This window comes from Polyodon spathula, chromosome 2, assembly GCF_017654505.1.
Source record: "Polyodon spathula isolate WHYD16114869_AA chromosome 2, ASM1765450v1, whole genome shotgun sequence".
NCBI lineage: Eukaryota > Metazoa > Chordata > Actinopteri > Acipenseriformes > Polyodontidae > Polyodon > Polyodon spathula.
The window spans coordinates 2,313,000-2,457,178 of NC_054535.1; the positions used below are offsets into that span (position 1 = coordinate 2,313,000).

General features: G+C 39.5%; 1 protein-coding gene across 1 annotated transcript; it reads left to right on the forward strand.

The window, feature by feature from the left end:
* Window positions 1–4,646: 4,646 nt before the first annotated feature.
* LOC121329057 (PR domain zinc finger protein 5-like) lies at window positions 4,647–94,698 on the forward strand. Its single transcript, XM_041274345.1, has 16 exons — window positions 4,647–4,889; window positions 5,874–5,957; window positions 9,831–9,953; window positions 19,888–20,053; window positions 21,531–21,705; window positions 31,908–32,003; window positions 32,155–32,276; window positions 35,420–35,499; window positions 42,807–42,891; window positions 46,399–46,556; window positions 56,766–56,859; window positions 57,568–57,728; window positions 61,616–61,709; window positions 83,000–83,085; window positions 88,303–88,407; window positions 93,109–94,698. Exons 1-16 carry the CDS (start codon window positions 4,791–4,793, stop codon window positions 93,271–93,273), a joined length of 1,893 nt encoding a protein of 630 aa, XP_041130279.1. The 5' UTR covers window positions 4,647–4,790; the 3' UTR covers window positions 93,274–94,698.
* The last annotated feature ends 49,481 nt before the right edge of the window (window positions 94,699–144,179 follow it).

Consider the following 144,179-nt stretch of genomic DNA (forward strand, 5'->3'; position numbering starts at 1 on the left):
ATCATGTTAGAGGTCACAATGCAACAGAAACCAAACTGAATGTGGTTGAAGTTTGAAGTATGGGCACCCCTTGTCTTAATTCAAATAATTTACCTGCAATCTTTACCACTGGTCCAAAGGTGTGGCCAGGGAAGATAGTTATGCAGACTTGTCCGCTTCAGGGACCCTTGTCTGAGACAGCCAAAGCTGTCTGCGAGCCACCACGAAGCCCGCTAGGCCTCTGCCCTGGGCTTGCCCTTGGAAGCCTGTAGCTCTGAAGCAAGTGGCTCAGGAAGGGTAACAGAACGCAACACGCCGTCCAGGTAGGCCATCGAGACCTCCCGTGTTAGCAAGGCATGACACCAACGCTTCAGCAGCGTAGGCCTTTTTCAGATGGGCTTCTGTTATCCTACATTGACCAGGCATACAGGATCCTTAGCTACAGCTCCCACTGGGGGGGCTTGCACTATGGTTGCTATGGTGGAGTCCACCATAGGGAACTGTGCAAGCCCTACCTCTTCTGCTCCTTCCATGGAGGCAAGTGCGGCTGCGCTCTTGGACATGCTAGGTGTCGAGGCTGGGTGTTGCCAAGAGCATTCTACTTCCTCCAGAAAGTCCAAGAACACCGGAAAAGACTGGGGGTCGAAGCCTGTGCTGGTCTGAAAACAGACCTGCGCTGCTCAGAACTTGCCTTCCAGGGTACCTGGAGAAAGTTGACGGCCCTCTCCACCAGTGCTTGAACAGAGTTAAAGGGTGCTGGAATCTCAGGCCCCGAGGTGACCTAGGAGCTGGGGACCACTACCTGGTTAAGGTCTCGGTTCTGCATCTCCATCCGTAAGAAGGAATCCTCATCCCAGGAAGCCGCTAGGGACAGCACATCCTGTTCCTCCTCGCTCATCACCAAGTCCTGTTGTTCAACCTGTGCAGCAACCACTGGGGCAGGCATTGGTGGAGCTGGGGCAGGCACAGGGGTTTGGATCTGCTGCCTGCTTAAGTGCTCGAGTATTTGGGCCATTTGGCCCTTTAACTCTGCAATATTCCTCGCCTGGTCTGCGTTTCTAGCAGTTTTTTTGCGTCTCGAGGGAGATCTAGAGCGATTGTGGTGGCACTGTGGATTCTGCGCACAAGGAATACTTTGCATAGGGCTCGGAGAGTGGGAAGGGGAAGCCTGGGATCCCGAAACCGACGACGGCTCTCCTCGGCTGGCTGCACGGTTCTCGGCTGAAAAAATCGACAATCTTTTTTGTAGGGTGCTCTCTTTGGACCAGGCGCAAAAAGAGCTGGACATCCTGTCTGCCAAGGCAGCAGAGGCGTACTTGATGCCCAGGCATCACATACACAGGGTGTGTTTGTCCTGCGTAGACAATTTCCGCCTGCAGGATGTGACGCGCATGGTGGAAATTCGACATTTCGGTAGTACAGTCATGGACCTGAAGGGGGAAAAAAAAGACAGAATACCTTTTTTTTGTTTGTTTTTTTGTTTTTTACACACAAACATAATGCTTTATGGGTGAGTAGTGATGCGCATGGTTTGCTCAACACTAAGGCCAAGGCCAAGGCCAAATGGAGGAAGCTCGCTATTGTGGTTTATTGATTTTTAAACTGCAATGCAGTAGAAAAGAGACATTCGACAGCAAGCTGGAGTGGTTTTTTATTGCTTTATAGTAACAGTAAAATCAATAGTAACACTATGTAACACAATTTTTGTTCCTGGGTAGTAAGTGTTATTTCCTAATTGCTTATGCCTCAAAAGTATAGAAAATGGCTATTATTCCCCACAAACTTTGCTTTTGTGACCAGGACAGTGATATTTCAAAATATCACTATTTCCAATGGGAAAACGGGCAAATGTGTGTCTTTTCGTTCACACAAAGTCAGAAAAAAACAACATATGAATCCAAATTAACATGTATTTATACTAAAGTAATACAAAAATGACTACAAAAGATTTAGAAGTGAGTAGTTTTTCGAAATTTATGATTATACTGTTTACATTTGCAATTAGCTATCTAACTACCTACATAGGGCAGCAGCGTGGAGTAGTGGTTACGGCTCTGGACCCCTAACTGGAGGGTTGAGGGACACTGCTGTTGTACCCTTGAGCAAGGTACTTTACCTAGATTGCTCCATTAAAAACCCAACTGTATAAATGGGTAATTGTAATAAGGTGATATCTTGTAACAATTGCAAGTCACCCTGGACAAGGGCATCTGCTAAGAAATATAATACAGAACATTTCGCCAACTTTACAGTAAACCGGAGCTATATTTGTGTCTTACATATTAGCTATGTCTGGACAAATTTTGTAAAAGAAAACAAACTGACAATCAACAAATGAGCCAGTAATACAAGTACCTACATTTAATTTTATCAATTCAGTTGACTGATGCAGCCAAGATGTACTATATGTTATGCTCAACTCATGCCTCTATTCCTGTTTTGTTTTTGTTCCCATATAACTGACACATTTCTAAAGATCAAAGGGAAGTACTGACATTCACTTTTAGTCACTTTTTAAATTTAAGCTCACTTTGGGAAGTCGAATACACATTTGAGAGCTTTTGTCAGAATCATTTTCTTTATGTGTGGTAGTGACTTGTCGCTTGCTAGCATTACGGAATTGTGCTGCTATGCCTGTTGTGGTAAATCGGACTGTCAAAATGTTTTGGTAGAGTGTGCGTTCTTGGAGAACATGGTGCTATTTCTGACAGTATAGAGCAGTGGTCCTCAAAGTAATTTGGACACAGGCTTAAATTGATCTTACTTGGCTGTTTGTGGGCACACTGACTATTGCATAGGTTCTTATATTAATTGTTTAGTGGTAGTTATTCTTGGCTCACTCTGATAAGGCCAAGTCTCAGGCAGTAATTGTGTGTGCTGCGCTTATTATTTAAATAATTTATATAAAAGATGCAATGGAAATATTTTTAAATAGCATGTGTACACAGATAACCATGAACAACCTAAATAGATAGGGTCTCGCTTTTGTTTCAATTTGGCAAATTTGTCAACACTACTTGTTTTAAAGCTCGCTCATCTCCAATACAATTATTCAGAGAAAGTGTTTTCGTAACTAAATATACTTTGGCGTTTCCCTTCTCTGGTGAAATTAAAAAAACAGGAGAAAGAAAATTAAAGTCTAAATACTTAAATGTATTATTTTTCTCAATAAGTCGGCCAAATTCAGTGTTTATCAGGCATATTAACACCCTGCCTCTGCTCACGAATTATTGGACAGCTGTCAGATCTGTCACTCTCCCATTGGCTACTCAATTGCCTTTAATTTTCTTGAATGGCCTCTGCTTGCTTATGATTGGACAGCTGTGTAAAACGTGGCAGAAATTTGACTCTATTGGTTAAACTTATTATCAGTACCTGCAACTGAAACAGCCACAGTTTATGTCCCACCCAGCTAAGTTATCATTGGGCTTCCACAGAGAAAATGCAGATATTCAATTGGCTAATCGTATCACAACCACCCTCCAGAAATGTGTTCAGGACCCACAATTTAAGAACAGCTGTTGCGGGCACTATGGCCTGGCTTTGCCGGCACCATTGTACAGTACACATATTAGTAATTACGTCATTACGTTCAGGTCATTAAGTCAGAAACGGCCCGTCCGTGAAAATTTGGGGCCCAGCCAGGAATTAAATCCTGCAGCCGCTACTGCTGCAGAGGGTTACAGTGCTGCCAATAATCGCTAGCTATGCAGGCTGTGGAAGAAGATTTTTTTTTTTAAACGAAACGCAGTTGCCTAGCGTTAGCTCCGCATTTTCAGCTAACGAGTTTCTGATTATGTGGAAGTGGCAATACTTCCAATCAATTAACTGCAAGGGAACTCACAAAAACTCGAAGGGGCTTTAAAGAGACAATCACAACTGGAAAAAGGTTAGAGTAATACTCACCCACCTTACCTACCTGTCTGTGATAAGCAAAAGAGACTGACAGCTCCGCGCATTGACTGTTTATTACCCACAGCAGTCTGCAGAGGGGCCTATCAGCAGCTTTGATATAAATGCTCAGCGCATACCTGACAGCAGGCATATCCCAAAAGTAGCATTGCTGGTCATCTTCGAATTAAAGTGGAACCCTTTGACTCCTCATGGAGTCAATAAAATGATACTATTAGAAATACAGTGCAGTTCTGTGCTGTCGCGATAACGGGACAACGATGAACTAGCAATCAAAAACGAATGAATGCCGCCCGACCCGTCAAGACTGAGCGCGAGCAATCACGTCACATAGCAACCGCCGTCAACTGCATTCCGAATGCGGGTTAGATTAGAAAAGAATGGCGTTTGAAAAACGTGTTTTATTTGTTTGTGATTATTTTATGTGTCGGGGTGGTGGGGGAGGGGGAGGGTTAGGCTTAGGGTTAGGGTTAGGGAATGACAAATCAGGAGTTTACAAAAGGCAAAACTATATCAGAAAAAAAAAGTGTAAATCTGTATACCATTGAGGTTTTAATGCTGGGTTGTTGAAATGGTATTTGGAGTAGGAAGTCAGTAATTTACTAGATAGTTTGATAACTTTGTTACTGTACAGTTATCATATTGCAAACCAAATGATACACGCCTCTACTAGAGTCCTGCGCTCCCCTCTGCTCTCCACGGATATGTTTTGGACACTAACTTTTAACCAATAGGAACAGACTATTCCGCTCAGCCAGACTGCAGCAACATGGAAGCGGAGACTCGACTGAAAAACTTTGATTAACTTCAACTTCTTTACACAGTTAAAACAACAAACCGAACGCAGAGCAAACGAGAGCCACACAATTCATTCCCTGATAGATGTGTTTTTGGAATACATGAAAATGCTTGGTATGTACGTTCCAGATAGATTTTCTTTGAAGTCCTCTCAGGTCCAAGACGGAATCGGTCTTTACACCGCCAGAAGGGTAAAAAAGGTTGGTTTATTTAAAAAAAAATGCAATGCATATTCACTGCAACAAACAAACAAACACAATAATATTTCTAACTATTGTGTATAATGAGCTAACACCGGAATAAAAAAGCTGTATTTCAAAACAGCTGCTTTGCTTTACTTTGCACTGACTGTCTGGGGAGTCCTCAGTTTGAAGTGCCACGTATCAGCTGCGGGGCTCTCTTTAAATCGCAGACACTGATTACATTTCCCCAGCCCCTCAAAGGGTTTAACTATAGTTTAGCGCTGTAGTAATGTATTATACAAATCTAATTATTAGAGAATATTCGGGTTCTGGTTAATCTCTCATTGTAATTAAACACACTTCAAAGTCATATTGATTGTAAAACCTTTTTTTAGACCAGGTCTTTGCTGAACAAGAAAAATGTAGTTGGATCGCGTAGGTTAACATTTGGTTGCTTGACACTATATAATTGTTATAACAAGTAGACATAGCGAGGCACAAGTTTTGTGTTTATGAAATCAACCCCTCTCTCTCTCTCTCTCTCTCTCTCTCTCTCTCTCTCTCTCTCTCTCTCTCTCTCTCTCTCTCTCTCTCTCTATATATATATATATATATATATATATATATATATAATATAATCATATATGTATAATAAAGTTGTATATAGACAGATTAGTAGTTATGCTGATAGAGGACTGATGCTGGGGATTCAGTTGACAGGAGCTTGCACATCTGCACACATTACTGATGTTTCCAGAGGAACAGGCTTTAATGTTTCAAATTCAACTTAAGGCAGACTGATGAAGCTTGATGTTTTGTTTTTTAGTCAAAGTTAGAAAGGTAACTTCATTAAATTCTGAAGGGATGGTAATATCACCGGGATCTCCCTAGCGGCTTTGAACCCCAAAATATTGTGTGTGACACTTCTGATGGTCCAATCTTGAAGCACCAAAGTAATTAGTCAGTGTAATAAGCTAATTTATTTAATTTCCTTCTTTGTAGGGGGAGAAGTTTGGTCCCTTTGCAGGTGAGAAGAGAATGCCCCAGGAGTTAGATGACAACATGGATCCTAGATTAATGTGGGAGGTAGGTTCCTTGATTTTCCTATTTCAATACCGCAGTGCCACAAGCAGGGCATTTCTGTCCCAAGAGGACCACATTCTCCAGCGCTGTTCATGATACTGTATAAAAAACTCATGCGATGAAGAGGGTTCCAGAATAAGGTTGTCTGCATGCAACAGGAGAGCTGTGTTACTCCTGCTCCATGTATGTACAGTATGAATCATGCAAACAAGCCCTTTTAGATTACATTTAATCTAAGTTTCCTACTTGTGTGCAGTAGCGTATACAAATTATACTAGTATTGTTTTAAAGCTTGTTTCAAGATATATAAAGACATCATTGTTCTGGGACTTTTTAAAAGCGTCTCAGATTCCCAAAGTACTTTTCCTTTGTACAATTTTTTTTTTCTAAGATATAAAACCATCTCTGAAGTTACAGCACTATGGAATCTACTCCTATATATTGTGCAGAAGAAAACTCAGCCCTACAAAGCTCTTTGTATTGGACAGTGTCCATTTAATTAACTGTATGTGCTTGATATTGATAACGGGTCAAACCTCCAACACTAGGGCAAAACGTGCCTGCCCCTAATTTTGATGAAAACATTTACAGGACCTTTGCCCTGTAATTTTGGTGACATGGAGAAGGAAACATTACAGTAGCAACAAATGTATCCAGACAGAGGTGAGGCAGATTTCAAAGCAAGTAAGGGGTATTTTTACTAGTAACATTTTAGTTTTAAAACAAAGCACAAGTTTGTTTTTTAAGCTAAAGGAGACCGAACGACTGAGTGAGCTGTGTGAATGCATTTTGTTTACAGTAAATGAAAACAAGGACTACGTTAACCCAGGTTTTCCTGGACGTTTAAATCTGTGTTTTTGCTACAGTTACAGTTTCAATGGTAACTTAAATTTAGCCTTTTTCCATTTATAGTACAGTTTTAAAGACTAGAACCATAACAATATGAGTATTGCAAGTACCAGATGATGGCCAAACTAAGCAGCTGCCTAGGGCAGCAAATTTAGGGTGGCGTCAAAAAAACAAAAAATGAAAGAAAAGAATCTGCATCATGTGCAAGCGACTGTTTTCCACAATCCGATAAATCCTAAAAAAACTGTCAGTTTCCTAATTTGCATTTCATTAAAAGTCGGAAAAGTGATTCATCATACACTTGTAGTTTAAAGAAGGACCTTTTTTCATTCGATGTTTAACACCACGTCTCGGCTGTTTTTAACACAGACAGAACATGGACGGGGCTGTGGTATTAGTAGAAAATGCCAATGCAAATGCATTTGCAATTGTAGCCCTCGCAGCATATGACCTAGAAAACAAGGCTGCTATGCAATATTCTTTCTTTTCTAAACATGCCCAATGATGAGGTGAAAAGAAGATTCAGACTAGATACAGCTGTAATTTGCCTGACCTGTGTGATGAACTGAGGGGAGATTTTGAGAAATGCACTGGGGTTCTGCGCCACGGCATCGTTCCAGAGACCTGGAGGGGATCAGTAAGGAACACTGGATTGCTCCAGAGACCCGGAGGGGATCAGTAAGGAGGACTGGATCGCTCCAGAGACCCGGAGGGGATCAGTAAGGAGGACTGGATCGTTCCAGAGACCCGGAGGGGGTCAGTAAGGAGCACTGGATCGCTCCAGAGACCCGGAGGGGGTCAGTAAGGAGCACTGGATCGCTCCAGAGACCCGGAGGGGGTCAGTAAGGAGCACTGGATCGCTCCAGAGACCCGGAGGGGATCAGTAAGGAGGACTGGATTGTTCCAGAGACCCGGAGGGGATCATTAAGGAGCACTGGCATAGCCAGAACATTTTTGCCACTGCGTCAAAAATACAAATAATTTATATATTTTATTTAGCATGTAATCAAAGAAACTACAAAATGATATCGCAAAGTCCACCGGAAGCCATACTAATAGTACAGTATTTCATGTTAGATTTCGAAATGTCACATTTTTACATTTTTGTCCGTATGTGGAATACTACAAGGCGGTATACAATTCAGTATGTTAACGTAACATTATTCAGCAGGTTTCATTTGACTTTATGAAGCAAAATGTGTTAATTCTATAGGGGGGTGCAAAACTTTTGGCCATAGCTGTATGTCAATGCCTGAGGTTTAAAAGTTAATAAAACGTAACCAAAATGCATGTTGCCATATTAGCTTATTAAATGGCAAATATTAAAATAGGTTTTCATATCTTGCATGAATATAGATTCATATTCATTAACCAAGGTGCATTCTTTCATTTTATTCCTGAAAACTTCGAGATTGGTTTATTTAAACCATTGGTTAAATAAAGCTTAGCAGTTGTATTTATTAGAGCGTGGCAATGTGTGAATAATGTTAAAAAAAAATGAAAACACTATTTGCCAACTATTCATACCTTAAAGCTACAAAAACAAAATTTCACAAGTTGGATTGGGCAAAACGCCCATGTTAAAAACATCGATAATACATACGATTTCCAAAGGAATTAAATGTATTTTTAAACTACTGCCACCACCACCTAGGTACAATTATTTCCTTAGGTTTGCTAACCTTGACAATAAATAAAAATCAAATATATTCATGAAGCTTGCCTTTCTTGTAAGGATACATAGTACATGGTTCGTGATCATTACACTAATTGTGTAGCATTACAAAATAAAGTAAATGCATAATACATAACTATGGGTGTCTGTGACTGTAGTCAAATGTGTAATTCACAGGTAAAATACTTTAGTATTATGCATATCGTAGTTATAAACACACAAGTTTCATATGAGTAAATGCTACTTATTTAGAAATAGCAACTATTTGCACATAAAATAGTAGCAGTAATAACATCTACCGCGACTCGATTCAGAGAAACATTTATACAAACAATGATGCTGAGGCTACAGTCAAACAGCGAGTCCTTAATATTTACAATTCAGTGACAATCACTATTATAATATAACTTTAATGTGTTGATGTCCCTTGCAGTTGATTCATTCTTCAAAGTTTCTTCACAGTTTTTTGAGTTCCATCCACAGTTTGTGGATCGACTGGGCTCCCTTTTTCTTCCGATTGTTCTGTTGCGTGGGCGGTCCGTGGGGAACGTCTATTTTAATTTATGCCTGAAAATCCGACAGAAAGCATGTTGCGACTGACACTTTGATGAACAGAGCCCAAAGTCTGCGCTGCCCTGCAGCCCTTTCTGCTAAGTTTGTATTTTCAAAACGTACGGTACATTGGGAGTGTGTTTTTTGATCATATTATCATGATGTAAATAGCTCTGTTTAGATAAATGTTTGTTTCCCAATGCATTAGATCATTTGACAGCACAGAATAATGATAAATTGTGATCCATAATGTGTCCTACATAAGTTAAAAAGCTATATCTTTTCTGTCTGCTTAGCTTATTCTAACATTAGTATCTGCCCCACAACCTATCGTTTTAAAATGGCTGGATATTTCCCTATGGTGTTGTGTTCTTCTCTAGCATAGTTAAGTATGAAACAGCTAATTTGCAATATCAAAGGAACGTTAATGCTTTTGCCAAAACATTAATTTTCATCCAGTACATTGAGTTTCATATTACAGTCTAAAATTATGATGTTATTGAAGTTATGAAACTGTCATTTCAAAATCCCATATACACTGGGAAACTCAATTTAAAATCTGTATATGGTCCGTACAAAATGAATTAATTCTATAGAGTGATGCAAAACTTTTGGCCATCGCTTAGCTGTAAATGATTTTTGAGAAATAAAGAAGATGATGATTTGTACTGTTCCCAATGTCTTGGTTCTTTGTACTCGAAAGGTAAGTTGATGGAAACCCGCTGAAGTAACAGGAAGATATTGCGCTTGGTCTCAAAATGTAGATATTAAAACTCAGTGTTTTACTTGTGATGTTTCAGATTCGTGGGAGTAAAGGAGAAGTGCTTTACATTCTGGATGCCAGTAATCCACGACATGCAAGCTGGCTTCGCTTCGTCCATCAGGCGCCCTCACAAGAGCAAAAGAACCTGGCTGCTATTCAGGTACAGCTGTCTGCTTTCACATGCTGGCCCTTCTTATCATAGAAAGGGTGTGTGTGTTTGCATGTTTTTTTTTGTCTGTTTTTCTGTCTGGGAAGTTCTTCCAGGGCCCTATTCTCATTTAGTTTACGCAGTGGAAGAAGGGCTTTCTCAACCAGTGTGTAAACCAAGTGAGAATATGGACCTTAAAGTAAACTGCTGAATGTACTGTATACACATTGGATAAATCTAGCGCATATGACGTGGAATCAGTTAAGCACTGCTCTGAAAAGACTATAGCTTTTATAAGGACACAACCATGGGAGTATAACTAACCCTCATCTTTTGAAGAGCAGCGACTTGTGGAATTCGGGGAGACAAAAAGAAAAACTCAAATAATTTCTAAACACATTCAATGAGTTGTACTGGAACTTTCAATTTCAGAAACAAAGTAACACCTGTCCAACACATTCCTTGAACTAATATGCCAAAGAGTGAAGCAGGTGTCGGGAGACACAAGATTCTGTCTGAAGACTTGCTGCCGTCCATTTTTTCAAAGATTGCCACTATCTTTGAGAGGATATTGGTGACAAGCAGATGATATTACAAATATAGTGGCTCTGGAAGCATACCAAATAGTTAATTCAGACTTAAAGGAATTCTAATCATGTATACCGTGCCTATAGAAAGTCTATATCACCTTGATCTTTTTCACATTTTGTTGTGTCAGTGCCTCGGAGTTTCATGCATTTAAGTGAGGATTTTTTTCCATTTTTACGCACCATACTCCACACTGTTAAGGGGAAAAAAAGTTTTTATTGAGAAAAAATTATATATTAAAAAGCAAAACTGAAAGATCATAATTGAATAAGTCTCCACACCCCTGAGTTAATACTTGGTGGAAGCACCTTTGGCAGCAATTACAGCTGTGAGTCTATTGGGATAGATCTCTACCAACTTTGCACACCTAGATTTGGCAATATTTGACCATTCTTTTTTACAAAACTGTTCAAGCTCTGTCAAGTTCCTTGGGGAGTGTTGATAGACAGCAATCTTCAAGTCATGCCACAAATTTTTAATTGAATTTAGGTCGGGGCTCTGACTGGGCCACTCAAGGACATTTACCTTTTTGTTCCTTAGCCACTCCAGTGTAACTTTGGCTGTGTGCTTTGGGTCGTTGTCATGCTGAAAGGTGAACTTCCGTCCCAGTTTCAGCTTTCTTGCAGAGGGCAGCAGGTTTTCCTCAAGGACTGTTTTTTTGCATACTTCAAATGAGATTCAAGGTGGGCTTTCTTGGGTAATGGCTTCCTTTTTGCCACCCTACCACACAGGGCAGATTTGTGGAGTGCTTGGGATATTGTTGTCACATGCACACTTTGGCCAGTCTTGGCCATAAAAGCCTGTAGCTCTTGCAGAGTTGCCATTGGCCTCTTGATAGCCTCTCTGATCAGTCTTTCTTGCTCAGTCATCCAGTTTGGAGGGTCGGCCTGATCTAGGCAGGGTCTTGATGGTACCATACACCTTCCACTTCTTAATAATCGTCTTGACCGTGCTCCAAGGGATATTCAAGGCCTTTTGATGTTTTTTTATACCCATCCCCTGATCTGTGCCTTATAACAACTACTTCCCGGAGTTCTTTTGAAAGCGCCTTGGTGCTCATGGTTTGAAATGCACTACCCAGCAGAGGGAACCTACAGGAACTGCTGAATTTATCTTGAAATCATCTGAATCAATATAATTTAACACAGGTGGAGGCCACTTAGCTTGGCGTGTGATTTTGAAGATGATTGGTTACACCTGAGCTAATTTAGGATTGCTATTACAAGGGGGGTGGACAATTATCCAACCAAGCTATTTCAATTTTTATTTTTAATACATTTTCTACAAATTTCTAGAATATTTTTTTCACTTGGAAGTTGTGGGGTAGGATGTGTAGATTTAAACAAAACAAAACAAAACAAAAAAAATATATTTTAATGAACTTTAATTCCATGCTATAAGGCAACAAAAGGTGAACATTTTGAAAGGGGATGTAGACTTTCTATAGGCACTGTGTGTGTGTATATGTATATAAATGTGTGTGTGTGTGTGTGTGTGTGTGTGTGTGTGTATATATATATATATATATATATATATATATATATATATATATATATATATATATAATACATGATTCTCTCAGATGTTTTAAATTCAGCTCTGTAGCTAAGTTGCTGCACTCTGGTACTTTTGCTTTAGGTCACATGGCTGCCTATATATTAAAGTGAGATTGAACTATAGTACATAAAGTGATTAGATACCATGATATATCTGAAAAAGCAAAATAAAACAAAAGAACTCTGGCTGTCAAGAAGAGGATCAGTAATGATATTGCAAGTGCTAATAACAAGTAAATAACACCAGGTTCCATTCTGAGCTCATCCAAACCCATCTAACCTACCCCCCAGAGAATCTGACGCAGTTTTGGTCTGTACTAGATAATAAAACAAAGAGCCAGTTTAGTGCATCAGGGAAGGTATTTACTGTGAGGTGGAAAACATTTTAAAGGCCACGCTTTGGAGATGTTAAAGTGGAAGATTAAGGATGAAGAACAAGCCAGCACTCTAATGCACCAAGCTATCTACGTCTACGTCTACGTCTATGTCTACAAAACATTTTGGAAAGAGGCAAGTGGATTCATTAATTTGCACAGTGCAGCAGCCGTACATGTGAAGGCCTCAAGTTCTCATGGTATCTTAATAGCTATTATTCTTTTAAAGGAGTAGGGTTAACTTGTGATGTAAGCAGAACACCAGATAGAGCACATTTAGGGTATGGAGGGCGTGTTGAGGAAAGCATTAACTTTGATGTGGTGGGTGTGTTGAGGAGAGCATTAACTTTGATATGGAGGGCGTGTTGAGGATTGCATTAACTTTGATATGGAGGGCGTGTTGAGGACTGCATTAACTTTGATATGGAGGGCGTGTTGAGGATTGCATTAACTTTGATATGGAAAGTATGTTGAGGAGAGCATTAACTTTGATATGATGGGTGTATTGAGGAGAGCATTAACTTTGATATGCAGGATGTGTTGAGGATAGCATTAACTGTTCTGAATGATGTATTCATTTTACAGGGGAGATTCATTTATTCACTTTCAAGGTCAAATATAAAGTTAACCCTTTGCGGGCCTATGTCAATTTTCCCTTTTCCAGTCCGATGTCGGATCCTGTCCGACATCATCAAAAAGATGGAAAGCACAGGTCTCTAGTCGTTTTTTCTCCGGAAAAAAGACGAGAAAACCTTTCAATGGCCGAGTGAGACCGATAGGAGCCAAATGAACCTGAAAAAAAGGGCATATCTGATAGCCCCATGCACCACATAGATAACACTATATAAACAAAGAAGAGAGCTGCTTCTGCATCCAGCGCTCAAAGAATATCACTGACATTTGCAGAGCTTTTTGAGATGTTATAGTAATAAAATAATGACTTCTATCGAATTATTAAGGAAGTTGGTGAGAAAACAAGTGATTAGGAGAGGATTTATCAGTATGCACATCTATAAAGAGGTATGTGTGAAAAATACAACAATCAAGGGGTGGGGCTTGGCTGGAGATGCATTATTGAGATGCATTATATGCACTTTTGAGATTCTGTGCCTTTTAAACCTGTTTTACTCTGGGGGAAAAAAAATATTTTAAACAGTGCATGTGAAAATAAATTGGACCTGATGCACCTGACAAGCTCTGAATAAATGGACTGCAAAGGGTTAAAGGAGTCTTTTAACTTGCAGTCATTTTCTTGCCCATTTATAACCTTTTAATATTCCAACCATTGGCATCTAAGTAGACTTTTTTTTGCTTTTAATTATGAATTTAACTACAATAGTATGAGTGATAGGTTGTTCTTGCATCTCTGTGTAAAGGGTTGTTGGGTCCCAATTTATGTGCAAGGGATTCAGTCATTCTAGACACACATCTTATTTGGCCATTACACGTTGCTACAATTAATAAAAGCAGTGGTGTTTAAAAAAAAAAAAAAAAAAAAAAAAAAAAAAACTGGGTGCCATGGAAGGGGTCCAAAGTCCTGGTTTTTAGAACTACTAACTGACTAAAAGCAGGTGCTGCCAATCAGATCCATGTCAGCTGCAGTTACCTTAAGCATGGCATGGATCTGAAGTGAATGCATACAGACTTCGGTGTGTCTTATTACAGGTTGAAAACCTTGTATAATAACTCTAATCTGGTCATATCACACATCACAACAGCTTGCTTTCTGGCACATGTCCCTTTGAGTAACAAGTTGGACACACAAATCCTTCTGAGGACAGGTCATTTACTTGTTGCATTCTTGTGATGCTGTGATTTATGCAATGTATTTATCCTGAGGGCAAACTCAGAGCTTGCATTTTATAGGACTGTGACAGAAATACAATGAGTTCTGGTTGTAAATCTCCCTCTCGACCTGTGAGGGTGCTAAATAGCGAAAGGAAAAGTATCTGGACGGGCTGGCCTGACAGTTCGTTTCTGAGGTCAGGAAGTCGGTCAGCCTGGATGGAAGTGAGATGTTTCAGGAACATATTGACCCGGAAGGTAAACGAGGTAGCAGCTGCAAGCTTTAGACGCATCTGTAATTGTTTACCAAGGGTAGGGCTGTCAATGTCCACAGTGCCAGCTCCTACCGCAACACCCGTTATGTCGTCACCGAAGGCTCAGGCGATGAAGATGTTGACGGAGGACGACCCGTAGGCGTACTTGGTGGCATGCGAACAGCTGGCCACCACTGCGGCTTGGCCGAGGGAGTTCTGGGCGAGCCAGCCTAGGACCCTGCCTGACTGGGGAAACTCAGACAGCCTACCAGGCTATGAGTGACCTCAACGCTGCCAACTACAACCTGGTGACCACATGGTGCACTGGCTGACCCCTTAAAATAAGACTGTGGCACAGATGGGGGAGGCAATAGTGGTGGCGCAGTTCTGCCATGTCAACGCCGATACCGAGGCGTGGATATGGTGCCACAACCCTGACACCCTGGAGGAGGCCGTGCAGCTGGCGGAAAACTTCGAGGACTCCCTAGCTTCTGCCCGGGTTGAGATAATGTCAGCCCCTGCCCTTCGGAACAGCCGACCCTTACCTCTTTCTCCTCCAACACCACCCCCACCATCCGTCCCGGGACCCAGACCTCCGAGACCGCCGACCCCAGTGGGCCCCCTTTTCTCCCTCCCATGGAGACCAAGGTTGGCCCCCAGCTGGGGTAGAGGTGCTGTTTTATGCCACCAACCAGGACATATGGCCAGGTCATGCCCCCTGCCATGGCTTGTGACCTGGCCACTTGTAATTGGGCACCTGAAATAGGTAAGCATGGGGACAGTGGTTGGGAGGGGCCTTGTATGATCGATGTGGTTTTAGATAATGTGAAAACCTGCGCATTAGTGGACACGGGTTATGAGCAAACCTTAATTCGGACATCTCTCCTGGGGGTGTGTCATGGCGGCCACGAAGTCAGGTGGTCATCTCCTGTGTTTATGCAGACACGGCGGCATACCCCACCCTAAAAGTATACTTATCGGTGGGACTGATAAAACGTCACCTGGTAGTAGGGGTGGCGGAAAGGTTGCCACACCCAGTTATTCTGGGCCGAGACAAAATGGCCAGAATTCAGAGAATTGATGCAAATAATGGTAGTCTCAGCCACACATGTAAACATGGCAGGAAGAAAGAAAAGGGAACGAATTGGTGATGTTTCCTTTTCACCCTGAAATGTTTTCCCCTATTTTCCGTCCTAGAAAAATTAATAAGGAGAGATGGACTGCGAAATGGGAGGGAGCATCTTTGAGACAAGGCTGGGGTCTGGTGGGAAAGTGCTTGAATGGTAACAAACGCCAGTCAAAGGGAGTCCGAGAGGGCAAGGTTACTGGGCCAACCAGGGCAGATGCTACTCCGGCCCCTCTCAATGTACCAGACATGTAGTACTCAAGCGCGGACATAGTGTGGGGTCAACACAATGACCCGCCACTAGTGCACGCTTGGGAGCAGGTCTGGTCTATTGAAGATAAGGACGTTGATGGCGCTGGGGTGCTAGTATATCCACATTTCAGTATCAAGGGGCGATTACTGTATAGAGTAAATCTAGCCACGGGCACAGGACAGCCTATAACACAATTATTTGTTCCTCCGTCTTGTCGGACTGAGCTGAGAAGACGAGGGAGCGGATATTGGCCCGATTCTATTCGTTAGGTCTTCATACTGATATGTAGCCACATGCCCAGACTGCCAGCGAGTAGTGCCGGGTCGAGTGCGCCCCGACGATTATTTCCACCCCCTTTGAACGCATTGCAATGGACATAGTGGGCCCTTTGCTACCTTCTGACTCTGGGTATACGCATATATTAGTAGTGGTAGATTATGCAACGCGATATCCAGAGGCAGTTTTATTGAGATCCACTAGCACCGCTGCAATAGCCAACAAATTCGTACAGCTTATGGCCTGAGTAGGGATCCCCAAAGAGATTTTGACTGGTCATGGAACCACTTTTTTGTCTAACAAGCTACAGCAGGTGTATAAAATATTAAAAATACGTCCCATCAGGACGTCTGTTTATCATCCACATATGGACGGTTTGGTGGAACGCTTTAATCAGACCTTGAAGTCGATGCAGAGACTTCCCTACCTCCTTTTCGCAGTGAGAGAGGTGCCGCAGAGTTCGACAGGGTTCTCCCCCTTCAAGCTCCTGTACGGTCGACGGCCTCGCGGCATCCTCGATCTGTTGAGAGAGGGGTGAGAGGAGCACAAAGGCTCGTCCAAAAATATAGTGAAGCATGTACTCCTACCAAGAGATCGTCTAGATTAGGTCAGTCGTTTGGGCCAGGACAACCTGGGATCGGCTCAGCACCGACAACAACAGCATTACAACAAAAATGCACTAATTCGAGCCTTTTGACCAGGAGACAAGGTAATGCCGCTACTTCCCTCATCAGAATCGAAATTGTGTGCTAAATGGCAGAGGCCATATGAAGTGATTCGGGCTGTAGGGAAAGTGAATTATGAAATTAGACAGCCCGATCGCCGTAATGAACGTGAAATTTATCATGTAAATTTATTAAAGCCCTGGCAGGCAAGGGAGGTCTTGTTCATAGCCCAAGGCAATATAGAGGATGATTTAGGCCCCTGTCCAAAGACTCCTAGCACAAAAATCATTTCTATGGGGGCACAATTGGTTCCAGGTCAGCAATGGGAGCTGTGTAAGCTTACTGAGGAGTTCAGCGATGTTTTTTCTGACTTGCCTGGCAGGACTAATTTGGTTGAATATGACATTATGTCTCCACCAGGTGTCATTGTGCGAGAGAGACCACACCGGATATCAGAAATTCGAAGTGGAATTCACAAAGAGGTTATTGAGGTGATTGAGCCTTCCAGGAGCGAGTGGTGCAGTCCTATTGTCATAGTGGCCAAGAAGGACGGCACCAACCGCTTCTGTGTAGATTACAGAAAGGTAAACGCTATTGCCAAATTCGATGCATACCCCATGCCTTGGGTCGACGAACTTCTAGATAGACTGGGAAAAGCTGGGTTTATCTCCACTCTGGACCTGACAAAGGGATACTGGCAGATCCCCTCTAGAGAGAACACCAGAAGGGCTGTTTCACTTTAAAACCATGCAGTTTAGGCTACATGGTGCGCCCGCTGCCTTTCAGAGACTGATGGACCAGGCTTTACACCCACATCATGAATATGCAGCAGCGTATATTGATGATGTGGTTATTTACAACTCCACCTGGCGAGAGCATTTGGCTAGGTTTGCAGCCATCCTTTAGTCTCTAAGGGCAGCCCGGCTGACAACTAACTTGAGGAAATGTGTTTTTGCCAAAAAAGAAACTCACTATTTGGGATTTTTAATGGGGAATGGAAGGGTGAGACCCGTAGTCACCAAAATCCAGGCTTTGGTTGATGCAGCGATCCCCAAAACCAAGACTCAGGTGAGGTTACTACTGGGATTAGCCGGCTATTACTGCCACTTTAACCCATTAGTTGACCTCACCAAAAGGAGTGCTCCAAATTTATTAAGTGGTCAGCTGAGTGTCAAGGGGCGTTTGATCGATTAAGCATAGACTTTGCCAGGCCCCCACTCTTATCATACCAGATTTCACCAAGAGAGTCATCCTCCACACAGACGCATCGGATGTAGGTTTGGGTGCTGTCTTGTCCCAAAAGGTAGCTGGAGTAGAACACCCGATACTGTACATCAGCAAAAAGATGCTACCTTGGGAACGCAACTACTCTGTAGTCGAAAAGGAGTGTTTTGCCATTAAATGGACTACTCTTTACTAAAGTGCCTGCTGGGGCACTAGTTTGATCTTGTCACAGACCACGCCCCACTCAGGTGGTTAAGCACGATGAAGGACAGCAATGCTGAGCAACGGTGGTATCTGGCATTGCATTCATGTACCATATGGTACACCGTTTGGGAAAGGACCACCAAAATGCTGATTATTTTTCCCAGGAGGGGGGAGTAAAGGGAAAGGTAGATTCAGCCGAGTATACCTTCCGCTCCACTCTGAGCAGTGGGATATGTGACAGAAGTGCAAATAGTTTTGGTTGTAAATCTCCCTCTCGACCTGTGATGGTGCTAAATAGCGAAAGGAAAAGTATCTGGACGGGATGGCCTGACAGTTCGTTTCTGAGGTCGGGAAGTCGGTCAGCCTGGATGGAAGCGAGACTCTGTTGTAGAAACTTATTGACCCGGAAGGTAAACGAGGTAGCAGCTGCAAGCTATAGACTTAGCTGGAATCGTTTATCAAGGGATCATACGGGGTAGTGTAAAAGGGGCCAGAGAAACGCTAATCTTTTCCTTCGCTTGGGTTTGCACTTTAACCTGGAAGGACCGAGAGAGCTGCAGTAGTGACTGCCAGAGAAATAAAAAAAGAACGTAAAAGAATGTTCGTGAGTGTTGTGTTTGTTTGTATTGTCTGTTAGTAACTGTCTATGTTTACTGAACCACCACTGTTTATCACCCACCACGAGCATGACCACACGCACCCAGGACTGGTGACCATGTGCCGTATTATTGTGGGGCAGATACATCTATGATTATTGTTTGGGACTGTAACCCTGTTGTTTTCTCTGTGCAAGACACATCGTTGTGTATTGCCGGGATTTATTATTTGGTCGCCAGACCCGGATTACAATTAAAACCACTTTCCTACCGGATTACAATTGTCTGTGATTTCCTTTGCACTGCATCACCTCTACACCTGTTCACAATCAGTGGCCAAATTGCCACAAAGACTTAAAAAACAACACAGCCATCAGATCCTTTTTTTTTTTTTATAACTTAGTGGTTTTTATACATGTTAAATATTTTGGTTAGATACTATTATACTGACAATTTTGTTAACAATTCAACATTATGAGAATTGATAAGATTTATTGGGGATCATTTTATGCTTATTTTTATCATACAATTAGCTGCTACTTGACCGGTTGACAGTAGAAGTTAGTCTTGTGACAAAATTAAAAACCATTATCTAGAAGTTTGAAGACAGACATAAATGTGTAGTATAATGAACGGCGGCAGGAAGTTTAGTTAACATGCTGGATGTTAATCAGTTCCACCTTGAGATTTATAATGCTGTTTTCAAGTCTTTAGTACAGAAACATGGAATGCAGCTATTCATGGAAGCAGGCACTTCACTAGCTTTCTATTAGCCTGCAGGTGTAATTGTCGAGAGACGGCATATTGAACTGAAGTAATCTTGACACTTGCAGCATTTTGGTTGGTTTGCTTCACAAATATTTTTAAAAACAACCAATCTATACCAAAATGTGGGGAAATAACAAGAAAAACCCATGAGGCATAACAACTAAAATCTGGCCCAGCGACTCACTCCTCTGGCCAAGAATGCACTGAAAAATATACAATAACCTAAAGTAATCTCAAAGGTCCTATGAAAACAAATTGTTTCATGTGTTGATGACAGGATGGAGAAAATATATTCTACCTGGCTGTGGATGACATTGAAACGGACACAGAGCTTTTGATTGGTTACTTGGACAGTGACATGGAAGAAGTGGAGGAGGAGGAAGAAGATGATGAAGAACTCATCAAAGTGGTTGAAGAAAAAAGCAGAGAAGCACCACAGATAGGTGAGATTGGTCTGAGTGGAGAGTGAACGCTTTGGATCTCTCTCTCTCTTTGTATAACTGAATGGAGTTTGAATGCTTTGGATCGCTCCCTGTCTTTGTATAACTGAATGGAGTGTGAATGCTTTGGATCTCTGCCTCTCTGTATATAACTGAATGGAGTGTGAATGCTTTGGATCTCTGCCTCTCTGTATATAACTGAATGGAGTGTGAATGCTTTGGATCTCTCCCTGTCTTTGTATAACTGAATGGAGTGTGAACACTTTGGATATCTCCCTGTCTTTGTATAACTGAATGGAGTGTGAATGCTTTGGATATCTCCCTCTCTTTGTATAACTGAATGGAGTATGAATGCTTTGTATCTCTCCCTCTTTGTATATCACTGAATGGAGTGTGAATGCTTTGGATCTCTCCCTGTCTTTGTATAACTGAATGGAGTATGAATGCTTTGTATCTCTCCGTCTCTGTATATCGCTGAATGGAGTGTGAATGCTTTGGATCTCTCCCTGTCTTTGTATAACTGAATGGAGAGTGAACGCTTTGGATCTCTCCCTGTCTTTGTATAACTGAATGGAGTGTGAATGCTTTGGATCTCTCCCTGTCTTTGTATAACTGAATGGAGTGTGAATGCTTTGGATCTCTCCCTCTCTTTGTATAATTGAATGGAGAGTGAACGCTTTGGATCTCTCCCTCTCTGTATATCACTGAATGGAGTGTGAATGCTTTGGATCTCTCCCTCTCTGTATATCACTGAATGGAGTGTGAATGCTTTGGATCTCTCCCTGTCTTTGTATAACTGAATGGAGTGTGAATGCTTTGGATCTCTCCCTGTCTTTGTATAACTGAATGGAGAGTGAACGCTTTGGATCTCTCCCTGTCTTTGTGTAACTGAATGGAGTGTGAATGCTTTGGATCTCTGCCTGTCTTACTTTGTATAAAAACCATGTGGCACCAAATGAAGTTGTTTAATATGGGTTTCTGTTAGTGTATAATTTAAGTTTTTAGAGATGAGTTTCTGTTAGTGTTTAATAATAATTTTCCCTCTGAATGTGAACATAAATGAAGCAACATCCCCCTAAAAAATAGCACACCTTTAAAATATTCTGTTTGCATTCCGTGGTTTTAACAGCTTTTAGTTTTGTAGTGTAAAGTATTTATCTTGGTTCCGACACATAGGGACAGATTTGCTAAGCTTTTGCTCCAGTGAAGGTAAAGTTCAAAAAGGGTACTAAACAACTAAGGAGACCTAAAATTTGCTTTCTGCTGTATGCTATTTATTTCTGGTTTTGTCACTTTACAAATTTAAAAAATAAAATGTGGTGCATTCAGTATCCTGGAGCAAAAGCTTAGTACACCAGTAAATCTGTAAATGCAACCTTTGCATGCTTGTTGATAGTCCTGTAATAGTCTTTCACTGTTGTTGCAGTTTATGTTCAGGTAAGGAGCTGTGTGTTTCATTATTGCCATTTTGAATTCACAGACCTGGTAAGTGGAAAGGAGGACCACCCCTGCCCACACTGCGAGAGCAGTTTCTCTAGCCAAGAGATACTTGCTGCACACTTACAGACACTTCACCAAAAACCCAGTGAAGACAAAGAATTCAAGTGCAGGAATTGTGGGAAGAGGTTTCCTGTCAAACAGGCTTTACAAAGACAGTAAGTGTTCAATTATTTTTTATAAAATGAAATACACTTTATATTTTTTAACCACATTATGGAAACCAAAGTACCTTAATAGCCCGCTAGATCTGGATATAAACTCAGCATAATGTGGGGCCAGATGAAATTCTGTTATCTCGGGTAGCTGATACTGTATGGTATGTCTGAGAAATGGAAAAGTCTTTTTTCTCTTGTAATGGCACTTCACCCATGTAATTCTGTAGAACTGCATATAACATCAGGGAGTGTGGTAGGTCAGGTTGACTGTAGATATTCAACATTTCAGAGGTGAAGTTAAAAAAACTTTAATATAAACAGAATGGCTTTTATGATAAGAGCACAAGCAAGACATTTTTAATTGCATTTCTACTTTAAAAAAATAAACTTCACCAACTATTTCTAAAATAAAAGCAGGTGTTTTGCTATAAAAGCGTGAACACATTTATTTTGGTGGCCTCAGAGTGTGGCCACACTGCACATTTTCCCTAAAAATACTAAGTATATCATACAAAAAATAAAAAAAATACAGACATACAGTCAGCACTCGCATGTCCGACTAAAATTTTGACTTCAGTGACGGTTAAACGCGTGTGACTCATACGATTATTTCTTTTTGGCCCGTTCCAGCCATTTCAGGGAACACAAAAAAGATACAATAGCAAAAATACACATCTGAAAGGCCGGTGTTTTAAAATAAATAGGCTTCCATGTACATGTAGTGTATTGATTTTGTGGGTACAGTATTATACTACACTACAGTACTACATTTTCAACAGTAGCATTTTAATTCAGAACGATATGATTCTGAAAATATCATTTGTCAATACTAAAGAGATGATACGTTAACTGTAATACGGTACATACTTTTAAATCCAGTACGTACCGTATTACAAATTGCCGAATATAGTGCTCGATAAGGCCCTAAAGTCACAGTTCTATTTCAAATGAAAATGCACAAAAACAACAAAAGATCACAGATAAAAAATTAAAAAAATACATCATAGCATCTAAAACTGTTTAATGATTAACTGTTACATTACCCTAGCATGTTTCGTTTGCTTTGTTTTGGCTGTGTTTCGGCAGGTGAAACTAGAGGAAGCTCTGTGTAACTGCACAATATGAGAAAGACTGATTTGGCATTAGAGAGAGAATTAAAAAAAATAAAAAATAACAGGCTGTGATGGATATTCAGATAAGCTGTAACATTGAAGAGATGGACTTTGTATCAGAAAACTGGTGACGGAGTTGCGTGTGATGATGGGTAAGTGCATTAATTTGTTTTATATACACACACACAGCTCTGGAAAAAATTAAGAGACCACTGCAAATTGTTCTTAAATCAGCATCTCTACATGTATGGCAGCCATTCCATTCCAGTGTCTGTTGAATTCCAACACAGGAACACCTCATCCTACAGAATGAGGCACTGATTAGGGGATCACCTGAACCAAATCTTATTTAACGAGGAAAAGTATAAAAACCACTCCTGTGGTCATCACTATCCTCTTGCAATAGGACCAGCTGGATGGCAAAACAGTGCTAGTAGTACCTCTAAAGTAATTGGAATAAAAAAATAACTATTGACCATGCCCAAAGAGTTGAAAAGGAAAGTTTTGAGTGAGGAAAAGAAGGGTTCAATTCTGGCTTTACTGGCAGAGGGATACAGTGAGCGTTGGGTTGCTTCACAGGGGCGGGCACTTTGTTACATATACCCCCTCCTGTGCAAAGCACACATGGCCTCAATGGCCACCTCCCCCCGTAAAAGCCCAAAAGTCCCGCCCAAAGTCCTTGGCCAGGACCAAGAGGCTTCCAGGGGCCCACAGGTCGTAATGCTGTCAGCAGGGTAGCATTCTCCTGCCAGGGTAGTCCTAGCAGCGGAAAGGCTGCTTGGGGTGTGGTCTCCTGACCTTCCCCCTCCTTCGGCGCCGGCAGCTCCCCTTGGTGGGGCTTCAACCACCGTTCTTCCTGCAGGGAAGAAACTGCAGAGGGAGCAGGTCTCCGGACCTCCCCCACGATCTCCGGCAGAGAAACTGCTGCTGGGGTTTGCGGCGTCCCCCTCTCTGGCAGACAGCTCCGGTCCCCCTCCTCCCCTTCCGGCAGCGAAACTGGATCCTTAAAATTTCAAAGACATTCACCCTCTGCTGGTGGACAGGACCCCAGCAGGCACGGCGGTTCATAAGAACAAGGTCAAGCAGCACACATTGGGGACAACAAAGCTACAGACCGGCAGAGGGCGAAAACAACTCTCCACTGACCGGGATGACCGCCAACTCATTCGAATGTCACTCAGCAACTGTAGGATGACATCAAGTGACCTACAAAAAGAATGGCAAACGGCAGCTGGGGTGAAGTGCACGGCGAGGACGGTTCGAAACAGGCTCCTAGGGGCAGGGCTGAAGTCGTGCAAAGCTAGAAAAAAGCCCTTCATCAATGAGAAGCAAAGAAGAGCCAGGCTGAGGTTTGCAAAAGACCATAAGGATTGGACCGTAGAGGACTGGAGTAAGGTCATCTTCTCTGATGAGTCCAATTTTCAGCTTTGCCCAACACCTGGTCGTCTAATGGTTAGACGGAGACCTGGAGAGGCCTACAAGCCACAGTGTCTCCTGCTGCACCCACTGTGAAATGTGGTGGAGGATCGGTGATGATCTGGGGGTGCTTCAGCAAGGCTGGAATCGGGCAGATTTGTCTTTGTGAAGGACGCATGAATCAAGCCAAGTACAAGGTTGTCCTGGAAGAAAACTTGCTTCCTTCTGCTCTGACAATGTTCCCCAACTCTGAGGATTGGTTTTTCCAGCAGGACAATGCTCCATGCCACACAGCCAGGTCAATCAAGGTGTGGATGGAGGACCACCAGATCAAGACCCTGTCATGGCCAGCCCAATCTCCAGACCTGAACCCCATTGAAAACCTCTGGAATGTGATCAAGAGGAAGATGGATGGTCACAAGCCATCAAACAAAGCCAAGCTGCTTGAATTTTTGCTCCAGGAGTGGTATAAAGACACCCAACATCAATGTGAAAGACTGGTGGAGAGCATGCCAAGACGCATGAAAGCTGTGATTGAAAATCAGGGTTATTCCCCCATCAATGTTGTTAAAACATTAGTATTGTGTTGTTTAAAAATGAATCTGAACTTATTTTCTTTGCATTATTCGTCTGACAACACTGCATCTTTTTTGTTATTTTGATCAGTGGTCATTTTCTGCAAATAAATGCTCTAAATGACAATATTTTTATTTGGAATTTGGGAGAAATGTTTTCAGTAGTTTATAGAATAAAACAAAAATGTTCATTTTATCCAAACACATACCTATAAATAGTAAAACCAGAGAAACCGATAATTTTGCAGTGGTCTCTTAATTTTTTACAGAGCATGTATATATGTGTGTGTGTGTGTGTGTGTGTGTGTGTGTGTGTGTGTGTGTATGTGTATATATATATATATATATATATATATATATATATATATATATATATATATATATATATATATATATATATAATGGGGATTGATTTTACTCTTAATACAAGGGTGGTAAAACGCGACTGACATGTATCTGGGTAACGGATATCCGAGTGCTGACTGTATTCACTTGTACAGTGTTTCATTTATTTCTGTAATAAAAGTATTTCTCATTTTAAAACACAGCAGCGCCTCTCAGCTCTGTACTGGATCTTAATTCCTAGCCCTTCTAATAATAAACTAGACACAATTGAGGAGTTTTGCTAGATTTTGTTTTATTGATTTTCATTTTGTATTGCTCTGAAAACAGGCCAAACTTAATAGGTTCATCAATCATGTAAATTGATATAAGTTAATGCAATACCCAAGTTAACATACATTACTAACATACTGAACTTAAATAAACACAAAACTACTTTCACTTTCCTGTTCCAGTCACATGCAGCTAAATCTAACAAAAGTATAACAATTTGCAATGCGGTTATATTAATTTTAATATTACAAGTAAATAGGTTGTGAAGGCCTTACTTTGACCCACTGAATTAACTATAAAGCAGAGGGTGTCACACAGTAGTTAATGTTATACATTTTTAAATCCCTGGCTGTCGTTTCTTTGCAATAAACAAAGTGGCAAAAGACACATTTTCATAAGTAACAGAATACTGAGGATTGCTTTTGCCTTTTTTAAAGCTGCACATGCATGTGAAAACTGTCAAATTTAACTTAAATAAACTCTTAAAAAAGGGGGAAAAGGGGGCATTTTTTTAAACAAACAAAAAAAAATACATCACTTGCCATTTTAGAAATGGTCGTGCAGATTCTGGCAAGGTGGTAAATCGGTGCAGGTCAAAACGTGATTCATATTTTTAATATTTGTCATGTGATTTATGGCAGATACAGACTTGGATTTTTGCCTTTGAATTCATGTGCAGCAGTGTTTATTCGAATAGTCAGATAGTTTCTCCTTACTAAATAAAATATGATTGTTACTCCCTAATACCGTTTTCACGTTGTACTAGTAATCAACATTCAATGATGATACTGACGTTAATGCTGGCCAGTAGCAGAAGCAGAAGCAGGATGAGGAATTAGAATGCAGCAGCATGCAGTGTGCTGAATGAAAGCTGGATAGCGGCGCAGATTAAGATGCATGTTGATTGAGAGAGGAGTTGCTGGTTGGCTACGGGGGGGGCAGCTGTGGCCGCACAAAATCCTGCTGGTGGCCGCATTTGAGAAATGTTGGTTTAGAGCGTACTACTGCTACAAGCAAATGCATGGCATGTCTATTGTGTGATAAGGGGTGTGGGGGAGCTTGTGCCTCTAAGTCTATCTTTGTGGAATGCAAACAAGCAAACTGTTAACAAGCTGGTATGATTTCTAAACAACAGAAGTACAGTGCACAGATGGCTGACCTGTGAATGACTATAGTATGATTTTAATAGTGTGAAATTGAACATGATTATGGAACACTTGTAATGAGCCAAGTCATTGTGAAATTGATTAAGGCCCTGGACAACGTATATATAGGGACTATTATACTAGATTGCTCACTATCTCTTTTGAACAGACTGTGATCTTTTGTGCCACTTATAGCACATTTACATGGTGGTGTAAGATGTTGACATAAAAGTGATGTTGGTAGACGTTGGTTGAAGGTCGTAATGCTAGTCTACAAACCTAGGTATCTAGAGGAACTGAATGTTATATGCAGTGTGCGCGTATGTGTGTCTGTCTATAGGGTTCACATAACTGGTACACATGCGAACCAATAAAAACAAATGCAGACTTCCATATGTTTTTTTAAGACACAAAGGTGCATTGTCAGTACCTTTTTAACAGGAAAACAGTTTTCATAAAGGCAGTGAGTGCTCACGGTTGCAAGGTGACCCATACTGTACCTGCCTAACCTCTAGATTTCTCCCAGAGACTCAGGGTTTTGTGGTCAGTCTCAGGGTCTCTGGGCTCTGTCAGCAGTCTCCAAGTGCCTGAGCTGATCATAATTAAATACCAGTCCCCATATTTCACTTAAGACTGGAGGGTTCAGATTTAACAACAGTCCCTCCCTGCTAGCACTGTCATTGGCTGCTTTGTTTTTATAAAAAAATGGAGAGTGACAAGCGGAACAGCACCAGTTCATTACATCAATCGTTTGCTTTTAATGGGCCCTTGAAACAACCAGTGATAGTGGGGATCTCTGTTAAGCCGTCCATTGAGAGAAGAGGGATGCAGTTATGAGGAGTGGCATAAAGGAAGTTCACTGACGCTTCTCTTCCCAACTGAGCTCAGATGAGAGGTGTCAATGTTTGAAAGCTGTTACATTTAAATGTGAGTTTAAAAAAATACATTTACTTAACTATTTTACTTAAAATAATATATTGTTCCCCCTTAGTTATATTCTTATATCAATACGGTTGGGCCGTCAAGCTACCATGTTTGTGGCAGGGCGGAGGAAAAGCCCTGCAGATATAAAAGGGGGCAGGGCAAAGTCCTGCTGTTTAAATATGTTGTTTGTTTATTTTAGAACAGGTCACCCTCACCCCTGTGTGTATTGTGTATATTGTGTATTTGTGTTATTATCATTTATGTGTTTTTATATAGGACTAGCGAGGTGCCATCCTTCGTTTATTTGTTATTGTTTTGTGTGTTTTTAAATAACTCTTGAGGACGCGTAACTGATCAGCTTTGGAGTAGTTAACAGTCCTTAATAAACCCGTGCAAAATGTGACCGGGGGATAATATAATTATTAGATAGTTGATCCCTCGGTCACAACTATAAAACCCTGCAGTTTTCCCGGCTCCGGGAGGGTGTTGAAGAGGAGAAAGAGAAACTAAAAGTAAAACTGAAAACAACTGCTACAAGTGCTGGAAGCCCCAGCACCATGTTTATTTCATTGAGTTTTTGGTGTTCGTGATTTGTTTTTGTGAAACCTTTTTATTTCGCTCTGTGAGCAGTGTTTTTTGTGTTTTAAATTTTTTATTTATTTTTGTTTAAAAATAAAAATAGCGCCGCAGTGCGCTTTGCACCCAAATGCTACCTGTCTATTGTAGTTCCTGTTTCTGGGTAGACGTCACCACTCAACCATTCCTGTCATAGTGTTCAACAACACTAAAGTGACAAAGTGTTTTGGTTTTTACTTTTGAATCCCCAGGGTGGGATATGCAGTGCCTATAGAAAGTCTACACCCCCTTTCAATATTGTCACCTTTTGTTGCCTTATAGCCTAGAATTAAAATGCATTACATTTTTTTTTTTTAATTTATCTACTTGCCCTACCCCACAACTTCCAAGTGTAGTTAAGTTAAGTGGCCTCCACCTGTGTTACATTGTAGTGATTCACATGATTTCAGGATAAATTAAACAGTTCCTGTAGGTTTTCCTCTGCTGGGTAGTGCATTTCAAAGCAAAGACTCAACCGTGAGCACCAAGGCGCTTTCAAAAGAACTCCGGAACAAAGTTGTTGAAAAGCACAGATCAGGGGAATGGTATAAAAAAATATTAAAGGCCATGAATATCCCTTGGAGCACGGTCAAGACAATTATTAAGAAGTGGAAGGTGTAAATCACACACCAAGTTAAGTGGCATCTACCTGTGTTAAATTGTAGTGATTCACATGATTTGAGGATAAATTCAGCAGTTCCTGTAGGTTTTCCTCTGCTGGGTAGTGCATTTCAAACCATGAGCACCAAGGCGCTTTTAAAAGAACTCCGGGACGTAGTTGTTATAAAGCACAGATCAGGGGATGGGTATAAAAAACATCAAAGGCCTTGAATATCCCTTGGAGCACGGTCAAGACGATTATTAAGAAGTGGAAGGTGTATGGCACCACCAAGACCCTGCCTAGATCAGGCCGTCCCTCCAAACTGGATGACCGAGCACGAAGGAGACTGATCAGAGAGCCTACCAAGAGGCCAATGGCAACTTTGCAAGAGCTACAGGCTTTTATGGCCAAGACAAGTCAGAGTGTGCATGTGACAACAATATACCAAGCACTCCACAAATCTGGCCTGTATGGTAGGGTGGCAAGAAGAAATCCATTACTAAAGAAAGCCCACCTTGAATCCCATTTGAAGTATGGAAAAAAACACTCAGGAGATTCTGTAGCCATGTGGAAAAAAAAATTATTGTGGTCTGATGAAATTAAAATGTAACTTTTTGGCCTAAATGCAAAGTGTTATGTTTGGCGCAAACCCAAAACAGCGCATCACCCAAAGAACACCATCCCTACTGTGAACCATTTTCGGCAGGGACTGGGGCACTTGTCAGAATAGAAGTGAAAATGAGTGGAGCAAAGTACAGAGAAGTCCTTGAGGACAACCTGCTGCCCTTTGCAAGAAAGCTGAAACTGGGATGGAAGTTCACGTTTCAGCATGACAACGACCCAAAGCACTAAATCCAATCAAAATCTTGAAGACTTGAACATTGCTGTCCATCAACGCACCCTCAGGAACTTGACAGAGCTTGAACAGTTTTGTAAAGAAGAATGGTCAAGTATTGCCAAATCTCGGTATGTAAAGTTGGTAGAGATCTATCCCAACAGACTCACAGCTGTAATTGCTGCCAAAGGTGCTTCCACCAAGTATTAACTCAGGGGGGTGGAGACCTATCCAATTATGATCTTTCAGTTTTGTATTTTTAATATGTAATTTTTTTCTCAATAAAAACTTTTCTCCCCTTAACAGTGTGGAGTATGGTGTGTAGATAAGTGTAAAAAAATCCTCATTTAAGCATGAAACTGTGAGGCACTGACACAACAAAATGTGAAAAAAGTTCAAGGGGGTGTAGACTTTCTATAGGCACTGTATGGTGGTAGGCTGTTGAAATAAATAGAGAATGTGTGATGATTTGTTACACATTGTAATAACCAGCAAATCCGGACTCCAAATTAATTCATAAACTATTGTTGTGGCCTCTGACACTGCCATCCCAATTGTTTGAACTGTTGGAGGAGGGGGTGGAGTTAGACAGTGACTTGGATGATGCCGTCTAATTTTGGCAAGTACCAAATCATAAATTATTTTTAAACCTAATGAGGAAAGTTACGTGAACCCATGTGTGTGTGTCTATATATTGTAAACGATCCTTTCACTTTTCACGTTCGTTGCCCCTTTCAAAGTAGACCCAGGACACAGAAATGGAATTGATTTAAGTGCTGACACGCACTTTTAATAAACACCAATCAAATAAATTAAACAAAACAAACACCTAGCTCCTTCTTGGAGCACTAACTATACAGTCTGGAACCTAACTCAACCAGGACAGCTAAGCTGTTTACCTGTAACCCAAACACAACTCACAAGGTTTAACACAGCACTTTACCTTGACTGCTTGGAAGCAGACCACACCTTCTGCCTCCCTACGCACAGCAGCCTGGAACAGACTGGCTGCCTCTCTTAAATACCCTGCACCTGGCTCTAATTTACAACTACCATCAGGTGCAGGGGATTAACTAAACAATTAAACAATTAACACCCCTTAGCCCATTCACCCAAATGTGCATTCTCACAAGGTTTTTAGCAGGGAAGGATTTTAACCCCCTCCCTGCTACCTTACACATCCTCCCCCTCAAGTGTGAAACACTGATCGGCCATACCAAGGCCACCCCCTCCCCTAAAACACAACCACCCACACTCAAGTCCCGAAATGTCCATTTCCGCCCTCTTCCACGGGCGGAACCATGAACCGGCGACAAGGGACCCCACCGGGATGACAGGGCCGACCGAAGTGACGACCGGGGAACAGGAGGATGCAGCAGTGGACAGAGATCTTCCACTGGGGACCGGTGCAGCGATGTCCGATCACCCAGGGGGAGCGAAGCAGCGAACAGGGGGAGCAACAGCGACGTCTGGCAGCAGCCCAGCGACGTCTGGGTGCTCGGGAAGAGCGGAGCAGGGAACCAGGGGAAAAGCTGTGGCCAATGTTGCAGACTCCTGGGCTCCAGGTCCAGCGCAGGAAGGTCTAGGAAGACCGGCAGGGTGTCCAGGAGCAAGGGGCAAGGGACCGCAACTGGCAGTGCCGGACTGGTTCGCTGGGGTGATGGAGGTGGGCACCTCACCTCCTCCTCTTTGTTCACCGCTTCTCCCTCTCTGGGCTCTGGGAGCGGCGGCTCCTCCTCTCTCTGGGCTCTGGGAGCGGCTCTGGGAGCGGCGGCTCCTCCTTTCACTTTTCACGTTCGTTGCCCCTTTCAAAGTAGACCCAGGACACAGAAATGGAATTGATTTAAGTGCTGACGCACACTTTTAATAAACACCAATCAAATAAATTAAAACAAACAAACACCTAGCTCCTTCTTGGAGCACTAACTATACAGTCTGGAACCTAACTCACCCAGGACAGCTAAGCTGTTTACCTGTAACCCAAACACAACTCACAAGGTTTAACACAGCACTTTACCTTGACTGCTTGGAAGCAGACCACACCTTCTGCCTCCCTACACACAGCAGCCTGGAACAGACTGGCTGCCTCTCTTAAATACCCTGCACCTGGCTCTAATTTACAACTACCACCAGGTGCAGGGGATTACTAAACAATAAAACAATTACACAATTAAACCCCATAACACCCAAATGTGCATTCTCACAAGGTTTTTAGCAGGGAAGGATTTTAACCCCCTCCCTGGTACCTTACAATATATATATATATATATATATATATATATATATATATGATCTATATATATATATATAATATATATATATTATAAAGATTTGTTAAAAGCAGTATTTTCTGTGTTTTTACAGTGTTCTGCAGTGCAAAGAAAATGCCAGCCCAGTAGACACTTCTTCAAGATTGTTCCAGTGCTCCCTCTGCAGCACCTCCTTCAGCTCCGAGTCCAGGTTTATCTGAGAAGCTTTTGTGGGCTGCCTTTTTTTTTCATGACTGCTTACAAGCCTAGCTTCCTGCAGCCTAACTAACACAAGCATCTGAACTCATCTCAGTTTGAGTAGACATAAGGGTTAATCTCTTCTCTTTGGTTGTCTTTTATAGTTTCGAACAGCACAAGGAAGCCTGCAAAGGCGATGCCAGGCTTATTTGTAAAGCTGTTAGCTGTGGAAAGAGATTCAAGAGCAAGGACGCTCTGAAGAAACACAAAGAGAACGGCCATATAGGTAAGAAAATAAAAAACGGTTACTTGTCTGTGTTCAATGAAGTCATGAGCAGACATGACATGCTTGCAAATGGTCTTGTTTTACATGTTTGTTACATTTTATTGAGTGCAAGAAAGATTTCAGATGAATCGATACATACCCCAGGATGAAAAAAAGAGTTTTAAATGACATTATTTAACTTTTAGAAAATTCCAAATGGTTGTGCAGCAGTTTAATTTGAACATACAGTAGCACTTCATGACCCTGAGAGTGTCCTTGTTCTACAGAGCTATTCATTCAATTGTACGTGACACAGGGACATGCTTCAAACCTCCACTCTTGTGGTGATCAAAACAGTATACCCACCACTCCTCCTGGAAAATGTGATTGAAGGCTACCATAGAACTGTGAAAAGGTGTATGTAGGAAGCAAACCAGTTATTTTTTAGAAAGCTTTCTTTATTGTTGCATCTTTACTGTAAGTTGTGAAACAGCTGTTTTGGTATTAGTTAATGCTTAATATTTCTCATTATCCTAATGTACAGCAAAACACATTCAAAATTAAACTAGTATTCCCTTCATAAACTGTATACTTTACACCCTTCATATTTACTTTCATATTTTTGCTTCAGAGAGCCTTTAAACATTCTTATATCTCATAAAAGATTGAATTTCACTTTATTATATTATATGCAGTGTGTATTTCCACAGCTAGTAGCATAGTACCTTAACGGAATTACATTTTACATGCAAGTAGCTATGTGATGATAAAATGGAACTTGCAGCTCACCCAAGTAATTGAAGGAAGTATTAAAACATAACAAAGAGCATTCCATTCCAGCAAGTCCTAATGGTGTGGGTTATTCTCCCCCAGATGTTTGGCTCAGATGGTGTGCCATGTGCAGACCCTGCCTAGTGGCCCCTCCGAGACTTCCTTATTCTTATCACTATCAATTGTAAAGCCTGTTACTTTAACACTACAGATCAGAGTAGCTTTTATGCAAGTAATCCCATTAGGCCAACTCATGTTCCAGTTGTAGGTTACAGTCGGTAGTTTGGGTTATTGCATACAGGAGAAAATTCCTAGATACTGCTGCATGAGAGTCCTGAAGTAAAATTATACTTCAAAATTATTATAAAAGTCAAAGATTATATTGAGTGGTAATTTTTAATGTATAAGTAAATGTTTGAAGTCCTTACAGGAACATAGAAATAACATTTTCATAAAACTTTAAAAGAGGGTATTTATTATGTTTTTTAAAAAACAAGATCCTGTATCAGAGAGCCAGTTAATCTGCAAAGGAGGAAGACAGTACAGGTGTGCAAGCATTTAACCAAAGCATAAGAACCTCATTATGCCAGATTGCTATAACTCTGTTCCATGCCCAGAATGATAACGTATCTAAATTGCTTCATTCCGAGACACTTATAACTAGTTTTCTTTATTATTTAAGAATTAAAAAGTCCTTGGAAATTGATAATTGATCCCACTGGTTTTGTAAGTGTATTGATGATTTATTTTTTACATCAAGACTGTTTGTAAAGGTAGCCCTTTAGAGATATTGCATTTCCTTTACAGTGAGTTACTAATTGTATCCAGTTTTAAATGTGTGCGTGACAGAGGTATAATGTGAAAGAGCTGCTTTCCCAGCTAGACAGAGCTGAGCAGCAACTTAAGCGATACATCAGGTACCATTTTTAATCTGTATACATGTATCTATATATGCATGTCATGAGTCTGAAATAAACATGATTACAAATAAACATTGTGTGATTGGTGTCAAACAACTACGAGGATGTTTGAGATCTACACTATTGTTTTGTATTGCTTTTGTTTCTTCTCTGCTACACATTTGAACAGTAGCCAGTGTACTGCGAGCAAAGCGTCTTCCTAAATGAATTTGTTGATGATTACAGCTGTTGCTACAGGCCTCTACAGTTTCATGCTGAGTTATATTTATTGGTTGTGTTGATCTTCCATTCATGCTTCACTGCTCATTTTAAATAAGCATCTTTCACCATCTCCCTTTTTTTCCCCTCGCTTTTTTAACAGCATACAATTTAAAAAGAGGATTTGAAACATCCACTGGTCTGGTGGACATTTTGGATATAAATAATGAAGGCAGGTCTACAGTAATAGTGCCGTGTTTTATAGTCTGTTAACATGAACTTTAAGTCATTGGATATAGACTCACATAATTAAATGCTCTGTCACTTTTGGAAAATGGAAAAGAAATACACCTGATAATTGACATTTGACCTACCATACAATTTTTCATGCCTGGTTCTGTTGTGAATCACTGCACTACAATGTCAACACCAATTCTTAAGGAGATGCTATGTTAACTTGAATGTGCTTGCATGCCTGAAAGTCTTCCACATTATCAAATGTCTAATAATGGTTAATATTTCTCCAATGGTTAATATTACTAGCTTTTACAATGATCTGTCCTAAATTAATTTAATTGACACTTTTTTTTTCAGTTACACATTTCCATGTGCCATCTTGGTGTTTAATGGAATTATAATAGAAATTCACAAACAGTTTATTTTTGCAATGAATATATAGATTTATTAACAACATGTAGCCTATTAAAGCAGTGTTTTACAAGCTGTTATAATTGCACTTTAAAAAAAAAATGACACTTCTACAGGGTTCTAGTACTTTCCATTTTTATTTCGCACAGAAATGGAAAATTGAGTTTCCATTCTTGCCTTGGTTGACTGCATTCCCCAGACACTTTAAGTATTCATCAATGGTTTAATTTGACTAAATTGAAACACATGGCCTATAAGAAGGGGTACATTAATGTTTCACAACAAATCAAATCCATTCCGTATCACTTTTCTTTTTCTTCTTACATTTGCCTGGGTAACATCTCACAATGGCAACTGATATGAAAAGAATCAGTCCTCTTTTTTTAACTGCTCACAGGTTTGCAAACACAATTGTGGTTGTAACTAAGTGGGGTCTTTTTTGTTGCAGTTGCATGTTGTAGGGTGCTTGGTAATGGAAAGACCTTTCTGTCCTATTCTTTAATTTGTCATGCGGTATCCTATCAGAACCCACTGAGAAACTGTAAAACCGCTCACCCACTGGAAGCATTTGGGTGTCGCTAATGCTCTTCTCGGTCAAATGTTGATGATATTTTGTTTCTCTTGTAGGAAATGCTCGCAAGAAGCTGATGTGCTCCGTTTGCAATAAGAAGTGCTCTTCATCTGGGACCCTGCAGGAGCATCGAAAGGTCAGTTGGATAGGGGCCGCCTCTTGATATGCTCTGTTTGCGCCGAAGTCAAAAGGTCATAGACAGTTACTAAAAAAGATATACGGTTTCCCTTTGATATCTGATTTAAAAGAGAAAAGGGATTGCACACTCGTTCTGGAATGACAGGTTACTCAATGTTTCTTTCTTAAATTGAATTGGTTTGTTTGAGATTTGGCATTCACCTTTCATGCAAAATGTTTGACAGCTTGAAAAAAAATACAAATGTTTTAACTCCTGCTTTTTTAAACTGCTTTTAGTGTGATGTCCAGCTTTGTAACTGAGAAACCTAAAACAAAAACACATCGTTAAAATGTCTGAGAAATGTGTGATGGATGGGACGAAGGCTTCTTGGGTTAGGCATTTGGACTTTTTGGCATTTTGTAATGAACATACTGCCCTGGTTTTTACAGTCTTATTCAGTAGGAAGCCACGGTTGCAATATGTGCAGAACCTATTGCTTGTACTAGTGTTCTCCTGTGAAGAGGGGGCACAGACTGCAGGAGCACATGAATAGTGAGAGAGCAGTCTGGGATAAGAGAACTGTACAAAATAAAGAGTACTCAATTTGAAGTTGAGTGTTTGTGAACTTATTATGCAAGGGAACTTTGCAAGCTTCAAACATGGTGGCAGTGGTACACTTTCACGAACCCTGAAATAATCCTCGCAGACGTTTGTGGAAAGGGAAGGACTGAAGTTAACCATGAGTACATCAATACATTGCCATCCTAGATATTGTGTACAGTAAGAAGAGGAAAATCTGTTAATGCATTGTTAATAAGATGGAACACACACTCATACCCCCAGGAAAAGTAGACTTTGATGATAATTACACTATGTAACACAATTTTTGTTCCTGGGTAGTAAGTGTTATTTCCTAATTGCTTATGCCTCAAAAGTATAGAAAATGGCTATTATTCCCCACAAACTTTGCTTTTGTGAATGACTACAAAAGATTTAGAAGTGAATAGTTTTTTGAGATTTACGATTATACTGTATTTACAGTATAATCGTAAATCTCGAAAAACTACTCTCTTCTAAATCTTTTGTAGTCATTTTTGTATTACTTTAGTATAAATACATGTTAATTTGGATTCATATGTTGTTTTTTTCTGACTTTATGTGAACGAAAAGACACACATTTGCCTGTTTTCCCATTGGAAATAGTGATATTTCGAAATATCACTGTCCTGGTCACAAAAGCAAAGTTTGTGGGGAATAATAGCCATTTTCTATACTTTTGAGGCATAAGCAATTAGGAAATAACACTTACTACCCAGGAACAAAAAAAATAAAAATAAAATTTGTTACACAGTGTTATTTATCGCTAGCGTGGAGGAGATGGAATAGCTTGACGTGAATGGGGCATAAGGATGATGTGTTGAAAGTGAAATTATTGTACTACTTGATTGGAGAAAACACTGAATTTTACAAGTAAATTACAAGTAATTGCTGCACTAGATAATTACTGTGACCTGAAGAAAAATGAGACAGTAGAGAGATACAATTTCTTTACATGCAACCAAGGCCCGGATGAAAGTTTTGACAAATATGTCACAGAACTAAGGACAATGGCAGCCACCTGTAATTTTGAAAATATTACAGACTCCGTCATAAGAGACAGGATTGTTTGTGGAACCCGAGACTCACACTTAAGAGAACACCCACTAAGTGAAATTGATCGAAGTATAGACAAGTGCCTACAGAATTATCAAAAGAAAACAAAAACAGTTGAAGAGCATAGGTCTATACAGATACATGCAGTAACACAAAGAGAAATACAGAGACAAAAAAGACTAATACCAAATGGTGCTAATTTAATACAATGCAACTATGTGGAAGGAGACATGAGCGGAAAAAAGAAAAATGCTCAGCATATGCAAGGGGTGTGGCAAATTGAACCAATTTATTACCAAATGTAGAAGCAGCAGCAACAGTAGAAAGCAAAAAGTGTCAGCATTGGAGAACTGATTCAGACAGTGGAGAGGATTTATTCTATGAGCCAGCTTAGAGCCAGAATCAGAGAGCATCAGTGCAGTACAGGAGTCAACACTACAGCCTCATGCAGCACTGTTTGCAACGATGTTACTAAAAAAACAACCAGTCAGATTTTAGCTTGATTGTGGTGCTAGTTGCAATGTAATTCCAGAGAACGTCCTAACAAAAGATGTCCACCTAGAAAACTGCAAACAAGTGATAGTAATGTATAATAAAAGCACAGTGAATCCTATTGGAAAATGCAAACTTAAGTTAAGAAATCCATGCAACAAAAAGGCATATAGGCTGGAATTCATTGTTGTCAACAATAATGTGCACAGACCATTACTAGGTAGTAAAGCCATACATGCGATGGAGTTAATAAAAGTACAGCACCAGAACATTCTGGCAATTGATAAGTCCATCTGCAGCAGAGACATGGAGCATGGAATCAATCCGACAGGAGTATGCAGATATATTTCAAGGTGAAGGATGCATAAAGGGAAAACTCAAGCTGGAAGTAGATGACATTGTAGAGCTTGTGAAGCAACAGAAGAGAAGAAAATCATAACTCCAGTTGATAAAAGCACAGATTAGTTCACGTGCAGATGTACCGAGATTCCAATTGAATGATTGATTAGCAATCGAGTCTAGGTACAGCTGCATAAAAGATGCAGTGTTTCACTCGCTCGGGGTTGGGTGTTCGGTGGTGGAGAACAGGAGTAGAGAGAGGAGAGAGAGTAGAGAGAGTAAGCTGCCCAGAGCTATGCTGTCCTCCAACGCTGTAGCTCTGGGTTGGCTGCATGGTAGGCCTGCAGAATGAGAAGAAGCGGTCAGCTGATAGCACATGTTTCGAAGGACAGCGTGTGTTCTTCTTCGCTTTTCCTGAGTGGGTGGTAACAGGGAGCTGAGACTAAATACAATTGGCCATTTCAAATTGGGAGAAAAATGTGGTAAAATCAATTGCCGACTCCTAAATTTATAAAATAATAAAAAAAAAAAAATAGAAAAGGCGATATGGAACAGCACCGACTACAGCAATCTAGGATGTCTATTGAAGTCAGCACAAAAAAATGAACCTTCTCAAAGTCACTTGCGAGCCACTGTTACACTCAAAACTTTTGGACAAACCCAGAGTGATGTTCAGCTGGATGAGCAGAATCATAGGGATACAATACATCACAACGAGCAAGTAAGAAAAAATCGTAAGGTTCTTAACACTAGAACCGCCGGATTTACGCCACACGGGTCACTTTGACCCACACAGTTTTAGGCTGCTTCGTTATGAAAATGAAAGACATGCTATCGGATACAACTGAAAAGGTTTATTCATGAGCATCATATCTAACATTTGCATTGCAGAAACACCGTATTTAAATGGAAAATTAAACATAACGTTTTTATGAGCGCATATACAGACTACAAACAGTGAAAAAATATAATTAAATGCACATTTCAAAAGATACGGGTATGTACATATACCTGTGTACAGGTGTAAACACAAAACTATAAAACAGAAATCATTGTTTCTAATACTACATAAAATAAAATATAACACTACTTCAGGTGTACTCTATGGAGGAGCGTACGCGTCTGCCAGCTGACTGTGCCTGCATCCAGGAGCTGTGATGTAAACACAGACGCAGTTCCATTGAACACTATTGTGTAAACAAATGTAAACTGGTACATACAAACCTGTAAAATCGAAATGTTTTTTTTCTAAAAGTAATATGAAAGAAGAATACTTAAATTACATTTCATATTAGGCACATAAGTTGTTATCCTACCTGTCATTTCAGTTTGCTATGCACATTGCTGTATTACAATCAAAATGACTACTTTCAAGATGAACTATTTCCTTCTGATATATTCCCAGTTGCATTTGTGGAACAAAACAAAGGATTGTTGTCTCCCAGGTACATTGAAAAATAAGCAACTAGGCTTTTACTGAGTTGGCATCTAGACAAATCCACTATCATAGCAATCTCTGTCTCGTAGTCAGTCTACAAACAAAGGCTTGAAATAAAAAAAATAAATAAAAAAAAAACACTTGTGCTAGGAGGGGGCGTGTCTTGTTTGCTGCATTTACAAAAATAGAATATCTTACACTATATGTTAAAAAAAGACATGTATTGTAACGCATGGGTCACATTGACCCGCGTGGTGGTTCTAGGTAGAACTGTTTATAACTTTATAATTTTTGCTATTCTGGCTATCAAACGGTCAGGATATTTAATTCATATATTTAGGAAAAATCAAAAACGGACATACACATATGACTTGCATCGGAAGAGTAATTAACATTTTAAGTGCAAAATGGGTCACAGTGACCTGCATGGCGGTTCTAGTGTTAAATGCTTGATTGATTCAAATAGAGGTAATTATGTGGAATGGCTTTCTCTGATTTCTGACTATGACAGCATGTTAAGCAATCGCTTGTCAATAGCCACAGTATTCTCGGGTACCTCTAACAAGATTCCGAAGGAATAAACGCAGAAGCACAGGAAGCCAAGTATGGAGCTGTAGTGGTAGATTAAACAGCCGACGATGGAAACGCAGCTCAGCTGGCTTGTGTTTCAGGAACGTGACTGACAGTGACCCGAAAGAACGGCTCTTCTGTGAAAACGTGGTACGTTTACTAAAATAATATTAATTTAAAAAGACCACATTCCCCATTTTTTATATATATATATATATATATATATATATATATATATATATATATATATATATATATATATACACACACATACACACACACACACACACACACACACACACTGACAGATATCAATTACTAGAACAGTAAGAGGTCTTTTAAAGACATCGAATTCATCCAGATTGCTGTCAGAAATCTGAAATCACCTCTGAAATTAAGGCATTAAAATCCTAATTAAATAATTAAACTGCTTTAATGGCATTTTTTCGACTTTCAACCAAGACAACAGATTTGAAACAGCTTTCTAAACCAGCCTTCAATAACATTTATACACTTTGTAAAATTGATTTATTTCACATAAGCCTTGCAAGCAGACACTGATGTGCCCTTCTCCAATAAACCTGACAAATGTATATTTGGTTTTGAGTCTGATTTTTTGGAAGAGGCCTGTAAACATTCACAGGTAAATAACTAAGAGTAAGAGCCAGATTGCTGCCAATCAGATTGAAGGAAAAAAACAAAACATAGTTTTCTTTCAAAACAGGCAGCATTGAGTGATTTATTTGTTCAATGTGAGTTATGATGCTGGGTCAAAACTCTTCTTGGCATCAGATTTACATTTTGAAAGAGTTTTACAATAAACACATGTTTCTGTGCTTCAGGTGCTGTTCTTTATTGAAAATAAAGGTCAGATAGTTGCATTAAATTGTGTAACTGCCTGAATGATTAAAAAAAAAAAAAATGTTTTAACATGTGTGATATCATTGGCTTTGCTCACAAGAAAGAAAGCTGTGATTCCTTGCATTGTTTTTTTATTAACGGGGAAATCCTATTCAGATTGTATTGATCTTGTCTGAAATCTGTTCCTGAATTCTGTGCTTTTTTTGTAATCTTGGTATCCTATTTGTACAACCCTAATGAATCCTGCTTTACTGCTACAAATAAAGAGGTGCTTCACTCTTCTGCTGGAAATGTTTATTGTAGTACAGTGAAGATTTCACCGGTGAATACATGCAAATACATTCAGTATATCACACCGGAACTGTCCACGACCAGACTCGAGAGAGGAGTACTAACAGGGTGAAGCAAGCTCTCTGATACTGAGGGGGTGGCAATGTGAGCTCTGCTTTCTTGTTTAGTCAAGGTGCCAGTTCTGTAAAATTGTGTAGTGTTTTTTTTTTATTTCCACACCACATTGGTTTGCCTTTTGCCAACTCGAAGAGGCTGGTTCATTAACCCACTGCACAGCACATTCCCTGTCGATCACATCGATAATTAAACTACAAGAAGGGTAGGCAAGAAAGCAGTAGCATGTTTCTTGACTTCATTAGTATTTTGTTGTGTAACTGTAACTTAAAAAATGTCATTCACCTAACACAGAGTTATGTATATACAGTAGTCTCCATGTATAGGAACACTTCCTGAGAGAACACCCTTGTGGTGAAACAGATATTTCCCATTGTAAATTCTCCGCCTTAAGGAACAGTAACTTTGCTTAAAAGACACCTTCTTGGCATTGATAGTGATTCATTCACAACTGATAAAGGACTGTTTTGGAACCTGATAATTCATCGTCATCAAACTTAAATTAAAATGGTTTATTCAGTCTTTTCTAAAGTGACTTGTCATCGAGAGTGTCTTAATGCACTGTGATTGGTTTATTCAATCTTTCAAGAACCGCCATCATATCATTGACTCGTTTTTGCATTCTAATTTCCACGAGTGCACCTCGTTGCTACCAAATGGAATGTAAACAAACTGCGAAAAGCGACGCTGTTTTCTCTTGCTACAAAAAGTTGGAAATTGTTCGAGCTCCTGAATAAAACCTGAATCAGACATAAGTCACCAAGCAATTTGTGTTTCCCGTTGTGGTGAGTTGCTTCACCGTTCTGTTAAATAGTGTTGTGTATGTCTTGAGTATTGCTCCTGTACAGGTATTCACAATTTATTCTAGAGCCGTCGCTGCATTTTTAACGTGTGGAGGGGTGCTGTGTTAATTTAGTTTGACAGCTTATTAATGTTAGTTTGTCTCTTACTTTATTATTATAGTTTATTAACATACACTTGCCTATTGCTTTTCTCTTACTTATTCGATTCATTTCATGTGGTGATGCACATGCATCATGAGAAGTACTAAATTTATTTATTGGTTCATATTGTGCCTGGCAGCTAACTCCATCTTAGAGACCCAAGGGGTGTTCTGTTAGCCACCAGTGCCTGTGATTAAATTGCTTAGATTGACTCAATTGGTAAATGTCTGCTTTTATATTGCCCTTTAGGAAAAATTTTATTTAATTTACATTACTGAAAATTGCATTATTCTGCAGATAATTTACAACAGAATATCATTTGCAAACATTTTTTCAAAACCTGCAATATTCGTAATAACATTTTAATAATATATATTGTTTATTTCCTTTTTATGAGCTGTTCAAATATTGCACATAAGAGATATCTTTCCTACTACACAGTCATGTTAATATGCTTTATTCCCTTCTCCAGATTTTTTTTCTTTCAGGTGTAATTTCATATTCTTAAAGATTATTTCCTTGCTATTGTGAATGTTAGCTGCAGGCTGGGATATCATCAAAGTTTCCCACAAGGAAGCACTATGTGTCTGTGTAATTGTCACCATTTATCTGCAATTTTGCAGGTCCACGAAGTCTTTGACTGTCCAGAGTGTGACAAGAAATTCATTTCAACTAACCAGCTTAAACGACACATGATTACCCATTCAGGTAAGGGGGCAAGGTTGTGTCTGTTGTAAAAGAGTCTCCCACACAGCACAAGGAAACACTTTGGAAGGAATGGCATGTTCTGGATAGATTTGTAATATAAGAACATAAAAACATAAGAAAGTTTACAAACGAGAGGAGGCCATTCGGCCCATCTTGCTCGTTTGTTTGTTAGTAGCTTATTGATCCCAGAATCTCATCAAGCAACTTCTTGAAGGATCCCAGGGTGTCAGCTTCAACAACATTACTGGGGAGTTGATTCCAGACCCTCACAATTCTCTGTGTAAAAAAGTGCCTCCTATTTTCTGTTCTGAATGCCCCTTTGTCTAATCTCCATTTGTGCCCCTGGTCCTTGTTTCTTTTTTCAGGCTGAAAAAGTCCCTTGGGTCGACACTGTCAATACCTTTTAGAATTTTGAATGCTTGAATTAGGTCGCCACGTAGTCTTCTTTGTTCAAGACTGAACAGATTCAATTCTTTTAGCCTGTCTGCATATGACATGCCTTTTAAGCCCGGAATAATTCTGGTCGCTCTTCTTTGCACTGTTTCTAGAGCAGCAATATCTTTTTTATAGCGAGGTGACCAGAACTGCACACAATATTCAAGATGAGGTCTTACTAGTGCATTGTACAGTTTTAACATTACTTCCCTTGATTTAAATTCGACACTTTTCACAATGTATCCGAGCATCTTGTTAGCCTTTTTTATAGCTTCCCCACATTGTCTAGATGAAGACATTTCTGAGTCAACAAAAACTCCTAGGTCTTTTTCATAGATTCCTTCTCCAATTTCAGTATCTCCCATATGATATTTATAATGCACATTTTTATTTCCTGCATGCAGTACCTTACACTTTTCTCTATTAAATGTCATTTGCCATGTGTCTGACCCGTTCTGAATCTTGTCTAGATCATTTTGAATGACCTTTGGTGCTACAACAGTGTTTGCTACTCCTCCTATTTTTGTGTCGTCTGCAAATTTAACAAGTTCGCTTACTATAACAGAATCTAAATCATTATTGTAGATTAGGAATAGCAGAGGACCTAATACTGATCCCTGTGGTACACCACTGGTTACCACACTCCATTCTGAGGTTTTTCCTCTAATCAGTACTTTCTGTTTTCTACATGTTAACCACTCCCTAATCCATGTACATGTGTTTCCTTGAATCCCAACTGCGTTCAGTTTGAGAATTAATCTTTTGTGCGGGACATTGTCAAAAGCTTTCTGGAAATCTAAATAAACCATGTCATATGCTTTGCAATTAGTCATTTGTCATTTCCACCATTTCAATTTCATCCTTCGTGCTACCCAGGGTTTTCCCATTTTATGGGGAAGTTGAAATCCACCATTAGTATGGCTTCTCCTTTGCTACACGCATTTCTAATGTCATTGTATAACAGATTATTTTGCTCACCATCTGAATCTGGCGGTCTATAGCATGCTCCTATTATTATGCCCTTTGAATTTTTGTCCGTTATTCTGACCCATATTGATTCGGCTTTATTTTCTTTGTCCAGGTTTAACACCTGGGCTTCAAGACTGTTTCTTATGTATAGCGCTACCCCTCCTCCTCTTCTGTCCTGCCTGTCTTTCCTATACAGTGTATACCCACAAATATTATATTTGTCCCCATCACTCTCAGACAACCAAGTTTCTGTAACACCTATCACATCACAGTTACTTGTTAGTGCAGTAGCTTCAAGTTCTAGAATTTTGTTTCTGATACTTCTAGCATTTAGATAAATACATTTAATGGTTGTCTTACCTGAGTTGTTGTTCTTGTTTTGATGCGGTCTCCCTTCTGTTTTTTTGTTGATTTTTCCCCCCTTCCTTTCTAGTTTAAATGCTTCTGAACCTGCTCGAGGATCTTTTCTCCAAGTAGACTGGTTCCCTTGTTATTTAAGTGCAGTCTGTCCCGTCTATACAGATAGTCCTCGTTGTAGAATGTGGTCCAATGATCAAGATAGGTGAAGCCTTCCTGTGTGCACCACCACTTCAGCCATGCGTTTTGATTAATTATTTCCAGCTGTCCATATGGTCCTTTGCAAGGTGCGGGTAGTATACCAGAAAATACCACAGTTTTGGTTTTCTCTTTTAATTTCCTTCCTAGCTCTCTGAATTTGTTTTGCAGGGATTTTGGTCTGTCTCTTCCAGTGTTGTTTGTACCAATGTGGACGACTACTACCGGGTCATCTCCTGTTCGTTCTAGAAGCCTGTCCACGTTCTCAGTGATGTGCTTGACCAAGGCTCCCGGAAGGCAGCACACTGTTGTAGTAAGGGGGTCCAAACTGCAAATCGAACTTGCTGTGTTTCTCAATATGGAGTCCCCAACAGTCATGACCTCCCTTCTTTTTGCTGTCTGGTCACCACTGTCAATGTGGTCCTGGATGTTGTTCCTTTCATTCTCTTGTTGTTGGTTCTGCTCATCAAAATTCTGAAGTGACTCAAATCTGTTGGTTGTTTTGATTTCTGGTGGTTGTGTTTGACGAAGTTTCTTTTTTTCCCTGCTTCTGCCTACCTGAACCCAGCTGTTCTGACCTTCTATCTCCCTGGTGGCTTTCAGTCTGTTAGGGGTGATGCAGACTTCCATGAATTGTGGGTGTGCCAGTTCCTCAAGATCCTGTTGCTGTCTCACTTCTTCCAGCTCCATGTCTAGCATACTTACTAGTTTATGCAAATCCTGGATCGCGCGGCACTTTACGCACACTTGGTTTAGCTCCGCTTGGTTTTGTCGGATTTCCCACATCAAGCAGGTGTCACAGATTACTGGCTTGAAGACCATGTTGTGGGTTTTTTTTTAAAGTTTTGTTTCTTCTGCAGCTGTCAGCCTACTTTCAAACTGCTTCTAAACTGCTCTGTACTTTTCCACGCCTGTACTTCTCCCACTCGCTGTCGCTTCCACTCGCTGTCGCTGGGAAGACTGCCTCGTTTAACTGCGTTGTTCTGCTGTGCTGTGGCTCCTCCCCTCGCCCGTGTCTCAGAACGGTGCTGAATTTGAATCAGCTGCTCTGAGTTTCAGCTTGTTTGTTATCAGAAAAACACACGCGGCTGTTTGACTTTGAGCTGCTGCTGTATTTCCCCAATGTCCTCCTTACTGCTTCTAAACTGCTCTGTACTTTTCCACGCCGGTACTTCTCCCACTCGCTGTGGCTTCCACTCGCTGAAGACTGACTCTCACATTGGAGGAGTCATATGCACGCATACGTTCAAGTGCTTTATATGATGTTGGTACTCCTCTTTGAAGTCACTCTCTTTTGATTTTAAAGCAATGAATCTTAAGTTTTGCATTTAGAAAAGAGGATTGCTGAGAATGTGCTAGTTTCTCGAGATATACAAGTGTTCCTCTTTTAAGAAGTGATTTAATAGTCAAAAATGAATGCCCATCTAATTGGTTTGAACTTAATTGCTCTGATTTAATTACAGAATTCTCTCTGAGGAGAATATTCTCTCCCTTCTGTCCTTGCTGTATTGTTGAAGTATTCCCCCCCCCCCCCCTTTTTTCCCACAGAGAAACGCCCCTACACCTGTGAAGTCTGCAACAGGTCTTTTAAACGCCTCGACCAGGTAACGGCTCACAAGATCATACACAGTGAAGACAAGCCCTACAAGTGCTGGCTGTGTGGAAAGGAGTTTGCACATCGAAATGTCTATAAGAACCACAAGAAGGTAACAAACTGATTCGCTCTTTCTAAAAGATTAGCAAACGCAAGGGCTTTACAATAGGATATTGGAGTAAGAGATTAAAGTTTTTTGTTGTCTTTTTTTTTAATGTTGGTGATTTATTATATAATCCAGTGGTTTAAGTCTGTCAGAGTTAAGATTATTGGTAATCATACAAGTTATGTTTAAATCATGTGTAATAAATCAACTAATAACCTAATACATGTGTGTAAGTCTTTCAATACTGCAGACCTATAAACAGGTCTAGGAAAGATAACTACACCCAAAACAGCATGCCAGTAAATTAATCTAATGTATTTTAGAGGTAAAAGCTATAGTTTTAGGTAAACTGGTACTGTAATTCCTGGATTTACAGGATATTTCATGAGCAGATAAAGCAATCACATGGTCTAATTTTTAAATGTCATTTAAAATCCCTATAAATAAAGTGTTTGCTAGTAATGGGCTTTGTTCACGTTACTTGCCATATGGTGTAACATCCACAGTCAGTTATGATGGCTCAGAACCGGCACTGATTCGGCAGTTTGGTCTGTGTGTGAATTGCCTATACCGTTACAGAGTCGTCACATTTTATGCCGTCTCACTGAACCGTCTGACCTCCTGTGTAAAAGGCTATGCCGGTACAGGAGCACTATAGTGGTCATGGATTGAAAGTCAACATCCCACGAGACTGAATGTATACAGGACCTACTGTAGTTGTTCATCCTGGCACTCAAATGTTTCTCTTCCCATGTGGAAATGTTTTTTCCACTCACTATCCAAAAATCTTTGTTCAAAAAAAAAAAAAAATTTAGAATTTTTGGTTCCAAAATACCTCACCATGTTGGCATTCCGTTAGCCCAGTGGAGCGTTCATAAAAGCATCTTTTATATGTAACAAATACCAGCATCCGCCATGTGACAGGGTGGCTTATTAATTTATTTTGGTGCCAAAGTATTTTGTTGACTCCAAGAACCTTTCCTACTTCAAGTAAGGTTTGAAACAGGTGAATGTCAAGTAGAGTTTGAGACATTGAAAAAGGCGCTATGTTCTGAACCCATGTTAATGAGCCCTGATTTTACTAAACCCTTCATTGTGCAAACAGATGCATTGGATGTGGGTTTAGGAGCAGTACTATGTCAAGGAACTGGAGGGGAGGAACATCCAATCCTTTACATTAGATGGAAACTGTTCCCCCGAGAAACGCGATACAGTACAATTGAGAAGGAGTGCCTGGCCATTAAATGGGCCTTGGAGACTTTAAGGTACTATCTCTTAGGCAGCACATTCATGCTGGTTACTGATCACCATTGGATCAATAGAATGAAAGAAAGAAATGCCTGCATAGCCAGGTGGTATCTAGCATTACAGCCTGTGGAAGGGGTGTGGGTAATTCACTGACCAGGAGACAGACAGGTGTACTTGGAAACACCACACAGGTGCCCAGTTTTATTTTAGACCGGTTTCAGACCTGTTGACTGTGGGCTGCCTATCAACGATGATAGACAGCACCACGGAAATACCACAGCTGGTACACGAACAGCAAATGCACTTGCAGGTGCTCAAAGAAATAATAATGAAAACAGAAGGCGAAAAGAACAAGGGAAAATAAAACAGTAATAAAACTACAAATAAAAGGTGCTGCACTCGGCAGCGTTATCCCGTTCGCCGCTACCCGCACGACCCGGATCACCGTCCTATTCTGTCGGCTATCTAGCCTGCTCTTTTACAATACGCCGGGGTCTGCCCAAGGGTTCCCCGCTCTCTCTGTCTCGCTGTGAATCTTTCTTTTCTCCCGGCTGATTCCCGGTCCTGAATCAAAGCTTCCGCACTCTTGGCGCGTCTAAGTGGGCAGACCTGAGGAAACAGCAGAGCGTTATTTTATAGGACCAACAATCACCCAAGACCCGCCTCTCAGCCATTCAGAGAGGGGGAAAGTCCACACACCCACTTTCCCACCTCCCCGTGTCACTGCCTTGACTCACAGGCGGTTGTTGGGCGACTGCCGCCCTCTTCCTGCAGCCCGTGAACACGCCAGCAGAGTCAGTACAGATCTCTCCCTGTTACACAGCCATATCACTTCCAGGTGAATCACAGAGCGGGAAGTAAGCATCAGAATGCAGACCACCTCTCAAGGTATGGATTTGAGGTGGGTCAGGAAAAAGAAATGTCGGAAACTATGGTTCCCTCTTAAGGGGAGGGGTATGTGACAGGGCGGCCTTTTGATTTATTTTGGTACCAAGGTATTTTTGTTGACTCCAAGAACCTTTTCTACTTCCCTTCGTGTATGAATGTGTGTGTGCTTGTAATATGCATGAGGAATGAATTCTTACATACCATTTTCCCAAATTACTGCAGTGTATCCCCATTCTTGGAGAACAACATAAGCAAAGAGAAAATATAATTAAAAAACCAAAGCTTGTATTATTCATACCTGTGTGTAAAAATCCCTGTTGCTGGTAGTAGCTGGTCAGCATTGTATAAAAGATGGCTGCCAGTGATACCTCAGCATATAAAGATGGCTGATCGTGCCACATCAGCAGAAACAAAATGGTTGTTGACCTTGGAGGTTAAAGGTCATAGCTAATATTTAAAAGTGCACTTTTCTTGTTGTGTGTAGGCTATATATATGTGTGTGTGTGTGTATATATATATATATATATATATATATATATATATATATATATATATATATATATATATATATATATATATATGTGTGTGTGTGTGTGTGTGTGTGTGTATGGTTAACCTTATGTGTGTGAATCTGGCCAAAATATTTTTTTGATGATGCTAATGAAGCATTTTTGTATCTGTATTTATTTTTATTTTTAAAAAATAGACCTGTATCTTTAAATGAGAGTTGCCTTATGAGAAATTTATTCTATATATAAGCGCTGGAGATTGCTTATATTGGGGTGTGGGGGGGGCTCTAACCTTGAAGGTGGATGCTGGAGAGACACATGGCCTATTTCTTTCTCTAGTTTTTCTTTTGTTTCCTATAAATAAATTGTTTTTTTCAGTTTAATTCTGGTGTATTTATCATCCTTTTTGGCAAGCCAAACCCAGTCACTTGGCCTGGTGACACACCGTATTTTCACTTTCTGCTTTTGTGTGAAGAGCTGGACTCTTTCTTTTAAATATATTGTATCACCTTCTTTGCAATTAAATACGCAACCTACATTGTGCCTGAAGTTCCTGCAATTTGACACTTAACAGGTTGTTATATTGTATAATATAACTGAAAATTTAAAGCAAACACAATGCAGCCAAATTGACTTTTTGTTTTGTTTTGCATTTTGTTTTGTGATATTGTTTGTCTCTGTTGCCATGAAAAAGATCTTGACTGACAGGTTTGGAAGTCGTACTCACGTGATCTCTTTGGCTGTGTGAAAGGGTTAAGGCGGTATTATACAGTATTAGATTGCACAATTTTGTGGTGTGTGAATGGTATTTAAAAACTAAAAATAATAATTGAAACGTCTCTGAGATGGCTCAGTAGCTGCATTTGTGTGTGAAACAATGTATCAATTTGCTTGCTCTTCACACTTCTCTGCAAGCAAAGGGACCAAGTTTGTTTGGATGTGAGCTATAGTTAGGTTGTTTTAGTCCTATTCCTATTTGTTTAGGACTGGGTTTGATTGTGTTCACAGTGCAGTTTGCCAGTGCACTCGGTTCGTTTATATGGTGTGTGAAGCGGATGTTTACAGTATCCTGCAAGGTGTATTGAAAGATGGCAGCTATTGATGCATTCCTCCGGTTTTTAATATAGCATGGTTTAGATTCTTACATATTGCTGTGGAAGAACCACTACATTTATTGACTGCACAGTTGTCGAATAATGCGGTTCTTATGTAATTCTTCACGGTTTTATTAAGTAACCACAGGATAATAATCTCGGCTGATAAACTGACAGTTGTCATCCCTTTGGGGGGGGTACATTTATCCCCCCTGATAAAAGATTTTGAACTTACAATTATTTCTTCACGAAGTTTCAAACATATTTAAAATTGTAAATGTATGCTGCATCATTTTTACACAACCTGACTAAGCACTTAAGACCGTAAGATCAGTAGCACATTGTATTAACATGATTTAAAAAAAAAGTTTAGTTTCACTGGAGCCGGATCCTAAAGTTCAGCTGTATAAAGTGGATCAGGCTCGGATTCCACTTACCCGTGATTGTCATCCAAGTGCTGTATGCACCGTAGCAAGGCAATTTAACCAATGAAAATCAGCCACGTCAACGTTCTTCAGTTGCTGTATTTTTTTATTGTCATCTGAACTGCATACTGATACTAAAAAAAAAAAATGAAGACAGGACACTAAAAATCCATAGTAGCTTTTCTTAAACAGCCCCAGAGCCAAAGACTGGAACTTTTACCTGCCGAGTCACCCTCTGAGCAGAGTGGAAAAAAGGCCAAGATTAACAACAATTAACTCCCTGCAGATTAACCTGTTAAAATGTGTACAGTGCCTATAGAAAGTCTACACCCCCTTAAATTTTTTTTCACATTTTGTTGTGTCAGTGCCTCAGAGTTTCATGCATTTAAATGAGGATTATTTTCCATTTATCTACACACCATACTCCACACTGTTAAGGGGAAAAAAGTTTTTATTGAGGAAAAAAAAAATATTAATTTTTATATTAAACCTATATATTAAAGTTTACTCACACAACCCCCCCCCCCCCCCCCCCCCCACCCCCAAATTAAGTCGACAGCTACAGCTGTGAGTGTTGGAATAGATCTCTACCAACTTTGCACTCCTAGATTTGGCAATATTTGACCATTCTTCTTTACAAAACTGAACACTCAAGGGCATTTACCTTTTTGTTTCTTAGCCACTCCAGTGTAGCTTTGGCTGTGTGCTTTGGGTCAGTGTCATGCTGAAAGGTGAACTTCTGTCCCAGTTTCAGCTTTCTTGCAGAGGTCAGTAGGTTTTCCTCAAGGACCTCTCATTACTTTGCTCCATTCATTTTCCCTTCTATCCTCTATAGTGAACCAGTCTCTGCCGATGAGAAACATCCCCATAACATGATGCTGCCACCACCATGCTTCACAGTATGGATGTGTTCTTTGAGTGATGTGCTGTGTTGGGTTTGCGCCAAACATAGCACTTTGCATTTAGGCCAAAAAGTTCAATTTTAGTTTCGTCAGACAACAAAAAATTTTGCCACAGTGTTTTTTTTGCATACTTCAAATGGGATTCAAGGTGGGCTTTCTTGAGTAATGGCTTCCTTCTTCCTCCTGTAGCTCTTGCAAAGTTGCGATTGGCCTCTTGGTAGCCTCTCTGATCAGTCTCCTTCTTGCTTGGTCATCCAGTTTGGAGGGACGGCCTGATCTAGGCAGGGTCTTGGTGGTGCCATACACCTTCCACTTCTTAATAATTGTCTTGACCGTGCTCCAAGGGATATTCAAGGCCTTTGATGTTTTTTATACCCATCCCCTGATCTGTGCTTTATAACAACTACGTCCCAGAGTTCTTTTAAAAGCGCCTTGGTGCTCATGGTTTGAAATGCACTACCCAGCAGAGGAAAACCTACAGGAACTGCTGAATTCATCCTCAAATCATGTGAATCACTACAATTTAACACAGGTAGATGCCACTTAAGTTGGTGTGTGATTTACACCTGAGCTAATTTAGGATTGCTATTACAAGTTGGGTGGACACTTATCCAACCAAGCTATTTCAGTTTTTGTTTTTAATTAATTTTTCTACAAATTTTTTGAATATTTTTTTATTTGGAAGTTGTGGGGTAGGATGTATAGATAAATGAAAAACAACAATAAAAAAACTATTTTAATGCATTTTAATTCCAGGCTATAAGGCAACAAAATGTGACAATTTTGAAAGGGGTTTAGATTTTCTGTAGGCACTGTATGTTGTGTTATGTTCCATTTATTGTTGTTGCACTCTGTAGTTATCAATGAGATTATGTACAGTAATGCAGGCACTTGTCATGAGTGCGTTTTTACATTTTAATTTTAGTTGCTGTAAGCGTAGGTAGTTTTTGTTATTGCCTTTTGGTACCATGTCCTTAAAAATAATAATAACTGCATTTATCCTGCCTGATGGCAGATTTGGCAAATGTGTGATTCCTAAAGATTTTTTAGCAGTTGATTGGGTATAAATAAGTACCTTAATGATTCTCTTAACTGTTTACATTCTACACTACAGGTGTATCAAGGCTTGCCATGATGATTTGTTGTTTGTCAATTTTACCCCCCCCCCCTTTGGCAATTTGACAAATCACATCTGTACAAATGCAAACAAAAAACAACAAAAAAGTGCAGCGCCTAATTGATAGCTGTCATCAGTTGACAATTAATTTCTTCTTCTTTAATTCACTGATGCCGTGATACAGTTTTGTACTATAAATACAAAATAAATAAATACAAAAGCAGAACATTTAACAATTTTACAGTTTCCAGTCGGGTCAGAAAGTGAAGGCTAAAATTAACTGTGACCCTAATGTAGTTCCCTGGAAACATTTTTAGCTTTTTGTTCTACTTGTTTCCTCAGAGTATGAACTAAACTACATGCAAAATGTTTACTTCCTAGTCAGGTTACCTTGTATAGTTTGTTTCCTATGTGCAAAAGGATCAAACCTAGCAGCAGTTCACATTAACGTTAAGCAAGCGAACCAAACTGTGCCTTTGCCAAGCACACCAGGACCTGCTCTTTAGGTGGACTCGGTACGGTTAGTTTCCCAAGTGGACGTTGTTGTTCACACTTCACACCAAATGTACCGAACCGTACCGAGTGCGGACCCAGTGTAAACGGACCCAGTGTGAACACAGCCTTATATTACTGGTGATGCATATCTCTCCTAGAGCAGAGGGTAAGGAGCCAGCTACTCACTGTGTTCCCCATGGTGATTCATGTAGCTAAAGTGTGGTTTTATATACTGTTTCTACAGATGGGATAGTCTTGTTGTTTCCACAGCCAAGAACAACCTGAGCTATTTGGATACAATCTTGGTCTTAATCCAGATAATAGTGCATTAGCACACTACCAGTGCTGAGCAGATTGAAACAAGCTTGCAGTTTCTGCTGTCTAGAAGGTGTTGAAGAATCACATTGCTGAACACATGCAGTGGAAGGGAGAAATAATCCAGTACTGGGCAGTGTCAGTACTGGTGTTTATAGTGCTTCAATTACATTGTCATATTAATCCAGTACTGGGCAGTGTCTGTACTGGTGTTAATGATGCTTCATTTACATTGTCTTATTAATCCAGTACTGGTCAGTGTCTGTAGTGGTGTTTTAGTGCTTCATTTACATTGTCATATTAATCCAGTACTGGGCAGTGTCTGTACTGTTGCTAATGGTGCTTGCAGAGAGTCAAAGCCATGAAGCTAAACATGCGTTCTTCAATTGACTTTGATTTTTCCTTGGGGATAACAAGCAGGCCAGAGTTGGAGGACCTCAGCCTGTGGGCAGGGACATAGCGGGTCAGCAGGTTGAAGAGGTACTCAGGACCTGTGTGATGAAGGGCATTGTAGGTGAGCAGGAGAGTTTTGAAAGTAATCCTGAACTTTACAGGTAGCCAGTTCAGCTGGGCAAAACGGGAGTGATGTGATCACAATTTGTACATCTTGTAAGGGTCCTGGCGAAGGTATTTTCAACTAGCTGCAGTCATTTGTTGGCACGTCCCGGAAGACCACCAGAGAGAGAGTTGCAGTAGTTGAGTCGAGAGGAGATAAATGCATGACAGAGTATCTCTGCATTTGGGAGGAAAAGGTAATGACAGACTTTGGAGATGTTTCGAAGATGGTAGAAGGAAGATTTGACCACGGAGGAGATGTGGGAATCAAAGGAGAGGTTGCTGTCAAGAAGTACACCACGGCTTTATACAGTGGGGGAAGGCAGCAGCAGACAGTTTCCGAGGTTCAAGGCAGCAATATTGAGATTCAAGTTGAGTTTTAGGTCCTACTAAAATGAGTTCAGATTTGCTTGTGTTGAGGTGAAGAAAATTGGCAGACATCCAGGCCTCGATGTCTTGAGTGCAAGCCGAGAGCTGGACCATGACAGAGGGACATCCAGGGTCAAGTTTTCGGTCGAACTGGCTGTGATCAGCATAGGAGTGAAACATGAGGCTATGTTGGTGGATGAGGTGCCCCAAGGGAAGCATGTAGATGTTGAAGTGAAGAAGCCCAAGAACAGACCCTTGAGGGATACCACAAACACTGTTGTAGCAGCAAAGGTCATTCAAAATGATCTAGACAAGATTCAGAACGGGTCAGACACATGGCAAATGACATTTAATAGAGAAAAGTGTAAGGTACTGCATGCAGGAAATAAAAATGTGCATTATAAATATCATATGGGAGATACTGAAATTGGAGAAGGTATTTATGAAAAAGACCTAGGAGTTTTTGTTGACTCAGAAATGTCTTCATCTAGACAATGTGGGGAAGCTATAAAAAAGGCCAACAAGATGCTTGGATACATTGTGAAAAGTGTTGAATTTAAATCAAGGGAAGTAATGTTAAAACTGTACAATGCACTAGTAAGAACAATATTGTGTTCAGTTCTGGTCACCTCGCTATAAAAAAGATATTGCTGCTCTAGAAACAGTGCAAAGAAGAGCGACCAGAATTATTCTGGGCTTAAAAGGCATAAAAGAATTGAATCTGTTCAGTCTTGAACAAAGAAGACTATGTGGCGACCTAATTCAAGCATTCAAAATTCTAAAAGGTATTGACAGTGTCGACCCAAGGGACTTTTTCGACCTGAAAAAAGAAACAAGGACCAGGGGTCACAAATGGAGATTAGACAAAGGGGCATTCAGAACAGAAAATAGGAGGCACTTTTTTACACAGAGAATCGTGAGGCTCTGGAATCAATTCCCCAGTAATGTTGTTGAAGCTGACACCCTGGGATCCTTCAAGAAGCTGCTTGATAAGATTCTGGGATCAATAAGCTACTAACATCCAAACGAGCAAGATGGGCCGAATGGCCTCCTCTAGTTTGTAAACTTTCTTATGTTCTTAAGTGACTGGGTTTGCGACACCACTGCATCCAGCATAGAAAACGGACTGCATGCATCCGGATAGGGAAGAGGACATCCAGGAGAGGCAGGTTTCACCTACAAGTTAGAGCAGTAAAGTTAGTGCTGGATTAATTGAACAGCTCATTGTCTCACAGCCATGTTCAGTCGAGTACTTTGGTGTTTGCTGGCAGCATTCTTCCACTCGATCCATCTGTTGGTCTGTCCAGTTTGTTTAAATGTTGTGCTTTGAGTCAAGTAGTCATGCTCTTGTTACTGCTTGTAGTGGTATTGTAATGTAATTGACTTTATGCTGTCATACATGTCATGCTTTCAAGTCGTTGAGCAGGCTACACTGAAACCCACACTTCTTTGCTGCTTATAAGAATCTTTTAGCTTCTTCCTTCAAGCCTACCCAGAATAATCAGCCCCAGTGTTTGTCTACTTGACTTAGTTTCTTCTAGTTTTACATTATAGTTTTTGTTTGTGGTGTTTCTTCAGTTGTCCTTCACTTACTGGTTGTGGTAAACCGGATGGTGGCACAGCAAGCAATTGCTGTAATTTTTTTTATTATGAAGACATATTATATTGTAAATATATAGATATTCATGTATTGTAATACATGTTAACACATTTCTCAACTTTAAAATACATTTTCAAATGTTCTACAATTAAATATTGAATTGCATTCCAAGTGTATTGATATGTCTGTTCTTCTGTTAATTTTGTTAATAACATGGTCAGTCTACTGCCCTTAATCATAGAATCTGAGAATGTTTGCTGGCAGTTTATGTTTCAATGAGATTGCACAGTTAACACATCAGCAGGAGGGCTGGGTATATTATAGAAGGTTAAAACTGGATAAATAACTAAGAATTTTTTAGGATGCCAAAGCTGTTTTGAATTCAAACCAGATCTGAGCATCTTACAATCTTTTCTCAGATACAGGGGGAGTTGAGGGTGATGGGGTGGAAGGAGAAATAATGCCTTAGCAGTTAGTACCCTGCCCTTTTGTTAATTTCTGTTTTCCCCCCTCTTGAGAGAGTTGATCAATCCCAAATAAGTGAGCAGACTGAGTTTAACTGCGTGAAAGAGTGCCTGTTTAATTAACACAGCAGCTTCCTCAATTAGAACCACTATCTGGACTGTATAATTACATTGACTGCGCATTATTGTTTTCCACCTTCCAAACCCTCACACAGGTTTTTGTTTCATCTCCAGACTCACTCTGAAGAGAGACCATTCCAGTGTGAGGAATGTAAAGCTTTGTTCAGGACGCCGTTCTCCCTGCAAAGACACCTGTTGATACACAACAGTAAGTATCTTCAGTTTGCACTGTGCAAACTCAAGCTGTCAGTTTAGAGAAGATTTCCCAGTGTAGCCAAGAACATCAACCAGGGAATTCAGGAGAGAGAGAGTAGAAATGTGGAATCCATGTGTTCAAGCATACTACTGTAATGTAAAGCATTTTCAAAAGAAAACATTTACTAGAATACTTAACCCTTTCTCATATTATGAATTGCTTGAGATTTATTATATATATATATATATATATATATATATATATATATATATATATATATATATATATAATAATATAATTTTCAACTGTTACAATTGTAACATTAAAAGGTGACAATTTCCTCATTAAAAACAAGCAAACCTAAAAAATAGAGGAAGTCTTACTGTACATATAATTTTGTTTAGCATACAATACAAGAAATTATAAATCATTTCAGCATGCAGTAATCCACTGACAGCTTATTATGAATTGTGTTTTTCTTAAGGATCTCCATACCTAGTAACACTGTGACTGGTAGACTGATTGTGAATGATAATGTACATTAATTTCCAATTCTTCAATGTTGAAGCATTAATGAAATACACAAGACACAGACTGGACTCTTTCTAAACAAATATTCCTATCGATAAGCTCTTACTGTTCTTCGTGAATTACTCAATAATGGTGGTTTACAACATTTCCTGTATAGATTTTATTTTTTTATACTGTTTTTTGTTTTAGGTGAAAGGACATTCAAGTGTGATCATTGTGATGCAACATTCAAAAGGAAGGACACTTTAAATGTTCATATTCAGGTGGTGCATGAAGGACACAAGAAATACAAATGTGATCTGTGCGAGAAGGCCTTTGTGACTCCCTCTGTGTTGAAGAGTCATAAGAAAGTAAGTGATTATGAAAACTGGACTTCTCCGCCAGTTTACAGCTGTGGCCAATACTGTAGCATCACCTAGCATTTTAGGATTCAGACATATAAAAAAAAAAAACTATAAGGTCATTTTTATCTTTTATTTAACGTAATGAAATAAACGACAAAATTATATTGCAAGTCTACCGGAAGCTATACTAGTAGTAGATTATTTAATGTTAGATTTCATAATGTCACATTTTTCAATTTTTGTCAGTTTTTTTCATATATATATATATATATATATATATATATATATATATATATATATATACAGTACCAGTCAAAAGTTTGAGTACACCTGCTTGAAACAAGGTTTTTCATGATTATGTATGCTTTTATAAACTTGTCTATAAACAGTTAATATTTCATTATATGATACATGTACTTATATAAGCTGATAATCATAAGTGAATTTCATTCAAAAATTTAATTTTTAAATGAAAATGTAAATCTTGTCAATTTCAATGAAATGGTCACCCAAAGCAAGGGGATTTCAATCTGAAGCCCAAGTCAGTTAAAAGTCTGAAATGTGTATAACACGGTGTTAGAACACTGGCCTAAGTATAAAAGTGTCTTTGTTAGATGTTCTCTGAGTTAACTAGCATGTTACCTAATTAACCTTTTGATTACTATAAATATTGGTAGCATAGGCACAAGTTTGTCCTTCCTGAATGTAAGGGAGCAGAAAATGGCAAAATACGCTCAGTTAAGCAAAGAAAAAAGACTGTAATTACTTTAAGAAATGAACGTCAATCTTTAAGACAAAGTGCAAGAACTTTGCAAGTGTCTGTAACTGCTGTGGCCAAGACCATCAAACGATTTGAAGAAACTGGCACTCATGAGGACCGAACAAGGTCAGACAGGCCAAGGGTGACCTCAGAATCAGAGAACAAGTTCATTCGAGTCACAAGTCTGCAAAACCAGCGATTAACTGCCCCTGTAATACAAGCTCAGCTAAATGCTACTAGAAGTACAGATGTTTCAACATCAACTGTTCAGAGGAGATTGCGTGAAGCTGGCCTAACTGGAAGAATTGCTGGGAAATATGCAAATAAAGCATTACAAGAGCCAATCAAATCGCATGAAAGTTGCCTAACGGCTTCTGCAGTCAAAGCGTTTTAAAAATCAAAATACAGTAGCTGCATACATGTTTTGCCCTTTTTGGGGCACATCAGTACAGCGAAACTGTATTCTGACTTCAAAAAGGCTCAGGAGAGTAAGTAAAAAAAGTAGCTTTTGAGTTAAGGTAAATGAAAGTAGTACATTTTAAAAATATATATGTGTATGTATGTATGTATGTATGTGTGTGTGTTTGCGTGCGTGCATCTCATTTGGTTTGTTTTCAGCACGGGTTGGTCCTAGTAGCGGGCTGTGTGACTTTACAGACAGTCAGTGAGAAAGAAAATTCAAGCTCTAATTCTAACAAACAGAAAAAAATAAATGTGAAGATTTGTAAGTTAACTGAAGTGCTCCCATACTGGTTAATATATGATAAAAGGTTGTATTTTCTTATGTAGACTTTACAGTAGTGGTTTATGTCTGCATGTGTTTTAAGCAGAAAAGAAAGTTCCATTTATTAAAAATCTCACTCAAGCCTTCAGTTTCAACAGGGATACGAAGCCCAGAAGAGATCACACCCTAGATTTATAAAGTTACATTTCTCAGATGTCTGCTATAATTAGGGGTTTGGCTGGAATTGGATCCGTTCTTGGCACATGACAAAACAAATTGCTAAAATACTACCTTGTGAGCTTCAGCAAAGACATGCAAGTTAATCGAATGCACCAGAGCAAAACAATGTGTTTTATTGTAGAAAATGATCATGATTCAGTGTGGGTAAAGACCAAATTATAGGTTTGAATTTGGCTATTGAAAACACAATTCTTAGAGATCTTTATTTAGAGATGCAAGGTTTTGATTGTTTCATTTGTTTTTTTATTTTAATGTGTTCTGTTTCGGCTTGCTTTTAATTAGTTTTTTGTTAGAGAATAATAGGGAAAAGAAAAGCTATTGTTTTTGCGTTCTAAACATCAGTTCTGTTTATTTCAGTTAGTAGTTGTAGCTGAAAAAACAAACTGCATGACAGGCTTAAATGCTGTTTGTTCTCCATGCTATGGTCTCCAGTGCTGAAGACTGCCCTGTGATACGCCTTTGTGCAGAGTGTGGTGGTGGATTTATGAGCTATTGTGCAGTTTAGCCTGATTTGAGTTTTACCAGACCAATTATAAAAAATACATTAAAAAAAGCTTAAATATGTGCTCGTATTAACTAGAGGCACTAACTGAGCTTTGTAATTCTTCCACTTTGATAGCAGACTTTCATGCTTTTCATTTTCACTGAAATAAATATTGGGGCAAATTAATGAAACAAAGTCTGTGATAATGAAGTATTTCAGACATGGAGTTAAGCTGTTAGCTGCTAGGAGCAAAATAATTATCTGATGTAGTTTTAATTTTAAAATGTCCCTTTGGTATATTATAAAATATTACAAAAATACCTAGGGGTGTAAAGTAATGAAGTAAAAACAGTTCGTTACACTACATAAGTATTTGTTTTCGGGATCTGTACTTTTTAAGTACTTTATTTTTGGGATACTTTTACTTAAATATTGTACTTTTTACTTCACTGCGTTTCCCAGAAGCATCTTGTTACTCGTTCTTTCAGCACAGTGACTCTTGCGCAGGCCAGGATTCTGATTGGGTAAAGCAGGGCCGCATGCGCAGTGTCTGTCCAAGCAGAGACCGTTTTGTTTAAAAAAAAAAAAAAAAGAAAAAAAGCTTTATTTGCTATTCTGAATTTAAATAGATAGAGTAAGGACAGCTGGGAAGTAGATATTGACATATTGCGTTCAGAGGGTGTGTAAAATAAGATCAGAGATTTTCCTCCATCAAGCAGGAAAAGGGTAATAATATCAGAAGCGAATACATACTGGAGGCCTGCAGTGCATTTTTTGTTTTTCAGGCCGATTTCCATGGGTAGAATTTAAGGGGGGGCTACTTTTTACTTTTGATACTTGATGTCATACATTTGTACTTTTTACTCAAGTAGTTTTCTAGAAGGATACTTGACTTTAACTTAATTACTTTTTTTTTACACAGGTAACACATTTGAATACTTTTTCAACCCCTGATTATATCCCATTCCCTTGACTTTGATTTGAATGCACTTGGTCTCTTGTAGCGTGGCTCATTGGGACAGGGGCACAGCTGCAATTTGAATGTCGGTGGGGTTATGCAGCTGATGGTGCCAGTCTCCACACAGGGATAGCTTTGGGATCGAGCAATTAACTGTGATCCCTGTGACTTTTTGATTTTCCTGAACAAGGATCTTTTGGACTGGCAGGCTATGAATTTACTTTTTTTTTTCTCTATAGCTGGAATTAATAATACTCATACTCATCATTTGTATTGTTAGCATTTATTATTGCTATGCTGTCAGGGTCTCTTCAGTAGAGTCAGGACAATGAAATGAAAGCGAGCCAGTATAGGTTTTCTATGAAGAAGGTAGCCAGTGATATTCAGGCTGCTGGATACTGCAGCACTATAAAGATAACTATTCCTTTAGAATACTGTAATCCTTAGTAAGGTTATCAATTGTCCTTCGAGTATCTTGCAGAAGATCATGTTCTTGGTGTGCATGCTACAATTCAGCGGTTATATATGAGTGGTGGTTTAATACTCCTCTTGTTTTTGTGCCAGATAAAACAAATGTAATACAATAGTTTCTGTACTGTAATGACAAATATGTAGTATAAAAATATGCTTAATCTTTATGGGTATAATGTCTTTTTTAGTTTAATTCACATTAATAATGTTCTTTTTTTTCTCCTTCCACAATATTGCATTCATTATATTATTGTAGACCCACACTGGAGAAAAGGAGAAAATATGCCCATACTGTGGCCAGAAGTTTGCAAGTAACGGGACCCTGAGAGTTCACATCAGGAGCCATACAGGTAAACGATGACCTTGGATTATATATATTTTTTTTATATTGTACTTTTGTATGACCAAAATGAGTTGAAGCGTCAATAAACAGGGTCAGTAGAAACCCAAGGAACTGTTCCATTATTATTCATAACAAAGCTGCATGGAGCTGTTAGTATTGTGCTGGACTAGGGTGTATGAAGTAGGTTTGCAGTATGTTTCAACAACACTCAGGTTAAACTGCCCCAGTTACATCACAGCAATGTGGACGCTCTAGCCCTGTTGGGCTAAGTTTTAGGTAACCCAGTTTTGATCTTAGTTCTTGAACACGGTTATGCTAGTATGGACAGGGCCTAAGTATACAGAGATAATAACGAGTGAATACATTTTGCATTTCTTTTCTACCATGCTGGTACAGTTCTTAAACTTGCATAAGTGTGCCGTTTATTTTACTTCTATTAGAAAAGCGTGTTTATGGCTCTTCATTAATTACACGTTAGTTAATGTGCAAAGATAAGTACATGGTACGGGAATATTGTTTAATGCTGCATATACTACCTTCCAGTTATTTTTGCAGGCTACAATATGCTAACACAGAAATCTAATATGAAGTGTATACTGTACTAAGAACACAAAAGGGCACTGGTAATGATTTACTTGATGTACAAGTAAAAACACTTTTTATCACTTTGCACAATCTTGGAACACTGGAAGCCACTTTAAAAAATGAAGGTGATTCAAGATGGCTGAATGTTATAACATTTTTGAAGTAAGGAGTTATTAGAAACATGTTATGATGAAAAGACATGTACGGAGACCTGTCTATTTACATAAGTTACATACATGCGTTTCTGTAAAGCAGCTGGTTTCCCTATCTCTCTATCTACCATAAATAGCTGTCAAGATGAAAGTTCTTAATATTGTTAAATTGAGGTACAATTTCAGTAGTGCCTATCTAATTGTGTGATGGGAGGAGTTAACAGGGGGGTGGGGGAGCCCCAAGTGTATTTATCACTACGTTAGGTTTTCTGTTTCTGCTTGCACAAGCTGCAAAAAGCCTCCCCCCACATAGCTTCAGCTAAATTAAGTTATTGATATTTTTTTTAAAGTTTTGTACCAAATCAAGAAAATGGCTAAAGATGCACACATAAAGCTATACTGTACTTGCCTTCCTGGTTTATATGATTGGAGACCAATGTAACAAAGGGCTTTTTGCATGCAGTTGGCTTGCAGTTTTAATTCTCGACGATAAGAAGTGCTGAAGTAGAAAATAACAAATAAGGTGTTTTTAGCAGCCCTCGAATTAACATTCAGAGTTTGTTTGGTCTAGTTCTGAAACACTAGCTGTTTTTATTTCACTTACAATAAAGTAGAGAAAACTTTTTACAGGAATACAAGCTTTATTGATCTGTCCCCAAATGCTATTTTATTCTTTTGTTCTACACACTGGTCATGGCAGAACTTCTACCAGCTATTTAGTGGATACCCTATTAAAGCTACATCTTATCATCTTACCCAAATCAGATTTCTAAATAAAAAATATTTCAAAGTGTGTACCTATATAAGGTGCCCATGGGATAGCTTATTTCTGTTCATAGACATGTAGATGTCTGGAGATGAGAAAGCTATATTAGAACATAAGAAAGTTTACAAACGAGAGGACGCCATTCGGCCCATCTTGCTCGTTTGGTTGTTAGTAGCTTATTGATCCCAGAATCTTATCAGGCAGCTTCTTGAAGGATCCCAGGGTGTCAGCTTCAACAACATTACTGGGGAGTTGATTCCAGAGCCTCACGATTCTCTGTGTAAAAAAGTGCCTCCTATTTTCTGTTCTGAATGCCCCTTTGTCTAATCTCCATTTGTGACCCCTGGTCCTTGTTTCTTTTTTCAGGTCGAAAAAGTCGCTTGGGTCGACACTGTCAATACCTTTTAGAATTTTGAATGCTTGAATTAGGTCGCCACATAGTCTTCTTTGTTCAAGACTGAACAGATTCAATTCTTTTAGCCTGTCTGCATATGACATGCCTTTTAAGCCCGGAATAATTCTGGTCGCTCTTCTTTGCACTGTTTCTAGAGAAGCAATATCTTTTTTATAGCGAGGTGACCAGAACTGAACACAATATTCAAGATGAGGTCTTACTAGTGCATTGTACAGTTTTAACATTACTTCCCTTGATTTAAATTCAACACTTTTCACAATGTATCCAAGCATCTTGTTGGCCTTTTTTATAGCTTCCCCACATTGTCTAGATGAAGACATTTCTGAGTCAACAAAAACTCCTAGGTCTTTTTCATAGATTCCTTCTCCAATTTCAGTATCTCCCATATGATATTTATAATGTACATTTTTATTTCCTGCGTGCAGTACCTTACACTTTTCTCTATTAAATGTCATTTGCCATGTGTCTGCCCAGTTCTGAATCTTGTCTAGATCATTTTGAATGACCTTTGCTGCTGCAACAGTGTTTGCCACTCCTCCTATTTTTGTGTCGTCTGCAAATTTAACAAGTTTGCTTACTATACCAGAATCTAAATCATTAATGTAGATTAGGAATAGCAGAGGACCTAATACTGATCCCTGTGGTACACCACTGGTTACCACACTCCATTCTGAGGTTTTTCCTCTAATCAGTACTTTCTGTTTTCTACATGTTAACCACTCCCTAATCCATGTACATGTGTTTCCTTGAATTCCAACTGCGTTCAGTTTGAGAATTAATCTTTTGTGTGGGACTTTGTCAAAAGCTTTCTGGAAATCTAAATAAACCATGTCATATGCTTTGCAATTATCCATTATCAATGTTGCATCCTCAAAAAAATCAAGCAGGTTAGTTAGACACGATCTCCCTTTCCTAAAACCATGTTGACTGTCTCCCAGGACCCTGTTACCATATAGGTAATTTTCCATTTTGGATCTTATTATAGTTTCCATAAGTTTGCATATAATAGAAGTCAGGCTTACTGGTCTGTAGTTACCTGGTTCAGTTTTGTTTCCCTTTTTGTGGATCGGTATTACGTTTGCAATTTTCCAGTCTGTCGGTACCACCCCTGTGTCAAGAGACTGCTGCATGATCTTGGTTAGCGGTTTGTAAATTACTTCTTTCATTTCTTTGAGTACTACTGGGAGGATCTCATCCGGCCCAGGGGATTTGTTTATTTTAAGAGCTCCTAGTCTCTTTAACACTTCTGCCTCAGTTATGCTAAAGTTATTTAAAACTGGATAGGAACTGGATGACATGTGGGGCATGTTGTCAGTATCTTCCTTTGTAAAAACTTGTGAAAAGTAATCATTTAATATATTTGCTATTTTTTTTTCTTCATCTATGATTTTGCCATTTGTATCTCTTAAACATTTAATCTCCTCTTTGAATGTTCACTTGCTGTTGTAATATTGGAAAAACATTTTGGAATTGGTTTTAGCTCCCTTAGCAATGTTCATTTCTATTTCTCTCTTGGCCTTTCTAACTTCCTTTTTGACTTGCGTTTGCAGTTCCGTGTACTCTTTCTGCGTACTTTCTTTTTGGTCCTTTTTTAATGCTCTGTAAAGTGCCTTTTTTCACTGAATATTTTTTTAAATTGATCTATTAAACCATTTTGGCAATTTAGTTTTACATTTAGATTTGTCTACTTTAGGGATGTAATTGTTTTGCGCCTCTAGTACTACATTTTTGAAGAACAACCATCCTTCTTCTGTGGGTGTTTTCTCTATTTTACTCCAATCTACTTCTGTTAGTCTCTGTTTCATACCTTCATAGTTTGCTTTTCTAAAATTGTAAACCTTAGCTTTAGTCATTACTTTTGGGGATTTAAAAAACACTTCAAATGAGACCATGTTGTGGTCTGAGTTTGCCAGTGGTTCTCTGACCTCTGTTTTAGTTATTCTATCTTCGTTATTTGAAAAGACTAAATCAAGGCATGCCTCCCCTCTAGTCGGTGCCTTGACAAATTGTGTTAGGAAGCAGTTATTTGTCATTTCCACCATTTCTATTTCATCCTTCGCGCTACCCACCGGGTTTTCCCATTTTATTTGGGGGAAGTTGAAATCCCCCATTAGTATGGCTTCTCCTTTGCTACACGCATTTCTAATGTCATTGTATAACAGATTATTGTGCTCACCGTCTGAATCTGGCGGTCTATAGCATGCTCCTATTATTATGCCCTTTGAATTTTTGTCCGTTTTTCTGACCCATATTGATTCGGCTTTATTTTCTTTGTCCAGGTTTAACATCTGGGCTTCAAGACTGTTTCTTATGTATAGCACTACCCCTCCTCCTCTTCTGTCCTGCCTGTCTTTCCTATACAGTGTATACCCACAAATATTATATTCGTCCCCATCACTCTCAGACAACCACGTTTCTGTAACACCTATCACATCATAGTTACTTGTTAGTGCAGTAGCTTCAAGTTCTAGAATTTTGTTTCTGATACTTCTAGCATTTAGATAAATACATTTAATGGTTGTCTTACCTGAGTTGTTGTTCTTGTTTTGATGCGGTCTCCCTTCTGTTTTTTTGTTGATTTCTCCCCCCTTCCTTTCTAGTTTAAATGCTTCTGAACCTGCTCGAGGATCTTTTCTCAGAGTAGACGAAGTTTAAGTTTCTTCTGCAGCTGTCAGCCTGCTTTCAAACTGCTTCTAAACTGCTCTGTACTTTTCCACGCCTGTACTTCTCCCACTCGCTGTCGCTTCCATTCGCTGTCGCTGGGAAGACTGCCTCGTTTAACTGCGTTGTTCTGCTGTGCTGTTGGCTCCTCCCCTAGCCCGTGTCTCAGAACGGCGCTGAATTTGAATCAGCTGTTCCGAGTTTCAGCTTGTTTGTTATCAGAAAAACACACACGGCTGTTTGACTTTGAGCTGCTGCTGTGTTTCCCCAATGTCCTGTGTTTTCTGATTAAAGCAATTCAAGATGCAATTTCTCCTTACTGCTTCTAAACTGCTCTGTACTTTTCCAAGCCTATACTTCTCCCACTCGCTGTCGCTGGGAAGACTGCCGTTAAGAGTAAAATTCACCAGCAGCAAGTTATTTTGGCCTATTATATGCCAAAGCAGAGGAGGAACTCTCTTGCAATAGCAAATTAACCCATTAACTAAAAATGAATTAAGTTTGTCAAATAGTCACACATCTCAGATTGTCAGTGGCACTCTGCTTCCTCTGGAGACTAACAATGCACTGGATGCATACTGTGTTGTATGCAGTGGTCCAGATAAGCTGTATACCTGCCATTTTTACACATTAAACAATCAGAAACTTCCACTAACAACTATATCTCCCAGAATACAATGTCTTCAGTTACTAGGAAACTGTGCACAAGAAAAAACAACCCAACAAACATTGTCCAATCTCTGGCTAGCCCTGTTGTCTTTGCAGCCAGTAACAGTAAGAATTAGAAAAATTTGAAGCTGCACAAGTTGAAGTGTAAACACCCCAGTCCAGCTACAAGTCCAGCTGGAACCATCGTCAGAGGCAACTGCTAAAAAAAAGTGCCTATAATATCAAACGGAACCGATTTATAACTTATTAATGCAACTTATTGTATTTATCTACATGGCTTTATATTGAAGTTTGAACACGTTTACCGAGTTTAAGAATGAAATGTTAAAATATAACTAATGTAATTAATTTGCAGAGTCAGTGTGATATCTCGAAAAAAAAATTGAGCTGAGCCGATAAAGAACCTTGTAGAACACATGCGTGGTTGTACAGAAGTTCAAAAGTAACATTGCAGTTACAGTGGAAAGCTCTTTTTTAATAAGTTACTCCCAGTGTACCAAAACCTTACTGGAGCTCTGGTTGTATATATTTATGCAATATCTTTTTCAACATAATCCTAATATTGATATTTAAACTTGCATATCCTTGATGATAAATCAATTATGATTAATGACATCAGGCAAGCATCAAGTCTTCATGGGAAAAAAGTTATTTCAACAGCGTAGCCTCCACGGTTTTAAACAAAAAATCATGAAAATAATAAACCAGCTGATTATGTTGAAATAGATATTGAGGCAATAGACACAGCACAAAACTGCAAAGGTAAGTAACACTGTGACAGGCTGGCGAGTGGATAGAGGCCCAGAGACAGACTGCAGTTAAAAAAAAATAATACTTTTATTATAAACACAAAATAAAAGGGCACAAGGGCCAAAACAAAGGGATTTAAACACAAATAGAAAGACATAAAACAAGACTTACAAAAATAAAGGTTTCCAGGCTGGGCGATTCCTTCACTGGATCAGAAAATACAAAAAAAAGCGCAAAACAGCAAACCAAAAAAAACAGCAAGCACAAGCACCAGCTTGCTTCCTCAGCTCCCTCCTCTCTCTAATGGGAAGCTGAGGCCTCCTTTATGTCAGGTGGCTGAGTGCTGATTGATCGTTAATTACTCTAATCAACCCCAGCCACCTGAATACAATAAACCCAGGCAGGTAGGGGAATTTAACCCCATAACTGTCAATTTATAAAGGGCAGAGCTCTGCTGTGCCACAAACACATTTAAATAGTACAGTACTTAATAAGAGTATGCTGGTCATTTTTGATGACATGTGGCCACTTCCTCAGCTGAATTCACATCTACTCAACTTTGAGAAGGCTTTGCAGATGGTGGAGACCAAGCTGGAGATTTTTCAGTCTTTCTTTAATGACTGGCATATGGTCGAGACCGCCCTGCAGACCTTTCTCCTCTCCCCCCACCCCATTTTGCCTTTATCTGGAAAGAGCCGCACGTTAATGAGCCCAGCCCATTTTGCCTTTATCTGGAAAGAGCCGCACATTAACAAGGCCTAACAATAGCTGGCATTAGCAGAGTGTTTGGTTTGAGTGAAGGCACGTGGAGACCCAAGCTAGACTTGTTACTCTGTAATCCATCATTCACACTAACAAATCGACACCGACAGAGCCAGCATCCGAGGGCTCATTCAGAACACTGCTCTGCACTGCAATATCCTGTCAGCAAACTGCTTTCTGGGAGTCACTGGGATTTGTGCTTAATGTGGTCTTAGATCTTCCCATTGGTCACACAGATTCCAATGCTTCATTATAAATTGTGTTCACAAACACTGTGAACAGACTCTTTAAAGCCAAGACAAGTACAATAAATCACTTGCTATTTGCATACTAGGGAATATAGAAATAAAAGAAATAGACTTAACTCTAATTTGATATGTTCACATTAATCAAAAGTAATTTTGACATATGTAAAAACAAACAAGAATAACATTATAGAAGTACTTAAGAAAAGGAAAAACCTGTAATGTACAGTAGAATGTGTGTTATTTATTTCAGACATTAATTATGCATTGGTTTACATTACACAATGTCTTTAGATGCTGTAATTTATAAATACATAGGGTAGTTACATAGGGTAACTATTTTTAACAGTTTTTCGCCCCTTACAAGCTAACGTTAAAGAATGGGCTCATTCCTATCAGTCGTAGTATGTTCAGAAATCAGTGGTGTAACTTTGGTTTCAAAAGTGTGTGTGTGTGGGGGAGGTAGCAGTTTCTGTAGTCAGGGCATTGTGGTGGGGTGCCCTGCCCTTGTGAGTGTTTTTGTGTTTTATGTTGCGTGTGATGTGTTAATGTTAGTGTATAGGTATTGTTGCACGGGCTATAATCCGGCTATATGGAGCACGAGTCATGTAAAATTTGTATTTAGATATGAGGATGGCACAGTCACTTCACGTGCAGATGTACTGAGATTCCAATTGAATGATTGAGTAGCAGTCAAGTCTCGGTACACTGTATAAAAGGTGCAGTGTTTCACTCACTCGGGGTTGTGTGTTCGATGAGTGGGGAATTGATTAAAATAAGAATAAGGAAAATAGCAATTGCTAACGTGCCAGAGGGCTGCGCGATACTTGTTTGTTCGTCCACTGTGTTCGTCAGGTTTATTTTGGCCACTGAGCCATTTTGTTAATTCTGTGTTTCTGTTTTGTTCAAACCTTTTATTTTGAATTTTTAAAAAGCTGAGCGCTGTAGCGTCTCAGTTTGCCCCGCCGTTAGTTGTTTTGGTTTCATTTCCCTGGTCTGATGTCACCCCTGGTACCATCCTTGTCACAGGCATGCATGAAGATTATTCTATCTGAAATAATAAAATATGTTACAAACACGTATAACAAAACATTGCATCCCTTGTATGTCTAATTAAAAGATCCAAAGACATTCCTTTGGCAATCATTCAAAACAATACATTTTTGGTACAATGTTGTCAATAGTGATGAGTGTGGCCAATAGCTATATGATACAGTCGCTTCTGTCATGGAATTATGAATTCATAACTTTAGTCTGATCGGAGCCTGGATCCAGGACCAGATTCCTTAGTATAACCAGTCCCTGAGGCAGCGTTGCGCTAGAGCGAGTGTGGCACAAGACAGATTTAACTAGAGGGGTGAGTATTGCCCTTGAAATATATTTCTAGAAAAATTGAAGTTTCCTCATAATTGAAATATTTAAAGTAAATACAGTTGGCTATTTAAATTATGATAGTACTGTATTGTTTTAAGAAAACAGTGTTTTTAAAAAGTATTTTCATCCACTTAAAATCTGTAGATGTAGCTTGAACCTCAAACTGCAGTGCATTGACGATAATGTAAATGACACCAAGCTACAGACAATCAAACTTTAAACGTGTTCCTATTTACAGGTAAAAACTGAACTTTACTATGATGAATATGATGCATTATGTTCATTATGGTAATTGTTTATATATTTAAGCCTATGTCAGAAATACTAAAAGAAACACAGGTCAGGTAAACAAACATTTTGACAGAAACACCAGCCATGAACCCTTTATTTACTTCAACCTCTCTTTTGCGTTTTTGCAGTAGTATTGTTTTGTGTTTAAGTTCATTTACTGTAATGCTAAATCATATGCAAACATAGTGCTGAAACAGTTCAGTTGGTTTCATTGGGTTAAGTTATGCTGAAGAAAAGATGGTGATGTGAGAACTATGTGGAACTGGAGGAAGACAAAAGCAAGCCCCTATTTCCTCTTTCTAACTCCTCTGCCAATGGAAGTCTTTGATTTTGTTCAAGCATAAGGAGGCATTGCATTCATAAATCTCTCAATAGCTGTTGCAGGTGATGTGATTAGATCGCCTGTATAGTCAAGGTGGTTGGCCTCAATATACCCCTTGTGGTTGGCTTTCCCTGTAATGGCCCTGTGTTGGATGCTGGGTGATGATTTTTTTTCATTAATTCAATGCAGAAACTGATTGGTTGATCAGTGTGGTCTGTACAGCAACTTATGGGAGTCAACAAAGTCTGAAAGAAAGCCCATTTCACACTTACAGCAACTGGTAAATGTGCAATGCCCTGTCTATGTTTAAAACATGAATTTGTAAATGAATTTAGTATGCTCACATGCTGTAGAAATAGCCCACTAACAGCAGCTTGAAGTAAAGACAACATGTTTTATTTTTTGTCGTCAATGTGTTGACACTCATTTTTTTTGTCTGGCTTTGCATTTTCTAACAGCTGTAAATGCAAAGGAACATACAATTTAAGTTTTGTTTCTTTGTCAGTCACTACCTTAGAGTGTTTATAGGTGTGGAAGCATTTTTTTTTAGGAACAGATTTAATTATGTCAATTTTTAGTGACAGAGTGACACCTTAAAGATTGTTATTAGCGTTCTCACGACAATAAGAGGACACATTAACTTGGTGAGTTCTGACAGATTAATAGTGAACTGCATGAACAGCTGTGTAGCTTCATCCATTTGCCTGTGTGTCCTGTCTGTTTGAATGAGTGATTTGCACATGTACTTGCATCCATAAACTGTGTATAAATTTTGAAAAATAGTAGGCCTCAACTAAAATATTTTTTTAAACGTAAAATTAATGAATGCATTCATTTACTAGAAGTTGTATTCATGTTGTAGGCTTCAGTTGACCAAAGAATAAATAAATAAAAGGTATTATTTGTTGATCCCAAACAAAGTTAAAACACATTTACATAATATATGGATTGCTGCTGAAGGGATTGAGAGAAATGATATTAATCTGTGTGCCAGCGATCTTGATAGTACATGGGCTCCAGCATGATTGGGGCAGGTAAGTTGCATTTTGTTACAGTCCCACACCTTTAAATATTCACCTCAAGATACTGAACAGCAACATGTTTGTCATGAATATTCATGTTGAAATGGGTTCCGTACATTGAAAAAACAATACAGGTTGTGGCCAATTTACTAGGAACATTGAGGCAATGTCATACAATAAATAACTGAACCCCATTGCACGTCACACGATTGACAGAAGTACAGTGGTTTGCAGAAGTATTCACCCCCTGCAAAGTTTTCATATTTTGTTGGCACCTGAGCGTACTCAGCGACACATTCAAATTAGACTTTACATGTAGAATCTACACAAACTACTCCACATTCATAAAGTTAAAAAATGCATATAGAATATAAATAAGTAAGATTTACAGAGAAAAAAACTGATTAATCTCATTTGCATAAGTATTCAACCCCTTTGCTACTGCAACCCTAAATCAACACGGGTACAAATGATTTGTTTGAAAGGCCACAAAATTAGTGAAATGGTTTCAGCCTGAGTGTACTCAAAGTGGTTTAACTTGTAGATAATTTCCTTCAAGTATATAAAGACTTTCAAGCTGCAACTCACATAATGATCCAACAAAGCAACCATGAAGCACAAGGAGCTTTTGAAACAAGTCAGGGAAAAAATGGTATGAGAGGTACCTAGCAGGAGAAGGGTACAAGACAATTTCAAAGGTGTTGATTATCCCTCTCAGCACAGTGAAGTCCATCATTAAGAAGTGGAAGATGCATCATATCACTCAGACACTACCCAGATCAGGTCGCCCTCCCAAACTAAGCAGCCGGGCAAGCAGGAAACTGGTTCAGGGTGTCACTCTGAAGCCAACAGTGACCTTGAGAGAGCTACAAAGTTCTGTGTCTGAGATAAGAGTCAGAGTTCACAGATCAACAATAAGCCGGTCCCTACACAAAGCTGGCCTGTATGGACGGGTGGCAAGAAAGAAGCCATTACTCAAAAAGCCTAATCTTAAAGCACGTATGGAGTTTGCGAAAAAGCATGTAGATGATACTGCAGACATGTGGAAAAAGGTTTTTTGGTCAGACGAGACGAAAATTGAACTTTTCAGTCTAAATTCCAAGCGTTACGTCTGGCGCAAGCCCAACACTGCAAATCGCCCAGTCAGCACCATCCCAACTGTCAAGTATGGTGGTGGCAGCATCATGTTATGGGGATGCTTCTCTTCAGCAGGGACTGGGAGGCTTGTCAGGATAGAGGGGAGAATGGATGGTGCAAAGTACAGGTGAATCCTTGAGAAAAACCTGTTTGAGTCAACCAAGACTGAAACTGGGGAGGAAATTCACATTTCAGCAGGACAGTGACCCGAAGCACAAAGCCAAAGCCACACTGGAGTGGTTGAACAAGAAGAGAATTAATGTTCTTGAGTGGTCCAGTCCCATTCAAGTCCTGACTTGAATTCAATTTATGGTGAGACTTGAAGATTGCAGTCCATCGACGATCCCCAACAAACTTATCAGGAGCAATTTTCCCATGAAGAATGGACAAAAATTTCACCATCGTACTATGCAAAGCAAGTAGAGAACTATCCAGAAAGACTCATAGCAGTAATTGCTGCAAAAGGTGCTTCTACCAAGTACCGACTTAAGGGGCTGAATTTTTCTTTGCTGACGTTTAACCTCCTCATATAAGTGTTCAGTTTAACCACTACAGCTTTGAATAATAAAAAAAGTTTCTTTGAAAAACTGTGCATACATTATTTGTAATTCAACAAAATGTGACATTATTTGTAGGGGGTGAATACTTCTGCAAACCACTGTACATAAGCTTTCAGTAATTGGTTGCTTTCTGAAAATGTGCTTGGAAATGGCTTGAATTCGACCCTAGTCAGAGCAAATGTTCCACAGACTCGTCAAATAGGAAATAACTTGTAATCTGGAATGACCATTGTGTCACTCGTCAAATAAGAAATGTGCAAAAAGACGTTGCAGAAATGACTCCCGACTAGTTAGGGAATGTTGGCAGTGAACAAGATGTGTCACCCATTTACACAAGAGAGATTTGAGGTGGTGGGGTTGGCCACTTTATTAGGATTACCCATTTAATAAAGTAGTTACCACTTTTGAATGTAGCAGATGACTGGGATTGATTTTTTTTACCAACCCACTGTTGAGGATCTACATAAATCAGGGTCTTAGTTTTAATTGCAAGTATCAATTCCCAAGACCTTGATCTTGCCATGTTTACACCTGGTGTACATTCACAGCTGTGTCTAGTTGGGACAGGTATGCTCTGAGTGACCAGACGTCGGCTCAAATTCTGCAGCCCGCAGCTCAAACCACTGAGCTGCTGTACTCTGACCTAATCATGTTTTATAAGCAGTTAGAAACTCAAACTCAGTACACAGTTGTTTTGTTTTCATCAACAGTACGCCACCTGAATGTACGAGAACTGCAAAAAGACTTCAGTCAGTTTACTAGACTCAACAGGAGTAGTTTATTATTATTATTATTATTATTATTATTATTATTTAGCAGGCACTTTTATCTAAATTGACTTACACAGACCTGGGGGTGAACTATGAATCATCATCAGCTGCTGCTGCTGCTGCTGCAGTCACTTACAATAGGACCTCAGTTTTAAGTCTCATCAGAAGGACAGAGCACAAGGAGGTTAAGTAACTATAAAGGTTTTGAGACCTTTTTTTAATTTAAAAAAAAACTCTATGAACATAATTATAGATTTGATTTAACTTTGTGTAACCAAAGAAATTACAAAATGAGATTGCAAAAGTCTACTGGAATCCGTAAGAGTAGTACAGTACTTCATGTCAGACTTCGAAATTTTTCATTAAGTAACAAAGCAGTATGTAATTTAGTATGCTAATGTAACATCATTCAACAGATTTCATTTGACTTTATGAAATGGGTAATATTCATGGGCTTTGTGACAGGGTAGCTGAGTGTTGATGACGTTCCCAGACCAGAAGGCTGTACTATGGGTGAAAAGCACTCTTGTGCACCGTTTTTATTGAACAAAAATGATATAAATATTTTAACAAAAACAACACTGCACACAGAGCCAAAAAAACAAAAAACAAACACAAAACTGACACGTAAACAAATACCGTGCTGGTCTGCCCTACCAATAATTACAACCATTCAAACAATAATCCAATAAAAAGCTCTAGCCACATTCTCACAAGCTGCCTGGCAGAGACGAGCTACTACCATTGCATCTTCCAGACCACATCCAAACCAAACAATAACAAAGAAAAAACATTGTATTTTTAAATAAGACAATATACATTCAAATCATACAATCACATCCCCTGTTGAACTAAACCTAAACTTTACATTTTAAATCATACAGTCACCTGTTTAAATCACCAAAACAATCATATCAATACATTCCCCTGTGGTAAACAAACACAACACAGTTATTTGCATGCAGGGCTTTGCCCTGCCCCCTCTCATTATGTGCAGGGCTCTCTTCTGCCCTGCCACAGTATAAATAAATCAAAAGAAGTTTCAATTGCAATGAAAAGGTCAAATATAAGTTGTTAGATATTGTAAAGGATGATCAAAGGCAGAGGCTTATCGAGGATAGCAGATCGATATCAGATTACTTCTTCAACCTCCACTGCCATCTGCTGAAAACTGTTCAACATAAATTCATCAGAATTGAAGGAGGCTGTGGTTTATTTTTGGTAGACATTGCTAATACGTTTCAGACCAGCCCCCTCTACAGGTGGTGCTTGTAACATGAGTATGTGGCATTTTATCGACTACTTGCATCCATCTGCTTGCCAGCCTTCCCAAAAGTCTGCCTTTTAAAGTAGAGATGAATTTGATCATAAAAATGTCAGATGAATCAATTAGCACCCTTCGTGGCTTTGGGTGCATGTATGGTGATGGTAGAGATTAGGGACAATGGGATCAAATAAGTGAGTCTCAACAGGTGTTAATTCAATCACATGTAACACTGCTAATGTTATTAACTATATTAATAAGGCTTAAGTCTTAATAGGCTGTAGCCACTGTCTTGCATTCAGTGGATGTTCAAATCTGTACCCTGCTGCTTGCAAGGGAAATCAATGTCTGTGTGATGGACACAAGTATCTGTTCTCTGCAGTGCTCTTTCGCTGTGTATAGCTGATCTAGAAATGCTCAATTTCATCTGTCAACAGTGCTTCCATTAATTAGGATGGTGTCCAAGCCATATAATAAATGCATGGCAGGATGGCATGGACCACATGTGCAGTGCTTCCACAAACTTCAGTATTTAACCCAACACCCTATTTGCCACTCAGAATGCCTTTTCTAACCTAAATAACTTTCCCATCTGGGACTTTTGACCCTGTTAGTCAGCAGCCAGAATTACTTAGAAACGTGGCTGATTTAAGAGTGAATTTTGTGAAACTACCATGTTAAGCCCCTTTCACATACAAATGCTGTTACTGAGCCATCTCTGAGATTTAAAAAAATGAAAATTATTTAAAATACCCATTCACACAGCGCAAAATTGCACAATCTATGCAGCTGTAATACCGTCATAACCCTTTCACACAGTCAAAGAGATTGCGCGAGTACAACTTTCAGACCTGCTAATCAGCAGATCGTTTACATGGCAGCGGCGATTCGCCCATAAATTACAGCATCGTGCACCATCCGTTCCATTTGTGAATTCCCCTCCTCTTCATCCCGTAAAGTTAACAATTCCCTAACTTACTCCAGACTCCAATTACTACCTTGTTCCTGATCAGCCATTGTATCTGAATAAAATTAAAGTGTGTATCTCCATCGGTAAAAATTCCCAACACGTCCGGTATACAGTCACGTGGGATGTTGACTTTCAATCCGTGCACACTATAGCACTTCAGTGCCGCATAGTGTTTCACACAGGAGTTTAAACAGTTCAGTGTCGTATCTGAACCACCTTGTGAGGTGGTTCAGAGATGGCATAAAATATGACGACTCTGTAACGGTATAGGCATTTTACACAGACCAAAATGCTGCATCAGTGGTGGTTCTGATCCATCATAACTCGTCTCTTTGAAAGGGGTATTAGTTTCACTTTTTACCCATAAGTGTTGGTTTGACTAATGCAACTTGGACAGCCACTAAATATGTGAATGAACATAAAGTCTGTGCAGATACTCGTATTTCCTAAGTTATTCCTCCTTGTTAAGTTGTTAGGTAATTGAAACTGAATGAAAGCCATTAAATTTCCAGTATGAACTGCCATTTACAAAATAAATAATTAGAAGAAAGTAGATCTAATTTAAATTATATTTATCTTCATACTAAATTGTCATATTAAATTGTACTTCTATATTTACCTAAAATCTAAGAAAGAAGAGTGTTGTCTGTTCATCTTATGGGCAGTTTCATTATGATTGATTCATTTATTAAAATAATTTATTCCTGTTCTGTTGATATTAACATAACTATGTTATGTAAAACAGGTTGATTTGCAAGGTTAAATTGCTATAATAAAATTGTTATAATCAAATGGCTTTCGTTAGTAAGATGATCATTCCCCTCAGGTTTGTAATTGTTATAATCAAATGGGTTTCGTTAGTAAGATGATCATTTCTGCTGTGGTTTGTAATTGTTATAATCAGATGGGTTTTGTTAGTAAGGTGATCATTCCCCTCAGGTTTCTAATTGTTACAGTCAAATGGGTTTCGTTAGTAAGATGATCATTTCTGCTCTGGTTTGTAATTGTTATAATCAGATGGGTTTTGTTAGTAAGGTGATCATTCCCCTCTGGTTTATCAGTTGACAAACGAACCTGAAGAGGCTATCTTTTAGGAATAGATGCTATTTGATTGCCAGTGATTGACACGTGATAATTGTGTAGATGAGGGCAAATGAGAAATAGGCATCTTTTACTTTTATATAACAGGTTTTTAACAGGCTTTGTGTTTAATTTAAACAAAAATTACACTTACATTGTACTGTCTATCTTACAGTAGACTTTTGCAAAGCCATTTTGTAGTTTCTTTGATTACATTATGTTAAATAAAATATCTAAATTATCTTCAAACTTTTGGCCATAGCTGTACATTTTTTGAGATGTGTTAATCAATAAATGTTTAATTGCTGCTCAATTGGAAACCGTTTTTTAGAAACAATGTTATAATGTTATATTAAAAATATAAGTACGAAGTTCAGATTTAAATAGTTTAAACATTGAGCTTCTCTATTTAGCACTTTGTGTTGTAGACCTTGAGGGCTTGGACTCCCTGCCAAATATCCTTAAAGGGTGTAATTAAATTACACCCTGAAAGGATGCAAATTATAGAATACATTAGTTCCCTGTCAAGTACGAAATGTAACCATTACTTAATGGGTATTTATCCCTGTAACCTGAATAGATATAACAAAGACTGCTTGACAGAGCCTGTGACGCAGTCATGGCCACCCCCGGCTGGGCTATTACAACAGCATTTTGGTTGCAAACCAGAACTGCTTGTTACAGTCTCTGTCCCAGAGCCACAGACCCACACCACAACAGCTCGAAGAACTGCGCTTGGTTAATAAGAATCTGCTCTGTATCTCTATCTCTAAGTTGAACAGACAGGCAGTGGGCAGGAACCTTGCTGCTTTAGTGGCTGATGGGGACAAGGCACCACTGCTGGACGCTCCCATTACACCGGGACATACGTTTGGCCCTGCAGATGATGACATGCGGCAGAGCTCTCCCGCTTGCTGGAGCTGGTGCGTCTGCTTTCTAAGTGGCCTCCTCCAGTGCACAGACCAGCACTAGACAGGCAACCAAGGTTCCAGCAGACCAGCACAGCTGGCTCCTGATAAAGCCAGAGGGGGTTTTCGCAACCTATCCGCTGCTATGCAAAGGGGAAACTTGAATAAGTTCTGCTGCCAAGCACAAAGGCAAAAGTCCCAGGCTAAGCCAAAGCAAAGCAGCAGCCCTAGCAATTTGCTGCCACAGGCCCAGGGCCCCTTTTCAGGGAGTCACCTAGAGTACTGGCATCAATCCACCACGGACATGTGGGTGCTCAATACTGTACAGACTGGCTATTCTCTACAATTCAAAAACGGTCCCCCTCCCTTTCAGGGTGTGACTACAACGTTAGTCACGGACCCGTGAGATGCACTGGTGTTGTCTTAGGAGGTGACAGCCCTGCTACAAAAGCGGGCTTCTTGCACGGTACATCCTCATCATATGGAAGAAGGTTTCTACTGCAGGTACTTCCTGGTGTCCAAGTGGGATGGTGGCCTCAGACTGATCCTCAATCTCAGACAGGCCAACCTGTATCTGAGCCGACGGAAATTCAAAATGTTGATGATGCAGCAGTTGTTGCAGTCAATCAGACCAGGTGACTGGTTCACCACGGTGGACTTGAAAGACGCTTATTTTCATATCCCCATAAAACCACGGCACAGGAAGTACCTGCAGTGTGCTCTCCTAGGGACCGTGTACGAGTTCCGAGTACTGCTGTTTGGCCTCTCTCTAGCTTCCTGTGCCTTTTCGATGTGCATGGAGGCTATTCCTGTCCCATTGAGAATCATAGGCATTCAGTTTTCAGAGTATTCAGTTGCCTGGACTGGCTCATTTGTGCTCAGTCTCCAGCGCAGGCAGTGGCTCACACGGAACTCGTCACCGACCACCTTCCATCAGTTGGGCCTGTCGGTTGGATCGGTCAAAAAACCAGCTCACACCCTCGCAGGCAGCCTCCTATTTGGCAGTGTGTCTGGATTCCTTGTCCATGCTGTCCACTCTCTGGGACGACAGAGTGCAGAGAATAGCCGCTTATCTGAAGCTTTTTCAGCTTAACAAAAAGCTCACAGCAGTGACATTTCAGAGGCTTCTGGGCTTGATGGCAGCAGCTTCCCAGACCATTCCTTTGGGTCTTCTGCACATGCGCTCTCTCCAAGCCAGCAGGTTTTTCCAGCCCGCATTGAGCCCAGGCTGCCTGCAGACAGTGTCACGGCACTGTCTGAAGGTGTTTTCCTGATGGACATGGCCTGCTCACCTGAGCTTAGGAGTAGCGCTTGGTAGTGTCGCCAGAAGGGAGGTCATCACCATGGCCGCGTCCAGCCTCGGCTGGGGTGCGTGAGGAATGGCAGGGGTGCAAGGGGTATGGGACCCCCTATGGCAGGTTCGCCATTTAAATATTTTGGAGCTTCAGGCAGTGTTTCTAGCCTTGCAGAATGTTTTACAGGAGGTTCAAGGGAGACATGCTTGTCCAGACGCCTATGAGTGAGCAAACTTACCCCCTCCAGAAAAGCTCACTGCCCATTCCAACATGTGCATGGCAACCTCTTGGGCTTTGTTCCAGGGTGCATCTGTCAGAGACATATGCAGTGCAGCAGTGTGGGGTAATCCCCATACTTTTACAAGGTTCTAGCGACTTAATGTCATAGATCCGCAAAACCCTGCCTTTGGAACGAGAGTGTTAAGGATAGCTTCAGGGTCGGCCCTTACAAAATAAACATAGAGGCGAGTTCTCCCCTAATTTTTTTAATCCTGGATACTTGGTTGTACTATGGTTCCCAATTTTAATGCGCAAGGTGGCTTTGCTTAGCCTGGTAGCATTCCAGCTGGCCTGCAATATTGCCTTGCAACAGCTTTGGTATTTCTACCCATTAGGTAATGGTTACATTTTGTACTTGATAGGGAACATTAGGTTATTATCATAACCCTGGTTTCCTGAAATAGAAGTGTAACAATTAGTTCAAGGTAGGATGCTGTGTTGTCCAATGATTAAAAAAAAGGCCTTGTAACCAGGAGGTCCCTGGTTCAAATCCCAGCTCTACCACTGATTCATTGTGTGACCCTGAGCAAGTCACTTAACCTCCTTGTGCTCCGTCTTTCGAGTGAGACGCTGTTGTAAGTGACTCTGCAGCTGATACGTAGTTCACGCTCCCTAGTCTCTGTCAGTTACCTTGGATAAAGGCATCTGCTAAATAATAATAATAATAATAATAGGACGCTGCATCCGTGTTTGAAGGACAAATGATGATGAGATCTGTGTGTACAGTCACAGGTTTCAGTTCATACATACATATTTTTCAGGGAACCAGGGTTATGATAATAACCTAACGTTTTGTTCTCTCATATTACAGAGTAGCTTGGGCTAGTTTTCAAACAGTGCCAGTTTGTGTTTCAAATTGCTGGCATGACATTTTTATAACTATATAACTAAAATGTTTCCTTTTAAGAACATACTGAATTACATTTTTTCAACAATGTTGATATGTAATGAAATCCTGTTCGCCTGCGGGGCGTATCAACTTAAACCTCCATATCGATCTCCTGGCTGTCACTCAGCAGCGAATGCACGCACCCACACGGCAGACTGCTACCCTGTCACAAGCATTCATACCCTGTATCTTTCTAAACATGGGATTTAGGGGAGCTCTCTAATAAAAGCTGAATCTCAAAACAATAATTGTGTGAATATAGTAATTGTTACAGCTGTATATAATGGTATTTAAAACAGGATTCATTCATCTGACATTTTACCTATCTACACATACTGTGGTCCCAGTGCAGTCGGATATGCGATGGATTACTGTCCTTGATACTGATTAATAACTATCTAGATACAAACACTGATATGCCTTTGGAGTACACTGTACACAAAGACTATATAAGTACTGTAGTCTTGAAGGGTTTATTGTGTTACACGAGTCTTCGAGCTAGGCTTCTCTTTGATCTGTTCTGTTTCTATTATCTATGCAGCGTTTGTAACAGTCATAGCCAGGACCAAACTCAAAGGCCAACTGGGTTTTCACTCTGCTACAGCTCTGGCTAAAGGGTTTGCATCACCTAGAATTTTAGGATTGAGACATAATTTAAAACAAAAACAAAAACAAACAAACAAAAAAAAAACTATATGAACATAATTTAGATCTTTTATTTAACATCAAGTAAACAAAGGAACTACAAAATTATGTCGCAAAATTCTACCGGAAGCCAAAATAATAGACCAGTATTTCATGTTAGATTTTGAAATGTGATGCAAAGTGTTTGTCCAGAGCTGCATATCCTTTTGTGCGTTCACATCTCCATGGGCCTGCTGCTGTATCTTGAAGATTTAAAAGGGCAGCTTAATATAACTCCTTTGTAATAAATAATTAAATAAATACAAAAATAAAGATGTGCAATTCCATATTTATTTTTCTGAGCTTCCAATGACATCTTGGAGTTCCATGTGACCATTGATATTTTAGAAGCAGTTCTGTTGATCTGCATTTCTCTTTGATCTCCTTTAGTTTACTTCAAAAGCTTTTGGCAGTAGCTTAAAATACAATTAAGTTTTTCCTGACATTTCACATTGACTGTTTCTAAAATTACATGTCTGTGGATCCAAAACTTGAAATCTGATTGGGTAAAAATCCTAGACCCAGAGAAGGTCTCCTTTTCACAAAAATTTGGCAAAAAAGAATTGAATGTGTTTATTGATATAGAAAAGTTAAAACCTTTACAATGCATTGAAAATTGCTAGCCTTTCGCCTGGGCCTATACTCACCAACAATCCAGAAGCCAAGGTAATTCTCAAGCAGTTAAATGGAAATAAAAACACTACCCCAGACTGTTTGTTTTAGCATTCTAAAACTAGTAAAAACATAACCCTAAAACTAGTAAAAACAAACTCAAAACAGCAATAAAATGGCTCCTACCTGCAACAAGTAGTTTCTTGCCAGTTATAAAATATTGACCTTTGAAAACATGGGGGCAAACTGAACTGAAGCGATAATGTCCCTTCGTTACCTGAAAAACATTTTCAGTTTCTACAAAGCCCCCTTTCTACAGGTCTTTCCTGTTGAATTTATAAGCAGTAGTGAAATAAAAAATAAAAACAACTCTCTTTGAGTATTTATAATTGCAAATCATTTTGTTAACAGGTTCATGTGTGTTCTTTGAATGCTGTGATGACACCTGGATGACTATGCAGACAAGCAGATCTTATCAGTCAGTATGGAATTAAGACGTAGTTGGCTGTCAAGCATCAGAATCACGATAGGAGATCCAGGGAACATACCACTCATTTGTTGCCAGTTTTGTATTTTTACAACATATCTTTGCATGGGACCCTACCTTAGCAGGCAGCACATCAAACACTTGAAAAGTGGAACTTTGATCCAGCACTACATGTGGCCAAACAGATTTTTTCTTTTTACGCTTAGTTTGTCGAAAGCTCTGATCTCCCTGTTTGAACTAACACTCGACCAGAAGAATGTGTGTGTTTGACGCTGCCACACTGTGATACCTTGATGTGCCGATACAGGAGATTCCCTTCCAGGCCTCTGATGCTTATCTTATTTGCAGGTGAGCGCCCCTACCAGTGCCCTCACTGTGACAAGGCTTTCAGCAAGAATGACGGATTAAAGATGCACATTCGGACGCACACAAGGGTAGGCAACATGCTCTTTTGTTGTTGGCATTCCAGCGTTAAATGTTTGCAAACTACAACTGAACTGTATTGACGATTTTATTCCCTTCAGTTCCTAAAAGTTTTTTTTTTTTTCTAGATGTTCATGGAAAGACCTTACTGTAAGAATGCTATGTTGATATGTTGATTACAGCGAATTTAACACCTTGCTGTTTATTTTGATTTATTATGTTAAAATAGAGTGGGGAGGGTCAGGGAAGGGGGGCAGACATATACAGTACGCTCATTTACTCATGTGGTCTTGCTGTGTTGCATGTTATGCCTTTCTCTTAAAATATGTTGTCATGTATTTTGTGTCTGCTAAATGCAGCTTATAGTTTTACATTTCAAGATTAAAAGTGATTTGAGAAACAGTATATAGTTTCGTTTAGCAAAACAGGTTCAGTTTTCTTCATTCCTGACATTTTGTATTATCTCACCAGCATTGCAATCTCTTTTCAAAATAAGGTGGGCAGGTTTGTATTGACATGTTTAACAAACAGCCTTGTCTTTTTAATTCCGTCCTCTCTCCTCTGAATTCTAGAATGTCTTGTATAGAATTTTGTTTTTTCTTTTCAATTTGTTCATCTGTATTGTACATTGCAAAAAAAGACAAAAATATGTACAATAACATAAGCTTTTTAAAACAACAATACCCTGATGCGTACACTGCCACAACTGTTCTGTATTACAATATATGACTCTTTTTAGACACAATGGTGAACAGGCATATCATACATTAAACATTAGATTTTTTTTTAATAAAAAATCAAATTGAAATCAGAACGTGGTTTACTTTTAAAACGTTACATTTAAAAAGGCCTTAAGAAGATTCGGTTGAAACAATTAAGCTAATCATCTCCACTGCTAATGGTTACAGCAGTGCAAACTAATTAGGAAAGAAGGTTTTATGAATTTTATTTTCTTCAGTTGTCTTGTATATTTATACTCAAATATCTGCATCAAAGGCTGTTTAGAATGACTTACCCTATTTACATTGGAGTGGTTTCTGGCTGTCTTAACTCATGCCAGTGTAAATAGTTTTAATTAAAAAAGGAGTAATGTTCAAGGGGAAGGCTATTTGCTACTATGATTAATTCAATGTATTGTGTAGTTTGTACTGAAAGAAAACGCGTTCTGATATGTTTTGGTGCGTGGACAGTACAAATACAGTACTCGGAACAGGCACCTGAAGGAGTTGAGAATGGCTGTCAGTAGTACTGCTGTACCACTTTTATACAGTGCATGGTGGGATACTGTCGTGTTAAGTCCTACAGTCCGTTGCACTGCTAGGAACTGAAACCAAATTATTCTAATAGTGTTTGTACGCAATAAGTCTGACTAAACGGTACTTCAGTGTGGATGTTTTGAGCTGGATTAATTAAAATGTTTTGTCAAGATCGGTTATATAATGTGGACAGGGCCACAGAGTTGTCTGAGTATTTTAACAATTTCCAATATGCAGTATAACTGAAATCTTATAAAGAAATAATTGCAGAAGAACAATTGATTTTATGCACCATCATTTTAGAAGTCATTTATGTGCTGTAAATGTTTGCCAAAATAAAAAAGCGATAGGATTTGACTTTATTTTTACATAAAAATCTCTGAAAGTCTTTATATAAATGTTATACTGTATGTAGATGTGCATACTCATTTTAAATATTTAAACACAGATGTTTCTAAAGTTGAGATTTTAAATTTAAAAATGACCTTAAACTTGAATGGACAAAGAACTAATATTCTGTGTACATGTTGTGATCCAGAGTAAGAATTCACTTTACAGTGCAATCTTGTACAACGGAATTTGAAAAGACCTCAAGAGCATTCATTGCCTCAAGTGCACCTGGTTTGAGGTACAGTACCTGAGAAAATAAACAGGGGAGCAGAGCCCCATAATAGATTAGACCAATAGGTAGGTACAGTACAGTACAAAGGTGGAGGTGCAAAGGGATGGGCAGGAATCAGGTGCAACAAGGGTCAGTTACTTGATAATTTCTGTTTTATGATTGGTTTACATCCTGAATTAGATTGTGTGTAGGGGCAGTTTCAATACTTCATTTTGCTTGTTGACTATATTGAGAACTTTGCAAATGCCATACATAATGTTGGAAAGCAGCGCCCCCTGTCTGAGCTCTAATCTATTCACTTACATTTTAAGTGAATAGATTTTAAATGTAAATGCTCACATTTGTTTTATTAAAATGTAAGCAGTATAGGAACTTTAGGCAATACTGGTTATCAGACTTAGACCACTTGATTTTATGAAAAGAGCATCACAATTTAATGTCATTTAAAACCTCTGGTAGAATTTGAGTGGAAAGGTTTTTAAAATATTCTCACATTTAGTCTTTGAAATCTGATGCCCCTTAATTTCAGCCAGCTGTGTTCTGTGTGAATTGGCTACTCATCTCAGCCGGGGTGGCTATGTTGACTATGAAGTCTGTTCAGAAAACAGAGCCAGCATTTGGCTGACATTAATTAGCCCGCTGTTTCCTGCAGGACCCTGCATGTTAACTGTTAAAACAAAAACTACACTACACTACGTGTGGCAACTGTTGCTTCTGTGGCTGCTGTCATTGCCGTTGTCCGTCATCAGCACATCTGATCTACAACCCATTCACAAACTTGCTCAAAGTCAGCTGGCCTGTTCTGTCACAATTCAATTCTGTCTCATCTAATCTCGCGAGAAAATGACTCATTTTTATGACGTATTATTGTTGACATTCTTTTTACTATACACTTCCTAGCGCTATGCCACGGGAACGATGTATCATTGGTTAATAAAGGGCTAACAGAGGGAGAGGCGCTATTAGTTGTAAGACTGAGCTGAATTTGACCGCGCTTAAGTTCCAGGGATTTCAGTCACAGGAGTCTGGCAGTATCACTGCAGTTGTGTGTTTTTTCCTGACTGTGAGCAATGCCAAACCAGCAGCAAATTAAAAGAAAAAGGGAAGAAGAGCTGGCTAAAGCGTCAGCCAAGTGTTCCAGAATTGCTGTGATGTTCAGGGAGGAAATGGGTGCACAATAATTTGCCCCCAGTACTAACATCAGATAATAATAATAACCGCTGTTTCACCGAAAATTCTCACCACCTTCCAGTCCCCTCTCAAATGTTTAAGTAGTGAGAATTTGGTCTAGTAGTTGTTCATTTTATACTGTACATTAATAAAATACCATTTCATTTTAAAGACTAGAGCAAATTACCACAGTAGACATGTCAGAATGTTCCATAGGACGCATTTAATGAAGTAAAGCGATCTGTATATGGATTTGTGAATGTCCTTCAAATATATGTATGGTATGTAAAGTCTGACATTACCTGGGAACTTTTCTATTTAATATTTACATGCTCCCACTAGGGCAAATAATTAGGTAGTATGGCATTCAATTTCATTGCCATGCTGATGATACACAGATCTATTTTCAGACTAAAGTGGATGTTTCGTTGGCTGTTTCTGTACTTGATAACTGTCTGACTGATATAAAAACATGGATGTAGCATTTCTTGCAGTTAAACTGTAGCAAGACAGAGGTCATGTTGTTGAGTTCATCACATCAGGTCAGGTTAGTCCAGCCTCAGAAGTTACTAACCTAGGTGTGAGGTTCGATTCCACTCTGTCATTTGAGGCTCACATTATGAATATCTGCAAAGTGTCCTTTTTTCACTTACAGAATATTGCACGCCTTAGGGCAACTTGTGTCTTTGCCTGATGTGTATTAACTAATTCATGCTTTGCTTGCTGGTGCTTCTCTAAAATCAATTAATCAGTTGCAGTATGTGCTAAATAGTGCTGCACGGTTTTTATCAAGATCAAGGAAGCGTGAGCATATATTGCCAATCTTAGCATCATTACATTGGCTACCAGTAAAATTCAAAACTACAAGATCTTTATGCTGACTTTTAAGGCTTTGCATGGTCTTGGACCATCGTATGTCAAAGACATGCTTAACCTTTAGTTGCCACAGCGGAACCTGCTGTCTGCTAATGACTCTAATGTACTTGTGCCGAAGACAAGGCTACGCGCTACGGTGACCAGGATTTTTGCTCGATTTGCTTGATGGCCCCCACCTTTGGAACAGTCTGCCTTTAAATTTGGACTCAAGACATATTTTTATCAATTGGCTTTTTTTGTAATTGTGCTTATTGTTTTACATGTATTTTTCTATTTTATTTTTTTTCTTCCTCTGTTGTTAAGTGATTTTGTGATTACTGCAGTGAAAGGAGCTATATAAATAAAATTCATTATTATTATTATTATTATATATTAATTTACAGCTTAGTAAAAATCACCTATCGTATAGCACATTATGCAAATATATTCTATTATCATATGTGGTATAATTATGATATTGTTTTAATAATAATAATTATTATTATAAATTATTTGCTTAGCAGACACCCTTATCCATCCTTTATCATTTAAATTTTTTGACAAAAAATAATCACTTCCATATAGCTTTTTTTACATGCAGTAATCCCTGCTTAGATAATGAACACTATAGGCTCGTTGTATTTCTTTTTTTGTTTTATGAATGAGTATGAAATTGCTTTGGTGCCCTTGGGTTGTCTCTTTGCCCCCTATAACTGCCTTGGTGCCCCTGGCTTTTCATGCCCACCAAAGGCAATATTGCCTTGCCCTTCTTGAATTCCGATTCATGCCCTGGACGTGTAACGTTATATTTTTCGGAACCCCACTACTTACATTTTAAATCAAAGCTTTACATTTGTGATTTGCTGTTGTTTTCTTTTAAATTTGCTAATTATTTTTGTGGGAATTCAGATTTTTATTGGACATAAAATGAACATCAGTACATATAAGAATATATAGAAACGTTTTGAAAATGGTTCAAATGTATATACCACTAAACTATGACATACCTATGCATTACTGTTTTCTTACTGGGTTAAGTACCAGTATGTGTAAATAGAAATGATAATGATAACTACTTAGGTCTTCCAAAATTACTGCGTCTATTAACATTGTATGTGCATTATATTCTAATACTTCTAATATAGTGTAGTATATTTAGCAGAATCTATACCTAGATTGCTAATTGGTATGGAGAACATGTTTGTAGTCACAATAGGCTGATGTATGTTGTCACTTGCAGAGAATATAAAAGCCTTGTCAGATATTCCACTCCCTTGACTGCCTTATTTTCTGCTCGGCTCAATTTCACTTCATTGTGGTTCCAGGAAAAGCCGTACCAGTGCTCAGAGTGTAAGAAGGCCTTCAGCCAGAAGCGAGGCCTGGACGAGCACATGAGGACACATACAGGGGAGAAGCCCTTCCAGTGTGATGTGAGTGACAGATTTACACAAAACATGCTTTATTTCATTCATACTCTACTGCTTCGCCCAATCTGTTGACAACATACATACTTACAAATTTATCTTAACAAATCTGAGAAGTGAGGGAATTGCATTGTAAAATATCAAACATGCTTAAACTTTGTGAGCCGACTGATATTGATCTGCCTGATGTGACTGCCTGAAGCCATCGATTCATAACACACTGCCCGATGTGACTGCCTGAAGCCATCGATTCATAACACACTGCCCGATGTGACTGCCTGAACCATCGATTCATAACACACTGCCCGATGTGACTGCCTGAAGCCATCGATTCATAACACACTGCCCGATGTGACTGCCTGAAGCCATCGATTCATAACACACTGCCCGATGTGACTGCCTGAAGCCATCGATTCATAACACACTGCCCGATGTGACTGCCTGAAGCCATCGATTCATAACACACTGCCCGATGTGACTGCCTGAACCATCGATTCATAACACACTGCCCGATGTGACTGCCTGAAGCCATCGATTCATAACACACTGCCCGATGTGACTGCCTGAAGCCATCGATTCATAACACACTGCCCGATGTGACTGCCTGAAGCCATCGATTCATAACACACTGCCCGATGTGACTGCCTGAAGCCATCGATTCATAACACACTGCCCGATGTGACTGCCTGAAGCCATCGATTCATAACACACTGCCCGATGTGACTGCCTGAAGCCATCGATTCATAACACACTGCCCGATGTGACTGCCTGAAGCCATCGATTCATAACACACTGCCCGATGTGACTGCCTGAAGCCATCGATTCATAACACACTGCCCGATGTGACTGCCTGAAGCCATCGATTCATAACACACTGCCCGATGTGACTGCCTGAAGCCATCGATTCATAACACACTGCCCGATGTGACTGCCTGAAGCCATCGATTCATAACACACTGCCCGATGTGACTGCCTGAAGCCATCGATTCATAACACACTGCCCGATGTGACTGCCTGAAGCCATCGATTCATAACACACTGCCCGATGTGACTGCCTGAAGCCATCGATTCATAACACACTGCCCGATGTGACTGCCTGAAGCCATCGATTCATAACACACTGCCCGATGTGACTGCCTGAAGCCATCGATTCATAACACACTGCCCGATGTGACTGCCTGAACCATCGATTCATAACACACTGCCCGATGTGACTGCCTGAAGCCATCGATTTCATAACACACTGCCCGATGTGACTGCCTGAAGCCATCGATTCATAACACACTGCCCGATGTGACTGCCTGAAGCCATCGATTCATAACACACTGCCCGATGTGACTGCCTGAAGCCATCGATTCATAACACACTGCCCGATGTGACTGCCTGAAGCCATCGATTCATAACACACTGCCCGATGTGACTGCCTGAAGCCATCGATTCATAACACACTGCCCGATGTGACTGCCTGAAGCCATCGATTCATAACACACTGCCCGATGTGACTGCCTGAAGCCATCGATTCATAACACACTGCCCGATGTGACTGCCTGAAGCCATCGATTCATAACACACTGCCCGATGTGACTGCCTGAAGCCATCGATTCATAACACACTGCCCGATGTGACTGCCTGAAGCCATCGATTCATAACACACTGCCCGATGTGACTGCCTGAAGCCATCGATTCATAACACACTGCCCGATGTGACTGCCTGAAGCCATCGATTCATAACACACTGCCCGATGTGACTGCCTGAAACCATCGATTCATAACACACTGCCCGATGTGACTGCCTGAAGCCATCGATTCAAAACACACTGCCCGATGTGACTGCCTGAAGCCATCGATTCATAACACACTGCCCGATGTGACTGCCTGAAGCCATCGATTCATAACACACTGCCCGATGTGACTGCCTGAAGCCATCGATTCATAACACACTGCCCGATGTGACTGCCTGAAGCCATCGATTCATAACACACTGCCCGATGTGACTGCCTGAAGCCATCGATTCATAACACACTGCCCGATGTGACTGCCTGAAGCCATCGATTCATAACACACTGCCCGATGTGACTGCCTGAAGCCATCGATTCATAACACACTGCCCGATGTGACTGCCTGAAGCCATCGATTCATAACACACTGCCCGATGTGACTGCCTGAAGCCATCGATTCATAACACACTGCCCGATGTGACTGCCTGAAGCCATCGATTCATAACACACTGCCCGATGTGACTGCCTGAAGCCATCGATTCATAACACACTGCCCGATGTGACTGCCTGAAGCCATCGATTCATAACACACTGCCCGATGTGACTGCCTGAAGCCATCGATTCATAACACACTGCCCGATGTGACTGCCTGAAGCCATCGATTCATAACACACTGCCCGATGTGACTGCCTGAAGCCATCGATTCATAACACACTGCCCGATGTGACTGCCTGAAGCCATCGATTCATAACACACTGCCCGATGTGACTGCCTGAAGCCATCGATTCATAACACACTGCCCGATGTGACTGCCTGAAGCCATCGATTCATAACACACTGCCCGATGTGACTGCCTGAAGCCATCGATTCATAACACACTGCCCGATGTGACTGCCTGAAGCCATCGATTCATAACACACTGCCCGATGTGACTGCCTGAACTGCCCATCGATTCATAACACACTGCCCGATGTGACTGCCTGAAGCCATCGATTCATAACACACTGCCCGATGTGACTGCCTGAAGCCATCGATTCATAACACACTGCCCGATGCGACTGCCTGAAGCCATCGATTCATAACACACTGCCCGATGTGACTGCCTGAAGCCATCGATTCATAACACACTGCCCGATGTGACTGCCTGAAGCCATCGATTCATAACACACTGCCCGATGTGACTGCCTGAAACCATCGATTCATAACACACTGCCCGATGTGACTGCCTGAAGCCATCGATTCATAACACACTGCCCGATGTGACTGCCTGAAGCCATCGATTCATAACACACTGCCCGATGTGACTGCCTGAAGCCATCGATTTCATAACACACTGCCCGATGTGACTGCCTGAAGCCATCGATTCATAACACACTGCCCGATGTGACTGCCTGAAGCCATCGATTCATAACACACTGCCCGATGTGACTGACTGAACCATCGATTCATAACACACTGCCCGATGCGACTGCCTGAACCATCGATTCATAACACACTGCCCGATGCGACTGCCTGAACCATCGATTCATAACACACTGCCCGATGCGACTGCCTGAACCATCGATTCATAACACACTGCCCGATGCGACTGCCTGAAGCCATCGATTCATAACACACTGCCCGATGCGACTGCCTGAAGCCATCGATTCATAACACACTGCCCGATGCGACTGCCTGAAGCCATCGATTCATAACACACTGCCCGATGTGACTGCCTGAAGCACTCAATTCATAACACAAAGCCATCAGTTTCCCTACTTATGAAGTGACAAGTGGACATCTGTGGAATCCATTATTTTAATGTATTCAAACTATTGTACTTCATAAAAGGGAACCCTTCAAAGAATGTGGGAGTCATTAAAATGTGCACAGGGATGCTTTTTAATCTGCTTTTTTCTCAGATTTACAGTAAAACCTGTGGACACTGACCACCCAATGGAAGCTGTTTTTATCCAGGTGGTCTTTGTATAATGATGATGCTACAAAGAAAATACAGTACATGCATGGGGATTCACCATGGCCACAACATACAGATGTGGATGTATTTGCATTACTGTTTTATTTGCAGAGCATTTAAATATCACCATCTCGGAATACCAGATTAACAAAAAAAAATAAAAATAAAGTCAAACACTCAAAAGGCAAAAATGTATTATAACATTTCTTACAATAAAACTATGTACATCCTTAACTGGCTCAATCCTTAGAATCCAGGCATACAACTGCAGCAATTCCTCTGCTCCTGAAATTATTTGTAACGGACAGTGTCTTATTTATCATCAGTGCATTACAATTTACATTTTTCTGGTGATCCTGCTGGTTAAGAATTCATTTGAATTATTCCAAAAACCTTTAAAAAGTTTGCATAATAATAAACATGACATTTTCATTATTTAAAACACAGAACACATATGTTATGCTTGCGGATGATGTGAAGACGCACAACTATGCAGGCATTTGAAAGGCTAGAATTTCATTTATGCTGTAATGTTTTTTCAAGATGCAAGGAGGAATGTTGGTTTGGATGGAGCAGCCATGGAACATTTTCATGACAGCAGTTTAACCCTGCTGCTTTACATTGATGGGCTAAGGGCTGTGTCCCAGTCATCGCATTCATTACCCTGGTTAAAGGGTACGATTCATAGGCAATGTTTTCTGTAAATGGAGTGACACGCTGCAATTCTGTCATGATTCCAGCTTAAACTACAGCCCACAGGATACTGGATACTTTATTTGTAGTTGTGTGGATAGCCCTTTTGTTTGTATGATTTCAGAATGGATGTAATAGTTCTGCTGGGGCAATATGCATTGCAGAAAGCGTCGTATCTACAAAGTCTTAATAAGGATACACTATCAACTATGAATGCGGTCACATCCCGGATGAAAAGAGTTCAGTGTTCTGGTCTCAGGTGTTAGAGGTAATTGATATGACATGCATTGATGGAAGTATTTCCTGCATTTATTGATTCTTTTACTTCTATACCCACAGGTTTGTGATCTGTCCTTCAGCTTGAAGAAGATGCTAATTCGCCACAAGCTGACTCATAATCCAAACAGACCCATGGCAGAATGCCAGCTGTGCCACAAGAAGTTTACAAGAAATGACTACCTCAAAGTACATATGGAGAATGTGCATGGCGAGACAGACAGCTAAACCTGGGATTCAATGCAGCTTTCAAGATGGTACAAACATTTTTGTGAAATGATAAGCAAATGAAAAACCTTGGTGATTAGAGAGGGCACAGTTATACCTTTCAACCGGTCCAAGCAATCCCCAAAACTACTATTGTCCACACCAGCCAATCCTAGATACTTACAATTCCAGTTTTTGTTTTTGGGTAAATAACATACCCCCCCAGAAAACCCCTGGACACATATCCCCCCCACTGACCCTGTCTCCTCTTCCTCATATAGTTGTGTTACAGCAAATTGCTGTCTGGTAATTGAGTTACAGTGCACTACTGTACCATAACAAAAATGGTTTAGCTATAAAAAGATTTAAAAGGCAGTGCTTGCCATTGTAAGTATTGTATGTTCTTTTTAGGTGCTGTGTTTTTTTTTTTTTTTTAAGTGTTAAATGTTCAGAAATGATACAAGGGTATGAAGTGCTTAATACCAGTATACTGGCATTCCGGTTGTCAGCTGAACCACTGCTGTTCAAATGTAACCCCTCACAGGATGCTGTCTTCACTGGGTTAATCCATACCTCGATTATCATTTAGCAGCAATCATGCTGTTTGCTTTTGTACCGTGAAAGATTTGATTATTGCAGTTTGGTACACATGGGAATGCCAGCATCTCCATTTGGAATGCCTTTTTTCTTTTATTTCTAGAAATACCAAATGTATACATTGATCTTGAATACAAGCTTTTGCTACTGGTTTGAAACTGCCTTGCTGTCATTGCCTCTGAAGTGCTGGTTTCAGGGATGTTCTTCTGTGGGAACGCATTTGGACTCCCATGATCTCCTGTTGATTCAATTAATAAAACCAGTACTCTCCTATATAGCTCTATTTTATCAAGTTAGGATATATTGTGTAGTGTTTTCCAAATATTTGTAAAATGGAAAGCATGACATGAGCGTTATTGTTTTATGTTAAAGAAATTCAAGCCATCTAATGCATCATTCTTACATGCTATGCATTTCAGTACTTGAATAAAGGTTGGTGATAAACCCTGGTGGCTTATTGAAAACTTGCTTATACAGATAAATGGCATCAGAGTTTGTCAGCTGAAATTTAGCAATTCAGATGTTCAGAGCCACCAGCGTTTAACTTCGTTTTATCAGCTGGGAGTTGTGTATTTTATTTTTTTTTCAAAATGAAATGTAACATTTAAAATATTGTACCCTTTGTCAAAGTAGGAATTTTCTATTTACCGTGATAGATAAACCTGTTAATAAATGGCAGGATAATTTGAGAAAGACTGAAACAAGATGTACTATTATATCTTTTATATCTAATAAATTGAAGTTACATTAACATGTTTGATATGCAAATGTAATTGTATTTTACTCTGTATGTTAGCAATACACTTTCAACTTTCTTTTTAGCACTGATCAGCTCAAGCACATGTTGGAAAACCATAAATAAAAACATTGGTAAAACATGAACCAGAGCAGCTTACTTTTTTAAAACTGTGATGTCTCTTATCCTTTTGTTTCATACATATCCTGATAAACAGCCAGTGAATGCATTAGTTTGATTGGACAATGGCATGGGTGAAGCAGAGACGCTGATGAAAGTCTGTTTTGTTTACAATGTACTGGAAGGACTTGTGTTCAAATTACTTGATACGGAGGGGAGAAAGGAGAATGCAAGTGAATATAACCGAACAGAAGAGCCATATTCAACTAATAAATGTGGTTCTGAGGGACTGGACCCGACAAGTGAGGAAATAGTCCAGACTTACCTGAGGTTTGTGAGATTATCACTGTTATGGCCGGACTCCCAGCATACTTTTCTTAAGTTGCACTGTTCAGGACCAGGCAGCAGTGGGTCTGAGTTGGTGCAGTGCTTTGTTGTTGCATTATTCTGAAGTAGATCTTTGTCTCTTCAATGTGTATTTTGACTTTGGAGCAACTTCTTTCGGTTGTTTTGCTCCTATGCTTTGGAATTTACTCCCAAGTGATACTAGATGCATTTGTATTTTATGTCTAGGTAAGACTTATTTTTGATAGGGCTTAAACTAGGTGATTTTTGATAGTGAGGAGCTATAAAAATGTTAAGTGGTTGTATGAAGTAATCTACCTGGTCTGTAATGCCCAGCATCACAGATCTATGTCAAAAGTATAATGTAATAACTTAAGAGGTACATGGTAAACTATAGTATAATAGCTCTGTTTCCCACTAAACAGAAACTGATGATCTCTGAAAAGTAATCTGTACAACAGTATGTTGTTTTTTTTGTGTTTTTTTTTAACACTTCAAGGTTGCTATGCTGATTTCTCATTCTGGATTTGTGTTTTCCTTCCTTTTTATTGCAGCTAGGAAGTTGTAGCCACTGAAATCAGTACGTTTTTGTGTTTATTTTAAATAAGTTAGCAACAACAAAAATGTGATTTGCAATGCATCGCCTTAAATGTTTGGATGATTTTTTCTTCTCAATATAGGGTAGAGGGCTATGAAAAGAAGTTTTTTAGGTATGTGATATATCCTAAATGGTCTTGATTCAGTCATGGGATATAACAAATATGTTTTACAGTACACAGAAAGATCCACATGTTTTAGTTTCCTTCAGCTCTGAATGTAGGAAATGCATGTCATTTGCACAGCTGGTTCCTTCATGCTAGCTCTAAACTGTGTCACTTCTTACAATGCTCTGCAAATGAAAATATGGTGATAATATTAGTTTGTTGTTAATTTAATATTTTCCCACTTATCTGCAGCTTTCTATTCACTTGTGTGTGCAATAATTATAACTATTGAAAGCCTATGAATCAGTCCAAAATTACATTGTAACAGAACTACAGAGAAGCCCAAATAGCTAAGTGGCTCTGTGTGTAACAAACCCTTGCAACACAAGCCTAGCAAGAGACGAGGAGATGTAGCATCTTATTCACTATCTTAGTTAAGTCAGAAAACGTTACTCTTTCTTGCTTTTTATTAGCAACACAATGTGTCTCATAGCATGCATTTAAAATCACTAACACTGTAAATATAGTATATAGTGAAAAGCATTACCAGCTGATGTCCTGACTGTCACATTTGTTGCTAAATGAATTTTCCTCCCAGTGTGGGTCTTGCAGGACCACAGTTTTAAAGAGATACATGATGTGCGTCTTTCACATCACACCGTGTGGCCAGTGGCTTCAGTTGAAATAACAAAGATACTAGCAGCTTCTATCCACATGGCGCCTGTCATCACCCTTGGGTGTCAAAAGGTACTGCAGTGTTTACACAGTTAAGAGTGGCAGCCATAACTACTGTAAGCAAGCAAGCAGGCCAGATGCTGCCAGTGATGGACCAAAGTATGTAATGGAAAACACAGAGCTGTGCCTCACAACTGTGCCCAGCAAGGGGTTTAGCTGACAAGACCAAAGATGAAAATGCCTGTCAGAATACGATAATGGTTTCCAGGATTGCATTTGCAATATCGGTAGCCTTTATCCATAACTTCATACACCTAATGATAAGATCTTAAAAACAGCCATCTCTGCATTTCATTTCTTTAATTTTATCCAGATTGTTTCTGTTCACATCGATTTTTCGGGGAATAATTTTACAGCTTGGGCAACATCTGTTGGTCAGTTATGTTTCATTTGTGGGTGTAGGCAAAAAAAGAAAAAGGGTAACAGTGAATTTGTTTCTAATTATATGTTTTTATTGTAAATCCTACAGTTTCTTAAACTGGAACACCATCTGTGCTTGGTCAGGCTAGAGCTACTGGTTGCATAACCCACACAAATGTGGTTTCTGAGCAAAGTGTTCTATTAAACAAGTTAAAGTACATTATAAACAGGATTGAGCAGTTCAAAACGTGGAATATGGTTCTGAAGGTTTTTATGTTATTTCCATGATTACCACAGGTGACCAATAACATTGGACTTGTAGAGTTTTATTCTGATGAATTTTTTTTTCTTTTTTCCTGTCATCAAGATAAATCTGCTTTAAGGCAGAACATATTGGTTCCTGCACTCAGGTCAATCTGTCACCCAAGCTGTTAACCCAAATGGTCCTGCATTTGTTGATCTCTTCTAATCTAACCCTTCTCACAATCAAGCAACAGCCTTCTTCCTCTATTGATGTAACCAGGTAACAAATCAACAATTTACCATTTCAACTTTATCCTGAAACTTTTTAAACATTGTTAGTTTTTTGACACGACTCAGAGAATGTGACACCTATAGTGCTTCGGTAAATAATGTAAAGCAAATAAATAAAAAGTGATGTATATTATATATATTGTGTAAATACTGAGGGTTTATGTTTCTTAAACAAATCTAAAACCCCTTTTTGACCATGTACTTGTAAGTAATGTATCTGCGGCTCTATCAACAATAGAATAAGAATAACATAATAACAGGCATTTACTGTGAATTCCACTGGCATTTGAGGTACCTCTCTAGTCATTCCACTAGTGTCACACTAGTGCATTTACTGTGAATTCCACTGGCACCTCTCGGTTACTGTGAATTCCACTGGCATTTGAGGTACCTCTCTGTCATACTAGTGCATTTACTGTGAATTCCACTGGCATTTGAGGTACCTCTACTAGTCACTGTACTAGTGGCATTTACTGTGAATTCCACTGGCATTTGAGGTACCTCTCTGTCATACTAGTGCATTTACTGTGAATTCCACTGGCATTTGAGGTACCTCTCTGTCATACTAGTGCATTTACTGTGAATTCCACTGGCATTTGAGGTACCTCTCTGTCATACTAGTGCATTTACTGTGAATTCCACTGGCATTTGAGGTACCTCTCGGTCACATTTGACTAGTGCATTTTGTCATACTAGTGCATTTACTGTGAATTCCACTGGCATTTGAGGTACCTCTCTGTCATACTAGTGCATTTACTGTGAATTCCACTGGCATTTGAGGTACCTCTCTGTCACACTAGTGCATTTACTGTGAATTCCACTGGCATTTGAGGTACCTCTCGGTCACACTAGTGCATTTACTGTGAATTCCACTGGCATTTGAGGTACCTCTCGGTCACACTAGTGCTTACTGTGAATTCCACTGGCATTTGCTGAATTCCACTGGTCATACTAGTGCATTTACTGTGAATTCCACTGGCATTTGAGGTACCTCTCGGTCACTAGTGCATTTACTGTGAATTCCACTGGCATTTGAGGTACCTCTCTGTACTAGTGCATTTACTGTGAATTCCACTGGCATTTGAGGTACCTCTCGGTCACACTAGTGCATTTACTGTGAATTCCACTGGCATTTGAGGTACCTCTCGGTCACACTAGTGCATTTACTGTGAATTCCACTGGCATTTGAGGTACCTCTCTGTCATACTAGTGCATTTACTGTGAATTCCACTGGCATTTGAGGTACCTCTCGGTCACACTAGTGCATTTACTGTGAATTCCACTGGCATTTGAGGTACCTCTCGGTCACACTAGTGCATTTACTGTGAATTCCACTGGCATTTGAGGTACCTCTCGGTCACACTAGTGCTTACTGTGAATTCCACTGGCATTTGAGGTACCTCTCTGTCATACTAGTGCATTTACTGTGAATTCCACTGGCATTTGAGGTACCTCTCTGTCAGGTACTAGTGCATTTACTGTGAATTCCACTGGCATTTGAGGTACCTCTCTGTCATACTAGTGCACTGGCATTTGAGGTACCTCTCTGTTACTGTGAATTCCACTGGCATTTGAGGTACCTCTCGGTCACACTAGTGCATTTACTGTGAATTCCACTGGCATTTGAGGTACCTCTCGGTCACACTAGTGCATTTACTGTGAATTCCACTGGCATTTGAGGTACCTCTCTGTCATACTAGTGCATTTACTGTGAATTCCACTGGCATTTGAGGTACCTCTCTGTCATACTAGTGCATTTACTGTGAATTCCACTGGCATTTGAGGTACCTCTCTGTCACACTAGTGCATTTACTGTGAATTCCACTGGCATTTGAGGTACCTCTCGGTCACACTAGTGCATTTACTGTGAATTCCACTGGCATTTGAGGTACCTCTCGGTCACACTAGTGCATTTACTGTGAATTCCACTGGCATTTGAGGTACCTCTCTGTCACACTAGTGCATTTACTGTGAATTCCACTGGCATTTGAGGTACCTCTCGGTCACACTAGTGCATTTACTGTGAATTCCACTGGCATTTGAGGTACCTCTCTGTCACACTAGTGCATTTACTGTGAATTCCACTGGCATTTGAGGTACCTCTCGGTCACACTAGTGCATTTACTGTGAATTCCACTGGCATTTGAGGTACCTCTCGGTCACACTAGTGCATTTACTGTGAATTCCACTGGCATTTGAGGTACCTCTCTGTCATACTAGTGGTACCTCTCTCGGTCACACTAGTGCATTTACTGTGAATTCCACTGGCATTTGAGGTACCTCTCGGTCACACTAGTGCATTTACTGTGAATTCCACTGGCATTTGAGGTACCTCTCGGTCACACTAGTGCTTACTGTGAATTCCACTGGCATTTGAGGTACCTCTCTCATTTACTGTGAATTCCACTGTCACACTAGTGCATTTACTGTGAATTCCACTGGCATTTGAGGTACCTCTCGGTCACACTAGTGCATTTACTGTGAATTCCACTGGCATTTGAGGTACCTCTCTCTCATTTAATGTGAATTCCACTGGCATTTGAGGTACCTCTCTGTCATACTAGTGCATTTACTGTGAATTCCACTGGCATTTGAGGTACCTCTCTGTCACACTAGTGCTCGGTCATACTAGTGCATTTACTGTGAATTCCACTGGCATTTGAGGTACCTCTCGGTCACTCTGCATTTACTGTGAATTCCACTGGCATTTGAGGTACCTCTCGGTCACACTAGTGCATTTACTGTGAATTCCACTGGCATTTGAGGTCACACTAGTGCTCTGTGAATTCCACTGGCATTTGAGTGCACTTGCATTTACTGTGAATTCCACTGGCATTTGAGGTACCTCTCGGTCACACTAGTGCATTTACTGTGAATTCCACTGGCATTTGAGGTACCTCTCTGTCATACTAGTGCATTTACTGTGAATTCCACTGGCATTTGAGGTACCTCTCGGTCACACTAGTGCATTTACTGTGAATTCCACTGGCATTTGAGGTACCTCTCGGTCACACTAGTGCTTAATGTGAATTCCACTGGCATTTGAGGTACCTCTCTGTCACACTAGTGCATTTACTGTGAATTCCACTGGCATTTGAGGTACCTCTCTGTCACTACTAGTGCATTTACTGTGAATTCCACTGGCATTTGAGGTACCTCTCTGTCATACTAGTGCATTTACTGTGAATTCCACTGGCATTTGAGGTACCTCTCGGTCACACTAGTGCATTTACTGTGAATTCCACTGGCATTTGAGGTACCTCTCTGTCACTACTAGTGCATTTACTGTGAATTCCACTGGCATTTGAGGTACCTCTCTGTCATACTAGTGCATTTACTGTGAATTCCACTGGCATTTGAGGTACCTCTCGGTCACTACTAGTGCATTTACTGTGAATTCCACTGGCATTTGAGGTACCTCTCTGTCACTACTACTGTGTGCATTTGAGGTACCTCTCTGTTAGTGCTGTGAATTCCACTGGCATTTGAGGTACCTCTCGGTCACACTAGTGCATTTACTGTGAATTCCACTGGCATTTGAGGTACCTCTCGGTCACACTAGTGCATTTACTGTGAATTCCACTGGCATTTGAGGTACCTCTCTGTCACACTAGTGCATTTACTGTGAATTCCACTGGCATTTGAGGTACCTCTCGGTCACACTAGTGCATTTACTGTGAATTCCACTGGCATTTGAGGTACCTCTCTGTCATACTAGTGCATTTACTGTGAATTTGAGGTACCTCTCTGTCACACTAGTGCATTTACTGTGAATTCCACTGGCATTTTACCTCTCGGTCACACTAGTGCATTTACTGTATTCCACTGGCCTCTCTGTCATTCCACTAGTGCAGTTTACTGTGAATTCCACTGGCATTTGAGGTACCTCTCTGTCACACTAGTGCATTTACTGTGAATTCCACTGGCATTTGAGGTACCTCTCGGTCACACTAGTGCATTTACTGTGAATTACTGTGAATTCCACTGGCATTTGAGGTACCTCTCTGTCATACTAGTGCATTTACTGTGAATTCCACTGGCATTTGAGGTACCTCTCGGTCACACTAGTGCATTTACTGTGAATTCCACTGGCATTTGAGGTACCTCTCTGTCATACTAGTGCATTTACTGTGAATTCCACTGGCATTTGAGGTACCTCTCTGTCATACTAGTGCATTTACTGTGAATTCCACTGGCATTTGAGGTACCTCTCGGTCACACTAGTGCATTTACTGTGAATTCCACTGGCATTTGAGGTACCTCTCGGTCACACTAGTGCATTTACTGTGAATTCCACTGGCATTTGAGGTACCTCTCGGTCACACTAGTGCATTTACTGTGAATTCCACTGGCATTTGAGGTACCTCTCTGTCATACTAGTGCATTTACTGTGAATTCCACTGGCATTTGAGGTACCTCTCGGTCACACTAGTGCATTTACTGTGAATTCCACTGGCATTTGAGGTACCTCTCTGTCACACTAGTGCATTTACTGTGAATTCCACTGGCATTTGAGGTACCTCTCGGTCACACTAGTGCATTTACTGTGAATTCCACTGGCATTTGAGGTACCTCTCGTACCTCTCTGTCACTACTAGTGCATTTACTGTGAATTCCACTGGCATTTGAGGTACCTCTCGGTCACACTAGTGCATACTTACTGTGAATTCCACTGGCTGTGAATTTGAGGTACCTCTCGGTCACACTAGTGCATTTACTGTGAATTCCACTGGCATTTGAGGTACCTCTCGGTCACACTAGTGCATTTACTGTGAATTCCACTGGCATTTGAGGTACCTCTCGGTCACACTAGTGCTTAATGTGAATTCCACTGGCATTTGAGGTACCTCTCTGTCATACTAGTGCATTTACTGTGAATTCCACTGGCATTTGAGGTACCTCTCGGTCACACTAGTGCATTTACTGTGAATTCCACTGGCATTTGAGGTACCTCTCGGTCTAGTGCATTTACATCACCTAATTGCCACAAACCTAATGACTTGATTAAACATCAATTTATATTGATCAGTTTTTTTATCTGATTAATTAATAATAACAAAAGAGCATTTCAGAAAAGAAGGACCATTGAAAGTCAACCAAACTTGAGCATCTTTGTATCTTGGAGGATTGGGGTGGTAAGCAGTCGTAGACCACATGTACCTCACCCTTAGGGAGGAATTCAGTTAGTTTCATTGGATGCTTCTTGTCCAGTCTACCATGACAGCTGTTTTACTTAGTATGCCGAAACAACACAGAGATTTCCATGCTCCAAATGTGAAAATCCTTTTGAAGGTATGTAACGTGTCAGAAGAGCTAATTAAAAAACCTTTTGATTCTGCTGCAGACATTGCAATGTCCAAATATGCTGTGTATTGTTCCTGACAAATAAACAAATGTGGTTATGAAAAATTCAAATAAAAGGTTTGACACAGAAGAACAACAGGATTTGGTCTTCAACAGCATATTATCTGTATCCCAGCTGCACGCTTATCCTGTAATTTACATCCACCCATGGAAATGGAACTATGGAAGTTGCTGCTCTTCTCTGGCTTGATGAAACTTCAACAAAGCAAGCTGTCACTGAAAATATTGAGAAAGACTTCTAGCAGAAACATTTTCTATTGAATACCACTACAGTATGATGTAGCAGTGTTATGTTTCCATGCATAGAATGATTCTCATAGAACACAAGCTATTATCTGATTGGCTGAGATCAGGAATCCCAGAAGTAATGGCTGTTGTATTTATCAGCAGCTGCCCATGTGTCTGTAATTATGTTGTGTTTTAGATTTCTGTGAGTATCTTTTACTTGACTTGATAGATTAATGATATGTGTAGATGCTCTTGGAAGCTTGACTGTTCCTGGTGCAAATAAGGATACAATCACAAATCTGACTGGGCAAATTCGAAACAAAATAATTGCAAAAATGTGTGCATTTCTAATGATTCCAGTGCATTCTACTGAATATATTCAAATGTATCAATGTGTCAGAATTAGAGCAGGGTGACAAAGTTCATTCATTTTACTTACTGAGCTGCTTTGCTATGGTATCACTAAGTATTTAGTGTTGACAGAAAAGTCTTTACTTGTGTAATGAAAACATGTGGGACAAAGTGCAGAAAGATACACCTTAATCCCCACCCGGATCCCAGGCGTCCAGTTGCACTGAATCGTTTTTTATCCTGTCCATTTCCCCCTGTACAGAATTCTCTTGTTCTGTACCAGGATAAACAGTATTCTATATCACACAATCTTTCTGTACAATGTGTAAAAGATTAATGATCTTGTAACGATGTGGCATGTTGCACGAAGTAGAACACTTTGTGTCTATTGTACCAGTAAAAACATACGGGGAAGCAACATCAAGTGTCACCTCAGACATGCAGAGTTATGTTCTTACCAATTAATCACAGAATAATCCTGACAAACTGGTGAGGATCATTTCTGTAGCCTTTTGGGAGGCAGCCTGCACTCTTGCAGTCTGTAGGGGAAATGTGTTTTGTTGACAAGGGAATGAATTGCCACTGCATTGAATCACCTATTTGTCTCAAATGTTTTCTGAACCTCAAGAGCACATGCTGTAAGTATGGAGAGAGCAACATGAATTGACTGTTTGGATCTTCATCTATACAATTCATTTAAACTGGCTGCCACCAAAGATGTAGCACATCTACTAATTATGATAGGCTTTCTACTCCAATCTTTTGTCTGATCCTCAGACATGGCAACGTGAATTAATCATGCAGCCCACGGTGTGAAGGGACCACACACATTGAGTACTCTCTATTAAGGCTGACCATGAAGATAGCAAAGGGCTGCAGACAAGAGGCAGCTGCTACAAATACATCTAGAAATACAGTAGCTCTTAGACAACAGTCCATTCAGGAAATGAATGCAGGTATTGTTGTGTGCTTCCATGTTACTTTCAAAAGGGGGTTTAAGAGAGTGGCGGAATTGGCAGAGAATCACTTACAAAAGATTATCTGCTCCAATCTGACAACATCCCACGAGAAAACTAAAATGTAGCCTTTATATTATTTATTATTATGGACGTACAGTATATGATGTTCAGTGGTGTTTATTGATGCCCAGAATAAATATTTTAATTTAATCAACATTTACTCAGATTTTTGTTTTACCATACAATTGGTAAATAAAAAATATTTTACTGTCAAACTATATTATTATTCCACTAATAATTAGTCTCATCCATTTTTGGCAGTTTTTCATTATGATGCTTATGTTGTACATTATCCTCCAAAAGACACAGAGAGCCAGTACTTATTGGTGGGTAATGTATCTCTGCTTTTAAATATCAAAACAAATGATGTGCACAAAAAGAATTGCAATAGATTAAACACACAGCCCAGCATCTTAAACTTACCAACTTAGGCTCTCAATTTTCACACAGTCACTTTCTTATTCGTTCTGGCTCGTCTTTAGTGGCACTTTAGTGAATATTACACTTACTAAACGAATGTACCGTTATGAGGATTATTGAGCAATTATTTTAAAAAAAGATATATACAGCACATTCATTGGCTATTTAATCTGTTTTCTTCAGACTAAAGTCAGAACCAGATGAAAATATGAAATAATTATACTTATATATGTTTAGTATTATGTACCATACTTTTTACAGGTATATACTGCACATGCTTGCACATTTCAGGACATTGTATGCATGCTATAGTAACAACAGTACAGGCTGCTTGTTAATATAGAACATCATATAGGGTGCTTATATATATGATACAAGCTGATATCCACTCTACAAGTGAGCTTACTGGCTGCATGACCACAAGTGGGGTGGAAAGCACATTGGATCGTACAGCAATCATTCATTATTTCTTTTTTGAATAAAATGCAGTTAGAACATAAGAACATAAGAACTTAAGAAAGTTTACAAACGAGAGGAGGCCATTCGGCCCATCTTGCTCGTTTGGTTGTTAGTAGCTTATTGATCCCAGAATCTTATCAAGCAGCTTCTTGAAGGATCCCAGGGTGTCAGCTTCAACAACATTACTGGGGAGTTGATTCCAGACCCTCACAATTCTCTGTGTAAAAAAGTGTCTCCTATTTTCTGTTCTGAATGCCCCTTTGTCTAAACTCCATTTGTGACCCCTGGTCCTTGTTTCTTTTTTCAGGTCGAAAAAGTCCCTTGGGTCGACACTGTCAATACCTTTTAGAATTTTGAATGCTTGAATTAGGTCGCCACGTAGTCTTCTTTGTTCAAGACTGAACAGATTCAATTCTTTTAGCCTGTCTGCATATGACATGCCTTTTAAGCCTGGAATAATTCTGGTCGCTCTTCTTTGCACTCTTTCTAGAGCAGCAATATCTTTTTTATAGCGAGGTGACCAGAACTGCACACAATATTCAAGATGAGGTCTTACTAGTGCATTGTACAGTTTTAACATTACTTCCCTTGATTTAAATTCAACACTTTTCACAATGTATCCGAGCATCTTGTTAGCCTTTTTTATAGCTTCCCCACATTGTCTAGATGAAGACATTTCTGAGTCAACAAAAACTCCTAGGTCTTTTTCATAGATTCCTTCTCCAATTTCAGTATCTCCCATATGATATTTATAATGTACATTTTTATTTCCTGCGTGCAGTACCTTACACTTTTCTCTATTAAATATCATTTGCCATGTGTTTGCCCAGTTCTGAATCTTGTCTAGATCATTTTGAATGACTTTTGCTGCTGCAACAGTGTTTGCCACTCCTCCTACTTTTGTGTCATCTGCAAATTTAACAAGTTTGCTTACTATACCAGAATCTAAATCATTAATGTAGATTAGGAATAGCAGAGGACCTAATACTGATCCCTGTGGTACACCGCTGGTTACCACACTCCATTCTGAGGTTTTTCCTCTAATCAGTACTTTCTGTTTTCTACATGTTAACCACTCCCTAATCCATGTACATGTGTTTCCTTGAATCCCAATTGCGTTCAGTTTGAGAATTAATCTTTTGTGTGGGACTTTGTCAAAAGCTTTCTGGAAATCTAAATAAACCATGTCATATGCTTTGCAATTATCCATTATCGATGTTGCATCCTCAAAAAAATCAAGCAAGTTAGTTAGACACGATCTCCCTTTCCTAAAACCATGTTGACTGTCTCCCAGGACCCTGTTACCATATAGGTAATTTTCCATTTTGGATCTTATTATAGTTTCCATAAGTTTGCATATAATAGAAGTCAGGCTTACTGGTCTGTAGTTACCTGATTCAGTTTTGTTTCCCTTTTTGTGGATCGATATTACGTTTGCAATTTTCCAGTCTGTCGGTACCACCCCTGTGTCAAGAGACTGCTGCATGATCTTGGTTAGCGGTTTGTAAATTATTTCTTTCATTTCTTTGAGTACTACTGGGAGGATCTCATCCGGCCCAGGGGATTTGTTTATTTTAAGAGCTCCTAGTCCCTTTAACACTTCTGCCTCAGTTATGCTAAAGTTATTTAAAACTGGATAGGAACTGGATGACATGTGGGGCATGTTGTCAGTATCTTCCTTTGTAAAAACTTGTGAAAAGTAATCATTTAATATATTTGCTATTTTTTTTTCTTTCTTCACTGCAGAATGGTGCCTCCTGAAAGATATCGTTGCATGCTGCCGACTATATCTCTGAGAACCAGACTGGTGTTCCATAACATCTTTGTATAAAACTGGGCAGGACTGTGTTGAGCTTCAGCAGGGAAAGGGGAATTTGCTGGTCTCACCAATGGTAGTTAGGTATTGTTTAATTGTTTGATTGTCTGCAAAATCGGTATAAATCTTTCAGGTTGTTTTTCTTTTTCAGTCATCTTGTTTGTAGTTTATTTAGTTTTTTTTTTTATCAGTTTGTGTTTGCAGCTTTTATTGGTATGTAATTCTTATCAGCATAATTCGAGGCAATGTGAAATACTACAGTGTCCGCTTCTTTTTCAGAAGAGGCAAACTGAAGAATCAATAGCAAAAAAACAAACAAAACAGATGTCAAAATCATCCTAAGTGTATTTGCCAACCTGAAAATGATTTCAATTCCGCACCTTCTGAAAGTGAAAGCTGAAAGGGTCCAATTTATAAAGCCTGCTGACGGCTATATTAACAAGCTGTTCCTAAATATCTAAAGACTTTCAAAATGTTTTGATTTATAGCAGTTTCTTTAGCCAAACTAAATAAACGAATTAAAGAGATGTATCACATAATAATCAAATTCGGCTTACATTACGTTTAAATGTTTCAAAAAAGGTTTTCTCTTGATTTAGTTTTATTTTTATTTAATTCAATAAACTAAAATAACAAACTGCAATGTACAGTTAAAAGAATAATAATATTGTGTTAGCTGTGTGTTACATGAAATTGAATATGGTACATTTGTCATTTCTTTTCATTCAAAGTTTCATTCAACGTTTAATTGACTCTGCAAGTTTTGTAAGTTACAGACTCGACTAAATGTAGGCCAACATTTAACAAACCTTGTTGACTAGCCACTTTGTTTATATTCCTCATCAGCAGTTTTAGCTGTTTGCCTGTTGAAACCCCCTTCCACCATGCCATTACATGAGCAAACACACTCTTTAGCTCAGGAACCAGCACTTGCATGTGTTGGAGAGTTCTTACTCACAGTGTCTCCTTTCATTTGGTAACTATCTCTTACTGGTAATTCTTTTGTGTTGTTTTTAGAGACCCCACATGTTTTCAAACACCAAGAAATGTATCTTTCCACCCGATCATTCAAATATTTAATATGCTGTATGTATTTGGAATTGGTCAGCAATATTTACACAATAGCTGACTAGTACAAGTGTTTTCATGGGTCTTTGTTCTTCAGCATGTTATCTATTTGTCAAGGGCGTCAGGAACAGACATGCTTCCAGGAGCATCTATACATATCATTAATCCTAACCTTAAAGCCATTGTGAGATTGCAAGCTGCTATTCAGTGCCCTAGCGGGGTGATTAAGATATTATTCAATATACTAAAGAAGTTTTTATTTCAAGTGCGTATGTTTCAGGAGTATTTAGTGCGGATGAATCAACAGCCTGCAGTATATCTTCAGATGAAGAACTCATGACAGCCTGCAGTATCTCTTCTGATGAAGAACTCATGACAGCCTGCAGGATATCTTCTGATGAAGAACTCATGACAGCCTGCAGGATATCTTCAGATGAATAACTCATGATAGCCTGCAGTATATCTTCTGATGAATAACTCATGACAGCCTGCAGGATATCTTCTGATGAAGAACTCATGACAGCCTGCAGGATATCTTCAGATGAAGAACTCATGACAGCCTGCAGGATATCTTCAGATGAATAACTCATGACAGCCTGCAGTATATCTTCAGATGAAGAACTCATGACAGCCTGCAGTATATCTTCAGATGAATAACTCATGACAGCCTGCAGTATATCTTCTGATGAAGAACTCGTGACAGCCCGCAGTATATCTTCAGATGAATAACTCATGATAGCCTGCAGTATATCTTCTGATGAAGAACTCATGACAGCCTGCAGGATATCTTCTGATGAAGAACTCATGACAGCCTGCAGTATATCTTCTGATGAAGAACTCATGACAGCCTGCAGTATATCTTCTGATGAAGAACTCATGACAGCCTGCAGTATATCTTCTGATGAAGAACTCATGACAGCCTGCAGTATATCTTCTGATGAAGAACTCATGACAGCCTGCAGTATATCTTCAGATGAAGAACTCATGACAGCCTGCAGTATATCTTCTGATGAAGAACTCAGGACAGCCTGCAGTATATCTTCTGATGAAGAACTCGTGACAGCCTGCAGTATATCTTCTGATGAAGAACTCATTCAGTCAACATGCTCAGTGGGGTTTCACTTGCACAGCTACAGGCTTTTATTCTGCTTAAAATATCCTGAGTTATTTGAAGTCGGTATTAAGACAAGAATCAGAACCAGAATGGCATTGAAATATTACTAGCAGCAAATATTAGAAAATCAAAATGTGATGTATGACCCACTGGCAGACCCACACATTCAAAGTAGTTACACTGAAGTTACTGTGCCTAATCTCAACTGGGTCCAATTTGGAAAAGAAAGATATTATAGCAAGGTGTTTGAACTAGGAACTGGGGAGGGGAGGGAATCTAAAGAGGCATGTCAAATTCACTTTAAAGTATCCTGCCATTCCTTCTACCCACTGAATTGTGATTCTAACTCATTGGAATTTTTTAGTCCACTGGATTTCTTAGATTATATCCTGCATGTCAAAGGTCCTGTGCATAATCGTGGCCACTGGCATATTTTTTTGGCACTGGGGCAAAAATATTAATATTGTCAAATAACTTTTTACATACGTGTTAGTGTAATTTCATTGAGGCTGTTCAATGCTTGCTTTACTATATTGAACAAATTCATTGCCATGTGCACAACATATTTGGACTGTGTTAATACAGTCTTCTTATTCTTGTTGTGTTTCAGTTGTACACACACCTCCCTGTTTAACTGTATGAAACATTTCCTTTATTATAATGTTTAGATATTAAATTTAGGGTTACTGCATCTCAAACAGCACAATCTTGTAACAGTTTCAGTTCTTTAATTATGCAAACACTATTTCTGGGCAAGCTTTTATGTGGTGCCTAGATGTCAATGCCTAGAGTTTAAATGTTTATAAAACAAAATGCACATACCAGCTCTAGTTAGCTAGGAATATAGATTATTATTTAACTACATTGTAGCTGTATCCTTTACTTTTTTTCTCAAAAAAATCGACATTTGAAATAATAATCATTGGTTTAAATAACGCTACTCTCAGATTGGTTTCACATAAATAGTTACCTGTTAGTGCAGTAGCTTAACAGTTCTATTTATTAGACTAGAGACGTGTGGCGATGCTGAACAACATAAGTAAGAATAAAAAACAACGGTTACAAAAACGGCTGCTAAGAATATTGATCATTCATAAAGGGATGCCAAAGGAATTTAGAAAACTGTACATGGCCTATACAGGTAAATGGCAAATGTAAACACAGATAAAACAATAAACTCACTCTCTATCAATAATTTGACTTACGGTGTTCTCAATTAAATTGGGGTGCTGTGGTTTGAGTTCTTTGCAGTCAATTGTAAAGAAAACCTTAAGTATATAAATATATATAAGACGACATCTTCGCTGCCCAACTACAAGCAGCAGCACAGAGCTACATTTTGCAAGTGACCGAAAATGGAGACTCCTCGGTCTACACATGCCTTGCTGCTACGGCTTCTGAAAACAAAGATGTCCCTTCAATGTGGTCCTTTCAAGGTTTCAGTCTTTTGGGGGTTGTAACTGTGAAACCTGCTCATTCTGTTACAAGTATGTTCTTATTTTACAGTAACTATTTGATGGGTTGGTGGCCTATATCCAGCCAATAAGAATAGCCACCTGGCAAAAAAACAAATAAATTGCATGAACCAATCCTGACGGGGCGACCACAGCAGCGACCACACCTTGGCTATGCTGTGATCGTGGACATATTTTAGATCTGCTAATTTCTCATGGTTTAGCAGTTAAGAATGTCATAACCCTAGATCTTACTATTTTTGATCATCTTGCCATTCTTTTTGAGGTGAATCTGCCAGTATCTACAAAGACTGTGGACTGTACGTTTAAATCCCGGGTAATTAATTCTTAAACTGCTTTTAAGCTTTCTGATGTCTTGAGCTCATTAGCACTTTGAGTCCTCATCAGTAGATGAGATGGTTAATACCTACAACACCACCTTAACTGGTATCTGAGCTACTGTAGTGTCTTTTAAAAAAGCTCACCTTAGTTTAATGATGCAACTCGTAGGATGAAATATGAGGGTCGTAAACTAGAACAGAGATGGCAGGAATCTAAATTGCTCGTTCATTACATCACATGCAAGAGCCACCTGAATAAATATAGGAAGGCTCTGACATTGGCTAGATCATCATGTTATTCCAATTTAATTGAAACAAATAAAAATAATCCTAGATTTATTTTTGCTACCCTAGATAAATTAATGAATCCTTCCCCTAATAGTCCTACCCTTGACATTGGAGCCTCTCACAGCTGCAGTGACTTCTTACATTTCTTTAAAAATAAAATACGAGACATCAGCAATGGAATTCCATAGACCCCTTCTATTAAGGACAATTTTACCAACTACACCTATTAAGGCTACCGTGGGAGCTTTCTCTTTAATTACCTGGCAGGAACTCAGAGCTATTTCAAATTATGAGAGCTACCATATGCTCTCTTGATCCTATTCCTACAAAACTATTAAAAGATGTTCTTGGTGTTATTAATACCCACATTTTAAACATTATAAATGGTTCACCTTCCTCTGGTATAGTTCCCTCAGCTCTTAAGGTAGCTGTAGTAAAGCCTATGCTTAAGAAACACAATTTGGACCCTAAAGTCCTCAATAACTGTAGGTCAATCTCCAACATAGCATTCTTAGATAAGGTTCTAGAGTTTTTGCAATTGAATTACAAAACTTCCTAACTCTTAATGGTATATTCGAGAAGTTTCAGTCTGGTTTTCATGCTGCACACAGCACCGAGACGGTCCTTGTCAGAGTTGTGAATGATCTGCTGATAAGGTCTGACTTGGGATTTCCATTAGTATTAATTTTTCTAGATCTAAGTGCTGTCTTTGATACTGTAGATCATTCCATCCTACTGAATCATCTTGAAAGCACAGTGGGACTGTCTGGCCTTGTTCTATCCTGGTTCAAATCTTATCTCTCTGATAGGTTTCAGTTCGTCTCTATTGGGGAGGTAAAATTGGCATTATCAGAAGTTGTCTGCGGTGTTCCACAGGGCTCCATTCTAGGTCCCTTCCAGTTTTCATTATATTTGCAACCGTTAGGTATCATTATCCACACACACACAGTGAACTTCCATTGCTAGGCTGATGATACCCAACTATATTTGTCCTTAAAATAATTTCTTCTGCCTGGATATTAGCTACTTGCCTTACAGACATCAAACATTGGATGTCACAGAATTTTCTAATGTTGAATTCAGATAAACAGAGCTTATGCTAGTGGGCTCACAGAACCAACTAAAAAGAAATGTGGGACTACATGAGCTCGACCCTTGCAGTCTCTCATCAAAACTTAAACTAGAAATTAAGAGTTTGGGGGTCATCTTTGATCCTGATTTCTCATTTGAGACACATTAGGGAAATTTCTAAAATATGTTTTTATAGCCAAACTTAGACCAATTACTTCTGTATCTGATGCCGAGAGACTAATGCATGCCTTTGTTTCATCTAGAATTGATTGTTTTAATACACTTTTTTCTGGTGTCCCAAAACATGTGGTATCCTGCTTGCAGCTTGTTCAAAATACCGCCGCTGGAATTAAAACCAGAAAATGTGAACATATTACCCCTGTTTTGGCCTCTTTACACTGGCTCCCTGTGCAGTATAGAATTGATTTTAAGATTTTGCTATTAACTTACAAGGGCCTGAATGGATGAGCACATAATTATTTGCAGGAGTTACTGACCCTGTATCTTCCAAATAGCACTTTGAGATCACAGGATGCAGGGCTGCTGGTTATTCCTAGGGTCAACTAAGGTTAAATTATTAAATTCTCTGCCTTTGATTGTCAGGGAAGCTGGGATTGTTACAGTTTTCAAGTCAAGACCAAAAACTCACTTTTATAAAAGGGCTTTCTTATCTTAGTGGGTTTTAATGTAACTTTCAAATTACTGCTTTTGTGTTATGTGTGTACTGTTATTTAAATCCGTTATTGAAATGGTCTGATTATGGCAGTTGTATGTGTGACATGCTATAGAAATGCATTGTGGTTTTTGTTCTTTTTTATTTTGCTATGTACTGTCTTTGCGATACTTTTGTATAAATAAATAAATAAATAAATGTCCTCCTGGTGCAGGAACCCCAATGTACTGTAACTGAGGTGCTAGGGGTTTAGCCATGTTTATCAATCAATTAGTCAATCAATCTATCAATCTTTATTAATACAGCACATTTCACGTCAATAAGGAATCTTAGAGCGATTTACACATAATGTATTCAGCGTACACAGTAAGAGTGTAAGTAATCAATAAGGCACGACAGGGTGTGTGATATACTTTAACATCACCATGCCCTCGGTGTGTTCACACACCCTGAAGTCCCTTATTGCGCTTCTAAAACGGGCAACTAACTAAATTTAAAGAAAAAAGAAAAAAACTTTTTTTTAATTAAGTCATTGTTGTTATGTATCCTTCCGCCTAAAACTGAGCTAAGAAAAAATTATTCCATAGTAACTTTTTAAAAAATGCACTAATTTAAAAAAAAAAAAAAAAAAAAGTGATTTATAGACATTGAATTAAACATTGCCATTGAAATTTCAGTTTTTCTGTATTTGATTTGTTACTCTTCTTGTAATTCTTGGTTTGTTCATTACATTTTAAAGTAAAATATTACTGCCCATATTCATCATGGCACAGCAGTCTTTAGTCAGGCAGACCCTCCTTCACAAGACCTGCGACAGTGTCAGGTGACAGGGCTGTTGTTATTTTATTTTAATCGTGTTTTGTTTTCCGCAGAAGTGACAGGAGATATCCTTACCGGATAGAGGTTCCGCTTCGCAGTGGAGAGAAAGACCTTATTTGCATGGAATACCCGGCCACTTGTCAAACTGACTTTGCGGTTTATGACTGGACACTGTGGAGAAGTACTGGGCCCATGTTAAATAATGTAAAAACAATGCAGGGCACAGCAGAAACGATGATACCATCGTAGCGGGATGAATTTATGTGGAGAGAAATGTACGGCAGGAATTGTTGAGATTTTAGAAATACTCTGAATCACAGATCAACTGAAAGTTTTGAAATATATTTTTTAAACTATGCATTTTCAGAATGGGATCGAGAAACTCTGGAGTTCAGGGAGAAGGGCCAGAGCAATCAGAATGTCGAGTTTTGAATTGATTTGAATACTTACCTTTGCTTTTTTCACTACTTTAATTATAGTCAGTGATGTCCAATTCAGGCTCATTTAAAACTTCACATACACTTCGGTTTCACAAAAGGTCAAAATGTACATAGAGTAAATCTGCTTAGTTATTTTTATTGTGATAAAATGTCTGCAGTGTTTGCTTAGTTTTTTTTTTCAAAATTCTAGTGGCATTTGGATATCTACCAGTGATTTGCCCCTTTTTGTAAAGAAATGCCGACCCATGGCGATATGCTGTATTATTAAATGGGTAGAAACAATTGCAGAAAATACTAGATGCTGATTGGCTGAGACCTTATCCCTAGCCATTAGATATCTGGTGATAACACAACAGTGCGGAACTTCTTTCCCCGAAGCGGCCTCATCACAGAAAACAAAATCAATACACCAACTGTAACTGTACTCCTGGGTAAACAAAACCACAAGAGGCAGTCAGTATGACAGCGATCCCTGAGTAACCACAAAAGTACCGCAGCTGAAAACATTGAAAAAGAATCTCACCATACTGAGGTAAACGAAGCAGCTTTAGACAACCTAGAAATGAACAGAACTGAGGAAAACACCAAGCGGCAGACTGAGGGTGCACTCGTAAACTCAGTCTGAGAAATCTCTTCGGAGAGCTGCAGAGCGTGAATTTTCTCTTTAGTTTTCGAACGACCTAAAACGGTTTGAAAATGGAAGTCATCAGCGAGACACAAAAGTTATGGTTTTGTCAGTGATTGGAAAGACTTTTGGTAATGTTTCAATACATTATGTAATTATATATCAAAAGAGATCACAAACCAGCTAGTTGGTTGACCTTCAATTCCTGCTGAAAAACAACTAAGGATAGTTGTGTGTTTGCTAGGAATCCAGTTATTCAGGCAACGTAACATTACAAATAGTAGAAGTGAGGGATCAGCGCTCCCTGCCAACTCCACAACACTATACCCGATTACTTTACCATGAAATGTTGAACTTTCACCTATAGGTGTTTTCGTTACTGTATTATTTTGTAAAGTGCAATGTCCAGTGCTAATACTCAATCTGTTTTTATCTATTTATTTATTTTTACATGTGGACATTCTAAGATATTAATTTAGTTACATGAAACTGGGACCTGGTTATTACAGTATTGCATTTATTACCGTACATAACTGACAAATTCATTTTTAATTGTATAGGTCAATTGCCGATCGGTTTGATGTGTCAGAATCAACAGTTGGATTCTGTTTTGAACGTGTCATTCGAGTAATTTGCCAGCTCTCAAATAATTTGATTGAGTACCAGAAGGGGACAGAGTTAAAAAAAAGGATGGTGCAGGTTTTCTGGGAGTAATTGATGATTCACACATCCCCATCAAGGCCCCACAAGAATACCCTGAAAGGTTTGTGAACAGGAAAGGATTTCAGTATCCCTTCAAGCAGTGTGCCACCACAATATGATGCTTACCAATTGCTACAGGAAAGGATTTCAGTATCCCTTCAAGCAGTGTGCTACCACAATATGATGCTTACCAATTGCTACAGGAAAGGATTTCAGTATCCCTTCAAGCAGTGTGCTACTACAATATGATGCTTACCAACTGCTACAGTGGTCACCCTGGTTCAGTACATGATGCTAGGATCTACAGAAATTCTGATCTTTGCAATATGATCCTTGAAAACATGTAATGCCTAATGATAGCCATCTAAAAGGTGAGCCAGCATACCCTCTTCAGCCATGGCTAATGGGGCCCTTTAAAGAAAATGGTCATCTGACACATGTGCAGAATAATTAATACAATACTATCTGTCACCAGAAGTGTAATTGAAAGAGCATTTGCCCTGCTAAAGGGATGGTTCAGGAGCTTGAAATATTTAGACATGAATAGCATTGATTTGATCCCAATGGTCATTTTAGCCTGCTGTGTTTTACATAACATCTGCCTCTGCAACAAGGAAGACCTAGAATCCATCACTGATAGTGAGCAATAAGGTCCTGCTGACCTTTGGCAACAGGGTAATGATGAAGCAGAGAAAGCAATGCCAGCTGCCGCAACAAGACACAAGCATACTGCTTACCTTACAGGAACAGTGAAATATAATAATTAGAGGGGAAATAGGGGAGCAAGATTAATACAGCAAAACAGGCTAAGAAATAATGATTGCGGCAATGCTTTTCATATTACAGTTTTAATAATTATAATAATTGCTTTGTGATACTAGAAATGCTATATACTAATAACAACGTGTTCTTGTAATTGTACTAAATTATACATTATTTAGATTTGTTAAGGTCTCCCAACAGCTGCATAATAGCTGACTGCTGCTCCAGTAATTTCTGCAACATTGCCATTTTTTCAGTGTGTGTCTCTCTTATTGTTCTGAGCAGATGCATGACAGTTTGGTATTCTTTTAGCCAAGAGGGCTCATCAGGACAACTTCTTGTTTTTTTTTTAAAGAAATGAACAAAAGCACAGCTTCCAGACTCCAGCAAAAAGACTTCTGCTACTGCCCTCTATTCCTGTGTCTACATAATCTGTGTGCTGTATTGATCCTGTAGAATCGTAAAAAAGATATATACTCGTAGCTACATAGTTATATACATACAGCTCTATACTTTATATCTTAATACAAAAAAAAAGAGCAAAACAAGTGATGGCAATTGTCTTATTATTTGAGTCCATCTTCCACTCAGGCCCAAAGTATTTACTGATTTATCATACTTAAGTACTTCACACATTTTTTTTACCTATATATACACTGTTTGTGCATGTTTTACAATCATTTCCACGGTATCTTCATACCCACATGCACCGCAGTGAGCTGTTAACCAGCTATTTTGAAAGTGAACGCTCTGCAAATCCAGCTCTGAAGCTGGAGTGGCAGAGTGTGCTCCGAAATTCATCTGCTCTGAGTTTACAAGCGACACCACAGAGCACTCCAGGAGTTTATGAACAGTCAGAGTGCGCTCTGACACTCTGAGATTTACAAACGCACTCAAAATGGACTATGAAAGTTTTCCGTGACTGGCTAACTAAAAAAAACATTGACGTTGATTTAAAAACAAAATGTCACAGCAGCAGCAGCAGCAGCAGCAGCTCCTCCATCTACTGGACAAAACCCACACTGAATGATAAGGAATGACAACACCCAGCTCAACATCTACAAAGCCTCAACAAGAAACTATTATCGAAGCCCCACAAAAGAAAATATTATACAAACCGGTTTCAAATCAAATGTTTTATTGTTAAGCTAACAATGGGGAGTTTCCATGTGTGTTCTAATTTTTTTCGAGACATTGTGCTCGAGCCAAATGAAAAATGACTCTATATATTTCAGGTTTCCATTGGTTCAGTTTATTTTACTTGTGTACCGTCTTCTCACCTGACATCATGCAAATGAAGGGAAAGGAGGAGGTCAATATGCAAATTAGCCATGCGTAACGTTCTCCTGCTGTTTTCATAGACAGCTTAGGAAAATGTGGTTTCCATGCACAGAGAACAGGTACAGGAGAGAATGTTACCTGGAACTCCATGCTTGTCAGGTGAGATCTTGTTTGAGTGAAACTCTAAAGCACAGTGTTAAGCTCATGCAATAAAGCTGTGATTTGTAAATGTCACAAGTGACAAAACCTGAGTACTGCACTTTTTACTTATTGGTTGATTGATTTGCACAGTTTGCATTGCTTGTATTGTTTTGCTGTGATTATTTTGTTGTTTTCATTTTATATTAAATATTATGCTTTGAGTGTTGTATGCATTATTAGTACACAGGTTATCACATGGTAAGAACTTATTGACTTTATGAGGAACTTAATTACATCACCTGTTATCCACCAGGCCTGGTTCCTGCTGCCCTCAGGACTGCCTGAGTAACGCCGGTGCTCAGAAAATCCTCCCTTGACCCAGCTTATCTTATTTAACTTCTGTCCCATATCCAATCTTCCTTTTCTTTCCAAAACTCCCTAAAGGGCTGTAGCCAGCCAGCAGATGAAATATCTTGCAAATAACAATCTGCTTGAATCTCTGCAGTCTGGCTTCCGGCCGTATCACAGTGCTGAAACTGCTCTGCTTAATACTGATGATGCTGCTCCCTCTGCCCTTGTCCTCCTTGACCTAACTGCTGCTTTTGATACATAGATCATAGCAATCTTCTTGACTGCCTTCAAAAGTATACTGGGATCTCTGGAACCAGTCTCTCCTGGCTGTCCTCTTACCTATCTGGACGCAAGCAGTCTGCTTCTATGATGGAAGCAGTGATGATGCAAACCCGGTCACCTGCGGTGTCCTCAAGGGTCTGTTTTTGGGCCTCTTCAACGTCTACATGCTCCCCTTGGGTCACCTCATGCACCAACACAGCTTCATGTTTCACTCCTATGCAGAGTGCGTTTGCTTGAGTGGTGAGCCTAATCTAGCTTGCAGCTGGAATAATCGTGTGGAATTGGAAATCATTCTATAAGACAGTAGAACACACATATTGACTGTACTACTATAAGGGAATTATGAAGTGTGTCTGATAACATTTACTGATTGTACAGGATTATTGTGTTGGTCTGTATATAAGATAACCTGTTGCAAACTTAAATTTGGGACAGAATACGTTGCAACAGAACTGTAATGATGGTGGCTCTGTTTGTCTTTTGCTTGTTACAGCAGGTACCTGTGCCCAGGGTTTTGGGCTTACTCCCAGTGGACAGTGATCAGCGGGAACGCAAACGGGATGGGAAGAAGCCGGCCCCAGGTTTGGACAGGGCCTCTCTGTGTGGGGCTGGTCTATAGCGAAGAGGACAAGGGCCATTTTCGACCTGGAGTGATACTACGAGCCGGGACACAAGGAATAAAGGAATACAAGGCTACATCTTTCTGTGCCATGGCCTCTCTTCTCACAGTCGAGAAGTATCGTGAGTTAGCCGGGTTACCGGGACCCTCCCTGCCTATTTGCACAATTGAACTTGTTTTTCGATGGTATTAATATAAGCCAATTGTTTTGGGAAGATTGTGTTAGATAGATTTTGTGTTTATAGTTTTAGTTGGAATTGTATTTTTATAGTGTAAATTGTTATTTTTATAAAGATTACTTGGCTATTAATTGCAATAAAAATTGAAGCTTACTTACCTGTGCTGTGGTCCTTGGATGTGGATTTCCCCTGTTTTGCGTCATGCTCATGTGTAAATGAGATTTACCCTATCCCTCACTATGGCCGTTATTTTCGACCGCAGACCTGATTCTGTCGAGCTGAATAACCAACGTGCACGCGCATCCCCACTTCACGTGTAAATAACCAACATGCACGTGCATTCCCACTTCAAGTGTAAATAACCAACGTGCACGCGCATCCCCACTTCATGTGTAAATAACCAACATGCACGTGCATCCCCACTTCACGTGTAAATAACCAACGTGCACGTGCATCCCCACTTCACGTGTAAATAATCAACATGCACGCGCATCCCCACTTCAAGTGTAAATAACCAACGTGCACGCGCATCCCCACTTCACGTGTAAATAACCAACGTGCACGCGCATCCCCACTTCACGTGTAAATAATCAACGTGTACGTGCATCCCCACTTCACGTGTAAATAACCAACGTGTACGCGCATCCCCACTTCACGTGTAAATAACCAACGTGCATGCGCATCCCCACTTCATGTGTAAATAACCAACGTGCACGTGCATCCCCACTTCACGTGTAAATAACCAACGTGCACGTGCATCCCCATTTCACGTGTAAATAATCAACGTGCACGTGCATCCCCACTTCGTGTAAATAATCAACGTGCACGTGCATCCCCACTTCACGTGTAAATAATCAACGTGCACGTGCATCCCCACTTCACGTGTAAAAAACCAGTCATGGAAGCTCCTCCAATTTTAGTTATTGTGGAACTACTATTTCTCTCAGTGGAAGGTTACACAAATGAAAATGACTAAAAAAAATGTAAGTCTTCTTTATTTACCTACAGCAACACATTCGTAGACCCAATAATACACTCCAGGGTGTGTGTGTTATCATGAGATATATCACCACTTCCTGGATGATTAAAGGCATACACCCAAGGCGTGGTGATATCTCATGATAACACACAGACCCTGGTGTGTATTTTTGCTTAAATATCAACACCCCCATGTGACCTGTTTTGACCAATCAGGATACCCATTTTATAATAAAGGAGTAATGCACGACAGGGTGTGTGTTGTGATTGGATAACATCACGCCTCGGGTGGTTGGGCACAAGGCCGCAGGGCGCGTCTAACACCCGGGAAGTGATTCATCCCAGCACAACACACAACCTGGAGTGCACTATTCCTGTTATACAATGGCACACACTGTAAAAAATAGCAAAAAAGTCTCATTTCATGTTTAAAAGTGATTTTAATTAGACAAATGTGGAAATAACATCCCGCCTCATAATAGTTCCTGTTTTCAAATTTACAGCTGTAGTAAAGTATTAACTATGACGTTCTAAAATAAAATTGTCGTAGAACTGTATTAAGGTGTTCGATCGTGACCGTTTTCAGGTCTATATCTGTGTTACTCTCACTCACCCAGTCATAGAAATCTTTGACTGCCCAGTTGCTTTGTCGTTTCATGGACGCTTCATTTCTGTTAGTGTCTATCTTGTTTAGTCCCTTGGAGTTGATCTCCAGGTGTCTTTTTTTTTTTTTTTTTTTACTGATTGAAGCTGTCTGGTCTCCTGGCTGTTTTGTGTTTAAAGGCTCTTTGCTAAATGAAGTTTCCTCAGTTGTCACGTTGTTTAAGGTCAGATTCACTTCAGGAATTGTGTCATTTATTCGGTGTTATGGTCAGCTGTAGTGGATTGATATGTCTAGGTTTTCAGTGAGGAGATTGCCGGTACTAGTGATGTTATACTGGGATAACATTACGGGTCTAGTGCAAGGCTGTCCAATCAGAGCCCAGGAATTTGTCCTTGAATAATGACAATGTTAACATACATGGAACTCATTATACTCCTTGTTCTTTATATATAAATGTGATCTGTCCAAAATATTTCAAAGAATAAAGTGCGTGCCCAGCAAAATGAGTAACAACAGTTTGGCGTGGTGAAGTGTTCACTAGCTGCAGTGAACGCGTTTACTTAACTAAACCAGACCATTTGAGAGTTTAAATTAAGGAATATTTAACTTGGCCACTTACTGGTTGGGGTACTGAGAAATATAAGATTAAACATTTTAAATATGTATTGTTAATTAAATGGTTAATGTTATATGTTAATTTTCTGGCTCTTTTTTTCTTTTGTTTCTGGTTGTTTTTTTTTTTTAATTAACTGTATTAAATTATGACTTTTCAGAAAACTTTGTAACTTCCTGAATCCAAGTGCTACCAACTAAACAGCAAGTGTGCCCTACCTCCGGTATCCATTGCCTTGTGCTCTCTTTATGGCAGTGATTTATTGCCAGTGGTCATTTTCGTTCAATTATTTCAAAGCTGATAAAACAATAAAACACTGTCTGCTGAAACTAACCAGGCAGTCTGTGCCTCAAACAATAATTAGAGAAAAAGCAGCTTAGCCGCTGCGACTGTATGTAAGACAGAAGGGTACAAGCCTGTGGGTATAAAGTACTGAAGAGCTGTGTATTATCACATGCTGTTTCCCAATTGAAACAAACACACGTGTTCCAAGCAGGCCCTTACAATGAACCCCTTGTAGTTTTAAGTCGTACCTAGCTTTTCATTAAACAATGCTAGAATAACAAGAAAATACAACAAAAACCTTTGCTGTAGAACTTAGAGCTGCTGTGTCCCAAGAAGAAACAATGACAGTCGTGAAAAGAGCTTGAATAACAGGAAAGTAAACTCATTGTATTTGTGTACCTCTACTGTAGTGCTGATAGTTAATGCAGTTAAATCACGTTAGTTATTATGCACACAGCACAGTGCATGTAACACAGCGCTCCTTGTGGGTGTACTATGTAATTATGTACTATGTACAGAAGGCATACAAGTTGGAAGTGATTAAAGATGGCGATTGCATGAAGTGTTTGTGTGAATGATTATTATTCCAAGCATATGAGAATATAACACCTACCACCTAAAAACACAATAACTTTGTGTGATTTTTTGAAATGTGCTGGTCATTTCAACATGCATGTAGAAACAATGCTTTATGGTCTTAACTAGTATAACTAGATAGACAGGTAGAAGTGCTGAATCAGTCGGTTGATAAAAACCCTACTGGAAACATGCTTGCTGTATACTTTACAATCTATTTTGAAATATCTTTGTGTATCATATATCTGCAAATGAGCACTGCAGTGTTTATTTAAAATCATTCAAGGGCAGCGCTTTATTGAAGTAGAACAGTTTTTGAGGGCAGTGACCTTATTTGACGCTGGTGTTTATTGGAAGCAGTACAGTTTGAGGGCGGTGACCTTCTTATTTGACGCTGGTGTTTATTGGAAGCAGTACAGTTTGAGGGCGGTGATCTTCTTATTTGACGCTGGTGTTTATTGGAAGCAGTACAGTTTGAGGGCGGTGATCTTCTTATTTGACGCTGGTGTTTATTGGAAGCAGTACAGTTTGAGGGCGGTGATCTTCTTATTTGACGCTGGTGTTTATTGGAAACAGTACAGTTTGAGGGCGGTGATCTTCTTATTTGACGCTGGTGTTTATTGGAAGCAGTACAGTTTGAGGGCGGTGATCTTCTTATTTGACGCTGGTGTTTATTGGAGGCAGTACAGTTTGAGGGCGGTGATCTTCTTATTTGACGCTGGTGTTTATTGGAAGCAGTACAGTTTGAGGGCGGTGATCTTCTTATTTGACGCTGGTGTTTATTGGAAGCAGTACAGTTTGAGGGCGGTGATCTTCTTATTTGACGCTGGTGTTTATTGGAAGCAGTACAGTTTGAGGGCGGTGATCTTCTTATTTGACGCTGGTGTTTATTGGAGGCAGTACAGTTTGAGGGCGGTGATCTTCTTATTTGACGCTGGTGTTTATTGGAAGCAGTACAGTTTGAGGGCGGTGATCTTCTTATTTGACGCTGGTGTTTATTGGAAGCAGTACAGTTTGAGGGCGGTGATCTTCTTATTTGACGCTGGTGTTTATTGGAAGCAGTACAGTTTGAGGGCGGTGATCTTCTTATTTGACGCTGGTGTTTATTGGAGGCAGTACAGTTTGAGGGCGGTGATCTTCTTATTTGACGCTGGTGTTTATTGGAGGCAGTACAGTTTGAGGGCGGTGATCTTCTTATTTGACGCTGGTGTTTATTGGAGGCAGTACAGTTTGAGGGCGGTGATCTTCTTATTTGACGCTGGTGTTTATTGGAGGCAGTACAGTTTGAGGGCGGTGATCTTCTTATTTGACGCTGGTGTTTATTGGAGGCAGTACAGTTTGAGGGCGGTGATCTTCTTATTTGACGCTGGTGTTTATTGGAAGCAGTACAGTTTGAGGGCGGTGATCTTCTTATTTGACGCTGGTGTTTATTGGAGGCAGTACAGTTTGAGGGCGGTGATCTTCTTATTTGACGCTGGTGTTTATTGGAAGCAGTACAGTTTGAGGGCGGTGATCTTCTTATTTGACGCTGGTGTTTATTGGAAGCAGTACAGTTTGAGGGCGGTGATCTTCTTATTTGACGCTGGTGTTTATTGGAAGCAGTACAGTTTGAGGGCGGTGATCTTCTTATTTGACGCTGGTGTTTATTGGAAGCAGTACAGTTTGAGGGCGGTGATCTTCTTATTTGACGCTGGTGTTTATTGGAGGCAGTACAGTTTGAGGGCGGTGATCTTCTTATTTGACGCTGGTGTTTATTGGAGGCAGTACAGTTTGAGGGCGGTGATCTTCTTATTTGACGCTGGTGTTTATTGGAGGCAGTACAGTTTGAGGGCGGTGATCTTCTTATTTGACGCTGGTGTTTATTGGAAGCAGTACAGTTTGAGGGCGGTGATCTTCTTATTTGACGCTGGTGTTTATTGGAAGCAGTACAGTTTGAGGGCGGTGATCTTCTTATTTGACGCTGGTGTTTATTGGAAGCAGTACAGTTTGAGGGCGGTGATCTTCTTATTTGACGCTGGTGTTTATTGGAAGCAGTACAGTTTGAGGGCGGTGATCTTCTTATTTGACGCTGGTGTTTATTGGAAGCAGTACAGTTTGAGGGCGGTGATCTTCTTATTTGACGCTGGTGTTTATTGGAAGCAGTACAGTTTGAGGGCGGTGATCTTCTTATTTGACGCTGGTGTTTATTGGAGGCAGTACAGTTTGAGGGCGGTGACCTTCTTATTTGACGCTGGTGTTTATTGACAGTACAGTTTGAGGGCGGTGATCTTCTTATGACGCTGGTGTTTAGGCAGTACAGTTTGAGGGCGGTGACCTTCTTATTTGACGCTGGTGTTTATTGGAAGCAGTACAGTTTGAGGACGGTGACCTTCTTATTTGACGCTGGTGTTTATTGAAGGCAGTACAGTTTGAGGGCGGAGATCTTCTTATTTGACGCTGGTGTTTATTGGAAGCAGTACAGTTTGAGGACGGTGACCTTCTTATTTGACGCTGGTGTTTATTGAAGGCAGTACAGTTTGAGGGCGGAGATCTTCTTATTTGACGCTGGTGTTTATTGGAAGCAATACAGTTTGAGGGCGGTGACCTTCTTATTTGACGCTGGTGTTTATTGGAAGCAGTACAGTTTTCGAGGGAGACGACCTTCTTTGTTCAATGTGGTAAATCTGTTTCCTATTTATTTGTTTCTTTTTGAGTGCAGTGTTTATTCTAGGGCGCCATCTATTTATTCACGGCCTTTTGAAAGTATGTTCTAGGTGGCTTAAAACAAGAAGCAACATCTTGGATGTTAAAACAAAGAAGCCAGCATATCCACATGATGAGAATAAAACAGAAGATTAGTGACAAACTCGGTTTTATATAGGGTTGCCACCTGTCCGGGTTTGACTCGGACAATCTGGGAATAGACACCTGTGTCCGGGTGGCAGGAATTAACAAGCCCGGATGCCTTAATGTCCAGTTTTAAGTGAAATGCATAAGAAACACCAACCTTAGTTTAATATTCAGCCTTAGTTTAATATTAGATTCAGATCAGCATATGAAGTTCTCCCATCACCACAGAACCTAAACCTTTGGGTTATATTAAATACAACGTGTCCATAGAAGAACTTTGAACTTTTCAATGCCCATAGCCAAGCAAGGCATTTCAGTGTTCTAGACATTATATAGATGGTAATGACTGAGGCTTGAATCTTAGTCTTCAGGTTAAGAGAACTGGAAGCTCTGTAAGTAGATCAAACATACAGATCTATATACTTTTATCCAATAGGATTTTTATTTGTATTTGTATTCATTTGGGTAAATCATGAGGTAATTGAAGTAACAGGGTGTAACATGTCAACCTGAACATGAATTCCAGCAAGATGTGGAATTGCGCTATTGATTTCAAGATGCCCATGTGGAATTGCACTATTGATTTCAAGATGCCCGTGTGGAATTGTACTTTTGATTTCAAGATGCCTGTGTGGAATTACACTTTGATTTCAAGATGCCAGTGTGGAATTACACTTTGATTTCAAGATGCCAGTGTGGAATTGCACTTTTGATTTCAAGATGCCCGTGTGGAATTGCACTTTTGATTTCAAGATGCCCGTGTGGAATTGCACTTTTGATTCTACTTGTAAAAACAACATCTTCGTAATCCTTTTTTTTTTGGCGGACATGCTTTGTTCTTTCTTATGAAATGTGTTCCAGTATAGTTTTCATTAAAAGCCTGTTGAGCAGTTGGAACCATCTCTTTTATATGAATGCACACGAACAGTGTGCTGTTAACCAAAAGCAGATCTTCCTAATCTTAAAATATGAACTGATCTTGCATTACATCACAAGTAACCCAGGATGATAGCTGAGTCTGAGTCTACGGAAAACAGTCTGATGTACTGGACTGCAGATTGCAAAGACAGAGGGATATATTTATTTATTTATAAGTATCGCAAAGCAATGTACAGTAAAATTTTTTTTTATAAAAATACATTTGTATAGCATGTAACATATACAACTGCCACAATCAGACTACTTAAATAACAGAATACACATAACAATGATACAAAAGCAGCAATTTTAAAACCACTAAGATAAGAAAAACATTTTATTCAAGTGCTTTTTCAGTCCTGACTTGAAGGCAGAGCATGACATAATTCCAGAGCTCTACAAGAAAAATCCCTCCTCCCGTGTTGCTTTTGTTGACCCTAGGAATAAACAGCAGTCCCACATCCTGTGCTGTCAGAGTGCGGTTTGGAAGATACGGGGTCAGTAACTCCTACAAATAACTAGGTGCTAATCCATTCAGGGCCTTAACAGCAAAATCTTAAAATCAATTCTATACTGCACAGGGAACCGGTGTAAAGAGGCCAAAACAAGTGTAATATGTTCACTTTTTCTGGTTTTAGTCAGAATTCTAGCAGCGGTATTCTGAACAAACTGCAAGCAGGATACCACACGTTTTGGGATACCAGAAAAAAGTGCATTAAAACAATCAATTTTGGATAAAGCATTAGTCTCTTGGCATCAGATACAGAAATACAGTGCCTATAATAAGTGTTCACCCCCCTTGGACGTTTTCACAGTTTGTTGTGTTACAACCTGAAATCTTGATGCATTTAAATGGGATTTATTTTCCTTTGATTTACACAACCTACTCAACACTTTGAAGAGGCAAGAGAATTTTTATTGTGAAACAACAGTTAATGAAAAAAAAAAAACTGAAATGATTTGGTTGATCATTTTCCCCCCGGAGTAAATGTTTATAGAACCACCTTTAGCAGCAATTACAGCTGTGAGTCTTTTGGGGTAAGTCTCTATCGGGTTTGTACATCTGGATCATGCAATATTCATCCATTTTTCTTGGCAAAGCTCTGTCAAGTTGGATGGGGATTGCTGGTGGACAGCAATCTTCAAGTCTTGCCACAGATTCTCAATTGGATTCAAGTCTGGGCTTTGAGAGTCAGGTTCGATGTCTCTGGCGTTGGTGGTTTAGCTTTCTTGTTGTAGAAAAGCTCCAAACGTAGCTGTCTTTTTGCCATTTTAACAGGGCTACATCAAATTCACTCAGTTTTTAGCACATATTTTCGCTTACTGAGAAAGTGAAAGTCTCACACAAGAACAAATATAATGGTGAAGGGTCTTAGACACTCTTCAATATGTTATTATGGTTAGAAATAAACTGCACACTTACATATTCTCTACCCACTTACGAAAAACATAAAAATATATATTTCTTATTTTAAAATAATAATAAACCTCGCAGCGGCGTAGCCAGGTTTTTTTTTTGGGAGGGGATGGACATGGTAACTAAGGTGAGTACTCACAGTGGTGCAATTGGCAACCTGATTTCTAATTCATGCATTGACGTTTTACTTTCGAAAAATAAAGAACAATCTTTTTTTGTTTTAACAGAAGATCCAATAACCAAATACACTGTTGTGCAAAAAAAGAGAAAAGATTCAGTTTAGAACATTTCCGATTAAAAACAAAAAAGGAAATACAAAGCAAAGGACTTGAACTTTTAACATGTGCATCAGAACTCCATTTCACATTATGATAATAAATAAAAATAACTATTTATAATTTCATTCATACTTTGTTGTTCATTTTTGTTAACTAACATTTTGTGTTCAAAGCAAAGCAAACCATTTTATTTAATCTCACAATCCTGACTATTATTTATTTACCGTTTGACTGGCGCAGAACTGCTGGTGATAGCTGCTAGCTTGTTGTCTTCAGACGGTTCATTAACAGTTTTCTGCTGTTTAGACAAATTAGGGAGACCAAAACAAATAGCTAATTTTTAAATAATTTTTCCTTTCCCATACCACTGTCAGGCCATACTTCACGTCTTTCACTCAGTGTTACGTCACGTTGCGTGTCTGTTTGGACTGTAAAGTGTAAAAGCTGTGTGCATTGTTTATATGAGATAGATAGAGGAACTCTACGAATGGACGCAGTGGTAGTTCACACTGAGTGATCCTCTGCAGTAGTTAATCAGTCAAAAAAAGAACTCTTGGAGGACGGAGTCATGTACACAGTTACATTGACTACATTGTATAACTGCAGTGCCTTTTTTTAAATGTACGAACAACTGATCCAACCAAAAATAATTAAAAAAAAAAGTGGGTTGATTGACAGTAAATCCAACCACTCATTTTTATGGTATCACACTACACTGACATTCGCTAGCCTATCAGGCTTTGTTGGGCTGATGGACGCTCTGTAGCCTAAACAAATAATCAGAATGGAAACTAATAGGTAACCAAACTCAAATATTGAAACAAGTTTGCTGCTTCTCTCTCGGCAGGGTCCTGGACACTGAGAGAGAAATGGCAAAACTGTTTTCATTCTGATTTATTTAATGAGTTATTCAATTAATAATAGTTTGTACATTTACTGCTCCAGCTCCAAGACCTGGATGGACTTGGTTGCCATCCCTTGATGAAGCTGGCTGACTAATCCGTGGAAAATGATTATCTTATTAGTAGGCTGGCTGCCGGAGAGGTCAGCTGGCAGTAAGATATGTAGTGAGGTGAGTGCATTATATGTAAATACATAGGCTACACATTACATAGTAGATGTCCTCTCTACCCTGTCTATGTGTGTAGTAGCTAGGCTACATTGCCTATACAGCAATCATAGCTTATGTGTTACATGCATCTTTGTGTGCGGTTGAGCGAGTGCAGCTACGTGGCAAATATAAAAAGTTTGCTCCGTGAGTAAAAAGAAAAATCACTGCTGTCCGTGCCGTGTCTGCCCCGCGTCCTGTGTGAACACACAGGTAGACTAGAACGGGAAGCAAAAAAATAACAATATTGCGATTTCTTTATTTTTTACACATGTTGTTGGCCTTTTTTATAACTTCCCCACATTGTCTAGATGAAGACATTTCTGAGTCAACAAAAACTTCTTTTTCATAGATTCCTTCTTCAATTTCTCCCATATGATATTTCTGATGCACATTTTTATTGCCTGTGTACAGTACAGTACTTTTCTTTATTAAATGCCATTTGCCATGTGTCTGCCCAGTTCTGAATGTCATCTAGATCATTGGAATGACCTTTGCTGCTGCAACAGTGTTTGCCACTCCTCCTATTTTTGTGTCATCTGCAAATTTAACAAGTTTGCTTACTATACCAGAATCTAAGTCATTAATGTAGATTAGGAATAGGAGAGGACCTAATACTGATCCCAGTGGTACTCCACTGCTCAATTTTGAGGTTTCTCCTCTAATCAGTACTTTCTGTTTTCGACATGTTAACCATTCCCTAATCCATGTGCATGCATTTCCTTGAATACCTACTGCATTCAGTTTGAGAATTAATCTTTTATGCAGGACTTTGTCAAAAGCTTTCTGGAAATCTAAATAAACCATGTCATATGCTTTGCAGTTATCCATGTCGATGCATCCTCAAAAAAATAAAGCAGGTTAGTTAGACACGATCTCCCTTTCCTAAAACCAACTGTCTCCCTGGATACTGTTACCATATAGGTAATTTTCCATTTTTGATTGTTTTTATCTTAGAAGACTTTATTACAGTGTCCGGACCGGCATTATTTGGAGCAGTACAAGCGCACTCTCTTACAGTAAGAGAGGCACAAACAAGACGCAACTGTGACACAATTCTATAAGATCCTTACAATAGAGTAGCATGTCATAAAAAGTTATTTTCCTGACCAAATGGCGCAACATGTATTAGAGGAAAAGAAATATTTCTAAATCTATATACAATCGGTATAATATATACTGCACAGAGCTGTGTGCACATTTTGTATTGCACGGTACATGTTTGTCCTTCATCCATATGGAACTTATTATTGTTGAAAGGACAAATCCAGATTTGAAAAAGCTTCTCAATTCTGAGAACATAATGGGCAGCAAAGTTAGCCCTTAGACCAGGGGTGTCTTACTCAGCATCCTGGAGGGCCTCAGTGTTATTGGGCTTTCGTTCCACCCAAGCGCTCAGTTATTTCATCGGTCTAATTATTCAAAGTCAGCCCTTAGACCAGGGCTATCAGCTCCTGGAGGGCCTTGTAAAAGACCTTGACAAATATTAAATATGCCCAGTTGAACAAATAATTAGATAAATTACGTTAATTAGGAGCTTAGGCTGGAATGAAATCCAGAAGACCCCGCGGCCCTCAAGGACTGGTTTGACATCCGTTCCTTAGGTGCTTTGTTCTGCTGTAAAACTGCTGACACTCCTGTTCATATTTAGAAGATCTGTAAGTGAAAAGCATTAGTCAGAATTAGGCTGAACAGTTCACACTGAGCAACAGGAGTTCTATCACGCTCCAGGAGCACATGCCAACCATCTGGAACCACTTTGACTTCAAAGAGACAATTAGTAGCAATTATAGAAATATAGAAATGAATTTCATTCCTGATTGAAATATTGGAAACAGGGAAGCAGAATGTGACCAGGTGGCAACAATCTCAGTGCAGTCATCACAGGACTTTGAAACCTGCTGGCCTAAATGTACAGGCACTGTATCAAACTGCATCCCTCCGAAGTAAATGTCTCTGCTTTTCTAATACATTTAATGAAGATAATTGCTTCTAATGGTAGGTCATTTCTTGCTACAGCAATTACAGAATGTAAAACCTTGGGTGGTACTGTGAACACAGAAATGTCTCATTAGACATTAGCAAATAAATACCTTTATAGTAAGTCCAGTTCTGTCAGAAGCAATTAGTCTGCAGTGTCAGTTTTAGGTCAAAATGATAGAAAAATAGTAAATTCAGGGGAGCAGACTTCTTAGTAAAGCCCATGTCCTGTTACAGCACACTATCTGGTAATTTTGTAATCTGAAAAGCAAACAAGGAAGCTTGCAGGACGTACACAGAAATGTTTTAGGGTTTTGTTTGTAAACAAAATGCTATATTGTGATGTTACCAGAAACACCTGAAAAATAACTAACTCAAATATTCAATTCTGTGTTGCAGTAGAATAGTTTTCCAAGTGATTATCACACAGTGTCATTCTGTATGTCTGACATGTCCACATTTCAGCATGAGATTGAGGATGCAGTGGCATCTTAATACCATATGGGAGCAACATATTAGTAGGATTTTCAAAAGCTTGTGTTATTGTATTAAACTCGTGGTATAGTAACAAGAGCTTTAGTAGCAAGTGATTTTCAAACAAAATGTGTTAATTAAATCAATCCGCTAATGCTTTGAAATTGAAAAGATGAGGTCGTTAACGCATTTCTTGTTAAAAAGCTTAATTGTCACAGGTCACGTACATCACTTCCCATCTCAACGACTAAATAAGGGGAACTCGTTAATCAAAATGCATGTTAACAAGATCAAGAAAAATGAACAGAAGCATAATTTGCTGTTATGGAAACTACTAGCGTACAGAGAGACGGCTCTCTCACCAGCGAGCAGCAGCCAAATGGAAATGAAATAAAAAATATCTATTTTGTGCATAATTTCTAAATTTCATTTAAAATTGTGCATTTTGTCATGCAGAATGTACATTTATTTAGAACACTTCACATATACAATGCTGATTTACAATTATCTGGTATGTGGGTACAAATCAGATAGCACAGATTTAAAAAAAAAATCATTTATTTATTTATTTTTTGGATAGGTCTGAGGTAAGCTATGTATCTATATTGATTGGAATTTGTTTTCTGTTCACATGTACTTTTGTCTGTATTTTAGTATGTACGATTGAAGGCTATATATATACGTTTGAAGTGTAATTTGTGTTTGTAGTTGTTACAGTAGTTATTTATTTGAGTGACACATGTTATCTTCGTTGTAAATAATAAACATGACTTGGTATAATTTAATGATAATGCTATAAATACTAATGAAGCATGATGATAGTAGCAGTTTGTAAATATTCTGTAAAAATGTAAAAACCGGTCGAGAACAACCAGATAACAACAAGAAAACCCCAAACAACTTGGCTTTTTTACAAACCAGGTAAGTAAAACTCAAATGTCTTTATTACTTCAATATTCACACACATACATCTCCCAGTTGGACAGACAGCTTCTGAAAAATGACATGAAACTCTCTAATGGTTGATTACTGGTATGAGGACTACATAATGCATGTAAACCAAATGACTAATTAACAACACCTTAATTTGCCTAATAAAGGTACATAAAATGACTAGTTAGCTGGGCAAATTGTAGATATTTATTACTGCCTGTGGCAAAGTGGCTGCTGATTATTAACAGGTGCAGAGGTGATTCAGTGCAGGAATTAAACAGACAGAGATTTGTAATGGAAAAGTGTATTTTATTATTTGTAACCCTGGTCTGGCGACCAAATAATAAGCTCCGGTTATACACAGCGATGTGTAAAACACGGAGAACAGAAACAGGGATTGCAGCCCTAAACAATAAACATGGGTATCTCTCCCACAGTATACAATCACAGTCACCAGTCCTGGGTGCGCGCTGTAGTGCTCGTTATGGGTGATACAGTTTATAGAGTGACAAAAAGTGAAGTGCTGTTCTGGGTTTTACTGCTGGCCCTTAGCGACAGCTCCGGAACGTGTTAGCCATCTATGAAAACACAAGTAACAATTATAGACAAGACAAACAAAACAAACACAAACATATTTCACTATTTACTGCTTCCTTCCGGGTTATATTTCGTAACCAAAGCGAAGGAACAGGGGAGGGGAGTCTCCGCCCTCCTTATATGCTAGTACACAGATTTTACAATCTGCGGCTGCTACATTGTTTCCCATCTGGGTCAATACGTTCTGGCAACTGAGTCTCACTTTCTTCCAGGATGACCGACTTCCTGACCCTGGAAATGAACTGTCAGGCCAGCCTGTCCAGAGGACCATACATTCGCTGCTTTGAACCCTCACAGGTCGGGAGAGAGATTTACAACCATTATATTTTTGTCACACTGCCATAGCCTTTTCTTTTCGCCTATTGATTCGCCCCATTGCCACTGTACTTTATGCATTCATGCATCCCTTCCTGCAATGTAATTGGTCAGTGTGTTCCAGGCTTAAGGTTACAAATTGTTCAAACAAGTGAACAAATCTCACTCATAACCACAAGTATATAAAAGTTCAATATTTCCATAACTACAAATATTTAATTATCTAGGTAGTCTCTGTATCGTCGGTGTCACAGAAATAGTCACTAGAAGCCCTGCTCGTTAAGATAGTAACATTATTTCATAAATCAAACATAAAATCACATTAGGATGATTATTTAAGAATGAAATGAGAATGCCACAGTCAGTGCTACATACCGATTTCTTGATTAACACTGGAGTTATGACCTTTTGACAATCCTGCCTGGATTGTCTTTCAAAGTAAAATGTATTAATTAAATAGGATCTGGAACACAGCATTAATCAATGACAGAACACCCGACTGATCCTATACTGTATATAAAACAAGGCTATAGAACACACTAGTACAGGCTGAACAGACCAGACAGATCTATCTGTTGCCAGAGAAAACAAAGATATAGTTAATTATGCTAGTATCCCCTCTTTTTGCTTCATAAATATTAGCTTTTTATTCTGAATTTCATGAGAAAGTCTAAATTTCAATATACTAAACCTGTTTACATAATACCAACATCTACAGTATAATGTAAAGTTTAATTTTTTTATGGATTGTATGTGCAACCCCCTGAATCAGCACATTAACAAAAAACCAACGCGGGAGCTCACTGCCACTACTCAGCACAAAAAACTTACTGCTATGTGGGGTTTGAAGATAGGGCCCCGCTTAAATTAGGATGGAGAGAGATCCGGACCGATGAGCTCTCCTTTTGTAGAGGAAAGAGCTTGGTCGAAGGTAGCGTTCCTGAGGATCTGAAAACATATGAAAGTTGCTCTGCTTGGCAGAGGCAGCTCTCAGGGCGATAGGAATAGCTTGATCGTAGAGCTGAAAGGAGAATAGAAAAGGATTTTTTGACTGGTCTGGGGCTGACCTCACATGAGGTGAGGCCGTAAGGAATTTGCAATAAAAAGAGCATAAAGCGGGCCACGTCCCTAGCGAAGGAAGGACAGCGCCTCACATGGTGAGGTAGAAGAGCTCATGAGCTGCGAAAGAATAGTGTGCCGAGGGTCCCCTCTGACTCACTCGGTGAAAACCCCCCTAGAGCAAGGTCAAGGTACCATAGCAACCTGAGGTTGGGGGAATGAATCTGCACTTACCCCCCCAGAGGAGACCGATGCAAAGGCATGAGAAAGAGAAAGGAGGAGGAGGAGGAGGAGGAGAAAGAGAAATGGTAGACAGAGAAGGAATGTGAAATTGAGGTTTAAATAGGAGGTTAATGATGATAGGCGTTAATTAATTAAGCTGCCCAGCTATCACGCCCCAAATTTCGCTGAGACTAACATATAAACAGCAGGTCCTGTAGGGCTTCGTCCCCCTGTAAACTGGTGCAAACGCAAGGGTCACCCTAGTTTTATAGGGGCACCTCGGAAATAAGCCAGGCGCCTCTGTATTTTGTAGTTTTAATTACCCCTACAGGACTACAAAATGTGTGCTGGAACCGGGTGTCCAAGCATTTCAATTCTACCCCCAGTTCCCTGGCTACATGTGCATCATAGTTTTTATATATTGTGGCAAAGTGCCCGCCCCTGTATGTATTTTGTGTTGTATGTTGTGTGTTAATGTTGGTGTATAGTCATTGGTACACGGGATATAAACGGGTCTGTGTAACACGAGTGTTTAAAATGTATATTTGTATTTAGGCACGAGGATTGCACAGCACTTCATGTGCAAGTAAAATGTAATAATATGTGAGCACGGGGAATTGCATTTTATTAATTCACGTGCAGTTGTACCGCGGCTCCAATTGAATGATTGATTAGCAATCGAGTCTCGGTACAGCTGCATAAAAGCAGCATGTTTTCACTCACTCAGGGTTGTGTGTTCGGTGAGTGGAGAACGGGATTGGAGACGGAGGTAATAATAAAATAATAACGTAAAGTAAATCATAAATTCAGCTCACCGTGCTTGTCTGTGTAGTTTGTTTTTGTTTGTCTCTTTATTTTGGCTGCCAGTGCCGTGTCCTGTTTTTGTCCTGTTTTATTTTATAATAATAAACCGCGCAGCAGCGCATCCATTTATCATTTCATCTCGCAGTACTGTGTGTTTCTTCTGGTCTGATGTCCCCACTACAGCCGTCTTTGTCACAATATATATCAAGAGCCTTCATTATTCATTATATTGTAGTATTGCCAAAACCCATTAAATGTACATATTCCCTTATAAGCAATATCAAATAACAGGAGAAGAGTTGTGAATGATGTAACAATACACCATAGTCACTGTATTCATGGTAGACTTGATATTACAGACAGTACATTAACCATCCATTTGTAAAGGACATGTCTGTGACCATATACAAACATGTGGCTGACACAATGGATTCTAAAGCTTACTGTTCCCACTCCCTGTAATACATTCATGATTAATGACATGGTGTAGCACAAGACTGTAACTTGCCAAAACACAGTCGCTTACCAGATTTGATTTACTCCTCTTTCTTTTTGGAAGAAATGTCATTTAAATGCAGATGCTCGATTGTACTTGTGGCCTGACATATTTATTATACCTGCTAGAATAGTGACTATTAATTAATACCACATGTACCACTATGGTCAAAAGTTCACCATCACCCTATAGAATAAACTCATTTAGCTTAAAAAATGTTACATTAACATATTGAATTACACACCGCTTTGTAGTATTCCAGAGAACTTAATGAAAAACTGACAAAAATGGAAATATTTGAGATTTAGATATCTAACATGACATACTGTACTACTAGTATGGCTTCCGGTAGATTTTTGCAAATCATTTTGTAGTTTCTTTGATTACATAATGTTAAAATAAAAGTGTGATGAGTCAAAGGGGTTTCGGTCTGCAATTCAGCCTCCCGACAGTAGAAGGCATCAAACCAACTTGGGACTTCCCTTACCAAGGTCTCATGACCGTGACAAAAGTCATCTTTATGAGGGGCGGCACCTTGGTGAGGGGAGGAAGTACGGGTATGTAAATTCCAGCCACTGGAGTCAAGTGAAGTTAAGGATACCTGTCAGTCTGGGATTGGTGATCCACTGACTACCGGGGCGGGGTTTGCATACTAAAGGGGACGTGCTACTGTGTTTGGAGTTGGTCCTTAGGAATAGAGGCGGGGAAAAAAAAGGCTGGAGGGAAATCACGAAGAGAACTAAGAGGCTTCCGTTCCTTTATTTTTGATTACTCCAGCACTCCCTCCCTCACATCCTTCTTTGTTGTTTTTTTTTTTTCAGTGTAATATTAAATAAAATTTTTATTTGCAAAAGTTTTAGGCAGGTGTGAAAAAATGCTGTAAAGTAAGAATGCTTTCAAAAATAGACATGTTAATAGATTATATTTATCAATTAACTAAATGCAAAGTGAGTGAACAGAAGAAAAATCTAAATCAAATCCATATTTGGTGTGACCACCCTTTGCCTTCAAAACAGCATCAATTCTTCTAGGTACTCTTGCACAAAGTCAGAGATTTTGTAGGCATATAGTCAGGTGTATGATTAAACAATTATACCAAACAGGTGCTAATGATCATCAGTTCAATATGTAGGTTGAAACACAATCATTAATTGAAACAGAAACAGCTGTGTAGGAGGAATAAAACTGGGTGAGGAACAGCCAAACTCAGCTAATAAGGTGAGGTTGCTGAAGACAGTTTACTGTCAAAAGTCATACACCATGGCAAGACTGAGCACAACAACAAGACACAAGGTAATTACACTGCATCAGCAAGGTCTCTCCCAGGCAGAAATTTCAAGGCAGACAGGGGTTTCCAGATGTGCTGTCCAAGCTCTTTTGAAGAAGCACAAAGAAACGGGCAACGTTGAGGACCGTAGACGCAGTGGTCGGCCAAGGAAACTTACTGCAGCAGATGAAAGACACATCATGCTTACTTCCCTTCGCAATCGGAAGATGTCCAGCAGTGCCATCAGCTCAGAATTGGCAGAAAACAGTGGGACCCTGGTACACCCATCTACTGTCCGGAGAAGTCTGGTCAGAAGTGGCCTTCATGGAAGACTTGCGGCCAAAAAGCCATACCTCCAACGTGGAAACAAGGCCAAGCGACTCAACTATGCACGAAAACACAGGAACTGGGGTGCAGAAAAATGGCAGCAGGTGCTCTGGACTAATGAGTCAAAATTTGAAATATTTGGCTGTAGCAGAAGGCAGTTTGTTCACCGAAGGGCTGGAGAGCGGTACACGAATGAGTGTCTGCAGGCAACAGTGAAGCATGGTGGAGGTTCCTTGCAAGTTTGGGGCTGCATTTCTGCAAATGGAGTTGGGGATTTGGTCAGAATTAATGGTCTCCTCAATGCTGAGAAGTACAGGCAGATACTTATCCATCATGCAATACCATCAGGGAGGCATCTGATTGGCCCCAAATTTATTATGCAGCTTGACAACAACCCCAAACATACAACAAAAGTCATTAAGAACTATCCTCAGTGTAAAGAAGAACAAGGAGTCCTGGAAGTGATGGTATGGCCCCCACAGAGCCCTGATCTCAACATCATCGAGTCTGTCTGGGATTACATGAAGAGAGAGAAGCAACTGAGGCTGCCTAAATCCACAGAAGAACTGTGGTTAGTTCTCCAAGATGTTTGGGCCAACCTACCTGCCGAGTTCCTTCAAAAACTGTGTGCAAGTGTACCTAGAAGAATTGATGCTGTTTTGAAGGCAAAGGGTGGTCACACCAAATATTGATTTGATGTAGATTTTTCTTCTGTTCACTCACTTTGCATTTTGTTAATTGATAAATATAAACTATTAACATGTCTATTTTTGAAAGCATTCTTACGTTACAACATTTTTTCACACCTGCCTAAAATTTTTGCACAGTACTGTGTGTGTGTGTGTGTGTGTGTGTGTGTGTGTGTGTGTGTGTGTGTATATATATATATATATATATATATATATATATATATATTAGCTCAAAGAGCCAGCTGCCCAACGTTTCGATATGTTGTACATATCTTTCTCAAGGGAGCCTGTGTTTGAATCAAAACATTGGAGGTATTTATAGGTGTTTGACAGCATGACAACTACTTGTTATTGTTTATATTCAAATCCATGAATTATTCCTACATGATGTAATGGTGTTCTATATGTGACATCACTTTTACTTATATCTTTAAATCTATATTAATTCTAATTATCATTATTTTATATAAACTTATATTTATATTATCATGCAATGCTGGCTCTGAGGATCAGCCTTGATATGGTATCCCCAGCGCATCAGCATACACAACTTTTGATGGTCCCATACAGTATATAGTTTTTTGTTTTAATTACATCTCAATCCTAAAATTCTAAGTGATGCTAAACTTTTGGCCATAGCTGTATTTGTTGTGGATCTAGTCAAAATGCACCACTAGTTAAATAAATAATTTTTTTGTAAATTTATTTTCAATAATTGATTTGGAGCTTGTCTGATCTACTACCATACTACATTTTCTATAGTAGCCAGGAGATTAAGCAGAACATGTTTGATCCAGTTTGAATAAAACAATTCAATTAACATTGAACTTGAATGTTTGAGTGTATAATTAATGGCAAATAAGTAAGCTAGCTATATACATATCCCTCTATGTATCTGTTATTTTAATGTAGATTTAATAGTTAATTTCATGATTAAACAAGGTTATAGTGAAAAGTGAAAGAGATGTATCATCGCCTTATATTTCAGCTTCGATATAGGATTCTACACAAGCTGGCATTGCTTTCATGATTCACAGAACAAACCTTTTTGAAATCCACGTTCTTTCATTTATTCGCTCATCAGGCTCAGTTACATTGATGCATCGCGGTGAATAAAGGAATATTTTTTTCTTTTATCCCACATGGCTTTTTTATTGTCTTTCTGTAAATTGCTGATGAAAACATTATGCCACCTGTATTTAAATATCATACCTGATTCGTATTATAAACATATTAGTCAGAACGGTGTCCTGGAACATGCCATAACTTATTATGCTGCTGTAATGCACAGACATATCCAACACAGTTCAAAAGGGTGTTACTTCCTAAAGCAAACATCGATAGTGTTACTAAGGTTTTTTTTATTAATGGTGCATTTACTTGAGTCAAGTGTGTGATCATTCAAAATGAATAAGACAAATAATTTGATGTGAGCTTTCTAAATCCTTTGAAGCGGCACTGAATGCCTCCTATAAAATAAATAAAATGGATCGAAGAATGCAGGAAAGGCATCTAGAATACCTTTGATGGTCCCATGTTGTAAAGGGTTAGGGTTAGAATACCTTCGATGGTCCCATGTTGTAAAGGGTTAGGGTTAGAATACCTTCGATGGTCCCATGTTGTAAAGGGTTAGGGTTAGAATACCTTTGATGGTCCCATGTTGTAAAGGGTTAGGGTTAGAATACCTTCGATGGTCCCATGTTGTAAAGGGTTAGGGTTAGAATACCTTTGATGGTCCCATGTTGTAAAGGGTTAGGGTTAGAATACCTTTGATGGTCCCATGTTGTAAAGGGTTAGGGTTAGAATACCTTTGATGGTCCCATGTTGTAAAGGGTTAGGGTTAGAATACCTTTGATGGTCCCATGTTGTAAAGGGTTAGGGTTAGAATACCTTCGATGGTCCCATGTTGTAAAGGGTTAGGGTTAGAATACCTTCGATGGTCCCATGTTGTAAAGGGTTAGGGTTAGAATACTTTTGATGGTCCCATGTTGTAAAGGGTTAATCAGCAAAAATCTGGTTTGGTTTCTGTGGCTGGTATGACCCACATTCCCTGTATGCTAGCAGATATTTTGGACCATATTTAGTTATAGTTGGTGTGGCGGAGCTGAGGCCTACCCCTGTAAATAGTACGTTTTCCTTTGGGTTGATAAATAAAATACAGTTTTGTTTGGTTTTAAAAAATAAAATGTATTAAAACTGCATGCTAAATATGGCACATCTGGGAGGTTAGACTTCCCTCTTGCTGGTACCAAGTGGCAGCCACGTATCACTGCAACTGCCTGTGTGATTCCCACTAAAACCTGGAGATGGCTTTTGGACCCTAGCACCCTCCAGTGGCTAAAGACGGAGGGGAGAACACATCTGGGGACCATCCACAGCAAAATCCTCCAAAACTTTCTCCAGTTGCTGCCTAAGGTCCCGGTTAAGGGAATCTGTGAGCAGTACCCTGCACTAAAGGGGGCCTTGCACTCCATGACCAAGGTGGTCAGACAGATTTATGAAGAGTGCTGGGTGGCAGAGTAGTCCAGATTGGATGGGAGGGTGTACCATGGTGCTCCTTTTGCCAACTGACTGGAACTGGACATGGACACGGCCAGCGCTACTGCCGGAGTGCCCCGTGCTGCTGCCAGCGCCACTGCCGGAGTGCCCCGTGCTGCTGGCAGCGCCACTGTCGGAGTGCCCCGTGCTGCTGCCAGCGCCACTGCCGGAGTGCCCCGTGCTGCTGCCAGCGCCACTGCCGGAGTGCCCCGTGCTGCTGCCAGCGCCACTGCCGGAGTGCCCAGTGCTGCAGGCAGCGCCACTGCTGGAGTGCCCCGTGCTACTGTAACTTATGTTTTGATGCATAAATGTACAGAAGCTGAACAAGAAGATATTACTGATAATCTGTTCAATGCCAATGAAAAGGCAAAACTGTTTCTGAGAAAGCTGCAAAGAATAAGTTATACAGTAAATACTATGATGAAATGAAGATGAGCTGTACCTGAGATGAGCAATCTTGAAAACATACTAGTGTTGACAAATTTGCCAAATTAAAACAAAATGAGACGCTCTCTATCCTCTTTTATTTTATTTTATTCATGGCTATCTGTGTAAACATGCTATTTTTAAATATTTGCATTGCATATTTTATATAAATTATTTAAAGAATAAGCGCAGCACGCACAATTACTGCCTGAGACTTGGCCTTATCAGAGTGAGAAAATAATAACTCCCACTAAAACTCTTTATATATATATATATATATATATATATATATATATATATATATATATATATATATATATATATAAAACGCTATATTCTCTGTGATTTGAATTAGTGTGTTTTTAATATATGTATACTACATACATGCATACTGTATATGTCACAAGAAGGCACTGTGTAAGATAAGAGCCTATGCAACAGTCAGTGTGCCCACAAATAGCCAAGTAAGATCAATTTATGCTCGTGCCCAAATTACTTTGAGGGCCACTGGTCTAGAATAAGTTACCTCTGTTAAAGATTAAGGATTGAAGGTAAAAAAAGAAACACAATGAGGCCAGTGTAAACATCCCCTCATTTCTATTTGATATGTATATTTTACAGCTTTTGATTTGATTATATTTATCAGTATGAATCATTGTGTTCATGCTAATAGATGTGTGTTGTCCACCACTGTGCATGAATTTATGCTCTTTCTTCTGCAAGCTTGTTTTAGTAAAGTTTGTATAACCTACATCTTTTTATGATACTGCAAAAATAACAAACAAACAGTGAAGGAGCTGCCTTGATTCTTTTTAGTACTATCAGTAGTCTGGATCTAATAGGTGTAAAAACTATTTTTGTACAAGTGGGGGTACGTTAATAACAATAAGAATAACAACTCCTCCGTTCTTTCTGTTCTTATACAGACAAGCGCCTCATAGTAAAATGATATGATATGAGTGGATCCAGATTTCAGATTAGAGGACAGAGAGTCAGCAGCTATCAATTATATGCTGAATTTTTGTCTGGAGACAACCTTTCCCAAGCACCTGATTCCCGTTTAATGGTGGAAGTAGATGCATATGCTTTCAGTTTAATCGCTTTATGGGTAACACGCACTTATGATATATAGAAAGATGCCAGGGAAGAGGATTTTATAGAATTTGCGTGGTATTTGGGAGTGTATATGTTTAAGCTTAAACTATGTTTAAAGATCAAGCATATTAGGTGCCCTCATTACCAGAACATTCATCAGTCAAATGGCTAGCATCTCATTCGTCATTTGATAAACAACACGTCCAGTGATCAGCTAGAAAGATCTGTATATCTTGGCTCAATCCATTTGTCCCTGCTGTACATCAGAGTTCACCTCAGGCTCCCCGGCTTTATCTAACGGGGGAGGGCAGCTATCCTGCCACCCTGCCCATGGCTTCCCTACAGTCAGCCTCTCCACTATCCACTAACTAAATTATGAGGAGGGGTACCTCGAAGGACGAGGCCAAAGGCCAAAGATGTAATGAAAACTATGTACATCATAGTATTTGTTGTCTCAGCTTTAATAAATATTTTTCCTTCTATCGCATGAGTTTTCCTGACTGAAACCTAAGAACAGGTAAAAAGATTCAATGCATTGCTCCCAGATGCTCATGATAACATTCTGACTGAAACCTAAGAACAGGTAAGAAGATTCAATGCATTGCTCTCAGATGCTCATGATAACATTCTGACTGAAACCTAGAACAGGTAAGAAGATTCAATGCATTGCTCTCAGAGGATAACATTGGTCCTTGGATATGACCCAGCATAGTATTACAAGTACCCCCACACAATCAGCTTTCATTGTTTGCATGCTTTATGGATAAACTTCCATAACTGTTCATCAACATTTGAGCCCACTTGATTTATTTTTAGCCTGGAGAATGTTCTGGCTAATTTATAGCTGTCTGTACGGCATCCTTGGTCTTTTCATTTCCAAATGGTTTGTCTTTTTTTATTTTATTTTTTTACTATGCTTGACTACCACTTAATGGACTTTACAATGGTCACCAGTGCTTTACCATAATCCCACTATGCTTTAATACTAAAGCATTATTTTATTAAGGGAAGCTTTTATAAGGGCTGTACCATACTTTATTCTCACATTTAATTCTGATGGCTGGTAAAGAGTGAGGAATTATAAACTTTTTACCTGCAATATTTAATAGACCCAGATATTGATGAGATGCAGTCATCATCTCTCTATCAGATCGCCTGTATTAGGCAGATGGAAGTTACGTCACATTTAAATTAGCTGTACTGTTTAATTATTCTTATTTAACAATATATTACAAAAAATATATATCATAGAGTGTTCTATAAGATAGAAGTTAATGTTCTACATCTACATTTAGATAAAGGCCACTGCTGACACAGTTTGATTCCATAAAGAAATAACTTAAGGGTTAAAACATTATGATACTTAACTGAGCAACTCTAACTGGGTGGCAAGTATTATTAGAGTCCTTCTGAGTAAATGCTGCTACAAATGGCAATAAACAGCCAAAAAGCAATGCCAGTGACAAGGGTACTTGTAGATTAACAGGATTGGGCTGGCCTTTGTAACGGAGAGGCCAAGCTTGGCAATTCCTTTTAAACGCATTGCTGGTTCGTTTTGGGAACTTATCCAGGCTGCATATTAGAAACTATTAGAGAAACATCTAATGCATCTTAATGTTCTGGCTCTCACATTCTTCAGCCACAGCTTTTATATGCTGTTGGGGTAAAACACAGCTAGTAAACATGTGCAAACAATATGGGCTCTTCACTAGCAGGATGGTACAGAGTTCCATTAAAAAACAATATGGGCTCTTCACTAGCAGGATGGTACAGAGTTCCATTAAAAAACAATATGGGCTCTTCACTAGCAGGATGGTACAGAGTTCCATTAAAAAACAATATGGAATCTTTATTAGCAGGTTGGTACAGAGTTCCATTAAAAAAACTCACTAGAAAAGCTTAGACTTCTGTTGGTTCTCAATCTGCAATTTCTTCTCATTATTATGTTTTTTAATTCAATGATGGTTTGTAAGATGGCATTGCACTTTGCTTAACACCATGAAATGAAGAAAATTCATATATTAACAGTGAAATAATTACAAACCTACTCAAACTAATACAAATAACATGCCTGTTCTGTATCTTCAATGGCATGTTAATG

Coding starts and splice junctions, on each gene's coding strand:
- LOC121329057 (XM_041274345.1), top strand. CDS start 4,791: ATGAAAATGCTTGGTATGTACGTTCCAGATAGATTTTCTTTGAAGTCC. Junction 32,277..35,419: donor CAAAGAGAACGGCCATATAG/GTAAGAAAATAA, acceptor TTTCTCTTGTAG/GAAATGCTCGCAAGAAGCTG. Junction 42,892..46,398: donor ACACATGATTACCCATTCAG/GTAAGGGGGCAA, acceptor TTTTTCCCACAG/AGAAACGCCCCTACACCTGT.